Genomic DNA, 124,214 nt, shown 5'->3' with positions numbered 1-124,214 from the left:
CAGTGCATTCTGGGTAGATACTTCCAGCCTAAAGCTGAGTCCTCACTTTGTATTTAATTATTCACACAGAAATGTTACTTGGGAATATTGCAGAATTATTGCAGACATTCCACTAATCTTCCTCATTGGCCATGCAATATAATTATTATTGTTAATATTTTATATTATTACCATTGCCCTGGCCTCACACCTGCTGCCAGGCAGATCCATGCAGTTTCAGGAGACTGAGATTGCCAGCAGCTCCAGGCTGGGAAAGGCAAAGTGCCTACAGCATGGCACCCCACATGAGTTGGAGGTTTTGATGTAAAACCTATACTTCAATGCAAAATTAATGGGTGAGACTCACTCAGTGATGTTGGTGAGACAGAAATGAACATTAAATGATGCAGCAGACCCCAGCTGAGGCGTGTGCCTGGCCCTGCCCGTGGAATCACTGTTGTGGGGGCACTCCCAATGCTTCACGCTAATTATCAGCAGTAAGATGTCCCAGAATGTCCATTATCTGGGAATTTCTGCTCCAACACTCCATCTCATACATGTGGTGGCTGGGGAGGATGAGACCATGCCAAGGTTTGTCCCTGCTCTGGGCAGTGAATCATCAGTGCTCCTGCAAATGGTGGCATGTCCAAACCCTGCACTGCACACCCTGGAACTGCTGTTACTCCAGGTGCTCACACATGAAGGACTTTTGGCTTTCCCTCTTCTTATTGCAATGCAGTGATGACCTCCACCTCAGACAGGTTTCCTACATACCTCCCTCCAAAGGCCTGTCCTCAGGTATTTAAGGAATGGATGCTTCTCCCAAAGGGCTCACTAAAACCTGGCTTGCTCATTTGGAACAGAGTTGCCAGAGAGCAGAAACTGGAGTCATCTTTTAGTCTTTTGCCTAGACTGTATAATTTCCAGATTTTCTTAAAAGTATTTTTCAGTTACTATTCTGTCTTAGGTTGCAATGCAAGGTGTAACCAGAAGTATGTATTCTATCACTGTCTGTTGAAACCAGCTGGAGCAGTGTTCTTTATCTTCCATGACCCATCCCTCATAACTCCGGGGGCATGGGGGTGTGTGGATATCCTCTGTTAATGGGCCAGCTGTTAAAACCTTGTGGGGCAGTTTTCTTCCACAACCCATACTCTGTCCAGAGAGATCTCTCCTCTTAATGGGCCATTGAGTCTCACTGCATGCTCCACCCAGAGGGAGGAGCCCAGCACTCGTACCTGGATAAAAATCTAAGATTCAGAACACCAGCACAGCCTGTTTGCACTGGATTCCCAGAGGAAGACCAGACCATCTATACCACCACTGAACCTTTGGAGGAAAACTACACCCTTCTATAGGATCATTGCTTCAACAAAATCTCATGTGTCACTGCAGGAGGACCGTAGCCTTTTAATTACACTGCTACCAACACCCTGACCAACAGGGTGTCAGGTTGTATTCTGATTCTGTCAGTGTTTTTTTGTACTACTGCATTTTTTAAAATTTTTTCTAGTAAAGAACTGTTATTCCTATTCCCATATCTTTGCCTGAGAGCCCCTTAATTTCAAAATTATAATTCAGAGGGAGGGGGTTTACATTTTCCATTTCAAGGGAGGCTCATGCCTTCCTTAGCAGACACCTGTCTTTTCAAACCAAGACATTATCCCTTATTAGCAAACATCTTGCCTTGGCTGGTTTGCTTCTGTATTAAGATTAAGCAGCAAAAAGGATTAAAAATGTCATTTTGAGAGAATGAGATGTTAAAGCACTAAATATATGTAGCTGGAGAAGGCTTTTCCTTCTGAAGAAATTAAATATCACTTCCACAGAGATTTGTCACACTGCTGTGGTAATGACATTTGATAAAGTCTGAGCCACTCGCCAAGCCCTGACCCCTCTCAAAGTGTGGGGAAATATTTTGTGTTGAAAGCTACTCTGATGATCTATTACCCCTTAATCTTTTTAATATGGCAAATGATCAAATTATATGGAATTACTGCACGTATATGAAGTGACTTGTGCTGGAGAGCCGCTGCCATCAGTTGTAAGCAGTTTGGAATTGGCTAAAGGACAGTTTTAGGGGAAGCTGTAACTAACCTTTTTATTCCAGACCAAGAACTCACAAAATACATTTTTTGCCTTCTATTTTTCAGAATGTTGCTTGCAGGCAGAACAGGTGCTGAGGGATATCACTTCTTCATTCAAAGCAAATTCTGCAGGAGAAGAGCTTGTGGGAAGTTCAGTCTAAGCAATTTGCAAATGGCCCAAGTCTAAATTTGGGGTATTATTCAGCAACACCTACACACCTACAAAACTCTAGCTAGAAGCTGCCCTCCCTTCTCCCCAGGTCCCCAGGGATGCTGGGGACATGCCACAGAACAGCGGCCACCACCCTCTGTGCTCCCAAGCCCAGAGGCACATCCTGAGCTTTTTCCTTTTCTTGGAAGGGTTTTATTAGGAGGAAAAATTAATGGAAAATGTGCTGGAGAGTTAAGTTCTTTATCTGGACTGTATTCAAGTGTTGTGCCTACTCTGCATGTGAAGTGACCTTCTGAATTAAGAACCTTTTCTCTCTGAGTGACGCTCTACAAATTCAGGCTTACCTTGATCAATAGAAAATGCTGACAATCACAACACAGCACCATGTAACCAAATGTCATCAAGCAAAAATAGTCTTTATTCAAATTTCATGGAAACAGGGATCACTGTACTTTGCAAGACAGGGAAAAATAAAATAAAAAAATTTAATATAAAACAAGGATATTGTCACAATACCAGAATATGGAACTATAGTTCTTTTCCCTATAGATTACTGCAAGTACCTGTATTTTTTTTCTCTGTTGACTGTGCTATTCACAACTTTGTAAGTCCAAAAAATATGGAACAAAAGTAGTATGAAACTTAAGACTTTGCACTTCCACTAAATGGCAGACATCAAAGGGCATCAATCGAGGGCAAAGACGGTTGAAAATCTGTCATACCTACGTATCAGTCATCACTGCAATCCCATAAACCCACCAGGGCGCAGTGCTCATGCCCTGCAAGGCTCTCCCTGGAAAACAGGGCAATTTGTGGGCTCGAGGAAGAGCTGTATGTAAAGAGAACCTTTCTATTGGATAGAAAATGACCGGAGCAGCCTCACACCGGAGGGCGCTGCAGGAGAGAGCGCTGCAGTTAATGACAGACAGACCATCAGGTTGTTAAAAATACACAGCATCGACAGGGTTTCTACTTCAATCACTTGTTTACAGCTACTAAACATGTACAAAAGACTTTTCCAACCATTCCAAGTGGGGTTGCAGCAAGGTTAGGATCTGGAGCGGGACCTTGACTGCGACCGGGACTGTGACCTAGAGGCAGACCTAGACCTGGATTTGGACTGGGACCTTGGCTTTGAAACAGATTTGGACCTGGAACGAGAATTTGATTTGACATTTGGTTTGGACTTGGAAATGGACCTAGATCGGGAGCGGGACACTGCACCCTCTCCTTTCACCTCCTTCTTGTCCAACTCAGATTTGAGCTGCTCCTTTTCTTTGGAGCCTGACCTGGACCGCTCGTGGCTGTCCTTCCTTCTCTTCTTGCTGCTGCCTTTGCTGTCTCGCTTGCTGCGTCTCTTGCTTTTCTCACTCTTGCTGCGGCTCCGGCTTCTACTTCTGCTGTCATCCCTGCTCCTCTTCCTACTTTTCCTTTTATCCTTGCTGTGGCTCCTGCTCCTACTCTCATCCCTGCTTTTGCTCCTGCTTCTAGCCTTGCTAATGCTCTTCTCCCTGTCTTTGCTTCTACTCTTCTCCTTGCTTCTGCTTCTCACACTCTCCCTCGCCTCTCCCCTCTCCTTACTCCCACTCCTGCTTCTGCTCTTTTCCTTGCTGTGGCTCCTGCTCTTGGCTTTCTCATCGCTGTTATGGAGAATGCCCTCAGATTTATCCTTGCTTTTGTTTCGGGATTTCTCTGCACTCCTGCTGCGACTCCTACTTTTATCCTCTTTACTTGGAGTCCTGCTTTTCTCTTTCTGGCCTCTGCTACGGCTCTTGCTTCGACTACGGCTCTTGCTTCTGGAACGGGACACAGACCTGGAAGTGCAAAAGCAACAGACAGCCCTGCTTTAGTGTGGCAAGGGTCTGAGCAAAGTGTGCAGAGAACAAGAGGGAAAAGAAAAAGTAAAGTGTTCCTGCTGCAAATTTAACATGATGCTTCTCACTGAAGTGGGAGCCCTCAGTTCTCCCAAGACAAAGACATACCTGGATCTGGATCTGCTCTTGGAGCGGCTGCTACTGGGACTGCGGCTCCTGCTCTTATGGGAGTGTCTGCTTCGAGAGCGAGACCTGCAACACAGGGAACCAGCTTCACGTTAGCACGGGGCCATGGGGAGCTTGTGACCCCCCTGGGCAGAACCCCACAGGGCTAAAGCACCTTTCAGCAGCCAGATGTTCAGAGTTACACAACACAGTTACAAACACAGAGCACTTTTCTCCCCCCCTCTAATCCCTGCTGCCATGTCTGGCTGCGAGCAGGGTGCTCATCTGAAGAAAAGATGCCAGTTTATTTAAGGGATAATCACTTTCCCAATCAAATCACAGTTTGAATATGGTAAGACACTGGCATAAAGCTTTGACTTTCAATTTTGATTTCATAAGCAAGTTCTTCTAAACAGTAAAGATTTGCCTGAGTTTTCTCCCAACAAGTTCTACCCCAGAATGGAAAGAGGAGAACACTTGGTGCTGCTGAAGCAGCTCTTGGTCAGACAAGGAAAGCAACAAATCTCTGAGAAAGAGGGAACAGGTGGAGATTTCCAAGCTGAGAAAGAACTGTTAGTCCTGGTGCTTGGAGCAGAACACAGTGTTCAGAGCTGAAGTGTTAGAAGCATCTTCTGTTTCGTTCCATGTGCACGGCTCCACCGGCCACGCAGCTGCTCCCACAGGAACAAGGGCTGAGTTATCAGGGAAGAACAGTGACAGGTGTTCAGGGAGCAGGTCCACACATCCAAGGGAGACACCTCAGAACACAGCCCTCATTTGCCCTGGATACTAATACATGCTTAAAAAATAGACCTGTTGAGAACTCCAAATCTTTCCAAGGTGTTTTGGTACCCAAAAGTCTCAACCTGCTCTATGTTCATTAACTCCAGCCTGAGATACATTATACACATACCTTGAATGGCTTCGGCTTCTGGAGTAAGAGCGGCGCCGTCTCGATCCAGGTCTGTCTTCCACTAATCTAATCTTTCTGCCATTTACTTCTGTCCCGTCCAGCTTCTCAAGGGCTCTTTTCATGTCAGAATAGGATTTGAACTCAATCACACCTTCATTTTTCCTTCCTTTGTGTGCATCTGCATATGTCACCTCCCCTGCCTGACGCATATAATCCTAGGGGAAGAGGACAGAATCACCATCGCCTTGAATCCAGAGCCAGGCTTCCAGCTCACCCCACTCACATCTGACACGATGCTCCCTGAGCCTCCTCTATTCCCAGGGAAGTCAGCAATGGTTTGACCCTGCAGTGCCAAATAACACACTATGACTTCACAGAGCCGGTGTGGTTAGATAGTTTTGAGCTAAATGATAATTTAAGGTCTCCCACTTCAAGTCTTAGATCAAATATGCTCTGGACTCTAAAGCTTCAAATTACAGAAGCGAATAAAGAAGTAAGATGCTTGCTCTCTAAATCATGTTTTCAAAAATAATTATGAAAGGTGATAAAGGTTGAATAGGAAGAGGCAAGAAGCCCACAGAGCAGCAGAGCTCTCTTCATCCTCCACCTTGTTCATACAGCTCATTCTGCTGGAAAAAACTCTTACACAAGTCCAAGCTCAATTCATTTTCCCACTTCATGCTTCTTGGCTTCTCTGTTTCCATTCCTAAACCCCTCTTTTTATCAGGGGTCTGTTCTGCCCCGCTTTGAGCAAGCTGCCAGGCCAGGGTATCGTTCAGCCCCCGTGGAATTTGGCTGCAGCGGAAACAGGGCACAGAGCCCTGGTTTGGTTTGTTTTTAACCCAGCTACTCCCGCTGTAAGTACACTGAAATGAAAGCTATTCCCAAAAATGCAGTAATGCACCCATTGGAGGATTAATCATGCCATGCTCTACTTAGAATTTTAATAACAGAAGCAAAGACAAGCTACTGATGGTGTGAAGCATTAACAACAAAGACACTGGAAGCATCTCCATACGTACCTGCACTAGTGTAAAATTCAATTACAGACCAGTTTCTACTACGTCAAAGTTTGTTTAGAACAAATTTTACACCCTTAAAAGAGAACCATAAGAGAAAGTGTTCCAATAAGAACAAGTGGGTTTAACCATTGCTGCTCAGTTTGATAAGGAAGCACTAATCTTTTTGCATCTACTATTAAAATCCTGCTCCCTGAATCCACAATGTGGATGAACACGAGCCAACACATCACCTCCAGAGTACTCAGAGGTACCGTGGGCTCCACAGTGTCACTCAACGCCTCCACTACTGAGAATCACCTGCCACTCCTTTGGACTTCAAAAATAAGTTTTTGGCAGAGATTTTGCATGATTACTCATTCAGGAAGCATCTTTTCCCCGAAACTCTCCTTAAAACAGCTTTAGATGGTGTGGAAATTCCTCACAGAGACTGTGAAGGAACAATGCTGTTGTTTCAAACAGCTGTAGCACCTTATGAGTTGATGGGTTAAAACCAAACTGACAAGGGCAAACTCCTCCATCCCTAGTGAATCCTACCCATGGCGTGACTTGAGTCTGTTTTGCAAGGGATTAAGAGAAGATAAACACACCTGTACATGATATTAGCTGGTGCTAAGTATAACATTATTCTCCAGCTGTCCAGTGCCACCAGTTGTGGAGGTGCAACTCCCAACCCCTCATGAACAGTTTCATATACACAAATATACTCCTGTATTAAAGTGTATGTTACTTCCAAAATACACTCCCCATGGAATTGCTCAGGAGTTGGAGCAAAGCAAAACTGCACACCACTTTGCCTTGCTGAAGATGTCTTTTACCCTTTGTGCTCTGTAACAGAGAGAGGGTAAGGAAAGGGGCCCCATACCTTCAGATCCTGCCAACTGCAGCGGCTTGACAAATTTTCCACAATCAATCTGTATTCTGTACGGGTAGGAGGACCGTACTTATCTCTTCCGCTTCTTCTATAACCATATCCACCTTTAGGAGGTGACAAGCAGACAGCAGAGCTTCAGCCAGGGAAACGGAGCCTCGCTCTCCACCCCGATGGAACTGCTCTGCCCCACGTGTTCCCAAAGACTAGCACAGACCCCCCCTCAGGGCTAAATCCAACCCCCCTCATGTAACACCTCACAAAGACCCAAAGCATTAAAACAGATTCACTATAAGCTCGTAACTAAACAAGGCACAGAACCATAATTACACTAGAATTAACATGCAATTATATTTAATATTTTTAGAAGTTTGAAAAAAGAAACTGAATAGAGCCAGTTGACTGATGTTACTTACATTGCTTAAAAGCTTTCTGAATATCTGACATGAATAAAGCTTTTCAGGCACCTATTTCAGATTAATCTCATCTGTCTCTAACCCTTGGGATCCTCACCACCCAGGTCTAATGGGAAAAGGTTGCGGTCGTCACATGGCTTCTTTTTTTTTTTGGTCAGCCAAGGGCCACAAAGGTCAAAGTGCCACTCATGGAAAGGTACCCCAAGGTCAGCAAATGGAACAGGCAGTCATCTTAGCCTCAAAGGACTCTTTCAATTAAAACATTGAGGTCTTTGTTAAATCTATGTTAAACATCACATTGCAAATAAACCATTCAAATACTTAAACGAAATGATAATAATAAAAATGGTACAAGAAACTGTGTTTATTAATGTATCAATTAAAAGAGTTTAATACAACAAATTAATAAATATTCAGATCAACAATTACATTTACAGTTACAGAACACTAATCACAGCTTTGTATCACTTTCCTTTAAAATTACTTTTATAAAACAGTACAACAATGTTTTATTTAAAGTAAGCCATGGATACAAATGCACAAGTGCTTACTGCGTCCAGAACCGTAACTGCTGTCCCGGCGTGGGCCCCGGGCGTGCTCCACGATCACTCTCTCCCCACACAGATCCTTCCCGTTTAGTTCATAAACAGCATCATCAGCGTCCCGCAGATCATCAAACTCCACAAAGCCGTACCTAGGAACAGTGAGGGAAAAGAACTGAACCTGGGGTGTCTGTGCCCAAAAGCAACTGGGATCATTGGGAAGGAACTGAACCTGAGGTATCTGTGCCCAAAAGCAACTGGGATCACTGAGAAAGAATTGAACCTGAGGCATCTGTGCTCAAAGTTGTGGGTTCCTGCAGAGCCCTTTGTGTGCTGTCCTGCAGATGAACCTCGTGAGATAACCGGGGAGTTCAAGGCCTTGAGCCTTAAAAAAACCCTAAAAAAATGAAAACCCTCTCCAAAAGGAGGGAGAAATAAGAAGGCATGAAAGCCCATCTGCTGGTTTGCTGAACTGAACCTAAAGTCATTCTTTCTTAACAAAATGATGAATCGTGAGAGTGTAATGACTGAATTCATTTATGTTAGCAAGAGGTTACTATTATTGCACAATCTTTGATGAAATCTAGAGTGTTACCTATTTTTTTAAAGGTAAAAGTTAAAACCCCCAACCATTAAAAGTGAGCACTACCCCGCATACCAAAGCAACACAGAATCACACAACTGTTCAGGTTGGAAGAGCCCTCCAAGATTAGGGAGTCCCACCACAATCTTAGGTATGGCTTCAATCATCCCTAGAAGTGTCCAAGGCCAGCCTGGATGGGGCTCAGAGCAACCTGGGCTAGAGGAAGGGGTCTCTGCCCATGGCAGGGGGTGGAGCAGCACCAGCTTCAAGCTCCCCTCCCACCCAAACCACTTCTCTTTGGAAAGCAAACACTGATTTTGAATGGAGGCAGATGGAAGGATGGAAGTTTGAAGCTTTAATCTGTGTTCCTCAATCCACTGCACAAGCTACATCCCTCTGTGCTGCAGGTGCTGTATTAGGATGAAGCCTGGAATTCTTCAGAGCTGCCCATAGTAATGCAGGCAGGTAAGTACAGGAGTAGAACTAGTTTGGTTTTTTCTTAGAGGCACCACAAGCAGCTTTCAGTGTGTTCATAGAAGATAAAAAACATGCTGAAATTCCAATTTTCTGGTTACTTCATACATCCACTAAACACACAGAGCTGTGGCTATCAGTGCAGCTCTGAGCAGGAAAAAGTGAGAAAACTAGGAGCAAACAGTTAAAACCTGCAATTTGAAATGGAGACTCCTACATGACCCACATTTTCATTTCCCAATCCCTCCCTCAGGTAATAATTGCTTTAAGCCATTGAATTTCAAGCTCAAATTACAATCAGTGAGCCCCAGCTAAGCTTTTAGAGCTCTGTGGTATCACTTTGCATTCCATTGTCTTGCTCCAGCATTCAGGTTTAGCTGCTGAAACACCCAGTGGAGTCTCCACCAAGGAGAACCCCCAGATTTCCAGGAACAACTGCAAGAATCTCTCCATCCAACATCATGCAGGAAGTTTGAATTGTTTCCTAAGCAATACCAGAAATAAGCCAAGGAGGGAGGCTCAGGAGAGCACAGCTCAGCCCAGAGGTTCCCAAGCACAAACAAAAAACCTGATTACTCAAGTTCCATTTTTTACAAGGAATTGAACTCCAAACCTATCAAAAGACTGCAGAACACAAAACTAAAAAAACAATTAAATTGACTTAAAAGCAGGAAGTCAAGTCCCTTTACCATATCAACCACCTAACTCAGCAGTTCCACATCTGGTAAGAAAGTTTAGTTGGCTTCCTCCATTTCTCCTCCCAACATACAATGAAACAGAAACACTGAATTTGGAGTTTACTCAGCAACAGGAAAACTGACCTCCCCCCCCCAGCATTTCCAAGGATACACAGCAGGACTGGAAAACAGCAGCCTCAGATATTTCATCTAATCTTCAACAACACCTGAGGCTGTGTGGATTAAAACACTAACACATGAACACTTGTTTGCATTAATAATGGATTTTATTCATCTTATAAACCTGTTAAATGTCCACTTGCCAGCACAAGCAGCATTTAAACTTGATGAGCCTCTTTCACTTTAATGTTCCAGGACTAACTTGTACAAGAAATTCCTCCTCCACTTCTGAGGTGTAATTAATACCTGGCTCTCCTGGATATATAATGATAAATCCATATTCCAAGAATGCCTTCAAGCTGGGTTTCTTGGGAAAAGCAAAGACACCAGCACTCATGAGGCTCTGAGTGTTGGGGAAAAACCCACCAAAAATGGCAATTTGCTTTTCTTCAAAAATTCACACTTGAATGTCTTGGCCAAGTTCTGGTGGAGCAGAATTCAACCCTTGGAGCTGCAGTGAGGGCTCAGGTGCTGGAACAGCACAGGTGAGAACACAGAGGTATGGTGGGTTTGGGGGGAGCAGAACACACCCCCAGACAGCCTGGGGGCTCTGGGAGCAGCTCTGCATCCCATACCCCAAACAATGGGACACTTTTTAGGGAGGTGTTATCCTGGGCTACAGCCTGGCTCACCCCTGGCTTGCCCTGGGGTGCAGAGGGGCCTGGGGAGGGGGGGCACTCAGGGTGACACCCCCTCCCTGCAGAAGGTGGGGCAGGACACAGAGCTGGCCCCTAAGAACTGAGGCAGAACCCAGCTCTCCTATTCCCCAGTTAGCACAGAAACCCAGGTGTCCTGCCTTCCAAAACGGAGAAACCCACCCATCCGGGCCCTCCCCAAAGGGGAAGCTCAAGTGTCCTGAATCTGAAAAAAAAACAAAAACAAGCACATCCAGCCTCCCTCACTCCCACCCAAAGGAGGGTCGAGGCATCTGCATCCCCTCCCCCCCCCCGCCATCCTGCCTCGCCCCAAAAAGGCCCAGGCGTTGTGTCCCCCCTTGACAAGAAGGGGAACCCAGGCATCCCGTCCCCCACGCTAAAAGGGAACCTGAGAATCCTGCTTACCCAAAGGGAGGGCCCAGGGGTGCTCCCAAGCAACCTGTCTGCCTCCCAAAAACGGGGGAACCAACGCATCCTGTCCCCCCAAAACGGGGGAACCAACGCATCCTGTCCCCCCCAAAAACGGGGGAACCAACGCATCCTGTCCCCCCAAAAACGGGGGAACCAACGCATCCTGTCCCCCCAAAAACGGGGGAACCAACGCATCCTGTCCCCCCAAAAACGGGGGAACCAACGCATCCTGTCCCCCCAAAAACGGGGGAACCAACGCATCCTGTCCCCCCAAAAACGGGGGAACCAACGCATCCTGTCCCCCCAAAACGGGGGAACCAACGCATCCTGTCCCCCAAAAACGGGGGAACCAACGCATCCTGTCCCCCCAAAAACGGGGGAACCAACGCATCCTGTCCCCCCAAAAACGGGGGAACCAACGCATCCTGTCCCCCCAAAACGGGGGAACCAACGCATCCTGTCCCCCCAAAACGGGGGAACCAACGCATCCTGTCCCCCCAAAACGGGGGAACCAACGCATCCTGTCCCCCAAAAACGGGGGAACCAACGCATCCTGTCCCCCCAAAACGGGGGAACCAACGCATCCTGTCCCCCCAAAACGGGGGAACCAACGCATCCTGTCCCCGCTCCAGCAGCGGCCCAGGCGTCCTGCCCCCTCCCCCGCAAAAAGCGGAGAAACCCAGACGTTCTGCCCCACCAAAAAGGAACCCAAACAGACTGCCCTTTCCCAAAAAAAGCCCAGCCATCCTCGCCCCTCCAAAAAAGGGAACCCAGGCGCCCTGTCCCTCCCCCAATGGAAGTTCAAGCATCCTGCCCACTCCCCAGAAGAGAGACTCCAGCATGCCGCCCCAATAAAGGCCCAGGCTTCGCGTCCCCCCACCAAGGGGAGCCCGAGCTTCCTGCCCCTCTCACCCCCACCCAAAAGAGGCGACCCAGCCGTCCTGCCCCCTCCCCGCCGCCACTGCCCAGAGCGCCTTGGCGGCCTCTTCCCCCCCCCGGCCCCTCCAAGGGTCTCAGGCGCCCAGACCTCCCCTCCGCGGTGGCCGGGCCGGGCCCGCGCTCACCCGTTCTTGAGATCCACCTCGAGTATCTTTCCGTAGCCCTTGAAGAAGCGCTCCACGTCGCGCTCCCGGGCCTGGTAGCTGAGGCGGCCGATATAGACCCGCGGCATCGCGGGGCCGGGGCGGGCCCGGGGGGCGTCAGGGGCCCGCGGGCCGCGCGGCCACCTGACGTCACGGCGGCGCGCGGGCAGCGACGCGAGGTAACGTCACCGCGGGCCACGCCCCTCGCCCGGGCTGGCTCTTAAAGGGGCTACGCCGCAGTGTGGGCCCCACAGCCGCCGTCCATAGGGGTTCGGTTCGGCACGGAGAGGACGGGCCGATCCCCCATTTCCCAGGGCACTAACGACGGTGCCGAGGTGCTTCTGCTGTTCTCTCTCTGGCAGTGGCCCGTGCCGTGCCCCGTTTCCAAAATGCTAGATCCTGATGGGACCCTAAAGACAGGCAGGGATGGGAGTCCCCATCCCCACATTCGGGGTGCCCAGGCGTCCCCCCACGGCATTCCCCATCCGTGGCCAGGCTTGGCTGCTCCTCATTCCCTCTGGGGAGCAAAAACGTGCCTCTTACTGAACTCTAAATGTCAGTTTGGGGGGATTATTTTTATCCTTTTGGTTGAGACGTCAGATTCCTAAATTACACCAAATCCCAGCAGAGGCTCTTAGAACATTCCGGCATTAGCAGCCACCCCCCTAAAAACCCTCGTGAGCACCTCCAAAACGATTAATATTGTGTAGGTGCAACACCAGCAGCTGGATTTCCAACCATGATCCTGCTCATTTGACAAGCAGAATTAAATTTATTTATTTATTCTTTTGTGCCCTGGTGTAGGAGTGAGAGGCCGGAACATTTTGTGAAAGAGTTTTTTCTAAATCATGTTGGGTTTTATCGCTGAGCCCTATAAACAATGGGGGATAAAAGCTTTGCATTAATTTTTCAGGTTTATGTCATGCTTAATAGTGCTTGTAATGATCTTTAAGTTCTTTTTTTTCTTTTTTCCCCCGACCAGGACTTTATCCACCGATCAGGAAGCACTGAGGCACAAGGTGGGGCTCTCCTTCCAATCCTGGTAGGGGGAGGGAAAATGCAAAATACTGGGGGATTTATTAGGGATAGAGGAGCAGAAGGGAGATGCTGGTGCAGAGTCTAGCCTGGGCCACACCTGCTCTCTGCTAAGAGAGACCTCAGTGTGAGGGGTTTTAGGGGGGACTAAATGTCTTTGACATCTCCATTTAGTTGCCAGCATAGCAGTGGGGTTTAATTTCAGAGAGTTTTGCTTTTCCAAGTGCACATGCAGTTGTACAGTGCTCTCTCCAACCCTGAGCAACATTCCTGCCCTGCTCTTCTCCCCACCCCACGGGACCCAGAAAATCCTGCAAATGAAGGCACACCCTCCTGAGCTGTGCCCCACACTCCCTGTGCATGGGAATGGCACTGCCAGCTCCCAGTGAGGAGCGACCTCCCCGGGCCCCTCAGGCCTTTGGCAGATCCAGAGTGGCCCTGCCATAACCCCACCAACTCATCCAGGAGTCCAGGAAGAATCCCAGAGGAGCCTTCAGCTGACACAGCCGGTCCCTCACAATTCCTCTGTCCACGCACAATTCCACAGCCGCACTCATCCCACTCGGAGTGTGGTGGGAACTGTGCACAAGGTGGGAGAATCCCAGAGAGGTCCCTGGCTTGGGTTCTGAAGGTTCTGAGGCAAAGAGAGTTTGAGGAATCCAACCCAGGGGAGGTTATTTCCATTGCAAGATGTGTTTGGAGAACATTTCCCCTAGAGCTTGTCCTGTAGAGCAGCATGGTGAGCCTGCTGGGGTCCGAGAGCAGCCAGGAACAGGGACAGGCACAGCAGGAGCAGCCCTGTAGGCACCACACAGCTGGGTTATTCCAGAGGAATTCCATATAGGCATTTTCTGCATGGGGGAGAAGGTGCCCAAGTGAAAAACCTCAGGTCTGGGGCACTGGGATGCCCAGTGCTGTCACCTTTCTCATCCCTCCCTGGGCACTGCTCCCAGGGGCACCAGGACACGGCAGTGCCCTGGCAGGACATTCCATGTGGAAGTACAGCTGGAATCAGCTCTGGGCTCAAACAGCTCTCTGGGAAACCAGGGGTTATTCCTGCATCTCCCACCTCCTGCTGCCAGGAGACAGGTGTCACCCTGTGATGTCACTGTGATGGAAGACAGGCTGGAGCACTTCCCAGGCAGCTGGAGCCATGGGACTCCATCCTGCTGACTGCCAGGACCAAGAAGGTGCTTGGAGGCAGCCAAGCTAAGGAAAAAGAAGTCAAATTGGAGCTATCTTCACAGGAGACCTCCTGTGCTTCTGATCTGGAGAATGCAGCTTGGTGGGTGGCTTTAGCTTCTCCTGACCATCCTGGAGAAGATACAGGACCATCTTGGGATGCGGCTGCTGGACCCCCTGCAGACAAAAACACCCTTGAAGGTTGCCCCGATGAATCCTGGGACCCCAACATGAAATTTTGCTCCTTGGAGATCTCTGCTAGCACCTTTGGCTCACTCTTTCCCCAAGAAGCTCTAGGAGATCCTGAGCAGCCAGAGTTTTGTGTCTGTCTGGTGAGGCAACAATGGGAAGTGCGTTGTGATTGGAGAAAAGCTCTTCAGGAAGGAGGTGCTGGGCAGGAGGGGGCCCCAGAAGATCTTTGGAGCCCATAAGAGGCTTCCTTCTCCAGCTCATGTTCCATGGATTCTGCAGAATGGAAGGGGATTCTCCCCTGCTGACCTTGGAGGAGCTCCGAGCAGTAGCAGCAGCCGGGTCTGCACTGGGAAAGGCATGACACCTCCTCCCAACTCAGATATTCCTTGGGACACTCAGAGGGAGGTTCAAGTTCAGCTAAAATGAGCCTTGACAAGGCTGGAGATCAGATGGGAGCAAAGAGCTTCGTTTTTTCTTGGTGTCAGTTACTCTGGACACGCTGAAAGACCTGAAAATTAACGGGCTTTGGGTTTCTGCAGGAGTTTTCTGGCTTTTGAAAACCCTACACTTCTCTGCTTCCAAACACTCAAAACATGAGGGTGGTTGTGACTTAGCAAAGCTCTGTCCTAACACTTTTCTCAGCCAAAGCCTGAAATGCCAAAGAGTCCTTTAAACCCTCATTTGTCCTTTCTTGTGCCAACTCCTGGCTCTCTCTCAAGATTTCTCCCTCCTCCTTGCAGCGAACAGCTCCTTTCCTTTGCCTTTTGCAGCTGCTATTGTACTAAAACCCCCTTTTCATGAGTGATGACCTGGCCAGTGTCTGGAGGGGTGTGCAGGGTGCTGGGGACAGCACAAATCCCCTGGCTGTGCCCCCACCAGCACTGAGATCCTGGTAAAGCTCTCAAGGAAAAGGTGGGATGCTCAGCTGGCGGCAGGAGCAGAGGAGGAGGATGATGAGGACACCCAGACATCTCTGAGGAGCAGCTCCACAGTGCCTGAGCCATGGGCAGACACAATGCCCCAGGCAGGCAGTGCCAGGCCTGCCCCACACAAACGACCCTGCAGGCACCAGGAGGCAGCTCCTGCTCCAGCCACAGCTCCTGTGCACCACACGGGCCCCTCACACCCGCGGCACTGCCAACGGGACCCAGGTACCCGTGCTGCCCTGCCCTCTGTGGTTTGGGATGGCCACGCTGGGGCCAGGGCCAGTGGCCGGCCATGCTCCGGCCCACGGCCACTGCCCTGCCTGCACAGCCAACACTGCCTGACCCCAGCCAGAGCTGTGCTGGGAAGGGCAGGGACCATGGGGAGCTCATGGGGCCATGGAGGTAGAAAAGCAGCATGGGAGGAAGCAAGAACACATTGTTGGTTGTTCTCCATAATAAATCTTTTCACATTCCCCTGCAGTGTCACAGTCACTGTCCCACACCTGGGCAGGACCTTTGGGGACTGCCTGAGGGTCTGCCTCCAGCCCTTGATGGCCAAAAGCTCTGACTCTTGCAGTGCCCTGGGCAAAACCCAGCCAGGGGTGACCCGGGGCTCCTCCAGGAGCTGCAGCAGCACCTAGGGCCACTCCAGCCACAGCATTGGGGGCAGTTCGTGCCTCTTCCTCCTCCTACTCAGAGCAGGCTTGGAGGCAGGACTGCAGGGAGATGACTTGGGCTTTCCTGCCCATCCCACATTCCAGCTGGGATAACTGCAGCCCTGACAGCCCCAGAAGTACATGTGAGGGGGAACTGCTGCTCTTTTCACACCCTGAGCTGAGTGAGCCATCATTTGGGCTCCCTAACTCCCCCCAGCCACAGTGAGATGCAGCCTCCTTCCTGCAGCACTTCCACACAAAGCTGCGGAGGCTTTTAAAACTTTCAGTGGGCACTCGAAATGTGAAAAACAAAGGAAAAAAGAAATTCGATGGATCTGGAGGATCTTTTCCCCCCTTCAAGTCTGTGGACAAGCACATGGAACAGGACAGTTCTCTAGGAGCGCAGGTCAGAGGAGGAGGATCTGCTTGGAGGACACGAAGGGCTTCATGGAGGCCTCCAGCGCTGTCCTGTAGTCCTGAAGGGGGACCTCAGTGCAGGCCGGGGCTGTGAGCTGGCCCCCGCGGATGAGCTGGCACAGGGCGTCCATCATCGCCACCACACCCTCCCGGTCTGCACGGAAAGGAGGAGCCCTCACTGTGTCTGCAGGGCACCCACCACCCCTGGGAACACCTGCCCGAGGCCGCATGGGCTCCCTGGGCATGACTGCCCCAGCTCAGGCATGTGGGATGAGGGAAGAGCCCCCAGCACGGTCCCTGCCTGAGCCCAGCACCAGTGCCTCAGCACCCTGGGACAAGCAGAGATGGCTCTGTGAGTGGGAGTGAGGACAGTGTTGGGGGGGTTTTGGCCCTGCTCCCACCAGGGACACAGGGACAGACCCTCAGCCCCCTGGTTCAGCTCCCTCAGCCCCCCTAGTTCAGCTCCCTCAACCCCCCAGCTTGGGTCCCTCAGACCCCCAGGTCAGCTCCCTCAACACCCCAGGTCAGCTCCTCAGTCCCCCAGCTCAGCTCCCTCAACCTCCCAGCTCAGCTCCCTCAGACCCCCAGCTCAGCTCCCTCAGACCCCCAGCTCAGCTCCCTCACCACCCCCCGGCTCACCCTGCGCGTGCTCCCTCCGCCACTGCGTCATCCAGAACCCACGGAGCCGCACGTCCCGGAAGATGAAGGCACTCTGTGGAATGTGTGACACCTGCGTGTCCTCTTGGTACCCAAGGACACCTGTGTGTCCTCCTGGTACCCAGTGGCACTCTTATGTCCCCTTGTGCATGCAGTGACTCCCGTGTCCCCTCACATATGCGGTGACATACGTGTGTCCCCTCCCAGCGTGACAGTGGTGGAAAGTGGCAGTGAGGCCCCTCGTTAGAGCTCCTGTTAGTGAGCCAGGGATGTGGAGAGGTGACTCCGAGGTGTGGAGTCAGGGCAGCTTTGGCACCTGTGGGGTCATTTCCCCAAACCCTCCATATAAAAAGCCAGGAGCCCAGACGTGGGACGCAGCTTGTCCTATGACAGACCCCATCAGGCAAATAAAACAGGCTGGAGGGTGTCAATCTGCAGCTGGGGAAAGCAGATCCCCATCCCCACCATGCCGAGGGGATGGGGACACTCAGAGGAGCACAGGGGATTAAGGAGGGGCATCCCCAGTACTCACCACAGGCACCATCACAGGCTGTTTTGCCATCCCCCCGTAGGTGACCATGGTCCCCTTGGGCCTGGAGTAGGAAAGGGGTATTGGGTTAGGTGTCCCAAAAGTGCAGCTCTGACTTGCCACCTCCTCCTCTGCCATCCCCAACCCCCCTGGGGCTGTCCTTGCACCCAGGGCCCCCCAGTTACCCCTCAAATCCCACTTTCCAGGCTCTCCTCTTGCTTCTGTGCACCATTAGCTGAATTTGCAGCTCAGCACACCAGTTACACCTGGGAGGACCTGGGAGACCTTCAGAACTGGACCCCAGCTGCCCCCATCCACCAACAGCGTGAGACTTTAAATCACAGTAGTTATCCAAAACCACTTTTCCATTGATCTTCCCTCTCCAAAAGTTCAACAAACTCCAGAGCAGGACCCTCTATTGCCAGTTTCCACCCCCAAGCTTGTGCCCAAGCCACCATCGAGCCAAACTTACTGCAGGTGCCGCAGCATGTCCGTGGTGCTTTTGCCTCCAACGCAGTTCAGGGCGAGCCGGGGCCTCGGGGTGCTCTGCAAGGATTTATGACAAAGGTTCCCAAATTTTATGGCTCCTTTAGGGAACAGGACCATGGTTCTTGACAAAGCATAACCTCAATGTTTACCTGAAGACTGCTGAGAGTAGTAGAGCTAAAATCTGTCAGAGTCATGGAACAGCTGGAGTTGGAAGGGACTCATTCCAATCTCCTGCCATGTGCAGGAAGACACGTTCAGCTAGACCAGGCTGCTTCAAGCCCAGTCTGATTGGAACCAAAATCTGTGATCCCTCCCTTGTGGCAGAAGGAAAATCCCTCCACTCCTGGGGCTAAATCCTGATCTAGAAATATCTCCTTCCCACCATCCCTGCATTTCTCCCCAGTGTGGAACAGCAGAGACAGCCCTTGGACTGTGTCTCCAGTGGGATCAGTATTGAGGTACCTTAAATATATATTTCATCTCTGGCTTTCTCAGCATCTCCTCTGTGACAACGTGGTCAGCACCCAGGCCCATCAGCCTCTCCACCAGCTTCGGGAGATCAGGTCTGGGGACGGAAAAAGGAGATAAAAAAAGAGGGCTAGGTGAGCCAGGACACAGAGTTCCACCTTCTCCATCCTTCTGCTCTGGTGTTGCGTGGGAACAACAGGGAAGAGGTTGGAAGACAACTTGGAGGAGCAAACAGGAGAAAATCCTGGGTTGGATGGGCAGGATAAGCAGATCCAGCTGCCAAACTCGCCCTTCCCCAGTGGACCCACCTGTCCCTCACCACATTGATGGTCTTGATGCCAGAGGCCCTGGCGATCTGGATGACGGCTTGGCCCACACCACTGTTGGCGGCATTCTGGATGACGGAGTCACCTGGGGGTGAACAAACCCAGATTCCCACTGCAGAGGCAGCCAGGAAGTCTGTGTGGAAGTGCTCCCTCAAGGCAGGGCCATACCAGGCGCCAGGCTCTCGAAGTCGGCCAGCACTCGGAACGCCGTGCAGGGGTTGACGCTCAGAGTGGCAGCACAGAGCACCGGGATGTCACTGGGCACCTTCAGCAGCATCTCCTCAGGGAACACTCCCCGCGTCCGCCACGTCCCTGGGCACGGCAGCACCGTGGGCACAGCCCCAGCATGGGAGGAAAGCAAAGCAAAACTGTCAGCTCACACTGCAGCCTTGGCGCTGGGACCAGCTACACCCTGGAGAGGGAATTATGGAACGGGTTTCCACATGGATGGGGTCAAAATGCTTCAAGAGGCAAGGAATGGACTCCTCGCTGCCTGCCAAGATTCATCAACCAGCAAAGCTTGATCATTTCCCAGAGGGATAATTGGACTGGGGTTCCCTAGGCATGTGTGCAGAGATAGTGGAAATACTCTGCTGTCACCATGAGATTTCCTGGTTTTCTGAGTGTTCATATTAAAGTAGAAATTCTCATTTTCTCACGCTCTGCTCATGTAACAAGAGATTGTTTTTGTAAATACTGTCATTGTTTTTGCATTCTTCTCGAGGAGAGGAAGAGTGTTGAATAGCAGTCCTTGTGACCAATGTGTTTGAGAGGTGGGAATTCTACCCTCCAATCCATGGTCACCTTTCTAAAAGTATATAATAGGATAAAATAAACAAATGAGGCTTTTCCACCCTTGCTTGTCTTTCTCTCAAGTTCTGTCTCCGTGTGGTCATTTCAGCGTGGCAAACAGCGACACTCTGCATCCTATGGATAAGCCCATATATTCCAAGCCAATTTAGTTAGCTTTACTACCCCTACACTTATATCCAATTTATCCCTCTATCATTTATTTACAGTGTTTTAATCCTTGAAAATACCCCATTTGGCTCTTAGCTCCATCATTTTCCTTCTCTCATTTACCAAAAAGCTTTCAAGAAGAAATAGGCAAAGAACAAGCTGTGACACTAAACCACAACCAGCAAATGTCAGGCCATTGGCATTTTGGACGAACATGGGAGGCATTTGTTGGGAAATAAATTTCCACACTTTCCCATCAGAGCCTTATTAAAGAGAAAACTACAGTGAGAAGACCCCCATGCTTCCCAAGAACCTTCCCGTGTCTGTGGAGGATGAGCAGCATCACCTCCTGGGGCTGGGCAGCAGGAACTGAGCTTGCTTTTAAAAAAATACATTCAAAATAAAACTAAAATAAATAAATTAATTAAAATTAAAAACAGGTGGTGAAAATAAACCAAGACATAAACAGGTAAGAAATAACTCCATCAATTATCCCAACTGTCTCATTCTGATTGGTCTCACATGGCACTAAATGGGCTCCAACTCTTGCTTCCTCACCCAGCATTGCTTACTGGAGCTTTGTTCCCCATTTTGAGTCCCCTCCCATCAGCTGTGACTGCTGTAAGTGGAGGGGCTCATGGCTCTATCCACACCCTGCAAAGATGGTACTTTGGAGAGCTGTGCTTTTGCTCTGGAACCCCCCAAATCCCCACAGCAGCTCACACAGGAGCACGACCATGGGTTTGCACTCTGGGCAGCCCCCAGGGGCTCCAGCACTCCAGAAATCCCCTGGGAAGATGCTTTGCAGGTGGGGGGGAGAGGGAGGACGCAGCAGTGCCGAGGGTGAACTCACCGAGCCCGGAGTCCGCGGGGATGACCCAGTCCCCGGGTTTCAGAGCTGCCACACGCCGCCCAACCTCCTGCACCTCCCCGACACCTTCGTTCCCTCCCACGGCTGGCAGCGGAGACAGGAGGGGGTAGGTCCCTGCAGGGAAGCTGGAGGTGAGCTGGAGATGCCCTCACACCCCAACATCCCTGTGCCAGGAGCCCTCTCTGAACCCTCCGGGACGGCAGCTGGGTTTGACCTGCCTTGTGGGTCCCTTCCAACTCCTGCAAGAACTAACGGGCAAAGTCTTAATCCAGTACATCACCTTGGATCATGTTGATGTCGGCAGGATTGATGGGGGCTGCCAGCATCTTGACGTGGACATCGCAGTCCCCCAGTTTGGGCACTTCCAGATTCTTCAGTCTGAACGGGGAGATACAAAGGAAAAGGACATTAACACCAGTCTGATGATGTCTTCTGTGCTGTGGCTGAAGCTGGAGGATGCCTGTATCACCTCTACACCCCACCCAAATTAACAGCAACGTATGCTCCATCCCATTAAAAAATCAGATTTACGTTAGACGCAAGGACAGATTTTTGGAGGAGGCTGCTAAAAGCCAACCATCCAAAACAATCACGTGTCACCAAGGCCAGTGATGCTCACTAAACTTAAGAAACTTGGCAGGCTGTGTAAAAAAGCTTCCATTTTGACTGGGGATTATATAGCTCGTCCTGCCCTGCTCGAGCATTACAGGAACCTCAGATATTTCTGTAAATCTGTGAAAAAGGAGAAGTCACAAAGCACAAAGTAAGACCTGTCTTGCACAAGCAATGGGGTGCTAACAGCAAATCTCAGGAAGTGGCAGCGGTGACTAGCACCATTGTACAACTAATGATCATTTGACAAAGCAACAGTCCTTCTCCAAAAAATCAGGGGGCTGGTGTCTGGATGCACCTGGGTAATGTATCAGCATGAACTGAGCTGGTTCAACAGGGGCAGCAAGACTTCAAAGTCTCCTCCCTTGAAAAAAAGCCTATACTCCACTAAACTATAACTTTCTGCTTTCCAAGATTTTTGATGCTGAGCAGCAGCAGCTGTCCCAAAAAATGCTTGTGATGCTGCTTTGGTCCCTAAATTGGGATCTCAAAGAGAAGAGATCTCAATGGGATGCAACCCAGGATGAAGTTGGGGTGCAGCGATGCTGGGGCTTGGACCTCCCTGCCATACCTCAAATTAAGCAAGAATGGGCTTTTTGAGAAGAACACGAGGTTTAAGGCAAATTGAAGGAGCAGCAGCAGGAGAGTGGGGGATATGGAGACATCACCCCCAGCACCCACTTGTGAGACCATGGCACCAGGTCCTGCTGTCCCCCTGCCTGTTCGGGGGCCCCACAGGGAGGTGCACAACTTCTACACCTGCGGTGGGCAAGTCCTGACCCCCCTGCACTGCACCTCCAAAGCGGCCCTGCAGCACCCCAAAACCTCACCTGCACCCCTGGGCCAGTCCCCACTCCAGACCTCTGCCCATCTGTGCCCCCCACTCGCAGCCTTGGCCCTACACCTGCACCCCCTCCCTGCAATGCCCCCCAAATTCACCCCCACCCCACTCCTGCTCCTCCCTGGAATGCACCCCCGTGTTCCCCCCTTACTGCACGACGGCTGCGGGCTCCCCGTGCCGCTCATAGAGCAGCCCGAGCGGAGCGGTCCCCGCCGCGGCCGATCGCGTCCGCACCGTGGCGGTCCGAACCGTGGCGGTCCGAGCCGGGGCGGTCCGAGCCGGGGCGGTCCGAACGGGGGGGATCCGCGCCCTGCGCAGCAGCCGCTGCATTTTGCTCCGCTCGGCTGAACCCGGCTCCGCTCGGCTAAACTCGGCACTTCTCGGCGCTCCTCGGCCGAGACCGGCGCTGCCGCCGGTGACGCTCAGGTTGGCCCCGCCCCCGGCAGGCCCCGCCCCCCCGCCCTTAAGGCGGCGCGGCCACTGCTGCGCTGAGCGCGCGGGGACTCAGCGGGGCTGGCCCGTCCTGCGGGGAGCCGCTTCCCGCTGGTTTGTGCCCAAAACGCTCGGAAATTGTGAACTGTGTCCGTGTCGGAGCAGCCAGGCTCTCTGTGCGAGGGGCATCGGCGATGGGCACAGGAGCATCGTGGTCACTGGATCATGGGATCATTTAGTTTGAAAATACCTGCAGGATCATGGTTATGAGACACCCCTGGATCCCTGGCACTGCCCAAGGCCAGGCTGGACGGGTTTGGAGCAGCATGGGATAGTAGAAGATGTTCCTGTCCATGGCAGTGGTGGAATGGGATCATCTTTAAGGAATCTCCCAACCCAAACCATTCCATGACTTTGGGGAGAAAAGTCCCTTTTCTCTGCTTTATTACACAGTGCCTTTACTACCCTGCCCTGTCCCGGATGGACACGCTCCCAGCAGGGAGCGCTGCAGGAAAGTGTTCGTCAGATGATTGTTTTAAACAACAGATGCCTGACACAAGTGGTGAGAAAAAAAATAACCTTATAGTAATTTAATTCAATGTTTTGTATAATTGTCTTGAAGGAAAGGTCTCATTTAGTCTTCCAATTAAAACTGATTAGATCAGAGAGGGAAAAGAGACGTGGAGCCTCCTGCCTTTCTGACAGACCTGTCACAGAGAACAGTGGGGCTTAAAAAATATTTCTTTTCTCATGTGGGATTGGATTTCTCCATCTGTATGCTGGAAGCAACTTCCTAAATCCTGGTTTGCCCAGCACAGGCTGTGTAATTAACAGATTCCTTCATTAACACCATCCCTCCCTGTGCCAGCCCTGCAGTTTGCTGGTCGCTGTGGCTTGGAGCACCCAGGGTGGATGAGAACCCCTCGGGGGCCAGGGGCAGGTTGGGAGCTCCAACAGGAGCCTGTAGCCACGTCCTGCCTGCTCACACCATCCCGTTCTCAAGCACATGGTATTCTATTCCCCACAGAACTGCTTTGCAAAGGATTGATATCCAAGGGAGGAGTTGCTTGGTTGAGCCCCACAGATTCCTCCTGGATCCTCACAGGTCTTCCCAAGCCTGTCTCCATTCCAGTGATCCAGCACAGACAGACCCTGTGGGTACTGGAACAAGGCCAGCTGTTCAGACAGAGTCCTTTCTGCCTCGGGTGACCCATCCCTAAGGCTGTCATGATCCTAAATAGAAGTTTTAGTCAAGCTGCTTGATAGTTCACATCATTTTTTTACTAAAAAAGGAAAACAACACATTATTTGGAGCTTGAATTCACGTGAATTCAGATTTAAGGTGAAGGAAAAGTTCAGGTTTGGAAAAAACTCTCTTCCAAAGTGCTGTTAAAGGGTGTTCTGCCTTTTCTGGGGTGTGATTTGCTTTTGGAGGTGCCTCAGAGGGCTCCAAGGGTGTTCCCACCAGAGCCTCTGTGACAGCATGGGGGAGAGAGAGAGAAAAAGAACTTTTCTCACCGACTTCTTCAGTTTACAAGGAGCTTTGAGGTTACTTGTAGGTGGATGTAAAAGTCTCCCATGTGATGGCACTGCAAGGACAGCACAGTCAGAGCACAAAACAGCCTTTTCCCACTTGGTTGGTTTGGTGGGGTCCTGGGCACATCCAGGTTCTAGCAGCACCTCCACCTCTGGGCAGGAGGGGACCTCCCCGGCTGCTTCCAGCATTTCAATCAGCATTTTAATTTAATCATAGCAATGAAATAATGGGATTTTAGTAACCTCAAAACATGCAGCTTTCCAAGGATGCCCAGAACACCTCAGATATTTTGTATAGTGGGGGATGCACAAGCAATCTGTGGTGGAGGACACTACTGGTGTCCATGCTCTGCCCCAGCTGGCAAAGGGTTAATTCCTAATTACAGCAGCCAAATGAGAGGCCTCTCCACCCTCTTGAAAACGTGTGCACCCGCAAATCAGGGCTGGCAGACGATTTATGATTATTTTGTTAATGTTTCTCCTGTAACAAGCACAATTTCCGGGTGATTAATGACTACTTCATATCCTGGAATTGCACTTTTTTATAGGAGTGTTGCATGAAAATCCACTTTGCAGCTGAGGGTTTAGGAGTGGGTGGGCAGAGGAGGAAGAGGAGATGATTCCTCAGGACCTGGCTGGAAGAAGGAGTGATGTCCTCTACTCCCCTCTGCTTTAACCCCTGTTAATGAGCTCTGATTTATCATATTATCATGATTTATACAGCCATTGATTAATTGGAGTTGTTAACACTTGGGCACGGCTGGAAAGCAAAAGTGCTGCTGGTAAGTTGGGTTTGTTCCTGCAGATGTGAGGGGATGCAGGGTGGGAACAAGCAGCTTCGTGACACCAGGGTGACATTTGCTGGGATTTCATCCATAAATCCTGGTGAGGACAGAGATTTTATCTCCTGGTTTAGGAGGAGTTTCAGCCTGACCCTGGGAGCCTTGTGTGGGCTGTGCTGCCTCCAGCTCTCCCAGTGCTTAATCAAGTTAATATGGAGTTATTAATTAACTGCTTATAAGACTGACACACCTTTTAATTAAAGGGAATAATTATTTATTGCCTTTTCCCTTTTTGGTGGAGAAATGGAAGGTGTCTCTGCTTTGCTTAGGAAAAGATAAGAAAGCTGAGGCTGGAGAGGTTTCTGGGAAGGGCTTCTGGGGGGGATTTTGATGTTGCATCTCAGTGGCCATCCCAGGGCAGCCAAATGTGGCCCAAACCCTGCTGGATCCCCTGGACATCAGGTCAGAAGGCTAGGCTGGTATCTCAGGGCTGGGATGCACCAGAAGGACAAAGCTTGTGAAACAGCTGCAAAATAACTTCCTTGTCCAGGCAAGAGGAGGGGATGCTCAGAATCCCCCATGGGGGAAGGTGGTGGAGGGGCTGCCCTGGCCCCCGAGCACAGAGCTCCCATGTCCCCAGACCCTTCTCCCTCTTCCCAATCACTGTAGCTGCCATCCTCCTCCTGTGCCCCTTGCAGTCCCTCCCCATCTCCTGTGTTTTGTAATGCTCAAGAACAGCTCAGCTGGTTATTTTCTCATTTGGAGCCTCATTCCCCCAAACCCAGAAGTGCTGGCAGAGCCCCATTGCTCTGACATCAATCACTTTTTATTAGACATGCCTGAATCTTTGAATGGAAAACACACTGTCCTTAAAGACCTGCTTTACATAATCCTTGGTTTATCCCTGAATCCCTCATTTAACACCTTTGATGGAGCTGGACAATCCCATAAACTATTGAATTCTTCACCTCAAACGTGTGCCTGATGCTCCTGGCTCCACATGGAGATGAGGGCGGTGGGATGGGATGCCCACAGAGGTTTTATTTTTTTAAGCACACTGATGGCTGTTTCTTGCCTCTCTGATTTTTTTTAATCCCCCTTTAAATTGTTTCATTGTCAGATAATTAAGAAAAAATGTATAGGAAGAAACACAACGCTGTGTGGCGAATGGAGAATTGATGAGTTCTGATCCTCTGCCAAGGAGATCAACAAGGAGGATTCAGCTCCAGCCATAAATAAGGAAGGAGAGGGAGATGCTGAGAGGATCCAGCTGTGCTGGGACATTGTCCTTGCTTGCTCCTTGCTTTTTCCATCACAGCTTTTTCCCGTGCTGCCAATATTCAGGTTGTGCAGTGGAGCTGGTCCATTCCTGGACTTTCAGGGGTGATTGATGCAAAAATCATCCTGTTCAGGCATTTTTCCAGCTTGGGGCGGTGCAGGAGCTGGTCCCGGGGGTTGGTGTTTGGGAGGTGACTCAGCTGAGGTGTGATGTCCACAGGGCATCATCCAGCTGGATGAGGAAGAGCATGGCCGAGATGGGGAGGGGAGATGATGCTTTTGGGCCCCATGTTGCCACAGTGGCACCCAGAGGCATCATCCCAAGTGAAGGGAAGGGAAGATCTCTTGAAACAGCTTGAAAAGGTGCCCAGGTGAAGTAAGGCACCAAAATGGTGTCTTTTATCTGTTTTTAATTGTATTTTAACTTCTCTTTTTTCTTTCTGTTGTCTGCAGACCTGAAATTTTCCTAGCGTTGCAGGAAAATTGTGAGCATGAACAATTATTTGGGAAAAGAACTGATGGCTGTCTGGGTTCTGTCTGTTCCAGAGCCCGTTAGTTTTGTTTGTTCCCATGAAATCCCTGATGAACTCTTTTTGTCACAAACTGCCGAGCGCATCCTTTCCCCAGTGGGGTTTGGAAAACCACCAAAGCAGAGCTGCTGATGCTCAGAGGAGGGCAAACAAGAGAGAGGAGAGCTGACACTTCCCCTGTATATAAATCCAAACAAGATGTAAAACCAAATTAAAAATTATAACAAATAAATGTTGGATGTGATACTGTTCCCTCCTTTCCTTGCAGTCGGATTTTAAATGGAGCTGGTTGCACACCCAGCTCTGTGCTCAGGCTCCCGCCTGTCAGAACTGAGACATAATTATGAGAAATTTGAGCAATAGCCAAACCTCAGGTCTGAAAATAAATGACATTTGCGATTTTGGATGTGATCAGAGACAAAAAATGCCTCGGCTGATTTTCATCCTCCCTCAAAAAAACCTCCATCCTGAGGCAACACCAAAGGAGCAGCACAAAGAGTTTTGGTGTAGAACTGCTTGGCTTCAATGCCTTAGTTCTTGCTGGTTTTTAATCAAGGTCATTTTCTTGTGAGGTTTAGGGATGGGCAAATCCATGCAGCTGGAATGGCAGCTGGGCTGGGTGAAGTGCTGAGTAGATGGACAGATGGATGGTGCATGGTACTGTGGAATATTTGGGGGTTAAAAGCAGTTTGTGAAAATCCCAGGAGCATTTATTTATGACACTCTCAGACAGCTCCAAAAGCAGGGAAGGGACTAAAATGGACCTTGTGTCCCCAGTAATGTGATGTTTAACTGTTCTACATGACAATTCCAAGGTAGGGACCACAGGGTAATGCAGAGCTATTCCTGCATTTCCACTCCACACTCACTGAGGTCTTTCCAGGAATAATAAAAAAGAGAGACAAAAATGACATGAAGGGAGATAAATAAACCCCAATCAAGGGTACATGGAGGAAACATTTGGGCGTTTGTGCCCAGAGGTGACACTGATGGTGTCAGTGTCCCCATGTTTGTCACACTTCAGAGAGGGCAGAAATGGGAGGGTTTAGTGGGGTAGTAGAGGGGGAACAAGCAGAGTCTCAATAAGTGCTGGGATTTTACATTCTGCAGTGTAGCTGCTGCCTTGGACCCTTCCTTGGCAGCCCAGGAGGGAGGCCCTGGGGGTTTGCATCCCTCTAAGGAAATCCCTTCAGACCCCACTGGGGGAGTTGGTGGCACAGGGGGGTCAGTCAGGGCCCTGGCCAGGACAGTGGTGTCCTGCAGGGCCTGCCCAGGGGCTCCCAGCTGGCTCCAGAGCATCTCCCACAGGGGCTGGGATGCTGCCGTGGGCTGGGCTGATGTTCCACCTGCACATCTGGGGACATGGCACAGAGCTCTTGGGAAACGCAGGGACAGCTTGAGACAGCGCCTTCTTAGATGAAAAGCAAAGTTTCTCCTTGGAATTAGTGCCTGGGGTGAGAAAACAGCAGTTTGCTGGATGCAAGTGGTCCCAGAATTCAGCCACACGTGGGACATTCATGAGGTTGTGCCACTGAGCACTCAAAAAGTGTTGGAACAGCACCCAGGGGAGGATTTAGCTCTGGGTGTTGGCACTGATCCCTGGGCTTCCCAATTCCCCATGGAGAAACCCCAGTGCCCTTTGAAGCCAAACCAAGAGATGGCTTGGCAAAGGGTCGGGTCTTAAATAACATCTTCTAACACCTTCTAACATCTTCTAACATTTTCCTGGCTATTTCCCCTGGGAACTCTTGTTCATTCATTGCATTGAACAGGAATGGGGAGTTTTATTTGGATGAAGGCACAGAAGTTATTTCATCCTTTCAGGCTGTGATAACTCATCTAATAGCCCCATTACATCCGGCCATGGCACCGCGGCAGGCGTCTGACCGCTTGGGGCTGGACAGACAGGGAGGAGAACAGCAGGATGACATAATCTATTTTGTCTGTTAAGAAAGAAAAAGGAATTTTTGCATTAGCGAAAGGCAGGTGATTTGAGAAAATAGCAGAGGGTTGTTAGAAAGAGCTGGATGGGGGTGTGATGGGTGGAGGTATAGAAAAAGAAAAATGGATATGGGAGGAAGAGAGACTGGAGTAAAGGGAAAAGGGAAAAAAAACCCAGAAGGCAAAAATTTGGAGGGGATGAAATAGCTTAAAATTCAGAGTGGGGTGTTGTGCCCCAGCAGCTCTGCAAGAGCTGTTTGCTGCAGGGAAGGCACTGCTGGGAGCAACGGTGGGCAGGGAGCGATGGGCTCTGTGTCCTGTGGGTTTAACAGGGAAAAAACGAGGAATTACTGTGCTGGCAGCAAAAGGTCATGTTCTGAAAAAAGACAAGAGTTAAAGGGGCTTGGTGTGGTTAATGTGGAGATGTTACCCAGTGGTTTGGGACCAGTGGGTGCTGCCGCTCCATCCCTGGTCTCTGGGATAAGGTTTCAGGGCAGCCTCTCTCCTTCAACCTGCCATTTTAAAGAGGTGTCTGAGAGCAAAAGAATCCAAAGTACTGCTGGCTCCTAAGAGATTCAAAGCCCCAAATTCCAGCTCTTTATCCCCAGCCTGGGAGAAGCCATAAGATGTGATGTGGCCATACTGGCTGCGCTTGAGGCTGCTGTCACTGAGTACCCCGGAGCTGAAAACATTTCTCCCTTGAGTGGGAGGGATGGTTGCAGTGGAGACCATTTGCAATCACAGCAAGGCCTATATTTTTCCTGCAAATGACTGTACTTGAAGAGTGATTACTTCATTTTAACTCGATTGCTCCTGCAAGACACTCAGGGGGGTGATGGCACAGGGAGACAGGACAGGGGACTGCAGGCTCATCCTGCTGGTGCTCAGGGTGGGAGGAGATGCTTGGGAAGGGTTAGGGGAAAGGATTTGCACCCCGGGAATGGAATGGAGCTTGGTCCTGAAGGGTTGTCACTAGCTCCATCCCTGCAGCTGCATGGGGCAGTGCTGTCTGCCCATCCATCCTTCCTTCCTCACTGCTTCCTTTGTCCCTCCTTTCTTCCTGAGGTGCAGGATTAGTCCCAGGCCATGCATTAAGGGTGCTGTGCCACCTCCAAACCCATCCCTGTGTCCCTGTCTGCTCCCCTGGCCCTGTCAGTGCCAGGCAGATATTGGTCCTTGCCCAAACTTTTCTCTCTTTCAGCCCTGTTGGACAGGTGAGATTTGAGCTGGATGTGCTGGAGGGGCCACTGTCCGTACCTGTCCTCATGCAGAGCCCTGCGGGCAATTCCTGCTTGTCCCCAAACCTGGTGGCAACACGAATGCGCACCCTCCACACATCCCTCCGCACCCCCAGCTCCATCATCCCGGGAGGTTCCTCCCAGCCCCTACCCCGGGGCAGGAGCCCCCGGGAGGTGCCGCCCGCCCTGCCCCGGGCCGGTGCCAGCTCTTGGCGGGGTCAGGGCGTCCCTGTGGAGTCCCCGTGTCCCTCCCGCTCCACTCCTGCCAAATCCGTGCCGAGCCCCGGTCCTTAATGGACCCCCCGCGCACCGGGTGCGTTAATGACCCCGTGCGTTAATGACCCCGTGGGGAAGCACGGCAGTGTCACCAGAGGAATCCCCGAGGAGGGGGCACGGCTGGCCTGTGCAGTGTTGGAGCAGGACCGTGACCCACAGGGAATGGGGAACAGGGCTCTTGTGATACACTGGCTGCAATAAAACCCCCTTTTTATGGTTTTTTTTGAAGTGATTGGTTTGGAAATGCAATTTAGGGGTTTAAAAGGGGGTGGAAAGCAAAGTGCAGTGCTCCAACAGGCTTGTGCAGCTTTAAAACTCCAGGTTTCCTGGTTGATTCTCCCAGTACCCTGGGAATATACTGCTTCTGCTTCCCCTTGGCTGCATTTCCCCCCTGAACTGTTTCAGTTCAGCTGCTGGGAGAAGACCCCCCCCAGATTCCTCCCCAGTCTGGACAGCTCATCCCTCCCCAGCTCATGCCTCAGCTGCTGCATCACCCAGCTTCTCTTCCCAGAAGGATTTGGGGGAATTTTCTCAAAAAAACTCTAGGGGGACCCTGCAGAGTTAGCACTGTGCCAGCCCTCTCCTGCCTTTGCTGCCACACATCTAAGGAGCTTAATTTCGTTTTAACAGGCTTTTAGTGTCACTGGGGGGAGGATTTGTTAGGAGCACTCCACGCTCAGTGTGGGGCAGTGTAGAGAGGAGTGTCCGTCACCATCCACCCTCACCCCAGGTGCGCTGTCCTGGCTGGGGGACACACAGGACTGGTCTGGTTTGTCCCCAGATCCATGGGGACTGATCCATCCCTGCAAGAAGTGTCACCATAGTGCTAATCTGCTTGGGAGGCTACTGGGAGCAACTGGGCTGCTTGGGGAGCTACTGGAGGCAGCTGGAGTGGAAGATGAATGTTTTGTGTTGGGCACAGGGAGGGGTGGCACTGTGGACACTGCCAGGAGCTGTATTTGGGACTGGCAGTTCTGAGGTGACCCCAGATGAGGTGAACCCGTCCCAGGGAGGAGGGGGCCAGGAGGGGGCTCTGCAGAGTCCACGGGTCACTGCAGTGTCCCCAGGGCTGTGCAGTGTCCCCAGGGCTGTGCAGTGCCCTGTGTCAGTACAGTGTCCCCAAGCCTGTGCAGTGTCCCCAGATAATGACGCCAACCCAACACGGAGAAGCAGCACAGCAGCATCCCTAGGGATGAGCTGAACTTGGATGAAGCTGGTGGGCAGTGTTGTCGTACTTCCAGGGGTGGGAGCTTCCTGGTGGATTCATTGGGCTCAGCAATACCCAGGTACTGTCCCCTGTCCCTCTGTCACCCTGCTGGGTGCTGGCAACTGGGTGCTGTCTTTCAGGACAAGGCTGAATCATTGCAGGGTGATGCCAGTGCCAGAGATTCTCCCTGCGTGATTTGAGAAGTCCCAATTTTTCCACATTGTTCCCTCTGCTTTCCAAGTTTCCCTGTGCCCACCCTGGAGTCACAGCCGGGGCTAGGTGACCCACGCACGGATCATGCCGGAAAGCTGATGCAAAGTTCCCCTCCTCCTCACCCCAAACCTTTGGGAAAACATTTTCCTCCAGAAATAGGGCTGGAGAGGATGTCAGTGAACAAGGAGCCTTTCATCCCCGCTGGCACTGCTGGCAGGGGCACCGGGGCTGCCAGCACTCTGTGCCTGATCCTGTGCACCCGGCTGGGAAAGGCACAGAGATTTTCCTCTTTACATCCTCCTGTGTTTTTCTCCCTTCTGCTCACTCTGAGTTAGATCCTGCACCTCCTTCTTCCCATCCTGGGGAATGGTGGCTTTGCTTGGTGTCACCGGGATCTCAGGTGCCACTGTCACTCCCATAGAGCCCGGTCCAGCTTTCCCTGTCACCATCCTGCGGAGCAAAGCATCCTGTCCCTCAAGGACATCCAGCCGGTGGTGGAGGACCAGGGGGTTTTCAGGGTCCAAGGACACCCTGGGATGAGCAGGAGGCTCTGTCCCCAGTGTCCAACCCATAGGGTCTTGTCTCTGCCCACAGCCTCAGGCACAGCCTAGGGGTGATGGGGGGCACTCGGAGGGCTGGGGGTGCCCCCCAGAGTGGGTCACCATCACCTCCCTCTGTCCCAGCCTCCTCCCAGCACCTGTCCTATAGCTGGAAACCCTGCAGGATCCACTCCAGCTTGGTGGGGACCCTACAGCTGGAACCCCTGAGGTCACTCCCTTGCATTTGGGGGGTCCTGGGGACCCTTTTGCAGGAAGGCCTCCCTCAAACCACGGACTATCCCCACATCCCTGCACACCCGGAAAGTCAGGGACTCCCAAAGCCTGGCAGCCTCCCAGGGACTCCCCAAGCCTGGCAGCCTCCCGCATGCAGGGAACCCCTTGTCCCCCCGCAGCCCCAGGGACCCCCCGTGCACCGGGAGCTTCTGCAGCGGGGATCCCCGTGCGTTCTCCCGCACCCTTGCGGGGCCCTCCCCTGCACCACCCCCCAAGCAAGAGGCACTCCCGGGCAGCTCAGGCCCCTCTCCCCCGGCACCGGAGACCTCCCCTCCCTTATCCGTGCACCACCCTCAGTCCCGTGATTCCCGGGACCCCCATCTCCCGCCTCCCCTGAGAGTTCCTCTCTCCTGGTACCGGAGTTCCTCTCTCCTGGTACCGGATATCCCGCTCCTCGCGCCTCCCGGTACAGGAGAACCCCCCCTACCCACGCACCGCCCCCCCCATCTTCCCCCGTAATTCCCGGTACCGCCCCTCTCCCCGAACCCCCCGGTACGGGAGAACCTCCTCCCTCAGCCGAGCGCCGCCCTCCGCCCCCAGCTCCCGGGACCCCTCCCCACCTCTGCTCTCCCCCGGTACCGGAGAACCTCCCCAATCCCCCCGTAACTCCCGGGACCGCCCCCCCCCCCGCTGCCCCCAAACTTCCCCGGCACCATCGCTCGTGTCCGCCAGGGGGCGCCGCCGCCCCGCCCGCCGTTGCCGTTCCCGGTACCGGCGCCCCCCCCCGCGCGCCCCCCCCCCCACGGGCGGCGGTGACGTCACGGCGGGCGCGAGCCGCCGCCGCCGGTATTTGAGGCGCGGGGCGGGCGCGGGGCCCCGCTGCGCCCCCGCCGCGCCGGAACCGCGGGCGCGCAGCGGCGGCGGCGGCCACGGGCACGGCCCCGCCGCCCCCCGCCCGGCACCGGCCGCACCATGCGGAGCGCCCGGGCGCTGCTGCTCGCTCTCGCCCTGCGGGTCTACGCGCTGGACACCGAGACGCCCGCCGGTAGGAACGGAGCGCGGTGTGTGCCCCGGGGACAGGGGATCCTGCTCGCTCGGCGCGGTTCCGGGGCCCCGTCGCTCCCGGAGCGCGGAAGGTGCCGCCCGTCCCGCCGCCACCTGTTCCCACCAGAGGGTCCCCGAACCGCCTCGGGACCCTCGTCCTCCATGAAACCACGGGGATCCCGCCTTCCTCTCCTCCGAGTACCGGCAAGGGGGCTCCTCTTGCCTGCGTGCCCCCACCCCCCCTTCCCCCTTCCGCCACCGGGGGAAGTTTTCCCTGCCGGGGGTGCGGTGGCCGGGGGGGTCTCGGCGGCGCCCCCCGCCCCGAGGATGCTCCGCCGAACGCGGCCCCGCGGCTCCCGCTCGCTCCCGGTACCGGGGCCGCCGTCTGACCCTCCCCCTCTACTCCCGCCGCACCCCGGGAGGGAAAACTTCCCCCGGTGGCGGCGGGGGCAGCGCGGGCGAGAGGAGCCCTCATGCCGGTACCGGGAGCGCGGCGGGGTCCCGATGGTTTCACTGGGGCCGCCGAGGGGAGGCTGGGGACCCTCCGGCACGAACAGGTGGCGGCCGCGGCGGCTCCGGTCGCAGCCTCCCGGCTCTCGTGCTGCGGGCGTACCGGGGGAGTTGTACCGAAATACGATCGATCAATTAATTTGATTAATTTACATTTTTTTTCCCTCCTCCTGAGCACCCCGGCGCTGAGCCCTGCGCCCCCAGGGACCCCCCGGGTAGGGGCTGGGGAAGAGCTAGTGCAGGGGGACGGCAACGCGCTCCCGATCCCTCCGGGAAGCTGGAACGGGCTTGGGTGCTGCGGGGAATGGGAATTTGGGGCTCCCGAAGAGCTACCGGGGGCTGCGAGCGGTTTTTGGGGAAACGGGTAATTGGTGCCTCGCTCCAAGGGGTCCCGGGTACTGTCGCCACTAGCTCCTAGGTGATGCTGATCACATTAAAGTGTATTTTTGCCTAGTTCTTTGATTTTTTAACCTTTAAATCCAAGCGGCTCACCTTCACGCAGTCCCTATGGTGGTGGTGCATTGATTTTGTTTTTTTGGGTAGTGGCGTTTCTCCAAAGATTTTAAGTAGTGACACCCATCAGCAGAAAACAAGCTGCGGCTGCCCCGTGCGGTGGGGATGGGTGGGGGGATGGAGAGACGATGGTGGGGGGGTGGGGGGGATGTGAAGCCGTCGAGGCTCCCCTGGCTCATGCGGGAAATGCGGAGGGAATGGGTTTGTATTTGGGGGGGGGAGGTTGTGTGCTGGGGAAACTGCTGCTCTGAGCAAGGAGCAATGGGGAAATTGAGGCACGGAGCTGGCGGGGGGCTCAGTGCTCCGCTGGAGTAAGGGGGCTCTGTCCCCCCCCGTCCCGCCCCCCCTCCCGGTTTCAGAGGGGGGGAGTTTGGGGTTTGCTGCTCCCCAGCCCTGGTGGGTGATGCTCTGGTGGCTATCAGGGCTGAGCTGCCGCAGCCCGTGAGGGGCTGGAGGGGCAGTGGTGGGGACGCGCTGGAGCCTGGGGGGGCTTTGTGGGGAGGGTCCCCTCCTGAGCATATCCTTTTCCCTCCGTGAGTTCCCTTCCCTGCAGGACGGCACTGGCAAAGGGCAGGGTCGGGAATGCTGCTGGTGTAAATCAGGAGTGTGTTTGCTCCATTTCCCTCGCAGAGGCAGAGCAGGCTCAGCTCCGCAGCGGAGCTGGAGGGACTGGATCTAGCTGGAGGTGAGGGGTCTGCTGCCAGTCCCCCTGCTCCACTGCAGGCAGCTTTTCACCTGGATCTGTTCTTCGCTCCTGCTGATGTGGCTTGGCCGGCTGTGCAGAGGTTGCCCGGCTAGTCCCTGGGGCTGCACAGTGGGCAGGGCTGGGAAAAAAAATATTTAAGCCATTTTTGCAAGTGCTCTGGGCCGCTGGGGACGACCAGCTGCTTGTCTCGGTGGGTATTTTCAGGAGGTGGGGTTTTTTAGCTGTGCCTTTGCGAAGAAGGGGCTCATTGTGCTCCCTCAATAGGTGGGGAAGGGCACAGGGAGGAACCGGGATGCACTGGTGACAGCTCCCTATGGTGTCGGGGTGTTCTTTGCTCCTTCCTGCAGCCTTCAAACTTCTCTAGTTCATGAAGGTTTCGCAGTGCCAGAGCTGTCATTGCTGGCCAGTTGTGCTTGTCACGGAGGCACTGGCTGACCCCCGAACTGAGTGATGCCTGGTGTGGTGTCAGCTGGCTGGCACGGGTACCTGTGCTTGGCACCAGCGGCCTTTGCCAGCCCCATCTCTCCTCCCTGAGCTCTTTGCAGCAGGACACGGAGCCTTTTCCCTGCTGGGAGGCCGTGGAGCCGCCTGGCTCGCAGGGCTCCGCGCTGGGCCCGGGGGCAGCAGGTTGTGCGGGCTCAGGTATTTGCCTCTGCTTTTTGCCTTCCCTGCCAGGAAAGGTGGATGTGGCAATTGAGGATGTGTTGGGGGCGTGATTGGACTGAGTGATGTTTCCCAACCCAAATGATTCCATGGTAAGGTGCACCTCTGTTTCTCCGTGTTGCACCCCAAGGATTCAGCAATGGGCTGCTCAGGGGTCCCAGCCCGTGCTCCCCGTGCCCCCGCGCTCTTTTCGGGTGGTGGGGACACGCGATGGGGACACACAGCCCTAGTGCTGGTGGCACTCCTGCCGGAATTGTGCGGGAGCTGTTTGCGCTCCGCTCCGACTTCGTTAGCAGCAATTAAGCAAATCAAATGTTTGGGTTTGCAGTTTCCATTTGGGAGGTTGGGATTGCCAGGGAGCCCTGGGCTGGGGCTGGTGCCGTCTCCGGAGGCTCTCAGGCTGCGGGGGGGGTGGAGGAGATGGCTGCCGGCCGTGGTGACCGGCTGGGGTCGGTACGGGGGACAGGGCCCGCGGCGTCCCCGTCCCTGGGGGCAGCGCTGGCGGGAGGTGGCGCGGGTGACGCTGACCCCGCCGCGGCGGTGCCGTCTCGCTCGAGTGAATGGGAAGGGCCGAGCAGACGCCGCTCCCGGGGCCGGGGCTGGGGTCGGGCGCGGGGCAGGGCCCGCCCGTTAACGGTCCCGGCGCTCGGGAGGAGGGGAGGGATCAGCCGGGGATGCTCGTGGAAGGGGTCAGGAGCAGGGATGTCCCTGGCTGCTGCTGGCAGTCAGGGGCAGCGTTTTGTGTGCTCAGCTGCCTGATGCTGCTCTTCTAGCGCTTTTCCCGGTGTTTGTTTCTCTCCACCTGGCTGTCCATGGGCTCTCCCGTGCCAAGGCATTTTTATTCTCCCCACCCTGCCTTCACCAAGCACATAAAATATGCGAGAACGTTACATTTTCCTTGTCAGCTTGTTTCAGGCTTTTTTTTTTTTTTTTTTTCCTCTTGCCTGTTCTGCCGTGCCAGGGAAGAAACTCTTCCTCTTGTTTGCTTCTCCGTGTGTTTTTAATGCCCTGGAAATGCCGTGCCCTTTCCCAGAGCGCCCAGACAGTGCAAACACCCTTGAGGCTCCTGGCATTGGATGCTCTGGAAAATCCTGTTGACATGCCCAGGTGTGCCCAGGGCAGAGATTTCTGGCTCCTGAGCCCTTGGCTCTCCAGTGTGTGCAGAGGGACACTGGAATGTGGTGGATTTTCACTATCCATGAGGGAGAAGCAGAATTTAGGGAGGCTCCGAGTGACGCTGATTCTCCTGGATGGACTTCTCCCTCTGGCTCTGTATCTGCAGCTCTGTGGTGGAGCCTGGCAGTGCCTGGTTTTTTTTCTCCCCCATCAAGACTTGCAGTTGCATTTGTTTCATTTTTACCCTTTTCTTCTTGTTCCAAAACTCCTGTTTCATGTTTTTCCTCTGGGTGCCTGGACCTGCCCTGGCCCCTGGAACAGGGATGCTGGTGAGTCACCTCCTGGCCCACAATGCACATTTTTTCTTTTGTTATCTAAACTAAGAAAAACCAGCCCTATTCCAGCTTCCCTGGGAGCTTTCCCAGAATAAAGCCTACAGGATCACAGCCCTGGGGAGGAGGGACACCCCCTGGAAGACCAAGACAGGTGCTTGTTGGTGGCTTTAACCCCTGTCCTGCCTGTGACAACCTCCTTGCTGCCTGTTGATGTTGGTTTTTCCCTTGGCTGCACCTGAGATGGAGCTTTTCCATCACTTCATCACCCAATCCTTGCTCTGCAGAGGGGCTGGGAGCTCTGAGCACCCCCAAATGCCCCCTAACAATCTTTTCCTGGCTGCAGTCCTGTCTGCAGGGATTTGCTGCTTTGCTTTGGGCGGTCGTGTGAGGGTTAAGCACAAGGGGCTGGAGGCAGAGGAAGGCAAATCCCTGATGAATTCCTGGGAGCTGGGAGGTAGCACAGGCTCTGGAGAGCCTTATCGACATAGCCCTGCCATGTGCCTGCTTAAACCTCCATAAATAAGCTATTTAATAATTATTAACATGCACTATAATTGTCTTATTAGACATGTCTGGGAACCTTTAGTTACTGCGTGATAAAATATCAAGATTCCCAAACCTCTTCTCCCACATGGCAACTTGGGATATGCTTTGCAGCTTTCCTTGGATCCTGCTCTCCCATTCCAGCCTGGAGACCCCTCCTTGTACTCGGTCAAACTGAGGCTTTCCCCTCTGGACAAGAAGGATTCCCAACAATTATTCCTCTGGAACTAATTGCCTCCTCGTTGGCAGCCCCAAAATAAATAGGTCCTGAATATGAAGCTTCTACTTTCTGCTGCAGGTGACCTGGCAGGAGCTGCTGCTGCTTTTGCCCCCACTGGGGTGGATGTGGGTGTGTGATGGGGTGGGGAGGGGGTGCCAGCCTGCGTCTGCTTGGCTGGAGTGGTCCTGGGGACACGGGATCTGCTCCTTTTTGCCAGGTGAAGGGTGTCTCTGGGGAGTGGCTGTAGAGCTGGCAGGTGCCAGAGGGACTTTCCTGTGTGTTCCTGAGCTGTTGCTGCCCTGGGAGTGGCAGGTTCTGCACCTTCTGCCTGGATCAAAAGCCAAAGTCCAGCTCTACCAGCTGCTACAAGGCAAAGGCAGAGGAGCTTTTGCCTCTGGAGCAGCCCTTTTCCCCTCCCTGCTGCCAGCACTGAGGGCTAACATGTCAGCTGCCCTTTGCAGCTGTTATTTTATGTATTTTTTTAAAATCAAGAGTGTTGTTCCTGCTTGCTGGGTGGTTGTTGGCTGCAGCTCATTCCTTACTCCTTGTGTGCTGCTGCAGGTCCTGCCTGGGTGTCACAGCCCAGGTCTGCAGCTCCTGCCTGGGCACTGGTGGGGAGAACAGGATTGCTGCATGTTTAAGGGGCCCATGCTGTGCACCCCAATTTCTCCCACCTGGAGAGTGAATCCAAGCATGGACTGTGGCAAGCCAGGCTGGGGCTGTCCCTGTCTCATGTCCCTGCATGCCTCTGCCTCAGCACCCAAATCTGGGTGCTGGTGCTCTGCTTGCAGGACAGCAGAACTGCCCCTGTGCCATGGAGTTCCAAGGGGTGCAGGGGCTGTTCCTGTGGGTGCCTGGCCACCGGGTTGCTGCTTGCTCCAGAGAGGAGCCTGGGCTGCAGTGAGAACGCCAGGAATGCAGCGCTCCTGCATTTTGGGGCTCAGTGGGCTCTCAGTGTGTGACCTTGACTGTATGACAGATTCACAGCTGGAAGGAACCTCTTGACTGGCTTTGGCCATAAATTTGTTATTTCCTGACCTTCCTGCCTCCCAAAATGCTCCAGATATTGAGGAACTGGAGGAGGGTCAGGGACGGTGCTTGGTGCCCCTTTGGCACTTGGCTGACCCCAGTGTCCCGCAGCAGGGGTGGTGGCCCCAGCTCGGGGTTGGGGGGCTCTGGGCAGCCCTGTTGCTGAAAGCGAGGGCAGGGATGTGCCTGCCATGGCCCCTGTTGCTGGGGTCCCCACTGCCCACCCAGGGCAGGCCCTGACTGGGAGCTAGGAAAGCCCCCACCCTGCCAGCGATGCAGTGGGAGCAGGGTGTTGCACTGCAGCTGGGGGGTGGGATTATGTTGCAGCTGGAGCAACTCCCTGAATATTTTTGTCATACACAATTTTTTTATGCCTTTTTAAAAATTGGACTTGAAAAATACTGGCAAATCACTTGTGACAGGGTGGCTGCGCTAGCACAGCCCCCCCAGCTCCCTGCAGCCTTCCTGGACTGCCAGAGGGTCCATCCTTCCCTGTTCCAGGGGCTGTGCTAGTGCTGGGGAGCCCTAAATTAACCAACAACTGCTGTGGCTCCCTGGAGTCCCCATGTGGATCCAGCCTTTCCTGACATCATTAAGTTAATCAGGATTGTGGCTGCGATGGGGCAGCAGGAGATGCTCTGAGGATGAGGGACAGGGACACTGATGACCTGATGAGTCTTAACGAGGCCACTGCCCCCACAGCCCTGCTCAGGAGACAGGCCCTGGTGACCCCTGGTTGTTTGAGCCTGTGTGCTGCTCTGTGCTGAAGGTCTTCAGTCTGATTAGCCCAGCTAGCCAAGCCGAGGAGCACGTGTGGCTCCGGTCCAGCACTCGGACCCTCAGCTGCTGGGCACGCCCGCTGGGGCAGGATCTCACCAGAGGCGAGTGGTGGCCAATCTAGAAGAGGAGATGAATCACTTGCTGTGGCCCAGCTGCTCCCCCAGAGCGGAGGGCTTGACTTTGGGGCACTGGCCGAGGGATCTTCCTGCCGTGTCCTGACAGATGTGAGAATGGCTTTTCTCCAGAGGAGATGGAACATTGTGGCCACTTGCTTATGAAGGCAAAAGCAGGTGGAGGGATGGACTACAGCAAACTGCATTCCTTTGCCTGGATGGATTTGGAGGTGCCTGTGGAGCTGCTGTGGTTTTGGGGGTGCTCTGTGGGGCTCCTCAGGGTGCAGCCCCCTCTCTGTCCTGTGCTGTGTGACCCTGGAGCCTTGGGTTCCTCCAAAAAGCTGTGATGGTGGAGGGTTCAACAGCAGCAATTATCAAGGCTGGTCCGGAAGACCCACCCAAGGATGGTGTCTCCTCCAAAGTCCTTTCCTGCTGCTGGCAGCCCACCCATGGGCATGAGGACCTGTCACAGCCCCACACACCCTTGGGTGCCACGTCCTTGTCCCCTGCCGGCACATCCCCTGCACTGACACCCTAGATAATTAGCTGCTTAAATGCTCTTTCCTTAATTGCCAAGTGCTTCAATGTTAATTGAATTAGTGCAGGTGGGTAATCCTGGGCACCCCCTGGCACCTCAAAGTGCTCACTGGCACATCTGGTTCTGTGGTTTTGGTGTCAATGGGGCACCTGCCTCTGCACCCTGTGGAGGCGGGTGCTGGAGCTTTCCAGTGTGTTTTTGGGGAAGGAGCAGCTTGGGGAGTGACTTTGGAAGCCCCTCAATGCCAGGGCAGACTCTGAACTCTCCCTGTGCTGCAGGTTCAGCTGCTGCCCTTCTGGGGCTCTTCCCAAGGACTCTTCTATTTCTGTTATTATTTCTACTTATTTTTACTGTATTTTCATCCGTCTGCTGAGTGATAATATCCCATTGATTTTCTGCAGCCAGCAACCAGCCTGCTTTCCCCGGATTATAACAATATTAAACTAAAGCAGTGCATCTCCATGTTGGGCTATTTCTCTTTATATCAGCTGAACTTTTTATTTAGTCTCTCACCCAGGCTCTTGTCTGGGGAGCTGCTGGCTCTGAATGACATTTCTCTGTGCAGGAGGCTGTCTCCTGCCTTCCTTCCCATAGAATGGTGGTTGCAGCTGGTCAGGAATGGGGGAATGGGAGCTGGCATCTGTCTGGGGCAGGATGTGTGTAGGGAGGAGGTGGGAGGTGCTGGGCATTGGGATTTCATGGGGTTGCCGGGTCTTGTGTGCACTTCTGGCACTGCAGGGACTCCTCAGTTATTCCTGCACACTTAGTGTCGTCCCAGAGTTTTTGCTGGCATGTGTTGAGAGTGCTGCAGGTCAGGATGGATGGATGCCCAGCCAGTGCTGACTGGGGTGGCTGAGCCAAATTCATGGACTGGTAAAAACAAAGCTGTTTTTTCTGGCCTTGATTTGCCATTTCCTTACCCTTGCCTGGCTGAAGGGTGCCTGGCATGGTCCAGCATGCTCTCCAGAGCTGTGACAGACTTGCTAGTCACAGGGTTTCTTGTAATTCCTCCTGTGAGAGCTCCTGCCTTTAGCTTCCCATTCCACAGCAGAGGTTCAGCTCAGCCCCAGCGCTGGTGGTGGCTGTGCCCATGTCACACGCTGTCACCTTCCAGCCCCGTGTCAGTCAGCCTACACCCACACTGCTGCTCTGGCTCTGCTGGTGACATGGAAGGAGGAGGAGGGTGATGACCTGGATTTTGCATGACACTGAGCCTTATTCCTCTTCTCCCCTTTTATCCCACCTGGGCTGGCAGGGATGCTGGGCATGGTGGGAATGCTCTGGCCCCATGGCCAGATGGGGGCTGAGGGCTCTCTTGCTCCATTCCCTGCCCTGAAAGGCCATAAAAGACCCTCAGAGCTGCCTCCCAAGGCCCCCCCAGTGCTGGCACATGCTCCATCCTGGGAGGATGAGCCTCTCAGTACCCCACTCCCACATCCATCGCTGTGAGATGTGGGACCTGCTGTGGGAGGGGAGACTGAGGGTTCCCCGCTTTTAATCCCCTGCAGAATGAGCTTGGTTTGGAAGACTTGGGTTCTCCCATGATTTCTGCAGCTGGTGTTGGAGTCCCCCAGAGCTTTGGTGGTGCTGCTGTGTCCTGGGGCAGCTGCTTTTCCTGCCTGAATTCATGCCAAGGCATGAACTGTGTGTCCTCAGGCATCCCCTGAAAGCAGCGTGTGCCCCCTGGGCCTCATGCTCCTGGTCTCTCTGGGTCCCTGGGCATGTGGGGGCCTCAGCAGGGACCTGGGGGACTTGATAGTAACAAAGGAACCCAGGGATGAGATTCCTGCTGCCTTTTCCAGTTCACTTTAATTTGTTACCTTTTTTTCCCCCGAGGTGTCGCACAGCTCCGCAGCCCGTGAGCTGTAATTGCACAGGGAGCGATCGATAATGGCAGGACAGAGGCTGCCAACAGGCTTCCAAAGGTTTCCTGCCTTGTTTTTCTTCCCACGGAGTCCAAGAGGCAGCACTGACAATGTTAATTAAGTGATGGTTCATTATTAAAGCACTTGTGCTGCAGGTTAGTGGCCCCCTGGCTGTCAGCTCAAGGGTGTTTTTGTGCTGCAGGACCTCTCTTGAGCAGGGTTTGAGTTGCAGAGTGATGCTGGTCCTTCCTTGGGAGCAGCACTGGCCAGATCTGGGTAATGGGCATGAACAGCCCTTGGATGCGATGTTAAATCCCCACATCCCCTCTGGGCATGGAGCTAAAACCTCCTGGCTTGTGCCCCTCAGCATTTCCAGAGCAGCCAGGGGTGTGCCCTCCAGGGAGACACTCCTGGTGTGTCGCCAGGAGTTTTCCTAGTTTTCTGAGCTTTCATATTAAAGTAGTTTTCACTTCTCATGCTCTGTTCATGCAAACGAAGTTGTTTTTTGTGAACACTGTCATTGTTTTGCATTCTTCTTGATGAGAGGAGAGTGTTGGTTGACAGTCTGTTTGACCAATGTGGTTGAGAGGTGGGAATCCACCCTCCAATCCACAGTCACCTTTCTACAAGTATTGAATGGAATGAAATAAACAAATCAGGGCCTTTTGGCCCCTGCTCTGATTTTTGCAGAGTTCCAAGTGTCTGTGTGGTCATTTCAGCATGGTGACAGTGACACTGGTGCCATCTGCAGGGTAATGCAGTGCCAGGAATGCTGATCCCCGTGGAGCTGAGAGCGCCTGGCACTGCAGTTGGCAGCTGGATTTGCCTCAAGGAAGGATTCTGGCAAGATTAATTATTCCCCCTTTGCTTTTAAATGCATTTTCACCACACAGTGATGTATGGCACACTTGGTCCTTGCCCAAGCACAAGCAGTCCCTGCAGCGTTGCAAAGTCTTTGGAGTTGTATTTTCCCATTTGTGTTTGCTTCAAAATGTCTGTAATGAATCCAGGTTTGCCAATTCTCTCCCATCCCTGGGGTTCCTTGGAGGCTGCTGGGACTGGATACTTGCTGCAGGAGGTTTGACAACTCCTTGGGGACCTTCAGGTTAAAGTCCTAAAAGTCTTTACCAGTTAAAAAAAAAAAAAAAAAAAGTGGAGGGGGGGGAAAGGAGGTTTATGTCTTCTGTAGTTGCTAGCAGATGGATATTGTTCTCTAGGCCTGCATGTTCCAAACACTGAGGTTATCAGGCATAAGTGACTTATTATGCAAATTCTCCTTCTTAATATCTGGCTGCTCTCTCCCTGGAATTGAATTGGCCAAACCCCACACGTTCCTGGAGCTGCTAATGTTTACACATTAGCTTCTCTGGCTAATATACAAGGCTTCAAGTTGAAAATTGATGTTTCTTACAGCTGAGCAAATTATTTTTCTATTAAATACAATATTTAAAATGATTTGGGGAACCAAAACAAACTACTGGTGAGAATTCTAATGATGCTGCTTTCCATATTCTTCCAATCAGCTTTTATTGGGGCTGAGAAATCAATGATGTTTCTATTAAAAGTTTCTCTTTGGTAGAAATGGGGAGCAGAGGAGCAGGGAGGGAGTTTGTCTACATTTCCAGGGTGTGATGCACAGAAACTCTTCTGGTGTTGTGCCTGTGCCCCAGGCCCTTTGCATGTGCCAAGTGCAGCTGCAGAGGGATTCAGCTCTGCTTTCGGCTGGAAGAGATTTTTCCCAGTGCAATCCTGGGGTGTTTGGGCTTGGCTGTGGAGCTGCTGTTGTACCTGGCCTGGTGGGGTTCCCTGGCAGTGTGAGATGTTGGGGTGCTGACACACAGGACCCTCTCCCAGTCTGGATTTTCCCACTGAGCTGGATTCCTCAGTGCCAAACAGCCCCTGCCCCAGTAACAACCCACTGCTGGGAATCTGAGCCCCCTGCAGATGGAAATGATCCCAGATCCCCTAACCTTGCCCAGGAGCCTGTGGGATGCTGTGTACAGGATCTCACTGGCTGAGAAGTGCATCTAATTTTAGATCAATTGCAGAATGCGCTCCCTGTCGCCCGTGTCTGCTGGCACCCGGAGGGAACAGCTCCCAGCATTTCCTTCCTGGGGCACGTTCCCGTGGGAGTGTGCAAGGAAAGCACCTTTAAATAGCAGCTGGGATCTGCGAGGTGCAAGGCTGGCTCTGCTCCGGGGGTGCTGGGGAGGGATGGCACCTTGCTGGGATCTGCTGGAGCTGTGGTTCTGTATTCCAGCAAACCTAGCTCCCTGGGCTTTCTGCCATCCTTGGGTGATCCTGGGCTGCCCGTGTTCTGGGACTTCGCCACATCCCCTCCGTGCCTCAATTTCCTGATTTGCAGCAGCTCATTGACTATTTATCCTGTGTAAAGAGCTTCATCCTTTGGTGCAGACAAAGAGCATCTTCCTCATGTGTGTTTAAGAGGAGAGGTCTTGGGTGTGATAGTTTGGGGGTGTGCAACTGTGAAGCCTCTGGCTCCATCTCTTCTCCTGGGAGGCAGTGAAAACTCCAGATTTGATGACAAGAGAGCTCTGTTCACCCCCTGCCACGTCTCAGTGTGGTCAGATGATGGTTTCACTCTGCAGGGTATTTGCACTTGGCTGCCAGGGCAGTGTGGCATGTGTCCTGTGGATACCTGAATCCTCCTCATTTCCTGCTCAGAATTACTTTGGGTGAAGGACTGGAGCTGTTGGAAAAGGCCATGAATAAAAAATTTATCTTGCTCTGAAAGATGACCAGTGTTATCTCCCCTGGCTGCTGCCTGTGCCTTGGGGTGCTGTGGCTTGTACTCTTAAGATGCTGCACCCCAGAGATGACCATGGGGCTGATCCAGTCCTGTCTAAGCCAGAGTGGGAGCAAAATGGGATTTTTTTCCCATCAGGACAGGTATCCTGTGTGGCTGCACCATATTTTTTGGCTCTAGGGAAGCAGCACTTTATAAAGTTTTGGTATGAACCCATTTTTCATAAAGCCTCTCCCCATTTTGGGACATTATTGGTGTATTGTTCCTATCAGATGATGCCCCAGAGGGTGTTGGGTGGGGGAGAGCACAATCCTGCCATCCCGGATGGTGCCGGGCTGTGATCCCAATCCCGGATGGTGCTGGGGTGCCCTTTGGCACAGGAGCCTTCTCCAGTCTGCTCAGTAAAAGGCAAGAGAAGCCATGGATCATGTCTCATGGTGCAGGAGGTTAAACAGGAAAGGTTTAAGTGTGTAATTAACTTTGAAGCGAGAGCAGTGTAGACTCTGTGGATGAAAGAGCGCGGGGTGGGCTGTGGGCAGGCGGCCACGTTCCTCGGTGGCCATGGAGAATTAATTAGATGCTGTCCTTTGTACTTGGCTGTTTGGTCTTTCTTTTCCTCCCTCTTCTTTGTGAATCACTAGTCCCTCCCCAGATTTCCTCCTCTCCATCCCTGTAGAGGGGGATGCTGGGTGGCAGTGGTGCTCTTCTCCTTGGTGAATCCATCAAGCCATCTACTTTTCTTTCTTTTTAAGAAAATCTAGTCGTTCTGGTGTTTAACCCTCATGTTGGTGCCTGCTCTCTCAGCATGCCCTGGTGCTGCAGTGGTACCTGGGGGGATGCTAAGCCTGCTAACAGGCTCTCTGACAAACCCCAGGCCAGCTTTTTTTGCTTTCTTTCAAACAATTTTGCTTCATCTGGTGTTTAAACTCTACATTAGTGCCTGTCTCTCTGCTCTCTTCCGTCTGGGCACATAGTGGATCCATGGAGGTGGCAGCAGTACCTGGAGGAGGCTGAGCAGCACTGATCCCCATCTCCTTAGCAAATCTCTCAAACCACCTCTTTTTTATTTATTTTAAAAAAAATTCTGGTCCCTCTGGTGTTAAACCCCCATGTTGGTGCTCATACCTCTCTCTCCTCTGCCCAGCAATGCTGTGATGCTACGGGATTTTTGTGTGGGGTGCTTAACGGGGCACATCTCATCCTTGGCACAGGCTGCCTCTCGTGTGTGGGGCAGGATCTGTTTTCAGGGTGATGCAGGCAGCTTTGGGGTGTTCAGGCAGTGTCTCAGACACATCCCACCCCCGGGGGCAGACCTCCAGCTCCCTGCAGTATTTTTAGCTGCTGTCATGTTGGGATTTCACCTCCTGCGCTCGCTGCCTTCACCTCCGTGCCCGGAGCTGCTGTCACCCTGGCCTGGAGCCAGCCCAGGGAACCGGGAACTCCTTGGTTCATTTTCAGGGCGTATCCACACCCAGAACAGTCTCACCCAACGCCCACAGTCCCTGTCCAGCTGCCCTTGGGATGGAATAACCCTCCCACTGCTGCAGGCGGATATTTTGGGTTGCAGCCTCCCTGCCCTCCTTGCAAATGTCCTGATGAAACATTTTTTGCGGATTCCTCTGGGTTTCCCCTCTCTGACTTTCCACAGCTGCTGGAGCACCTCCAGCCACCTCCTGTGGAGTTGGGTTGTTGGCATTTAATTGCTCAAGTCTTGATTTTATCCCCTTAATCTTGTGATGAGGAGGGAGAACACGCTGGAGGTAGAGCTTCTCCCAGCCCTGTCCTTGGCTGGGGAGAGATGGTGCCAGAAGTATCCCATAAATAACTCTTGGAAAACCAAAGCTCTGTGAAACCCTTTGGCTTTTTTCCCTGTGTGTACAAATCATGGACAAATTAGTCAGGAAAATGGAGTGGCCAGTGGAACTGCCTTCATTTTGTGCCGTGGGTGGGAGGGAAGGCTGGGAAAAGCCATGGCAATAAACCTGTCCTTGGAGGGAGATGGATCAGCTGGGCCAGCACAATATCTGCTCTGTAATTGCATTTTAAACTTCTGGAGCCCAGGCATCATCTTGTGGGTGGCTGAGGATGCAGTTGTGGAGTGATGGAGCCATGGCTTGACAGCAGTGGCTGTGCTGGGAGTGGCAGTGGGATTTGGGTGGGGGGCTGCAGTCCAGGAGGAAGAGGAAGATACATATCTCATGATGTTTTCACCGGCTGGGAATAGTTTATTGGGGGTGAAGAAATCACTTTTCCCTGGGAAATGGGGCTCTGCCAGCCTGAAACATTGTCTCTGCTCTGGTTTCTCAGGCCAAAAAATAATCCCCCAAGAACAAATTTCTGCCTCCCAGAATATCCCGCTCAGCAGATCTTGGAAAGAAACACTTGGAATTTTTTTTTTTCTTTTAAATCACTTGGCACTTATTCTCTGACACTGTTTTATTTTGAAGTTTACTTTATTTTCCTTCCTTCCTGGAAAATTTTGACAGATTTGTGCTTTTCCTCCCATTGGAAAGTGCAGCCAAGTTCCAGACTCTAAAATCCGACACGTCTCGTGGTGAGAGCTGAGGACCAGGGGCTGTGCTGCGGGGGCGCATCCGCACGTGGGCTGGGCAGACGCTCCATTTCGGGAAGGGCTTTAAGAAAGCTGTGATGTCTCAGTGCCTCCAGACATATGAATAGGAGAGAATTTGCTTTCAGTTTTTAAAAAGAAGTTTCTTACGGCTCGGAGAGGAAAAAACAGTTGGCGATGGAGCTGTAATGTGCCCTCGTGCTTTAAAAAATGAGTGCAAAGGGGCGAGAAAAGGCACAAATGTCTTCTTGTATATGAAAGAGTTGGGAATTGAAATTTCCTGGGCATCTTATGGGCTTTTTTCCCAGTGTTTGGACTCATGTTTGACTAAGTGTTGCATCCAAGCATCCCTGAGCACAGGGAATCACAACCCGTGCCGGCAGTGAGGCCATTAACTGCCAAATCCCTGGGTGGCGGGGGGAATTACTGATGTAATTTGGGATAAAATAGGAAGAAAACAGTGGAAATAATCCCTTGGCCCAGCTCTGTTTTCCTGCCAGCCCATTAGGGGATATTTGCCTTTGTTCATTCCGCTTGCTCAGGGCTTCCTGGGGCCCCTCGTCAGCCCAGGCCCCGTTAATTAGCGCCGTGCCCTGGTCCCTGTAATCGTGGGTTTAATGGGACAATGGGGCAGTGTGAACCAAGCAGCCCCCAGTGGCCCCACGTCAAAGCCGACCTGAGCTCCAGGGTTGGATGGATGTGGGAGGATGGGGGAGCTGGAAAATGGGAGTGGGCTGTGGGATGATGGGAGGGCTGGATGTGGGGTGATGAGGAGCTGGAAAATGGGGGAGGACTGGAATGTGGGATGGTGGGAGGGGGCTCTCTCTGTGTCACCTCCCGTGGGAACAAGTGGCCTTTTGGCATTTGCTCCCCTTCTCCATGGTCAGCCAAGCATGCTGTGGAACAGGAGGATGCTGTGTAAACACCCTCAGACCCCCAGGAGATAAATCTGTAATTAAATATAACTGCCACAAGGACTCAGCAGTGCCAAGGGGGGGCTCAGTGCTGTTTTCAGGGGGGCTGGAGGTCCTGGCTCAGAACTGCCACACTCACCAGGCCGTGGACAGACTCCCAAGAGCCCAATCCACAGGTGGAGGATTGGGATCAAAGCAGGAATTTTATGTGGCCACCACAGCCAAGTGCTGTTTCTTGGGGGAAACCTCTTGTATTACTGACCCTTGAGAAGCAAAGCTGGGAGCTGCATCCTGCTCCTGTTGCTGAGACCTGCCAGCTTGTGTCACTGGTGGAGCTGCACAGGAGCACCCAGGGTCAGACCCCTGCTTGCAGTGCCCTTGGGCAATGCCTGGAGCCCCCCAGCTTTCCAGGGGTACCGCACTGTCCTGGTGGGCTCTGGGGAGGGAGCAGCTGCTCTGGGATCTCAGGGGCTGAATGGTCTGTCCCCGCAGCTGGCTGCACCTTCGAGGAGGACAGTGACCCCAACCAGTGCGAGTACAGCCAGGGCGAGGACGATGACTTTGACTGGGAGCTCATCCGCAGTTACCTGATGCCTCACCTGCCGCCTGACCTGCCTCACGGTGAGTCCCGGGGTCCCCCGTGTCCCTGGGAGCCTCTGTCCCTACCCTGCCTACACGTCCTATACCCTAGGGCTGGACCATGTGCCTCCTCCTGGTTTAATTCCTGCAGTGTTTTAGGCTTAGCTCCTCCTTGGTTACGTGGTAAGTGGGGAAAAAAAACCATGGTTTTTTTCATTGTTTTTCAAGTGTGGCGAAGGGCGTGTGAGTTGGAGGCAACTCCAAAGTCTTGGAAGTGGTAAGGAAGAAAATTAAAATGGACTTTTAAAAAGATCTCATTGGTTTTAAACAGTTTTTTGTTATTTTCTGGGTCCATGTCCTCTCTGGTGGCCAGGCTAGGGGAGCAGAGCTCGCCAGGCAGCTGTGAGGAGCTCCCCTCTCCATGAGGATGGTGTGGGTACCATGCCTAGCTGCATCTGGGGGCTTTGCACACTCCCTGTTCTGAGGTCTGTCCTGCTGTGACCCCCTTGAGTCATCCCTGAACCCATTTGGTCAGTGAGGTTCACTGGACTTGGGATGCTCCTTGTTTTTGGGACTATTACTCCTGCCTGAATCTTCAGGCCACGTCTTGTGCTGAGGATGGGCAGAAAGGCAGGAGGGCTGGTTTAGAGCTCATCAGTAAAAATAATATTTTCTGTCTATTAAAATATTACCTGCTTTATAGGAAATTCTTTACTGTTCCATTAACCTGCCCCCAGCTGTTTGTCTTGTGCCTTGTTCATGCCAGGGCTTAATTTGGCTTTTCCCCTCCACTAACTTTCCTCTGCCATTACCTTTCCCCATCACCTTTTCCTTCCATCCTGGCATATCCTGTGTGCTGGGTGAGGGCAAACAACCCTCAGGGATCTGCTGACAGATCCCTGCTCCTCCCTTAATGATTTTTCCAAGTATTTGGAAAAATCTTTAAACTGAGCTATCCTAATTGGTGTGTGTCCGGGGGGGGTTTCCTGGGGAAAGCAGAGCTGAGGGTTGAGGTGGCTCGTGATGGAGTCTGAAACCTGTAATTGAGTTTGCTGCTCAATATTCAGCTGTAATTTAAAATCTGCAGTGAACTGCCCCAGTTTGAAGCTTGAGGGCTTGCAGGGGGCTGGAGGTGGAATGGGGCTTCTCTCCCTACTTGAGGAAAACATCGTGGGTCAGCAGGAGATGGGGGCTTAGAGGAGCACAAAGAATTTAAGGAATAAACTCCAGGATTGATGGGGAAGTGAGTGTGGCATCTCAGGTTGGGTGGTGTGAATGTTGCAGCGTCACCCTGGGAAGAGGATGCTTCTCCCTGCAGCTCCCCTAAGCCCACATTGATGCTGTCTGCTCATGGTCTTGGGACACCAGGGGTGTGCAGGGACCTTGGTTTTGGGTGGTTTTACCCCATTTTGGGTGGGGAGCTGTGCATGAGGCTCCTGCAGCCTTGTCACCCCCTTGGTCCTTGCAGCAGCTCAGGGGATCAAAGGGATTTCACAGCGCCAGGGCCTCTCCAGGGAGCACTTTCCAAAGGAGTCTTGTGGTCTCAGATTAAAATGAGTTTTTATTGGAGATCAGCCAGTTTCAAGGAGTGTGGGATTTATTGGAGCGGGTGCTGGCTGCTGGCCAGCCTGCTGCTACCTTTCCATCCCACTCTCCCCTTGCTCTCTTGTTTGGTTTGGACCAAACATCCCTTCTCTTGACTTGTCTCTCTTTCACCTAAAGATGATGGATGGGTCTCTTTCACTTTGTAATTGTGATTTTTTTTTTCTTTGTCTCTTTATTGTTCCTTCTTTAAAGGAGCAGCTGCTGGGAGCTGGGTAAGACAGGTGTGAGTCTGCAATCCCATACTGGCTTGGGTTGGAAGGGATCTTTAAACTCATCCAGTTTCGTTCTCTGCCATGGCAGGGACACCTTCCACTGTCCCAGGCTGCTCCAAGCCCCATCCAGCCTGGCCTTGGACACTCCCAGGGATCCAGGGGCAGCCACAGCTTCTCTGGGCACACTTCACCAGGGCCTCCCCACCCTCCCAGGGAGCAATTCCCCATCTCCCATCCAGCCCTTCCCTCTGGCAGTGGAAGCCATTCCCTGTGTCCTGTCCCTCCAAGCCTTGTCCCAAGTCCCTCTCCAGCTTTCCTGAAGTCTCTTTTGTCACTGAAAGGGGCTCTAAGGTCCTTCACTCAAAATATTAAAACAACATATTTGTGGGTGGGTTTTTTCCTCAAATGTGCTTTTTCCTAGATTTTCCTTCCAAATTCACTGACATTAGGAAACCCCATGTGCATCAGAGCCTCTCGGTGCCTGGAGCTGCTGTATCCCTGCACAACCTTGTCCCTGTGCTGCGGGGGACTGAGCTGTTGTCCCCACCCTGAAGAGCTCTGATGTCTCTCCATCCCATCCAAGGAGTTGCTCCTTCAGCTCTCAGCTCCAGCTCTACTTCCCAATCAGGTCCTGCTACACATCCATAAAACCCTTGGACACCGAAGCCCGATTGTTTGCACCCATGGGAGTTGCTGCAGTGTGTCCAAGGGCGCTGTGGTGGTGGTGGTGGATCAGCCCTTGGTGCTAGGGCTGCTTTGGGAGATGCTTAGCACAGAAGTGGGGAATGGTTCCCTGATTCCCATGCCAGCTCTGACAGGAGAAGGATCTGGCACAAGTCAGTTTTGTCTTCCAGTGGGATTTCCTGGAGACAGATGCTGCAGTGCTTAGACCTGGTCCCCTGGCACCTCTTGTCTGGCAGTGCTGCCCTCTCCCTGTCACCCTGCCTGCCTTCCCTGCTTCTAATAGCTGTTGGAAAGTTTTCTTTATTTATTTTTATCTCTCAGTGATTCTGTAGGAGGAAAAACTCACAGAGACAAGGAAGCAGGGGGCATGAGTTCTTCCCTCCTCTTCTTGCAGGGCTGTTTGGGTTTTCCCTGGAGGATTGCAGTGGCAGGCAGAACCTGTGGGATGGGCAGCACGACTGAAAGAGCTGCCGCTTCCCTGTGGGTAAGCAGGGCTTCAACTGGCCTTGGGCACTTCCAGGGGTGAGGCAGCCACAGCTTCTCTGGGCACCCTGTGCCAGGCCCTCCTCTCCCTCCCAGGGAATGATCCCTTCCCAATATCCTATCGGACCCTGCCCTCTGGCAGTTTGAAGTACCTCTGCTTCTCTTATATTTATAAAAGAGACCCAGCCCACACCTTGGGTTTCAGGCTAATGTCAGATATTTACAGCAGAGGAGGATAAAAATAACACAAAAGTGAGGGGTTGGAACCTGCTTTTTCCAGTGCTGCAACACCAGGAAGAAAATTAAGAGGGGAAAATAGTGTGTGTGGGAAGCCCTGCCCCATGAGGGATGCTCAGGTGCATCCCTGCTCCCAGGTACCTTATGGGCATTCTCTGTCTTTTAAAATAACTCATCAGTGGTTTAATTTTAGTCTTGGCCTCTTTATTTTGGTCCTGTGGCTTTTTGTTTGTAAAGGAAGGGCCTGTATTTGTTAACGAGAGCCCATTCATTAATGAGGTGGCTTTTGGGAGATGTCCCGTGGCATGGGGTGGGTCAGTGGTCTCTCTCCACTCTGCTGTTGCCTGGACCAAATGGGGCTGATCTCATTAGAGCAGAAGTAATTTTGCTGGGGGAAACGAGAGGAGAAAAAAGAGGAGCATGGACATAGTGGCTTCCCCTCAGTGGGTGAAACGAGCTGTGCTGGACTCTGAGGAAATAAATTGTCATCATTTTAGTTCACCCTGAGTAGTCACCCCAAGGGGCTGGCAGGGCCAGGCAGCCACACGGGTCAGTGGTGTGGGGAAAATTTCCCTTTTAGGGATTTTTTTCCCTTGCTCCAGCTCCCGTCCCTGAAGGATGCACTGGGATGTGCGTGTAGTACTGGCACCGTGTCACCCCAGCTGGTGCTGTGACCCCCAGGGTATTTTGGGGTCTCTGCAGGTGCAGGTTCCAAACTCTGGGGCAGTAGATGGGTGCCCCCTGCGATCCCAAGTGTTGTAGGGGGATGGATGGGTGCCCCCTACAACTCCCCTTCACCTTCCTTAGGCTTTTCTTGGAGCTGCTCAGTGGGAGTTGATGGGAGGAAAGTGCCTGAGTTTAGAATTAATTAATAACAAAGCACTGACTGTCAGGAAAACAATGGAATAAATGGCCCAGCTTTGTTACTTACAGCTTCTGCTGGTATTAAAATGGTGATTAATAATCCCCTTGCCTTTGGTGAGGGGGAGGATTTGGTGGGGCAGCTTCCCATCCATCCTGTATCCCATCCACCCTGTGTGCCAGCCCTATGGCTGTGAGGGACAGCTCTGGGAGCTGTGACAAAGGGCTGGGACTCCTGCATCCTCCTCCTGCCTCCAGACTGTCTGGGCTGGAACATCAGGACAGGGAACGATGCTGCCTGTGGGATCCCCTGTGGGATTGTGATCCTTCCTGCCCTATAAGTGCGGCTTCAGGGCTGTGCTGAGGCTCTTGGTTTTGCTGCTGGTGGTGGTGGGAGGTGGGATCCCAACAGCTGCTGGTGATGAGGCAGGTCTGGGAATGACATCCCAGGCATTCCTCAGAGCTGGAATGCTGTTGCTGCTCGTTAAGCCAACAAGGTTTTCCCCCTCCGAGTACCTGCTGAGCACAGTTTAAACGTGGTGACAACTGCGTGGTAAATGATACGAGGAGCTGGAATGGAGTTAAACAGCTGGGGCCCGGCTGGGGAGGGGGATTGATGCAGCCAAAGCTGTGAGACTTAGAGGAGGGCGACCTCAGAGCCTTTCCTGACCCCACTGCCCTGGGGAGACAGCAGCTCGGATCCTCCCCTCCTCATCCAGCAGCCAGGTCCCACCACAGGGTCCTGCTGCTGCCCAAAATGCATCTGCCCCAGACTCCATCCCAGGTCCTGCACATCCTCACAAGCTGTCATGGACCTCTGCCCTGGGGGACATGGGCATCTTTGTGGTCCCACATCCTCCACCTTCTCTATCCCTGCTGGCAAAGCTCAGGAGAGGTGGAACAGGGGGATTAGAATCATAGAATCTCCTTAGTTGGGAGGGATCCACAGGGATCATCCAGTCCAGCCCCTGTCCCTGCCAGACCCCCCAACAATCCCCCCTGAGCATCCCTGGAGTGCTGTCCAAAAGCTCCTGGAGCTGTGGCAGCCTCGGGGCCATGCCCATTCCCTGGGGAGCCTGGGCAGTGCCAGCACCTCAGGGGGAAGAACCTTTCCCTGCTCTGCAGCCTGAGCCTGCCCTGGCCCAGCTCCAGCCCCTCCCTGGGTGCTGTCCCTATCCCAGAGCAGGGATGGGAGCTGCCCCTCGGGAGGAGCTGCAGATCCCCAAGCTCTGCCCTCAGTGTGCTCTGCTCCAGCTGGACACATCAAGAGCCCTCAGCCACCCGCCATAGACCCCTCCAGACCCTTCACCATTCTCACTCCACTCTCTCCCCCTTCTCCCCCACTGCCATAGGCTCCTACCTGATGGTGAACTCCTCTCAGCACACCCCGGGCCAGAAAGCTCACCTCCTCCTCCAGGCACTGAGCGAGAATGACACCCACTGCCTCCAGTTCAGCTACTTCATGTTCAGCCGGGACGGCCACAGCCCCGGCACCCTCAGCGCCTATGTCCGGGTCACGGGGGGCCTGGTGGGCAGCGCTGTCTGGAACGCGTCCGGCTCGCACGGCCGCCAGTGGCACCAGGCCGAGCTGGCAGTCAGCCTCTTCTGGCCCAGCGAGTATCAGGTGAGGCCCAGCAGCCCCTCTTGCCCCAGCCTGGACCCCTGGGCACGGGTGACCCCTGTTTGTGCCGCAGGTGCTCTTCGAGGCAGTGGTTTCCAGCGAGCGCAGGGGGTACCTGGGCCTGGATGATATTTTGCTCCTGAATTATCCGTGCTGTGAGTGCCGTGGGATGGGACCTGAGGGGGGGATATTGCTGGGCTGGGCAGCAGGGCTTGGAGCTGCTGTGTGTTGGGATGGTCCTGCGTAGAGCAGAGGGCCTCATGCCAGGGTGCAGCCTGGTGGCACCTGGGTGTCCTGATTTTACCTGGGCTGGTGGAGCTCCATCTCCTGGGCACCTCTGAGGCTCCTCTTTTGCATCTCCATCCCTATCCCCACCAGCTCCAACAGTGCTTTAGTTTTTTATGAAATCTTGGAAAAGCACAGACTGAACGCAAGGCCTGAGTGTCCTCATCAAGAGAGGCCACCTGGGCTGGCAGGGACCCAAATCCCAGACAGTCCCAACACACTGGCTCTTGGGCTCACCCCCTATTTCTTCCAGGCTGCCCCCTCTATCAATTCCATACCCTGCACCACACTGCTGTGTGCTGGAGAGAAAGGCTCATCCCTCCCTGGGACTCTGGCTGGTTCTGTGGGGATGGGAGCATGTGCCTCGCTAGAAGCCAGGCTGCGAGGATGGGCACTGGGCCTGTTCAGAGCTCGGCCCAGCTCTGACATCCTGGCTGGCTTTATGGGTGTGGAGGGATTTTTCCAGCAGTCCTGCCGTGGGTCTCCTCAGAGCTCAGGTCCTTCCTCACCTCTCGCTTTGTCCCTCGGCAGCGAAAGCGCCCCATTTCTCCCGCCTTGGTGATGTGGAGGTGAACGCAGGACAAAACGCCACCTTCCAGTGCGTGGCCGCTGGCAAGGCTGCGGAGGCTGAGCGCTTCCTCATGCAGGTGAGGAATGGTGGTGACGGAACCGCCCCACACACAGCTGTCCTGTGGGAGAAAACCCTGCTGGACGCGGCAGGCTGATCCCCCTGCTGTTAAGCAGACATCATTTGGAGACACCCCTGGTGGCTCTGGAGGTGCCGTGGTGCCCCTCGTGACACCGCGTGTGTCCCTTGGGCAGAGGCAGAGTGGCGAGGTGGTCCCCGCCGCCTTGGTGAAGCACATCAGCCACCGGCGCTTCCTGGCCACGTTCCAGCTGGAGGCGGTGTCCAGGGCGGAGCAGGACCTGTACCGCTGTGTCACCCAGTCCGCCCGCGGTGCCGGCGTCTCCAACTTCGCCGAGCTCATCGTCAAAGGTGGGTGAGCTGCCCTGGTCATGGATGCGCTGCTGCTGCTCTGCTGTGTGCAGGGGAAGGAGGGATGCCTGGGACTCTGGGATTGCAGTTTCTTGCTGTGGGCAAGTTGCTAAATGTGGACTGTGCAGCATAAAACCAGAAACTCCCATTCCTGGTGGCCTTAGATCATTTATTTTTGATTGCGGTAGGTGGGAATTAATTAATTATAGTGAAACTGTGCAGCACCATGCCGGGCTGTGTGACTTATACAGATAATTAAGGTTTGATCAGATGAAATCCTATTGCAGCTGTTAAAGCCTTCTGAAAGTGATGGAGGGCACAGGCACAGACTGAAGTTTGAAGACTGCATGGTGCCTTCCTGTACTTGGGTAACTCCCATGTCCTCTGGGTGAGGAATCCGAGTTTGTTCTGTGCTCTGCAGCACGAATCCCAGAACGGTTTGGGTTGGAAGGGACCTTAAAACTCATGGAGTCCCACCCCCTGCTATGGGCAGGAACACCTTCTACTTGATCAGGTTGCTCAGAGCCCTCTCCATCCTGGCCTTGGACACTTCCAGGAATGCGGCAGCCACAGCTTCTCTGGGCAACCTATGCCAGGGCCTCCCCACCCTCACAGGGAAGAATCTTTTCCTAATATCTAAACCTACTCTGTCAGTGTGAAGCTATTCCCCCTTGTCCTGTCACTACATGCTCTTGTAAAAAGTCCCTCTCCCTCTCTTTTGTAGCCCCTTCAGATACTGGAAGGCCACAGTTAGGTCATTCCAAAGGTCCTTTTCTCCAGCCCGAGTGTGGTGGGTTTGTGTGGGAAGAGACACTGGAAATGTGTCGACTGCAGCCTGTAAACATTAAAATAAAACTGTGGCACCTGTAGTTGTGCCAGCACTGGCCTGGCTCTGGGGATGCTCCACCTCCCTTCTGCGCTCTCTTCCAGAGCCCCCCACCCCAATCGCCCCCCCCCAGCTGCTCCGGGCCGGCTCCACCTACCTCATAATCCAGCTCAACACCAACTCCATCATCGGCGACGGCCCCATCGTGCGGAAGGAGATCGAGTACCGCATGACCTCGGGGCCCTGGTCGGAGGTCCACGCTGTCAACATGCAGACCTACAAGCTCTGGCACCTGGACCCTGACACGGAGTACGAGATCAGCGTCCTGCTCACCCGGCCTGGGGAGGGGGGCACGGGCAAACCGGGGCCGCCCCTCATCAGCCGGACCAAGTGCGCAGGTGGGTCACACGGCAACCCTGGGAGAGCTCTCCTGGCACCCCCAGCCCCCCTTCCTGGGGTGAGGAGAGGAGCTAGCCCAAGGCACCTGTGTGTGTCTGTGTGTGCTGTTGGCAGCGGCGTCCCCTCTTTAACTTCTCCATTCACTCCAATTAGAGCTGATTAAACTCCCTCCCACTGATGGCACTTCGTCCCTCTTGTCTCAAGAGCCTGATTTGGGCTTGATGACAGCATGAGGGCTCCTGTGGTGCAAGCACCTTTCCCTGGGTATCTGGGGCTGCTTGTGGGGTTGGTACTCTGCTTCACCCCCACAGGGAAAGATGAACCTGTGGGGGCTGCTGTCCCTGCAGGGTTGGTGGCTGAGAGATGTCCCCAGTGGTGTCCCCATCCCTGTGTGCAGGAAGCAGCATCCTGTGCTGGGACTGGTCCCAGTTTTGCAGTCAGGGTTGCTCTCTACACTTGTCCCTTTTGTCCCTATGCTGTGAAAGGGTTTACCCTGATAAGACCCATAAATGCATGAGACGTTTGCCTCCTCGCTCACCCCTCCCCATCTCTCTTCCCCCACAGAGCCCATGCGAGCCCCCAAAGGCCTGGCTTTCTCCGAAATCCAGTCCAGACAGCTGACGCTGCAGTGGGAGCCGCTGGGCTACAACCTGACACGCTGCCACACGTACACCGTGTCCCTGTGCTACCGCTACTTCGTGGGCAGTGGCCACAACCAGACCTTCCAGGAGTGTGTGAAGATGGAGCGGAATGCCAACCGCTACACCATCAAAAACCTGCTGCCCTACAAGAACATCCACGTCAAGCTCATCCTTTCCAACCCTGAGGGGCGCAAGGAGGGCAAGGAGGTGATATTCCAGACAGATGAGGATGGTGAGTCTGCTCAGGGAGGTGCATCATCCCCAAAATTGGAACTCTGTAGCTGGTGAGGTGCTGAGGTGTTTCCTGAGGCATGTGTGCATCCCTGGCTCCTGGCCCATGGGCAGGATGGGAATATCTCCGGAGCCAGTGGGGAAGTGGGAAGGATCTCGCAGCCCCAGAGCTGTGCAACAGGAGGTGAGAGAAACTGGCAATGATGGTGTTTGGAGAAGGGAGGTGCCTTGGGGGCTGAGAGGCTCAGGGCCTGGATGGGGATGTTACTGTGGACACACTGCCCTTGTTCTTGGAGTGGAATTTTACCCTTGGCTGGTCAAATGAAAGGTGTGGGAGTTAGCTCATACTCAGCTTCACCTCACTCACCTGTTATTGGGAACCAAAGCCTGGCAGCCATAATAACAGCAATTAAAACAATTAATGCTTTTTGCTCAGGTAGCATCTTTTATCTGCTTGGTTGCTGATGGATTCAGCACTGCTGCGTTTCTGGGGAAGTGCTGTTCACCCGGGCAGGTGCAGCTGTTCTTGGCTTCCCTGGTGCTCTTCCCTGGTGAAGTTTGCTCTTGGGTGGGTTCAGGTTTGTGCAGAGAGCTCTGCAGTGATGAGGCCCCAGTTTCTGGCAGCAGCTTTGCTCCTGTTCTGGGTTCCCTGTCACCTGAGTGGGAGGATATCCTTGAGGGACGCCCCAGCATTGCTTCAGGACTTCTTGCTCTGTTGAGCCCTACCCTGAAGATCTGCTGAAGCTGACGCTGCTGGAGAGGTCTCCCAGGTCCGGCCTCACCTGCCCCTCACCCTGATTGCACCTTTTCATCAGCAATGCCTGATTCACTCTGGGCTCTGGAGATCCAGTGGATATGGCAGGAGCTACAGGACAGAGCTGGCTCCGTGTGTCCGGTGCCACCCCTCAGTGACAGGCCACATCCAGGGGTGGCCTCTCCCACTGCTGACTGCTGGGCCTGAGTGTGGCTGGAGCATCGCTGGTTCTCACGGAGTCATCTGTTAAGCAAGAATGAAATTAATCTCCAAAGCACTTTCTAACATCAAGAGTTGGCAATTAAAGTGAAGGAACTGTAATTGCAGAGGATTGAGCTGGCTCCAGAGCCCCGGAAGACACCTGAGGAGAAGCCTGCCATGGAATTCCCCTGCTCAGGACTTGCCTTTATGTGTGCAATCCTCATTCTTGTCTCCTAGGCTGGAAAGCAAAACCTGAAGAGCTGGAGCAGAGCTGAAAGTGTCTCCAGGTCCTTTTTCATCTTCAAAGCCTAAATCCAGCACCTTCCTCTGCACACCAGCACTTTCCACATCCCCAGCCCTGAGCCTGCCCCACTGGGGACACCCAGCTCTACCCTGGCAGTGGTTTATTTTCCAGCTGTAATTGCTCCAGTTGTTCTCACTGGGCTGTGACTGCTCCAGCTGTTTGCTTATGGAATATTAACACAGGAGCTCCAGATGTCTTTTTGCTATACTATAATCACTCCAGCTGCTTTTCCCTGTGCCTCAATTAAGTGGGGCTGGAGGCTTCCCCCTTGGGTTGCACTGGAGGCTGTGTATACAGTTGGTCTCATGGAGATGGATCTATGGATATCCTCCTGTGGATATGTGGCAGATACTCCTCATGTGTCTGGCTCAGCCTGCCTGGGAGAATGATGAGTGTTTGAGCTCCTAGAACTGCAGGATGAGCAGCTGCCCATGCAAGTAAACCAAGGTGCCAAAGGCTCATTAATGATAGGACCCTTAATTGTGGTTCATTTTGGCATGATGCCAGTTTTGGCAGCAGCATCCCCTGGGGCTGCAAAGATGCAACTCTCCATCCCAAGTGGTAAACCCTGTTTTTGGGCTGGAAAATCCAAGTAACTGGGCCCAACCAAGGCTGTTTACAGCATCCCTCTTGGGCCCCGGGCAAAGCTGTGCTGGGTGTGTGGGCAGGACACTGAGGAAAGTGTGCCACATCCACAGATTTTCCAGCTGGTGTTTCGGTGCCCCTATGGATCCAGGAGACCCACAGCTGGAGACTTCATTCTGTGTGTGCATGAAATGATGAAATTCAATCCCAGGGACCTGTGGAAACATCCCTGCAGTGTGATGGTGCTGCGGGAAGTGCGTTCTCCCCCGTGCAGGCAGGGTGCATGTGATGCAAGCCAGGATAGATATATATAATTCCATAAATAATTATGTGTGTGCAAATATGGACAGCAGAGGGGTATTGCACACCTGGGAGCTGTTGTGTGCATCCTCTGCCTTTCTCAACCTGGGATGGAAGCACGATACCTATACTTAGATACGTGAATATATAGGTATTATAATATAAGATATAAATTACCCTATAGACAATAACAATGATACAACATATAATAACAGAAAATAAGCTGTAATTGTCTATATAATGCAGACTATATGTAATAATAGAAAATAACATATAATTATATATAGTATAGGTTCTGTATATTAAAAACCAATCTCTGTAGGTACACACTTTCCTGCCCTACAGGTTTCCGTAATTCTTCCCGAATTTAATAAGCGCCTGTGTACACGTGTAGGACACAGTGCCTCTGATTAAATTAACTTGTAAATCAGGTGGAAACGGCGCGTTTGCACGGTGGGAAGCACGGGAGGTGATCCCTCTCTCCCGGCCCCTAATTACACCGAACAAAAGCTGTGAAAAAAGCCAATCAGAGAGAAGAGCTGCTGTCCCCTGCCAGGTTTGGGAGCGGGGGATGCTGCCGGTGTCTTCCCGAGCCATCGCTTTCCTCGCTGACCGCCTCGGGGAGAGAAATCCATCCTTAAAGGAGCGGATATTGATCCTGGCGCTGCTGATTGCCGTCAGTGATTACAGTTATTATTGTGGTGGTGTTAATTAGAGGGGAGGCCGGGCCTCGTCGAGCGTCTGCGTGTGAGGATGTTGCTGCTCGCTGGCACCGTCTCCGCAGGATGCTAATGGCTCCAAGGCAGAAAAGGGAATTTATTTCTTTTCGTCATGCTGGAATGCTTGGGCACCTGTGCTGCTGCCGGTGCCTGGGCTGAGGTGCTGGAAGTGGCACTTTTGGGGTTTGTGCTGGTGTGGGGACCTCCCCCTCCCGTGGCAAAGTGTCACCAGTGGGTTCAGGAGCATCAGTGCCTTGGATGTCTTCCTGGGGAGCCACCAGCCCTGTCTGGTGGCACATGGTGACACGGCCAAGGGATTGTGGTGGCTCTGTCACAGGGCACAATGTCACAGCCCCCCAGAGGGGTTTCCTGGAGGATTTCTCCTTACAGACTGGTTTCCAGCTGCCATCCAAGCACATCTCCTTTCCTTCCCCAGTGCCTGGCGGCATTGCCTCGGAGTCCCTCACCTTCACCCCGCTGGAGGACATGATATTCCTGAAGTGGGAGGAGCCGGTGGAGCCAAACGGCCTCATCACGCAGTACGAGGCACGTCCCGGGGGACATGGGAGGGTCCCACTGAGGGATGTGTTGGAGGGGTCTGGAACAACCTCTGCTGTTGGCCATGGGGATTAAAGGCAGCTGCTGCTACCCCTGAGCCCTTCGGCATTTCCAGTGAACCTTAAAAAGTCTCTGGCTGCCTCCAGGCTGCCCCATGACCGTCCCCTCCTCTGAATTAATCGCTTTAATCCCCTCCACCCAAATCTGGGCTCTGTCCCCTCTCCCATGGCCCCGGCTGATGCTGTGCCCTGTCCCTGCAGATCAGCTACCAGAGCATTGAGTCCTCAGACCCTGCGGTGAACGTGCCGGGCCCGCGGCGCACGGTGTCCAAGCTACGCAACGAGACCTACCACGTGTTCTCCAATCTCCACCCCGGCACCACCTACCTGTTCTCGGTGCGGGCCCGCACTGGCAAGGGCTTTGGCCAGACGGCACTCACCGAGATCACCACCAACATCTCCGGTACGTCCCGCCACTCCATTCCTGCTGCTGGAGCTTCTCCTCCGCTCAGGTGTCCTGCGGTTCTGTGGAGCCTCTGGCTCACTCCCGTGGTTTTGGTGACTAGGAGTGTTCTGATGGCTGGATGCTGCTCATAGGAAGATGCTCTTGGTGGTGGCAGCTGTGCTGTGAGCCCCCGGGCAGTACCCAGACGGGTGGGTTAGGATTAGGGTTAGGGTTAGGTTAGACTCCCCTGTCGGGGAGTCTGGCCAGCCCGGTGTTGGTGACTGCTGCTGTCTGAGCTCTCAGAGTGAGAGATTCATTTGCCTTCATTAATAAGCTGTGCAGGACTTGGAGCTCTTTGCTCATGTCCATGGCACTGCATTAACTGCAGTAAATGGGCTGAGCTGAGTGTGACTGGGGGCACTGGGACAAAGCAGCTCCAGCTGGACCCCAGTGGCTGCCAGCATTGGTTGGGGGACCACAAGGCTACACCAGGCATGAGGAGAATTCCCCACCTTGGTCTGGGAGTGCTGCTGGGATGGCTCAGGTGTGCTTCTGCACCAGGGTGGGGGACGTTCACACTGCACCAGTGATCCTGAGGGGTGCTGTTGTTGGGCACATCCCAAGACTGGAGCATTTGGGTTCTGCTGAGGTTGGATCCCACTCTTGGTTTCTTCCCCTCTGCCAGACTGGTGTTGGTGACCTCTCCTGTGCACACCCAGAGGTCCTCTCTCAACTCCCTGCAGAGGTTCTTTACTTTATTTGCCATAATTCATATTACACCACTGGGTGATGCTTTGCCCTGGGCAAAACTGCTGATGCCTCAGTTTCCCCCTAACCCAGGGGTGCCCCAGGGCTCACCCCAGCTCATGTTGCAGCTCCCACCTTTGACTACGGGGACATGCCCTCTCCACTGAGCGAGTCAGAGAGCACCATCACAGTTCTGCTGCGGCCAGCGCAGGGCAGAGGCGCTCCCATCAGGTATGTTGGGGCTGCAGGGCGGGTGAGACCCCAAAACAGGGTGGCACAGTGGGGTCCAAGGAAGGGCAGGACCATTCTCCCCAAAGCTAACCCGTGCCTGGCCCTCCCCAGCACGTATCAGGTGATCGTGGAGGAGGACCGGCCCAAGAAGCTGAAGCGGGAGCTGGGGGGGCAGGAGTGCTTCCCGGTGCCGCTCACCTTTGACGACGCCATGTCCCGTGGCTCTGTGCACTACTTCGGGGCAGAGCTGCCTGCCAGCAGCCTCACCGAAGCCAAGCCGTTCACCGTGGGGGACAACCAAACCTACAGCGGCTACTGGAACCCACCCCTGGAGCCCAAGAAGGCCTATCTCATCTACTTCCAGGCCATGAGCAACCTCAAAGGGGTGAGTAGTCCTGGCACCCTGCTCCAGCCAGGGGTTGGACCAGGTAAAGGCAGGCTGGGGTCTGAGGGTTGGTAAAAATGGGACTACTTTTAGATCCCCTGGGTCACCCTCTGGGTTTACGCTTGATGTCCTGCCAGGGGCCAGTTGCTGCTCCAGGCCACCCTTATGGCATGTGGAGATGATGAGGGGGTATCCTGCTCCAGCACGCCTGAGTGGTGCCTGTCCTCATCTCTGTGATGATGCTGGGGGTGGAGTAGCCAGCATTTCCTAATTTCCACCACCCACTGCAGTACTAGCCGGGACACCAGCAAGCACCAGTGCAAGGGAGACCCCATTCCTGGAGCTGCTCCTGGGTTGGAGAAGATCTGTTTGGGCAGCCAGAGCTGTGTGTCATTGTTAGGACCCAGCGCTGGCAGGATGGCCAGTCCCAGCTCCAGAGAACTGCTGGGAGCTCCCGGGCTGCCCTTCCTTCCCTCTGTGCTGCTGCTAGTTCCCTCTGCGACCTGCACCCCCTGCATGGCCCGGGCTTATTCATCCAAGTCACCGGCAGGACCACCGGGACCCTGTGGGGACCCTTGTCAGCATCACCTGCTTCGGCAGCTCCTGTCCCGCCCACGGGAGGATCCTTATCTTGCAGTCTCCGTGCTGCTGGAAAGTGGTTACTGAGTCCTTTTCTTTGCTCCGGAGTCGTTCACACCTCGCTGCATCGTAATTTGAGCTGAGAGGGACAGGGAGGATCCTGGCTCTGGCTCGCTCGGCACCGTTGGATAATAAGGGGTGGCTGATGCTGTGTTCCATCTTTCCTGCTGGGAGGCAATGGATTTATCCCAGCTGCCATCAGGTGTTGGAAAAGTGCTGGATCGTAGCTGGGGTTTTTCACAGTTTTTGTGCCAGATGAAGCAAGAAGCAGGAGGAGGAAAAGCTGGAGATCCCCGGGAGAGCAGTGCTGTAGCTGGCCCTGGCCTGGGCATGTGGCATGGGCAGGTCTTGGGCCAAGGTTGGATGGAGCAGCATTGGTGCCTGGTGTCCTGAGAGACTGGAGGATGCTTGGAGAAGAAGACCATACTGCCAAAATGGTGCTTTTTATTTTGCAGCAGAAGATGGATGCATGGAAAATGGAATGTTTTAGCTGAACCCATCCCTAGATTGCAAATGTTAAAACTGTTGGAGACTTAAGCTGGAACCTCATGGCAACCTTGGCAGCAGATGCAGAGCACCAGGACTGGGGCTTGAAACTGACTGGTGGAAGACAAACTCATGAAGCTCTGGATGACAACCTGGGAATGTTTTAACTGTAGCTGATGGCACATTGGTGGCATGTGGCTTGGCTGCATCTACTGGGTCCTCCCATGCTCTTGAGCTTTGCCTCTGTGCCAGTAGCAGTGTCACTGGCTAAACCTAGGGATGCTGAGGACAGATTATTCAGCAGCATCTTTTGGGATGTGGGTCGCCAGGAGCTCTTTGGGCACTACAACACAAATCACCCACAGACTCCCTCAGTCTGGGGGCTGAAGCACCAGTGGAGCGGCCCTGTGCACACCCAGCCTGGCTGGGGCAGGAGTGGGGAGCAGAGCCACTGGGGTGCTCATCCAGCACTGACCCCCCCTTTTTACCTCCATAGGAAACTCGGCTGAACTGTGTCCGGATTGCCCGCAAAGGTGAGCCCTCCCTGTCCCCTGATCCCACCGGGCTGTGCTCTGGCGGTCAGGGCTGTGCTGCTGGTTGGGACCAGCACTGGTGGTAGCTGGGCTGCATGTGATGGATTATTCCAGCCCCACCCCACACTCTTGTGTTTCCCACTCCCTTTGGCATCTGGGGCTTTTCTATTGGCTGGATTTTCCTTCTTAATGCTGTTTCTATGGTGGAGGTGGCGGGCTGGAGTGGTGGTGCTGGATGCTGACTCCAGGGATGGATGATCTTATGTGGGGTGTGATGAAAGGTGCACAGAGGGCCTGTCTCACCCCACTGGAACTGAGAAGAGGGACTTGTCTACAGTCATAGTGTGGCACTGCAGAGCCCTGTAGCGTCTTGGTGGAATAACGTGTGTTCATGGAGAAATGAGCATCCCATGGGACAAATCCCAGTGTTTTCATGTCTGATGTTGCCAATCCCCCTGGAGTGGAGTGTGGTGGGTGCTCACAGAACCCTTGTCCACCCACCCCTCCTGCCTGTCCTTGTCCCCTGGCAGCTGCCTGCAAAGAGAGCAAGCGTCCCCTGGAGGTGTCCCAGCACTCGGAGGAGATGGGCCTGATCCTGGGGATCTGTGCTGGAGGGCTCATCGTCCTGATTATCCTGCTGGGAGCCATCATTGTCGCCATTCGGAAAGGGTAAGGAGACCTGGCCTGGTGCTTCATCCATCCATCCCTCCCTCCCTCCCAGCTCAGCCCTCTCCACCACCCCAGCACTAAGTGGAATTACTGGTGGGCATTCTGCTGTGCTGGGCAGGCTCCAGGCACTCCCTCGAGCTGTGCAACCCACTGGACACAGAGCCCCTGTGCTTTGGGACATCAGGCATGGCAGTAGACACTGGGGACCGGCAGCAAAGTCCTGGGAATGTCCCTTCCCCCTTTGCGGCTTTGTTCCACTGTCCCTCTTCCCCATGTTTTTTGGTCTTTTGCCTCTTTTCCTGCTGCTTCTTGGCTTTATGCTGCTTTGGTGATTCTGCATGGATGGAAATGCTTCTGGCCCATGCCCAAGCCCCGCACCAGTGCTGAGCCCAGCTGTCCCTATCCTGCTAGCTCTTCCCTGCTAACAGCAGCCACGGGACCGCAGGGTGTGCAGCCCTGCACCCTCAGCCCAAAATTACAAAAATCAGCTTAATCTACGCTGAGATGTTGCCTTTGAGTTTCCCTGTTGCCTTGGCCAGGCCAGCATGAGCACATCCAGCATGGGTGTGGCTGTGGTTATCACAGTGGGCTTGTACTGGAGGAGCTCATGGGGTGAGAGGGGGGACAGCGAGGGCTTTTTGGGACACTCATCCCTGGGAGCACTGGGGATGTGGCTGCTGCTTTTCACATGGATGCAATGCCCTGGAAAAGTGGCTTCTTCCGTGCAGGGCTGGAGGCAGTGCCGGGCCGGGGGGGGCTCTCAGAACTGGGATAAAGGACAGCAATTAAACACGGGGCTTGGGAGGATGGAGCAAAGTACGTGAACAGCCAGAGGGGGAGAAAAACAGCAGGGCAGAGCCTCGGCCCTGTAAATCTGCAAAGCTCTTTATGGCTCCATGCGTCCTGGAAGGATCCTTGCAGATTTACACTGCTGGAAGAGGGGGGCTGTAGCATCCCTGCACACTTTGAGGTTCAAGGCTGGCTCATGGCTCCATTGGATCCTTCCCTTATGGAGCAAATGCCAGCAGTGCTGATGTGTTTTGGGGAGTGATGCTGTTGGTGGGAAGCTGTGAGTGTGGCTGCTGCATTCCTATTGCCAGTGCTGCGGGACAGGAGGAGGAGGCTTCTGCTTCAGCATTCCAGGGTGAACCTGTTGAAGGATAAACCAGAGCCACAAATCAGATCTGATGCTGAGAGCCCTGAATTTGGGGCTGTTAGGAAGCTGGAACAAGCTATTAAATCTTCTCTAAAGAGTGCTTTGCTATTGGAGAGAAACACTGATGTGGTGGAATGGAAATGCAGCCTTGGAATATATTTGTCTCTAGTAAATGGTGCACTGGGACATTCCAACCCCATTTCTCCCTCTGGGCTCCTAAGCAAGAGCCAGGGGAAAATCCCTACATTGGGACATCTTTGTTGTTCATTCTTAAAAATTATGGAATAACCCCTTGGACAAGGGTGCTGTGGACACCCACCACAAGTGTGGTCATGCTGAGAGCTGGTGCTTGTGCTCTCCTGTCAGGGTGCTGGCTCCTGCCAGGAGTAAATAACTTGTGGGTGCCACAGGGGAGCCTGATTCCTTTATGGTGCATTGAATTTTCTGGCAGCTGACTTGCCCTGTAACCTCCCTTCTCAATGCTGGAGAAAAGGTACTTATGCAATTTCTGCTGTTCTCTTTGCACGCCTGCCAGGAGGAACTACTATTCTTACTCCTATTACCCGTAAGTAATTGTCATTCTCCTGCTTTACCCTCCTCCTGGCTGCCCCCCTCACCCCGCTGCTCCAACAAGTCCTTATCTCTGCCAAGTGCATTTTAAGGGTCTGTTTGGATCAGGGGAAATAATGCTGCCGAGCTTGTTAGAGACAGAAGGCAGTGTATAGGGGAAGGGTCAGTGACTCTGAGTTGAATTCTGGATTTTAGCAGTGCCTTGCAGTGTTCCAGCCCCTCCATGATGCTGACATGGGCTCAGATCTCCTGTTCATCCTTTTGGTTTAATCACTGCTCTGGCTTCAGAGCCTGATGCTGCCTCTCAAAAACATTCCTTCAGGTTTCTTTGCCTAAATTACTTGAATTTGGGATGTGAGATTCTGTCCCAGTGAGAACTGGGATTTCCCAGCACCTTTGTGAGGTGCCTGAAGAGACCCTGCATGGGGGCAAAAGCCTCTGCAGTGGGTGCTGAGCACGAGTTTACTCAGGGGGATTTGGCCCCTGACATGGCTTTAAAATCACAGAATGGTTTGGCTTGGAAGGGACCTTAAAGCTCATCTCATTCCAACCCATGCCATGGGCAGGGACACCTTCAATTAGACCAGGGGGTCGTGGCTGGAGAAATGGGGCTGGATAGGGCTGGGGCAGATCCATGTGATGGGAGATGGCTGGAGAGAGTCTTTGCACAAGGAGCACTCCTGCCTGTGGAGGGGCAGGGGACAAGAGGGGACACTGAGGTTGAGCAGCTGGAGTTGCTGCACATGTGGTTGAGACTGGCTTGGGACAGCAGAGCACCAAAGGATGATGACCACACTGCTGCAAATAATCTGTCCTGCTCTCTGGAATAATCCCAGCCCAGGAGCTTTGAGGGGACCTTGGAGCACCTGATGGTGAGCCCTGCTCACTTCTGCTCCTACCTGCTGCAGGAAACCCGTGAATATGACCAAAGCCACCATAAACTACCGGCACGAGAAGACGCATATGATGAGCGCCATCGACAGGAGCTTCACCGACCAGAGCACCCTGCAGGAGGATGAGCGCCTGGGGCTGTCCTTCATGGACACCCATGGCTATGGAAACAGAGGTGAGGTGGGAGCCTGGCATCCCCTGTTCTCCATCCACAGCTGTGGAAACAGAGGTGAGGGTGGTAACCCGGCATCCCCCTGCTCCCATCCCACAGCTGTGGCAACCAAGGTTAGGATGGGGACCCTGGCATCTCCCTGCTTCCTTCCAGCCCCGGCAAAGATGCCAAATAACCCCAAATTATCACAGAAACAGCCTGCCAGAGCTCAAGGAGTGTTTGGACAATGCTCTCAGGCACAAGGTGGGATTGTTGATGTGTCTGTGCAGGGCCAGGAGTTGGAGTCAGTGGTCCCTGTGAGTCTCTTCCAGCTCAGTGATTCTGTGCTTCTGTTGAAGGCTTAGGGTTACATCTGTTTTAGGCTGACATGTGTGGCATAGCAGGCTCTTCCCTGCCCTGTGTAAATCTCCAAGGGCATGGATTTCATTCGTGTTGGAGCTTTTGCTACCATCCAGGCTGTGCTGAAGGGGAAGCTCTTGTAGGGACCTGCATCTCTATCTTCTTATGGAGATCTGAGCTTGTGGCTGGGCAGGTTGAGGCCTTTTGAGGCCATTTGTGGGCTCAGCTGCAGCCCCCTGGAGCTGGGTGAATCCCACCTCCTGGCTTACTCTGAGGTTGGAAGCTTTCCCCCAGCCTTCCCCACACAGCCTGGGCTTAGAAGGGTTAAGGAGCCCCTGCACTCACATCAGAGGGAGACAGATAACTTCACACCCACTGGAGGATGTGTCTCCACGCTGATTTAGTTGTAAAATGACTCTTTGGATGCCCCAGTTTCAGCCATATGCTAATAACATCTGTTACAGTAACTGCAAGATGCTGCCTGCACGCGGCTCTTCCGCACCGGCGGCGGGATTAATGTGCTTCCCTGCCATTGTCTCATGGATCGTTAAAGCCCAGAGGGCAAACTTGGCCTCCTCAGAATACATAGAGCTAGGTTAGGTGTATTTTTCCTTTGGTTGCTGTGCTTGAAACTCTCAAAGGCTGATGGGGCTGAGCTGGGGAGCTCGAGCTGCCTGCCATGGCTGGGAGAGTCCCCATTGCCTGCAAACGTCCTTAATTAACAAAGGGAAATGAATGACTTGGTGACTGCTTGGTGGCTGTTCCCCCCATGCTTCAGTTTCTGTGTATTTAAAATAAAATCACTAATCATCATGGAAACCCAAGTGATTCCCCAGCATGTGGCTGTGACAGAACGTTGCAAATGCCAGCAATGAATTAATTTCTCATTAATCCCAGCAGCTGATGAGCCCATTGGTCAGGCCATGGGGTGTGGAGGCACTCTCCTGTGTTGTCCTGTTGGTTCCCACTGCCAGAGGTCAAGGATGGATGGGATATTGGGAAAGAATTCCCTGTCAGGGCGGGGAGGCCCTGGCACAGGGTGCCCAGAGAAGCTGTGGCTGCCTCTGGATCCCTGAAAGTGCCCAAGGCCAGGCTGGACAGGGCTGGGAGCACCCTGGGGACAGTGGATGGTGTCCCTGCCCATGGCATGGGGTGGCATTGGAAGGGCTTTATTAAGGTCCCTTCCAGCCCAAACCATTCCATGGGCCCCTGCCTGCCCATCTCTGGGAGTAGTGCAGAGCATCAGGTTTTGTGCAAACCTAGATTTTGGGATCTGGTGTGGGAACTTTCTCTGAGAAACACAGGTGAGATCTTAGCCTGGCTCTGCTGTAAGGACACAGCAAAGGCATTAACCGGGTAAATACTTCACACATTCCCCATCAAACATCAGTGAGCTCCATTTGTGGCAGCGTGAGGAATCCAGTGCTGGTGTCTATCAGTGAGGCAAATGAACTATTTAGCTGTGCTGGAGACCTTGGCAAGGTGATTTTTTAGCTCAGGATCCTGTGTGAATGTTTGGGCATGGAGCTCTTGCTTGTCTGCATGGGAGCTCAGTGTTCCAGCTGAGGGGAAATGAGGTTATTACCCCCTTACGGCCTTGCCCTCTGATTTCTAATAGATCTGCTGGGGTCCTAAAAGGCTCTACTGGGCATTTTTGGCTTTGTGGTGTAGGAGGAGCTGTAGAGGGCATGAGGGGGTGGGAGTGGGATTGGGGGCTGGCCCCCAGGTGGTCCCCAGAGAGGGCCTGCAGCACCAGCATCTCCCGGGGATGTTTCCCCCATCCCTCTGTGGGTGTGAGGAGGCGATGGGGACGCAGCCCAAGGTTTTGCTGCCCTGATAGCCGCTGTTTGTCCATCCCGCGTGCAGGTGACCAGCGCAGCAGTGTGGTCAACGAGTCCAGCAGCCTGCTGGGGGGCTCCCCGCGGCGCCAGTGCGGCCGCAAGGGCTCCCCGTACCACACGGGGCAGCTGCACCCAGCCGTGCGCGTGGCCGACCTCCTGCAGCACATCAACCAGATGAAGACGGCGGAGGGCTACGGCTTCAAGCAGGAGTACGAGGTGAGCATGGCTTGTGCCAGTGTCCCAAGGCAGGTGGGAGGTGGGATGGGCAGGGGGGGCACGGATGGGATCTGTGTGCAAGGGGAAGATGCCCCAGGTCTGGAGCTCTGGATGGGGGCTGGAGCTCCCGGCTCTGGGCTGTCCCTGGGTCTGGATCGAATGGCTGCTGCTGGCAGCTTGGGGTTATTTGGCAGCTTGAGCAGGTCCCTGAGATAAGCCAAACCAGCCCAGACCCTATCTGCAGTGCATCATCCCAGCTCTCCTGCAAGGGCCCTTGCTCCTTCCCTTTGCCTTTCCCTCCCCTGGGCATCACCATGTCACTTTCTGCTCTCAAGCACACTTGGCCTGTGATAAGCATGGCTATAGCCTAAGGACAAGCAAATCCTCTGCAATCTGGCAGCTCCAAGACCATGAAGACTCTGGGGAGAGGATGCTGAGAGGGTGATGCCGGAGGAGGGATTTCTTTCCCAAGAGTTGTTGGCAGCATCATGTCCATCCCAGCTGGCCAGGTCAGAGCACTCGTAACAGAGCAGGTTATTTCACAAGCCTCTGCCTCAGCGCAGCCAGTGGGGTCATTTCCTGACTCCTCGGTGTCCCACAGGTCTAGAGATCGAAATTTCCCAGGGAAATTACTGTTTAATGCTCAGCTGTTTCAGGAACAGGAGCTCTCCCCCTGCTTTCACACATTGGACAAACCAGGGCTTGCAATAATCATTAGTGCTCCTTGAAAAGCTGCTGTATGTTCTTGGAACTAGTAATTTGAAAGCACTCAGATATTATGGGAGGGGAGAAAACATGTAATTTCCTTCCACTTTCCCCCTCTTACGCCAATCTATGAATGTCACTGTTATTACACACAAACCTGTTCTGTGCTAGGGAGAGAAAGGAGCTGGGGAGGTTTAGGTAAAAAAAGCCACAACCAACCCTGGGGGAAAAACACCAGACAGGCTGCAATTTGCTGGAAAATGGACCATTTTGTGGATGCAACAGGAGTGTGTAGCTGGCAGAGTATGCTGTGGAGGTGGAGCTGGGGCTACAGGAGCCAGGTGTTGGGGTGGAGGGACCACCCTGTCTGTCCTGTTCTCCAGGGAGGTTTTGGAGCTGGGGGGACCCCCCAGTCCTGCCCTCAGCTTGAGATGTCCATCCTTTTCTTACAGAGCTTCTTCGAAGGCTGGGATGCCTCGAAGAAGAAAGACAAGACCAAAGGGAGACAGGATCATGTGTCCACATGTGAGTGCCTTCAGCAAAGGCTTAGACACCCCAAACAGCTTCAGAATCCTGCGTCCTGCAGATTGCTGGGCCAGAGTGGTTGCCCGGGGTGCCCTGGTGGGTGAGCAGGCACTGAGGGTTCCGTGCTCCCTTTCCCAGATGACCGTCACCGCGTGAAGCTGCACCCACTGCTGGGTGACCCCAACTCTGACTACATCAACGCCAACTACATTGATGTAAGTGGGGACAGGGCCTGTGTCCTTAGGGCTCTGGGCTGCAACAGGAACTTCCTGTGGACTCTCAGGGTCTGTCCAGCAGCATTTGGAGGAGTTTGAACAGCCCAGGGTGGGCTGGTCAGTGCATCCCTGGAAGCACACTGCCTGATTTATTTGTGTTCATCAGCAGTTTCTGCTTGTTGCATCTCTCCCTGCTCTGCTCTGCCCTTTCTTTCTCATTCCCTCTCTGCTTTTCTATCCTCTTCCCCCTCACCTGCTCATGTGGCCGTGGATCTCCCTCTCCCTGGGTGGGGAATGCAGACGTTGAGAGGACCAAGGGACCATGTGGCCCTCACACTGATCCTACTGGTGTGTGAGTCTGGGCAGAGCCCAGCCCTGGTGTCCTCTGAGAGCAGTGTCCCAGGAGCAATGCCCTCTGTCACTTCCAGTGATGCAGTGACCAAAGCAGGTGCAGGAAGGCTCCAGTGTCTCCTGGAAGCAGCAGCAAATCCTGCTCTTCCCTCCTGCCCAGAGGGTGTTGTCTGTCAGTGGTGGCCTGATCCTCGTGCCCAAGTAGTGTCCCTCAGCCTGTCCTTGTCCCCTGTCTCCTTTCTGCCCTGTCTCTCCACAGCCTGCTCTGGGGCAGGTGCTCTAACCCCTCTCTGCTCTGTGCCTCACTAATGTCTCTGATCTTTTTCTCTCAAACCTGTGTCCCAACGGGATCGTTAAGATTCGGATTAACCGTGAAGTAAGTAGACTCTTCCCCCTCTCCTCCCTTCTCAGCTCTCATCTCCTGCCAGGCCTCGCCCTGGGCAGTGTGATCTAAATACCATCAGGGAGAGGCAGGCTGGGAAAATGTGTCCATAAACCTGAGAATGGTCCAGGGAATGGGAAACCAAGGTCTGTGTGGCACCGGGGCATGGAAAGCAGGGCCCGTGGGCTCAGAGAAAGGGTTGAATTTGACCCACAGAAATCCCCTGTAAAAAGACCCATCGGGGGATGGAGAAGCCACTGTCACCTCCATGCGTGTGGTGTGGTTTAACTCTGCTGGACCCGTGGCCAGGGTGTGAGCAAGTCTCCCTGGCAGCAGCCTGGCTGGAATGTGCTCTTTGAAGTGTCCTTGTTAAGGCTTGAGCAGCTGGGATGAAGGAGGGGAGTGAGGTTGTCTCAGCACCAGGTGGCTGCTGTGGATGGGGGGGTCACTAATGGGGCTCTCCTGGCAGTGGTGTGGTGCAGCTGGAGTGGAGCTCATGGATCTCTTAAGGTGCTGATAAAGGATTTTGGTGCAGACCAGGGATGTGGGTTTGGCATTACATGAGCCTCTCATGGGATGCAGGAGGTGCACCTTCCCAGGACAGGGTACACTGAGTGTGGGATGGCTGCTGAACCTCCTCCTCCACCTGCAGTGGACTTGCAGAACCTGGCCCAGTGGCTGTGGGGAATTTCTACCAGTTGGGTGACTGGGAAATGTCTAAAGGTCTGTGCCCCAGCTTGGGACTGATGTCTCTGCTTCCCTTGCAGGGCTACCACAGGTCCAACCACTTCATAGCCACACAAGGTGAGTCATGCCCTGCCCTTTCAGCCAGTGGTTCCTCAGCTCCTGATGTAGCTGCCAGGTTTTGTTCCTGGTGGGATTAAACCTTGCAGGAGCAGGAAAGGAAGGGAGGGGGGCAATGTGGAGCATCTCCCACCCCTTCTGCCTCCCCGTGGCACTGTACAGCCCTGGGAAAAGGTCTCTGGAGCTGTTTGTGCCTCAGAGGCAGGAGTGGGGAACATGGTGGCATCGGACTGGGTTCTGTTTGTGATGCCCATCCATCCATGAAGGCTTTTACCGTGTCCTATAGGGCCCAAGCAGGAGATGGTGTATGACTTCTGGCGCATGGTGTGGCAGGAGCACTGTTCCAGCATTGTGATGATCACAAAGCTGGTGGAGGTGGGCCGGGTAAGCATCCCATGCCCATGCCCATGCCCATGCCCATGCCCATGCCCATGCCATGCCCATGCCAGCCCCATGCCAGCCCCATGCCAGCCCCATGCCATGCCCATGCCATGCCATGCCATACCATGCCATGCCATGCCATGCCATCCCCCCTGGCTCCAGCTCTGCTGGAAGCCCCCTCCACAGAGCCAACCCCCCGTCCTGTGCTGTCCTTGCAGGTGAAATGCTCCAAGTACTGGCCGGATGACTCCGAGATGTACGGGGACATCAAGGTCACGCTGCTGGAGTCAGAGACTTTGGCTGAGTACGCTGTGCGCACCTTCGCCCTCGAGAGGGTACGGCCCTGCCCTGCCCGACCCTGCCTCGGGGACAGCCCCCCCTCAGGCACCTCTCACCCCCCACAGCTTGGCATTTAGGAGTATCCTGTTTATTTAACCCAGTATGGAGTCACCAGTCACTCCTTCCTTTGCCTTCTCACTGGCTCTTGCACCCTGTGTTGGGCAAGTGGCTCGGTCCCACCTTTGTCTGGACAGTAGCGAGTGTTTAGTTTTGGTGTGAGTGTGGTGGGGGTGAAGGATGCATTCCTCTCCTCTGGGCTGGAAGTGTAGCCATCACTCTGCAGCATGGCACCTGGAGATGGAGCCAGTGCAATTTCCCCCTTAATCTACAGGAATGTCAAATTACTGTCTGGTTATAGGGTAGGGAGACCTGAGGCTGCTGCCATCTCCTTCTTTTTCTCCTTGGTGGTTTTTAACCCTCTTGCAGCCAAGAGAAGAGATCTGTGGGGCTGCCCAAGCGTGTGACTGCTGTGTGGTCAATCTGCTGTCCATGGATGCTGAGCTGGCAAAATCATGGATTCCTGAGAAAATCCAGGGTTTGAGTGACCTTGCCCTCTCACCCTTCCCTTGCAGCGGGGTTACTCAGCCCGGCATGAGGTGAAGCAGTTCCACTTCACGTCGTGGCCCGAGCACGGTGTCCCCTACCACGCCACGGGGCTGCTGGCCTTCATCCGCAGGGTGAAGGCGTCCACGCCGCCCGATGCCGGCCCCATCGTCATCCACTGCAGGTGTGGGCAGGACTCATGGAATGGGGGGTGGAGGGGACTTTAAAGCTCATCCCCCTGCCACAGGCAGGAACACCTCCCACTAGTCCAGATTCCTCCAACCCCTGTCCAACCAGGCCTTGACGTCCCTCTGCGATGGCATCTGTCTGTGAAATGTCACCACTGGGCTGGTGGCAGCAGGGATGAGGGCCTGGGGCTGGGTGCAGGGGGCAAGCAGGGAGCAGCACTGTTCTGGGGCTGCCCCAGCCTGTTAGTGGTGACACAGCTCTGTCCCAGTGGGCAAGGATGAAATGGCAATGGGCAGCTTGACCGCTGCTGATGGTCAGGACGTGGGGTCTGGCTGAAGGGAGTGGCAGGGGGGCAGCAGGACAGCTCCATTCCCAGGGTCACCCACAGGGCTGTCCTTGCAGGGCTCGGCCATGGGGACGCTGGAGCTGGGAGGACATGAGTGACACATCTGAGCAGCTTTGGTGGCTATCTGTGCCCTGAGCAGGTGTTACCACATGATGGGCTAATGGCTCTTCCTCCACTGGGCAAACCAGGAGGAACTGATGAGTGGGAGGGATTTTTTTATTTTTTATTTGATTTCTTCCTGTCAATGCCTCATCAGCATTCATTCACCAGCCAGTGTGATTAGTGCCCATAGCCTGTAATCACTGATAATCATGACAAGTGATTCATCAGCCTCAGAAATTAGTATTTCAGTGGGAAAGACTCTGTAGGAAAGGAGCAGGGGTGTGGTTCTGCTCCTGACACATCATGGGTGGGGAGCATCAGGGCACAGTAGGTCTTTGACTGTGACTCCAGCCATGCCAGGGCCTGGGATATCACCACTGCTGGGCTGGTTCTGAGCATCCTGCTAGGCTCAGCCTTACCCTGAGGGTCTTCCTTGGGGCATTCAGACTGCTTGTGCCAGGGGAGCCTCCCTGCTCTCCCAGGGCTCAGAGCTGAGCCCTCCTCGGTGCTTTTGGGCTGGGATCCCAGAGGACTGTTGGCACCTAAATGGTTTAGTTGTCAGTTTTGTTGCAAAAACCATGTAATCTGCTGATTTAAATTAAAAATGGACTTCATACATGGGTGCCCACCCACAGCCTGACCATCACACACCCTTGGGTCTGCAGCAGGGGTGTTGGGGTAGGTTAAAGGCTAAACCAGGCTCTGGAGGTGTGTGAGGTCCTGCCAGCCCTGTGGAGTTGCCTGGTACAGGGTTAGTGTGTTGAGCCCTTGCCCACAGAGACCTTGCTTGGTGCACAGCAGCCCAGCTGTGTGTCAGCACAAACTGGGAATGTGTTTACTGTTTCCCCCATATCCCCAGTGCTGGCACGGGGAGGACTGGCTGTTACATTGTCCTGGATGTGATGTTGGACATGGCTGAGTGCGAGGGCGTCGTGGACATCTACAACTGCGTGAAGACCCTGTGCTCGCGGAGGATCAACATGATACAGACCGAGGTGAGCGGCTGTCAGGGACAGCCAGAGACATGTGGGGCTGCTGCCACCAGCCAGCTCTGGAGGCTCAGCCCTGTCCCCTCTCCTCCCCAAAGGAGCAGTACATCTTCATCCATGACGCCATCCTGGAGGCATGTCTGTGTGGGGAGACCAGCATCCCCGCCAGCGAGTTCAAGCCCACCTACAAGGAGATGGTGAGGATAGAGCCGCAGAGCAACTCCTCGCAGCTACGGGAAGAGTTCCAGGTGAGTGTCCCAAAACCTCTGCAACTCCCCCTTGTCCTCACCCTCCCGGTGCCCAGCCGTGCTGGGACTAGTCAGGGCTTTGAGGGAGACCCGTGTGTCCGCAGACACTGAACTCGGTGACCCCACACCTGGACGTGGAGGAGTGCAGCATTGCGCTCCTGCCCCGCAACCGCGAGCGCAACCGCAGCATGGACGTCCTGCCGCCCGACCGATGCCTTCCCTTCCTCATCTCCGTGGATGGGGACAGCAACAACTACATCAATGCGGCCTTAACTGATGTGAGTGTTCTGTGGGGAGGGAAGGGGCTGCTTCCCATGGGCTCAGGCAACATTTCATGGCAAAACTTCACTCAGTTTGGATTTATGGCACAAGGGCAGGAAGGCTCACGGCAGCTGTGTGCAGGGGAGGGAAGGATTTGAACTGGTGTAATGGAGTCGTGCACCCTTCTTTTGTGTAGTAGCACCCTGCAAGAGCTTTCCTCCTGCTCTCACGAGCCAGGCACTGAGGAACTTCAGGATTTTGCAGTGACAGTGGAGCAGGGGAGGGAGAGGAAGCACTTGAGTGGGTTAGCAGCATTAAACCCCCACCATGGTCTTCCTGCCCCTCCTCCTGATGCAAATGTGGGTGCTCAGAACTGCTCCCAGAGCCACCATGCATCCCCCTGGTGCATTCAGAAAGGACCCCATAGTGACAAAGCTATCTCCTGGTGGCTGATGATCACAAAGCAGAGCAGAGGATGCTGCAGGCTCCAAGCCCACACTGAGAGATGGGGTCATTCATCACCAGCACCACCTCCCTTTCCTTGAAATGCTTTGCATGGGCAGCACAGATCCCCCCACACCTCAGGCATCTTCCCCAAACCCTCTTGGACACAGCTGAGTGCTGACACCAGGCTGAGCCTTATGTTTTCCATGCTGTGGGTGATTTATCCCACTGAATCCCTGTGCAGATCTCATCTCCGTAATTCCTGCTCCCACAGCAAAAGCAGTTTGTAAAGCAGAGTGGGCTGCTGGTGGTGTGGAGTGGCTCTCGTAGCACTGCAGTGGGATGAGAGTTTTGTTTCCAGCTTGCTTGCTGTTTGCATATCTATTTTATCTTTATGCATCACTGAGCCTCTCTTAATCTCTGCTAAAGGGTCACTGAATGAAATATTTTTATAGACAGACAAAGCCCTTTGGATGAAATTCTTGCTGAAGGGATAAAACCTTTTCTCGTCTTCATAAAAAAAAAATAGTAAAGTCTCATTCTGTTTAAGTGCCAAAGTGGTTTGCTCAGTCAGTCTGTCCATCTGTCAGACCAGCTTGGCCTATGCCACCCATCAGTGGTGGTGGTGCCGGTGGAGCTGTGCCCTGCTCCACACCCTGCTGTCACTTACACCTGTGCCAAAGAGGACGGTGCCAAGGCAAGCCTGGGCAGCACCTGGTGAAATCTCTTTCCCCCTGCTGCCCTCATGCCCCTCCTTGAGGGTGGAAAGCTCTTCTGAGTGCTGGGGTCTTGCTGCTGCCCATACACAGGGCCAGGGGAATGGTTCAATAAAGGCATTTTCTGTGAGCTCAGTCAGGAGGTTCTGCAGCAGGCAGAGGACCCCCATTAGCAGAGAGCTGTGCTGATTCTGTATCTGATGTGGCTTGAGCAAGACTGTGTTAATTTAAGTGCGCCTGATGCCGTGTTGAGCTCAGCTGTCCCTTGGCAAACCAGCAGCAGGATGACCAAGGGGGATGTATCTTGTTTGAAGCACAAACCAAAGATACAGTAATTTCCTTCCCTCCCACTTCTTTCTCGCAGTCTCTAGGATCTTTTTTTTTTGTGGTTTTCTTTCTTCCCCACAAAAAAATTGAGCCCAGGTCAGTGGTTGTCTCTGCTGCTCTCAGTGCGTGGTGGTGGGGTGCTGTGGATGTGGGTGATGCCGTGGGTGATACTCCCAGTCAGGGCCAGGGTGCAGAGCTGAGGTCTGGCATTTTCTGGGAGCCATGGCTTCTGTTTGTTCCTGGCTCAAAGGTGATATCTTTTCCCTAATTATTTATGCAAAATACACTTTCCTGTGAGAGCAAATGATGAGTGTTTTCCTCCTAACTAAGGGCAGGGATCACTTGGATCTCCCCATCACCAGGACACAGAGGGACTGAGGCTGTGCCAGGGAGACCAGCTCTGCTCAGGCACGGAGAAGAGGGTTTTGGTCTCACTCATCTGGTTGCACTGATTCTTTGGGCTGTGACAACAGTGGCTCCAGTGTCACCACCGTGTCCTTACTAGTGCTCATCTTTCCTCTCTGCAGAGCTACACCAAGAGCGCTGCCTTCATCGTCACCCTGCACCCACTGCAGAACACCACCACTGACTTCTGGCGGCTGGTGTACGACTACGGCTGCACCTCCATCGTCATGCTCAACCAGCTCAACCAGTCCAACTCTGCCTGGGTGAGTGCTGCTGCCCTGCGCCGTTCCCATGGGTGGCTCTGTCCTGCTCTGTCCCCATCGCCCTGAAAGCGCTGCAGCCCCTCGCCTTGCTCACTCAGTGATTTCTCCTCTGCAAGGAGACATGGGACTGTCTGCAGCACTCAGGATTTGTCCTCTGTAAGCACAGGGCCATCCAGTTGGAGCCAAAGAGGTGTTGAGCAGCAGCCCAGCCTGGGTGCATGGCATTGGTGTTGCACTGAGATATAATTGGCATAGTGCTGGCATTGGTATTGTGTTGGCATTGGTGTAGCATTGTCTTTGAGTTTGTGTTGGCGTTGCATTGGTGTTGCATTGGTGCTGGCTTTGAGTTAATGTAAGCATTAAGTTGCTGTTGGCATTCTGTTGGTGTTGTATTGGTGTTGCGTTGGTGTTGGCTTTGAGTTAATGTAAGCATTAAGTTGCTGTTGGCGTTCTGTAGTGTTGCATTGGTGTTGTGTTGATGTTGGCTTTGAGTTAATGTAAGCATTAAGTTGCTGTTGGTGTTGCGTTGGCATTGCGTTGGCGTTGCATTGGTGTTGGCTTTGAGTTAGTGTTAGCAGTAAGTTGCTGTTGGCGTTGAAATGGTGTTGCATTGGTGTTGTGTTGGTGTTGGCTTTGAGCTAGTGTAAGCATTAAGTTGCCGTTGGCATTCTGTGGCATTGCATTACTGTTGACATTGCAATGGTATTGCATTGGCGTTGTGCTGGTTTTGATGTTGCCTTGGCTTTGAGTTGGCCTTGGCATTAAATTGACACGGGGGTTCCACTGGTGTTGACATTGCTCCAACAAGTCCATGTCCCCTGAGCTGGAGGAGCTCGGCAGGTGGGGTCTCAAAATCCCTTCCCTCTGCCATTTTTCCTCTTTACTCAGCCCTGCCTGAGTCTGTTCTTCAGGGATGTCTGCGCTACAGTATTTAGCTGGATCCTAAATGTTTACTGGTGTAAGACCAACAGGTAATAAATCAACCTTTCCAGCAGGCAGCTCCGAAAGGTGACTTTGAGGGTACAGCCCTCACTTGAACTATGCCTTGCCAAGGGAAGTTTTAATATTCAAATTATAGTTCTGAGTCTGGGAGGCTCAGAGATCTCGGAGATTTATAGCCCCTATTAATAACCAATTATTCCTGAGACACGTTTGCCATGCAGTTGGGCCCAGGCCGTGGCTGACCTGCGTTGCTAAATGCCCCTGTGAAAGTGTGGTGACAAACATCATATATTTTGTGTCGGTGCTGGTTTCCCGGCTGTCACACTGTGAAAACAACCTCACCCATGCTCCAGGGACCGAGCTATCCATCAGTACCATGATGGACACAGGGAGGGGGAGGTGCTCCCCAGAGATGCAGGCTGGGATTGCTTTGATGGGATGTCCTGCCCATGGGACGAGGAGCACTGACACATTGCTGTCACTGCTGGTGGCTGAGTGGCTCCTAAAGCCAACAGGGCTTGAGAGCCAACTAGGAGCAGCCCAGCCCTGCTCTGTCGTTGTGCAGGATCAGGTCTGTGCTGGAACTGGGGCACAGCCCATCCCACATCCTCCTGGAACAACAGTGTCCATTCCTGGCAGTGTCAGCTGCTGTGTCTGTGCAGTGCAAGGGGGTTATGTGGGTGCTGGGGGTGGGCCTGACCTTGCATCTCTGATCCCTCAATAAACTGGGAGATCCTCCAGCCATTGATGTGCTGAGTGAGAAACGGCATCGTGGGGCCACCATCCCACCCTGGGGCCACCATCCCACCCTGGGGCCACCCCAAGGTCCAGCAGCCCCCAGGGTCCAGCAGCCCCCAGGGTCCAGCACTCTCTTCACAGGGGTTTCCTGATGCCTGCTGCTCTGCCCTGTGTCCCAGCCTGCATTCCCAGTCACGGTGAGCTGTGCTTCTCTCCACAGCCCTGCCTGCAGTACTGGCCTGAGCCGGGGCTCCAGCAGTACGGCCCCATGGAGGTGGAATACATCTCGGGAGTGGCGGATGAGGACATCGTGTCCCGGCTCTTCCGAGTCCAGAACCTCACGCGGGTGAGCTGCTTTATCTGAATTACAGAATCCCAGGATGTTTTGGGTTGGAAGGGAACTTCAAAACCATTTTGTTCCCTTTCATGGGCAGGGACACCTTACAGTATCCTAAGTTGCTCCAAGCTCCATCCAACCTGGCCTTGGACACTTCCAGGGATCCAGGGGCAGCCACAGCTGCTCTGGGCAACATGTGCCAGGGCTTGACAACACTTTTGGTGCGCAAATTTTCCCTTAATTCCCCATCTAAACTTCTCATGGTGCAGCTTGAGGCTGTTTTCTCTTTTTTATCACTTGTTACCTGGGGGAAGAAACCAACCCCACCTGGCTTCAACATTTCAGGGAGCTGTTGAGAGCAGTAGAATCCTTCCTGACTGCTGGAGTCTAACTCAGCTCCTGCAGAGGAGGCAGCCCCAGCTCTCCTCCTGCCAGAGGGGAACTTGTAAAATTGCCATTGCTCCATCCAACCTCTCTGAAGTTCACAGCTCCTTGAAAGGTGTTAGAAAACTGCAGGAAGACTTTTTCCTCCTGTCTGAAGGTCCATCTCTGCCCTGCCACACACAAATAGCACAGGATGGACACTCCCCTGGCACCAGCAGAGCCCTTTCCCTGCAGGGTGAGAAGATTGACACAGATTTTTAACCTTTGTCAGTGTTGCATGGCTGGTTAAGCTTGCCTTGAAAGGAGAGAAGTGCAGGGCAGCAGGGAAGGGATGTGGTGTGCAGAGCTGTACGTGGAAAGAAACCGATGTACCTACAAATGCCAGCTGGGAGGAGGTGGCATCCCTGGGGTCTTTAAACTCCTGATGGTTGCCAAGAGGCTAAGACCAGTGCCCTAGTGAAGGTCACTGGGCAGATGGGCATTAGGGAGCTTGGAAGGGAATGTGTGGCTTGGCTGACAGCCCAGCTGGGAAGGTGCTTTGGCAGGGTGGCCAGGGCCAGAGGAGATAAATCCTGATTATCTGAACTCTTAACACAAAGAGGGTTTTGGTTCACGCTCCCCGAGGGAGCATCTGGCATTTCCTGGGTGTCAGCACAAAATCCTACACCAAATATGCTCAGCTCTCAGGTGGTAGAATATACTCTGGGCTAAATTAAAATGCAGAGTGATGGAAATCTTTGGATCGAAGAAGAGATTCCTCCAGGGAGCAGATTGCTGGAGCAGGGCTGGGAAATGCATGGAGCCACTTTGTGCCAAGCCTTGCTGGAATGGAGATGGGCATTGGGGCTGTCACAAGTGCTCCAGAGCTTTCACCTCACTTCAAAGCAGATCCCAAAACTTGCCTTCCCAGGCTGTCAAAAGAATTTTCGTCTGTTTTAACTCCATTTATTTGATTTCTTTCCCTCCTCTGCCTTCCTGGCTTCCAGCTGGCAGCAAAAACTGGAGCCTGGGGTGGTCAGCCCATCATAGACACATCACCAGCTCACATCAGAGCTCCCAAAAAGGTTCAGAAAAGCCCTTATTTGAAATGTGCAGGTTGGAGTGGGCACCAAAAGTCCCCCAGTCCCCAGGAATACCAATTCCCCTACAGGAATACCTGGTCCTGCTGGGTGGAGAAGGTCTGGTGCTCATTCCATGCAGTAGGCACCTGAAACTGGGTGAATGGAGCCCTCCAGAGCTGAGTGTCCCCCATCTGTGCCTGACACTCCATTTCTCCTCCATGTCCTCCTTACACATGAGCTGCAAGCCCCAGGTTGTGTCTGGAGGGGGTGAGCATGGTCTCATCCCATCCCATAGTCGGGAGTGCTCCTGAACAGGAGTCCCATATCTGCCCAGCTGAAGCCTGCTGAGCTCCGTGGATGTAATACTCCTCCTGGATCCAGCTAACCAGATTAGGTTTCCAGACTAACCAGATTATCAGGTATTAAGCTCTCGCCTCCATGGCAGCCTCTCAGCAGCCTCCTGGTTTACAGCAAGCATAACAGAATCACGTTCCATGGATCTTTGGCATGCAAAGAGAAGGGTGTGATGGAGAAGCCTCAGGGAGGCTCAGGGGCCTGGGAACAGGTTTTGAGGGATACAGAGACAGCCCAAGGTCTGTCAAATCAGATAAATTAAGTCAGTGGAGTTCTGGGTGGGATGGGGTGGTGGAACAAGTGTGAGCTGGAGGCCAGGGCTGAACCATCCATGTTAAAACAGCAGGAAATGGTTTTTGTCTCTGCCTCTACTGTCCATGTGTAGCAAACCCCTCCTGCCCTCTGTCAAACTTCCAGTGGAGGCAAATGAGGGCAGCCCATGGGTTCCAGCTGATGAGTTTGGCTTTTCCAGTTGCAGGAGGGGCACTTGATGGTCCGGCATTTCCAGTACCTGCGCTGGTCAGCCTATCGAGACACCCCGGACTCCAAGAAGTCCTTCCTGCACCTCCTGGCCCAGGTGGAGAGGTGGCAGAAGGAAAGCGGTGATGGCAGGACTGTGGTGCACTGCTTGTGAGTGTCAGCTGGGGAGGGGCAGGCTCTGCTGGGAGAGAGATGCCTCTAGATCCTCCACAAAGCCCTCACTGGGGTAACTTTATCCCTGGATGGGGCTACCTCTGCCACAACACAAGTTTTGGGTGAGGCACTCTGTGGTCACCTCCTCCATGAGATGGATCCTTAGCAGGGGTGGCACCAAGCTGCCCTTTGTGCTGGTTCCCCACCCTTGGCAGAGGCCCCAGCCCTGTCCCCACATCACGTGTGTGTAACAGGCTCTGGAGGGATGTGGCAGGAGCTGTGCCACTGCCACCATTTGCTGCTCATTGCCGGGGGGGGAACAGAGAATCCTGGAGTGATTTGGCTGGGAAGGGACCTTAAAGCTCATCTCATTCCAGTGGGAGGGACACCTCAGGTTGTTCCAAGCCCTGTCCAGCCTGGAGATGGTCTCCACCCCTGTCCTCCCAGTGGGATTGGCTCACAAACATTGTGTGTGTTGTCCTCGGATGGGACCCAGCACGTTCACAGATGGGGGGAGATAGCAGGAGAGCCTTTAATCAAAAACTAATTGCAGCCTTGTCCATCTTTGTCAGCTGAAGGATAATTTGCGAACATGCTTTATAAAGCTCTGGCACTGTGTTCTCTGTTCTTCTCCCCTCTTTCCATTGCTGTCAGGCTTCAGGTGTGGTGATGTGGGAGCAAGGGTTCAGCCCAGGGTTTGGGGAGGTTCCCAGTGCCCACTGTGTGGAATGTAGGGTGGTTCCTCCAGGCAGCAGCACCACCTTGTCACCAGCCCAGGGTCACTCTGTGCAGGGCAGGAGGGACACGGCAGCTCCCCCAAGGTCACAAGGAGCTGATCCATGGCAGGGCTGGGAGCCGAGCCCAAATGTCCAAAATCCAGCCTTGGTGATCCAAAAAGGTGTTCTCATGCTCTTGTGAGGGTTGGAGGGTAGGATCCTTGTCCTGCCACCCCATGGTACAGGTACAAGCCCCTGCTCTGTGACATCCCCTGGGATGTGGGCTTGGATAGAGAAAGGGAGACTTGGAGGGAGCAGGAGGGTGCTCTGATGCCACTAATATGTGTGTTTGTCCCACCAGGAATGGAGGTGGCCGGAGTGGCACCTTCTGTGCCTCCACTATGATCCTGGAGATGATCAAGTGTCACAACATGGCAGATGTTTTCTTTGCTGCCAAGACCCTCCGCAACTACAAACCAAATATGGTGGAGACCTTGGTAAGCACCAGACCTCCCCTGTCCACTCTGGCTGCCAGTCCTGGCATGGAAGAGAGGTACTGGGGATGCTCACCTGGCAAAACACTGCCCTTTCCACCCCAAATCCTGATGAGCATCATGGGCATCCTAATGCCAGTGATGGGATGGGCTGGGAAGTGAGGCAGCTCCTCAAAGCAGCCTTGGGCTTATTTTCATCCTGCCGTGCCAGCATGGCCTTGGAGTCAGTGCTGGGATTGTTAGAAATCCTCTCCAGGAGCTGTAAGGGAGAGTAACATTAACCCATGGGATACAACTGTGGTTCTTTGGAAGGTTTGTGGCATTGAGAGCAGTGCTGGTGTGGAGATATGGTATCAGGTAAATTCCTGTGGGAAATGTAAAGGGGAATGAGCACTTGCAGTGAAATGAATGGGTGGACAAGCTGCTGGGAGCAGCAATGGAGTGATGTGTCCTGAGGAGGAGCTTGGAGCTGGCAGCAGGTCAGGGCAAAAATCCCCTGCCCTAATTCAAGCCCCCAATGATGGGACAGGGGAGGGAGTGGGTGGGTGTCCATCCCCGTGGTAGAGGGATCCAGGTGCCTCACGATGTTTTAAAAGCAAATCAGCTGGAAATGTTTACCCTGTTTAGATTATAAAATCCCTAAGTTGCAAAATGAAATGGTTTTGAGGAGGGGATGTTATTTGCATTAGGAATTAAAAGCAGAGGAGAAGGTGAGGGAGGGGAGAGGGGAGCAGGGGGAGGCATGCAGATAATGGAAAGATGATGTGACAAGCATGAAGCCACCAGACCCATTGGGCTAAATTGCAAAGGTTATAAAAAAAGGCAACATTTCCCATCAGGACACAAGCCTCCTCCCGCCTCAAATGAACCTGAACTGGCTATTCTGGGAATCTCAATCTCCCAGAGTCACCGGGAGGCCAGATCCATGCCTGGTGTAAGAAGCTCAGCCGAGCAGAGAGCACTTCCCACTGCCTGCGCCTCTTCCCCTCTGTTTGCCCCGGGGGTTATTTTTATATGATGATAAATGGAAACAATCCCTTTCCTTAATCCAAAAAGCATTATGTGCTTTTAATCTGGGCTGCCACAGCCTCCTTGCTTTGAAGTCCTTCTCCCTTTCTGTCTGTTCCCACCTGGGATCCTGTGGCCGCCCACCCGTGTGGGATAACAGGATTTTCGTGCCGGTGCTCAGGCTCCAATCCCCATCCTGCAGCCAGGATCTGGGGAGATGAGCTCTCCCCTCTCCTTCCCTGCTGTCACACCCAGAGCACTCCATCTGATGTCCCAGCACCTGTAGCAGCACCAAAATCCCCCCACTCTGGCTGATTTTGCTCACTGGAGCAACATCTCCTGGGATGGGCACTGCCACGGGTGGAGCTCTCCCAAAGTTTTTGTGCTGTGAGTTGTTCAAGGGTGGGAGAGCATGGGAACAGGTCATGGAAAGGACAGGGATGGATGAGTCTGCCCTCACAAGCCCCAGTTCAGGGATTTTTGTTATAAAACCAGGAGTCAGCCATTTTGTTGTTTCCCTTTGCACAGCTGATGGGGAGTGAAGGTGGGAGGATGCTGACACCATCCCTGGATGCCTCAGAAAAAGATGGGAGAGTGAGCCCAGTCCTGCTGGGCAAGAGAATTTGTGACAAAGGAGTGTCCTGGCAGCCAGGGCAGGGCATCTCCATCCACTCCAACCATGGATATTTGCCTGGGTGCTGTCCCCTTTTCCAGCCTCTGCTGAACTCAGAAACAAAAGCTCCTCAATTTCCTGCCTAAGGTTTTATTGTGGCCACCTCTGACCCCAGACTCCATCGTTCCCACGTCTCTGCCACCATTTGATTGACACATGTCAGTCGCTGAGATGATGTGCTTGCTGAGCCCCCAGTGCTGGTTGTACCTGACGTGGTGAATAAAGGTATTTTCACAGAAAGGGGATGTTGCAGTCCTGGTCTCTGCCTTGGGGCAGGTGAAGGTGCCCCCCAAATGCTGGATTTCATCGTGTGTGGAGCTGTAGGATCTGGGGCACCGTGCCCCTGCCCCAGCAGTGGATGTCATTTGCCAAGAGAGGAGTTTTTCCTGGCTGTGGCTTCAGCAGAACTGTCAGGGAGCCCCGACAGGCTGATAGGTGTTTCCTTAGGGCTGTTGACACGTGTTTTTCCTCAGACAAGGATAACTTTGGGGATCATAACACCCTCTCTTCTCTCTCCAAACAGGAGCAGTACCATTTCTGCTACGACATAGCACTGGAATACCTGGAGTCCCTGGAGACCAGATAGCACCTGGCCATGAGAGGGGCAGCAAGGGCTTGTGCAGGGGCCGTGCCAGCCGTGCTTCCCAGCTGGGCGCTGTGTCCCTGCTTGGGGTGGGGAGGGAAACAGCAAAGGACCCACCAGGAAACTCTTTGGATCCAGAAAATGAAAGGATGTGGAGATGTGTTGGCTATCTCCATCTTTCCTCCCTGCCCTGGGTCCCACACCTCATCCGTTCCTTGGAATCACAGCCTGGGCTTGGTGTGTGTGGGATGCAGCCCTGTGGTGCTCGTGGGTCTCTGAAGCTGCTGCAGAGGAGGCCAGGGAGGGGAGGAAGAGGAGGCCAGAAGGAGCTGATACTGTTTCGCAGCAGGGAAGGATGGATACTGGGACATGTTGCTCTTTTGTGTGTGGAATTAGGGCTTCTCCTCGAGGAGCCTGGAGGCTGCCGGAGGTTTTCCCTTGGTGGGACTCGCTCTGAGCCAGAGCAAAGACCCCCCAGGAGCTCTTGAGTTTCTGCCCGTTGGTACCATGAGTTCGACCCTGTTGTAGTTCTGTGAGTTCCAACCCTTTGTGTATCCAACCCTGGACAGACAGGGATGAGGGATGGGAGGGGTGGGGGGCACTGGGCATGCAATGTCCCTGCAGGGACCGACCTGCACCCTCCTGGTGCTTTTGAGGGGATGGTTCCCCAGCATCTCCACACCTTCCTCTCCATCTGTAACAGTGAATTCCTCCTGATGTCCCACAGGCACTGGCCCATGGGTCTGTTTTTAACCCTTCCCTTGTGTGTCACTGCATTTGAAGCAAAATCCTCCAAATTTGGGTCCATCCCAAATACTTCCTGGATGCCACCCCCAGGCAGTTGCCTGTTGATGCTCTTGGCTTTTGCTGTGCCTGGTGGGGCGGGAGGATCAGATTTGGGGTGGTGTTGGCTTGGGCTGAGCTGTGCCAAAGCCATGGCTGTGCTTGGGCCTGGACAGGGGAAGGTTCCCCATGCTCCTGTGCCACCAGGGCTGGTGGCTGAAGGTACCTGATGCTTTTGAGCTCCATCTGGCTGCAGGTGGGTGTGAAATGGCTCTTTCCCCATCTGATGCTGTGGTGTTTACAGGGACTCTGCTCTCAACCTGGTTGTAATAAAATAAACAGCCTTGGGAGGGTGCAACCAGAGGGATCTAGGTCTGAGTTCTGCCTGGGGAACTGAGGGGAGCTTGGTTTTGTCCTGAGGGCCAGGCAGAACCCTTCACCATCCATTTTGCGGGGGGGGATTGGAGCAGAGCAGATGAGAATCTGTCCTCCAGATGCTGGAGTTTTCATGTGGACAGCTCTGTCCTTTGTCCATCTGCCATCCTTCACCCCCATCTCTGTTCCCCCCTATCCCTCCAGCCCCACCTCGCCAAGGCAGGGGCAGCTTCCCTGCCCTGCTTGCCTGGGCCCGCTGATCCCTGTGCCCAGGGAATTCTCCCTAGGGAACCATGAAGGCTGTACAGCTGGAATGGGTGTGTGCTGGAGGAGCTAACCGAGATGTTTCCGTCCACCTTCCAAGGGTGAAGGAGAGCAGGAGGAACCATCCCTGCCCTTTCTCCCCTTGGGCAATGGCCCACTGCTGTGGTGATGGGGATTTCAGCACCATCCCAGACCCTTGGCTCTCCCACCTGAGGAATTCACAGCCTGACAATAACTTATTCCAAGGGCTATATGACATCATTCCTTCTTTCCATCTCTGCTGTCTCACCTGCCATGTGCCCATTCTGTCTTGTCACCAAAAGGTCGTTTTTACCCCCAAATGGTCTGGTAACACCAGTACCTGGTAACACCAGTACATGGCCACACCAGAACTCACAGTGGGATAAATTAGTGTCCTTTTTCCAGTCCGTATCTCTCCATAGACCCGCCTGTGCTGTCCCAGGGAAGGCGCTGCATGCTGGGTGCAGAAATTGTTTGGTTTTGTATGAAAATGGCTGAGCTGAGCCTCTGAAATCCCTGGGAGTGGGATGGCCTGGGGGCTGTCCAGCCCTGGGAGCTGGAGGGATGCTGCTACCTGGGCCACCCACATCCTCCCTGCAGTCCAGAGGGAGGGAGCATCCCACAGGGCTCTGCAGGTAAAGTGTTGCCAGGAAGAGGAAAAGGAGGAGAGTTGAAACCTCAGTTAGTCCCACAGAGATAACAGAGACTGGAGGAGTTGTATATATGTTTAATAGTCAAGATTTTTTTCCTTTTCATTTTATTTTGATACCTCCTTGCTGGGTGTCTCTGGATTTTTGGGGCATCTCTGTTGAAGGACAGATTTTGAAATCCAAGTGCTATAAAACCCAACCCATCTCTAACTCCTACTGAGATGTTCCTCTGACACGAGGCAAGGACATCCTGTACATAGAAATATATATATAGAAATCTATATATAAAAATATAAATACTGTTCTTAAGATGGATAATGTTTATTGGTATTACAGATTGGAGTGGTGCTTTTTTTTTTAATAAAAACAAAACAACAAAAAAGGGAAAAAATTAAAACCCAAGAAAAACACCAAATTGGAACAATTTTGTCTAAATGCAGTCAAAGTGATCCTAAAAGCTGGCAGCATCCCAGAGCTGGTGCCAAAGGGACTTGGGACCATGAGGCAGCTCCACCATGGAGGAGGATGGAGCAGTGGGACTGAGGGAGGGACATGTCTGATGTGGATTGTACCATGCACATCCAGCTGTTGTTATCTGTTTTTTAATTATTCTGTTATTATATTGGTTTTGACTTTCTTTCCTTTTAAGAAAATCAGTTGCATAAATAAATGTTCCAAATTTGTGATGGCCTCTGGAGTTCTTTCCTGGCTCTGAGCTGGGAGCTGTGATGTGGGGAGCCCTGAGGTGCAGAACTCAGCCCTATCTTCTAAAGGGTGTTTTTGGGAGTGGATTTGTAGGGCCAGGTTCCTACAAAGCCAGAGGAGATGGGGTTGTCTTGTGCTTCCAGAGCTTTGCTGTTGGTGCCTTCCTGGAGATCTTGGACTGGGCAGGATTTGCCAGCCACCCTGACTGCCCACAGCTTCTGCTGGAGCTTCCCTGTTGCTGGAAGAGATGGTGTGGAGGAAAAAGAGCTCCAGGGCATTTCCCAGCTGGAAAATGAAATCCTGTTGTAAGAAGAGCCTTCAGGAAAAGTTGCTGCATTGTCTTCAGTGATTTATTTATTACGAAGCAGCCTTCAGTTAAATGTGTTGTGATATGAAACACTTCCAGTAACACTTGAGTCTTAATTTAATGGAGACCAAGGAAAAAAATCTAATTGACTTGTCAGGATTGTTTTTCATCTTTAATTAAGGCTCGTGAAGGAAGCAGTAATTACACTTTACTGATAAATAATAAAAAGGGGGAACATGCAAATTAAAACCAAGTCCTGCCCTTGGGAAGGGTTCTGCATGTCTGGGGTCAGCACTGGCAGGGGTGTCCCTGGGGCTGAGCTCTGTGTCCCCAGAGCTGTCCTGGAGGGCAGGGGGGACTCAGGCTGGTCTGGAGAGAGACACAGCAGCTGCTCCCACCAGGAACTGAGAATTGTGGCTTTTTAAGGTAAAAAAGGGAGCAGTTCTGTGGGGACAAGGGTGGTGGCCACTGGGTTTGCTGGTCCTCAGAGCTCAGGGGCGTGGGTGGCATCAGTGTCCTTCCTCACTTCATTCCTGCAACTTCTGGAAGAGGCACAGACAGTCCAGGGAGGCAACAGGGCCTCAGAGGCAGGACAGGAGCAGAAGTCCAGGTGCTCATCCTGTGGAGATGTCCTGGGGATATGTCCTGTCCCAGCTCAGATTCATCAGCATGTCCTGGTGAGTAATGGGATGGGGTGGGGTGGGATGGGATGGGATGGGATGGGGACCCCTCTTTCTCTGTTGTGCAGAGCCAGGAGGGCTTGGCATGGGCATGGCTGGAGGCACTTGGGTCCTACTGCTGCTCTGCCAGGCCTGGACGGATCAGAGCCACTTAGAGGGAGCATTTTGCATGTCAGTAACTAATCCAAACACATGTCCAGTGCCCAGCTCTTGGCTCTTGAGAATTGCTTGCCAGCTCCATGCCTCCTTTGTGCAGTTATCTGCAGCACACATGCCTGGTAGAGCGGGTAATAATTTCCTTAAGCCAATGTCATGGTATTGTTGGAGGTGACCTGGATATTCTCATTCCATCCACAGGCTTGTTCCCTAATCCTGTCTGACAGACAGCACTGGAAATGTTGGGGAGTTCAGCTCCAGCTCAGAGGGTGTCCAGCAGTTGCTACAGAAGTGGCAGGTGGGGACCCCTGTCCCACCCCTCTCTACCTGCCCAGAGGGGCTGCAGCTCCCAGTGGATGCTCAGCTTTGTCCTCACCAGCCCCACCGTGGCCATCCAGCCCCTGGAGCCAACAGCCCACAGCCCCCAAATCTCTGCAGGACGTGGGGAGGGTTCTCAGGAGGTGCCCAGATCTCACCCACCCAGGTATCGAGGGCCATGGCCAAGGTTGTCAAAGGGATGGTGGGCAGGGATTCCTCTTCCTCTCCTCCTTCAGTGACTCAGGAGAAGCTGTTCCCGATGTGGCAGATCCACCTGAAGCCCCCACCCCCGCCCCTTCCAGCAGCTCGTGGCACTTCAGCCCTCTAAAGTTTGGGCTTGTTCCTTTTGATGTGACATTTTGGAAGCTGCCTCGAGCCAAGAGGCAGAGCAGAGGCAGGGCTGGGGGAGGCTGTGTTAAACCCTCCTGATTCACCTTGGCAGATTAATTCATTAAACTAAAACCCAATTCAATTAATTCCAGTGGCCCATTTATCACCTGGGATGTCCCTGTGAGGCCGAGAGCTGCCGTGGCTCAGGCTGGGCTCATCCTCTCCATCCTCTCTCTGATCCCTGTCCTGCAGAGACCTCCGGAGCATCCAGGCTGCCCACGCCTGCCTGTGGAGCCTGGAATGGGGACAGACCTGTCCCACTCCTGTCCCTGGGGAAGGGCCACGTACCAGGACCACCCATCCAGCCCTGCCTGGTTTGTTTTTGGGCACAGCCGTGGGGAGGGCTGGCTGGGTGGGGTTGCCTGGTTCACATGGACAGCCTGGGGATGCCCAGGGCTCTCCATCCACAGTGGGCACAGGGGGCAGAGGCCAAAGAGCCCCATCCAGGGATGTACGAGGGATGTGCCAGGATCTGGCAGCACAGTCACTGTGCTCTTCCAGAGACTTCCCACCTCCCCAGCGTTCTAAGAGCTGTAGGATAATTTATTTAAGCAGCCTTAACTGGGCTGTAATCTCTATGCTGCTCATGTCACCTCTAAATGTTCCATCCAAAGGCTCAATGGGAAGAATTTGTATTTTGAAATAAATATCTCCTCACGGTGTGCAAAATATCTAATCATGTATTTATCCTTAAGTACTTCCAAAAGTCAACATAATTATTCCAGTCCCATTAAGTTTAATTTGCAGTAAATTATGCATTTAGCTTTAAGTTGAGGTTGTTGGTTAGAGTCAAGATAAAGCTCTTGCTATTTATAAAGCAGTATTTCAGCACAGATACAAAACACAAATGCTTGGACAGGAAAATCCTGCTCGGGAAGTTTGGGGAGAATTTCAAATAAGGAGTTTAACAAAAAATATCTGTAGAGTGAGTGTCTAATCACAGATGTGAGCACACTCAGTCAACTAAAATGAACTCCCAAACAGCTTCTGGAGGTCTGGGCTGCCAAAACAATTTTCTTCTGGCTAAAAAATTTGATATTTTTTTCAGGACATGATTTTGAAAAACAAATTAATCATTTAACTTTCCTCTTAGTGTCATGTCTTTGAGGTTCACAGGACAGGGAAAGTGCTCCCGCTGGAAGAGGTAGAAGAGCTTTAACCTGTGATTTATCTGTGGTCTCAGGTGTCTCTGCAGATTACCAGCAGCAGGGAATTGATCTCCCTTTCCTGAACAGCCCGGGGCCCTTCGAGCCCATAGGGGATCTCTGATGGACATGGCGGGGGCTCCGTCAGCCCTTCCACATTAATGGCTCTGCACCCAGGTCTCCATGGATGGACCCACATCTCCATGTGCCAGACCCTCTGCATTTCAGGGTCAATGGCCAAATGACAACTTCTTTCCAGTCCCAGGAGGTGAAGAAAGGGATGGGAGGACTTTCAGTCCCAAAGAAACTGCGTTGGTGGAGGCAGTGGATTGAGAAATGCCTATGTGCTGGTGGGCTGGAGGATGGTCCCTCAGGTAAGGCAAGAGTGGAGTTTGCCAACGGTTCATTGTGCCTGTTCAGGAGATGTTTCAGTGCTTCACCTCTCCCTTCTAAACCCAGCCTGACTTTATCTGAGCTGGAGTTCTTGGGCTGCTCCCCTGCGTGTGGCATCCTGGGGAAGGGCTGAGGGCAGACCCTGTGCCGGGCAGAGCATGTCCCATCACTCCCTCACCCTGGGGACAGTGACATCCCCTGCCCTGCCCTGCCCTGCCCTGCCCTGCCCGGCTCTGACAGACCTCCTGGGCTAGGGCAGTGCAGTGCTGGCGAGGCAGGACTCGCTCAGGGCACCCGGGCTGCTGCTGCTGCCCACGCAGAGGGCTCTGCATGCTGGAGCAGCCAGAACTCCAAAGAGGAGGCACGGAGCCTGGCTCTGGTCCTGGCTGCCTGTCCCCTGCTGCTCACAGTGGCCACAGCGGTGTCAGGTGCTGGCAGAACCCCCACCCTCTGCTGACCCAGCACAAAAACACCTCAGGTGCTGCCTATTGATCCAGCTCTCGCCACCCCGGGATGGATGGTGTTTAAAATAACAACAAAAAAGGGAATATGGAGCAGCTCCTCTCTCCCTGTTCCACAGGACACTTAATGAGGTTTGAAGAGGGATTGGCTGACTTGGCGTCTCCAGGATTTTTGGTTTTACAAAATTAGATTCATTAGAAATGTCTGGCTGGGAACTAGGTCTCACAGCCTGATTTTTTCCCAGGATTTACATCAAGAACTGTCTAGATCATGGCAGGGAGGCTGAGTGGCTGTGGGAAGGGCTGGGATGGGGCAGGCTGTCCCTGAGGATGTGCTGGTGCTCTGCAGACCCTTAGGAATTCATTGGGGTTCTGGCAATGGGGCCTGTTGAGGTGGGATTCAGAGAGTTTTTGCTCCAAGGAAGGATTAGAAAGTGTTAAGAGCTTTTCCTGTGTAAGCCTGTATTGCCATCCTGCCGTGCATCCATGCCAGCTTCCCTGGATCTCCCTTTGCCTCCCTTGCAGCTCGCCCTGAGGAGGTAGAGGAGCACCAGGGGGTCAGGCAGGAGCCTCCTCTGAAACTAGGACTTAGGCACTGAAAGGTAGAAACTTTCCCAAAATCATTTCACAGCAAATTTCACACCTTGATTTGGTTTGAGTTTGGTTTGTACTTTTTTTCTTCTTTTTTTTATTTTGTTTAAAAATTTTCTTAAAAGAAGACATATTTCACCCTGTCAAAAATGTCTCCTGACTTGTCACTAGACACCAAACCCTTCTGGGCATTTCTCCAAGCCCCCTTCCTGAGCCAGCCCCTGGGTCCTGTCTCTGCAGCCATCATGGGGGTCTCCCAGCCCCACAGAAGCTGTCTGAGCCCAGATTTCCAAGTGCTGCCCTCGCCAGAGCAAATGGGGACTCTGGGAATGTGCTGCTGTAGGAGAGCAGGGCCGTGGCCCCTTCCAGCGATGTGGTTTAGTGGTGGATTTGGCAGTGCCAAGGTTCAAGGTTGGACTCAATGGTCTTAGAATCCCAAATCAGGGAATGGTTTGGGTTGGAAGCACCTTAAAGCCCATCTAGTGTCACCTCATGCCATGGCAGGGACACCTCCCACTGTTCCAGGCTGCTCCAAACCCCATCTAACCTGGTTTTGGGCACTGCCAGGGATCCAGGGGCAGCCACAGCTGCTCTGGGCCACCTGTTCTATCTTTTCTTACAGGTCTTTAGCATCCTCAATGACTCTGTGGTTCCATGGCTGTGATTCCCAGCTCCCCAGGGCTGTCTGCAGGCACAGCCCAACCCCAGCCCCACAGTGCAGCAGGGAAGCAGGGCCAGGAGGAGGCTGGGGAAGCAGAGAGGAAATGCTGCCTGCAGCCAAGGCAGGAAACCCCCAGGAGTTCCACACCGAGGGCTTGCAGGTGATCTCCAGAGCAGGTCAAGCTGCTGGGCAATGCCAAGGTATGAACTTCCCATCAAATCATGTTCTCCATTTTGCTTTCTCTTTCCTGAGGTCTCTCAGAGACCATTAAGGGAAGGAGGAGATGTTTGCAAGGTTAAGAGACTCGGCATCTGTACTCAGCAGAAGGTTTGCAGTAATTTACAGCTGCAGGCAGCCAATGCTCTTCATGGGGGGAAGGGAAATGCAATTTAAGAGAACACAAATAAATAAGAAGCCACAGAAGCCAACACTCTGATTTAATCCCAGCCCACGAGAAAGATTTATTCTGTTATCTGACAGTTTGATCACTTCAGGAATCCCATAGGTCAACCCATATCTACTGTTATTATCTCTGGGCTGTTTCCACCAAGATGCACAGGGAAGATCTATTAAAGAAATGAACTGAGGAGGGCTTTTATAGGAGTGTAATGGATGGGACCCCCAGGGACCCTCATCCAGGAGGGAACTCCAGAGGTGCTGCTCCATGGCCTGGGTGGGCTGTGAATTGACAGGACCCCCCGGGTTCCCTCAGGACTGCAGAGCTGGCCATCCCAGCTGGCCATCCCAGCTGGTTATCCCAGTCAGGACTGCAAAGCTGGCCATCCCAACTGGTTATCCCAGTTGGCCATCCCAGTCAGGAGTGCAGAGCTGGCCATCCCAGTTGGTCACCTTGGAGGCTGCTGTGTGGAGCTGCTGTGGGGGGAACTGGAGGACCTTTCCATTGGGAAAAGCCTTGTGGGACACCAGTGTCAAGGGCCTAGAACTCCTGGGAGCCGTGCAGGTGCTGGCAGGAAGCTTTGCTGCTCCCCGATGCCTCTTGGGTCAGATGCCAGAAAAGGGTCAGTGGGAAGAATCCCTTTAAAACTCCAGGGAATGACAGGCAGGCTGGAAGCTTGAAAGGAGTCACCTGCACTGCAATTCCGACCCTGTGGCTCTTTCTTTCACCCTTCCCAAACCCCATCCCCTCTCTTCCACCTGGCTAGGGGGAGCCACCAAAACCACCCTCTTTAGCACTTCTTTGCCCATTTGGATTATTTTGTACAAATTAACCCTTTCTCAGCTCTTCCCCACTTCCTCCCTCACTCTCTAATAATTTCCTGCTGCAGAGTGTGCCTTTTGCTGTTGGAGCTGCCTGGGAATGGCACCAAAAAGCCACGGGAAGCTCTCCCACGCAGTCAGGCACGTAGCCACAGAGACATATGCAGGGAGAAGTGCAGCCTGTTCCAACAAACTGCCGGAGTGCAGAGACACAAAAACACACAAATAAACAGGCTCACACCCTCCAGTGCACCCGAAAGGCATCCACATGGGCAGATGCTTTAGTGGGCCTGGCTGGAGCCACTCAGAGTCACAAAAATGCAGGTGAAGTACAGAATTCCCCCTTCCCTGCTCCCACAGCAAAAGAAAATATAAGGCTGTGACACAAATACCTTGAATTCCCTGCACTGGCTGCCCTGGTGCCAGACCATTTGGCAAAGGTCCCTCTTGGTTTGAGTTTCGCTGGCTGAAATCAGATATTGTCAAGCTCCAGAAGCTGAGATTATTTGCAAACCTGTCGTTGCCCAATTTCATGCCTTTCATGGGCTTTTTCATTTGGAGAAAGGCTGGCTAAAGGCTGCACAAGGGTGGGCAGGAAACTGCTGGCCCAGGAGAGAGTGTGGAATGGGTAGATGTAAGCCTAATTAGTGGCATCGCTTTAATTGAGCACAGGAAGGGGTTGGAGATTGCATTTTTTCTGTGGGAAAATGTTGTTTTTCTTTTGATCCAAGGTTTTTCCACCATTAACTAAATAACTGCTGATAGCCTGGCTGGGCTCTGCACACCATGCCAAGAGGGGAAGGTATTTGACTTGGCTCCAAGAGGAGAGATTTTGCATGGAAAAGCCAGCCCAGGGTCTTTATCCTGGGATGACATCCAGGGTGGGAGCAGAGGGGTTTGGACAGCGCCCACCTGGGAGCTGGGCTTTGCTTCAGCTGTGAGTGGTGTAGGGCCCCAACATGTCAGTGTTTCATAGGGAAAAGAGAAAAAATGCTGAATGTGCCTGAGAAGGAAGGAGCAAAGCTTGGAAAAGATCAGGCTGCTGCTTTTACTTTTTATTTTTTCATTCTGTAATTCTAAACGTTTCCCTCTGAGGAGCTCACAGAGCTCTGTGTTGACACTGGCTCTTTGGGCAAGAGAGAGGTTTGTGTCAGGCAATAGGATCTTTTAATTTAAAAAAAAAGTAGCATCAAAAGGGGAATAAGACAACCCTGTGAGTGTTGAAACCTGATGTTTCCTGTTGCTTTCCCTCACCTCACAAACCCAAACAGGTTTTGCAGAGTTCGAAGTGCATTTCTAAGGGAGCTCTATGGGATGGTTTCTGTGGTGCCCCAGCCCCTGTGCGCAGATCCTCCCTGAGCCCAACATTTCCCACCTGGGGCAGGGCTGGGCTGCTCATCCCACAGCTCAGGGAGGTGCTGGAGTCACCACTCCTGGAGGGAGTTAACAGAGATGCAGCTGTGGAAATTTGGGATAAGGTGACAGGTGGGGTTGGCAGTGCTGGGTTAATCTTTTCCAGCCTAAATCCTTCTGTGTTACTCCCCTGTCTTGGTTTGGAAAGGCAGGTATCTGTCAGGGAAAACTGCAGTTTCCCTTGGAATGGAGAATGTAAAACCCCCTCCCTCCAAATTATTACAATTTTGCAGTTAGGAGCTTTCAGGCAAAAATATGGGAATAGGAATAACAGTTCTTCACTAGGAATATTAAAAATACAAATGCAGTAGTACAAAAAAATCAAACAAGCAAACAAACAAAAGTCTTAGAAAACCCTGACAGAGTCAGAGATATGACCTGACACCCTGTTGTCAGGGTGTTGGAAGCAGTCCAGATGAGTCTTCCTGGAGTAACAGATGTGGTTCTGTAGAGTAGAGATGATCCTGTGGGAAAAAGGGTCCAGTGCTGGTGAGATGGGTCTGGTCTTCCTCTGGGAATTCAGTGGAACAACCAGCTGCATTGGTGTTTGGGATTGCAGGTTTTATGCTGGTGGAAAGACTTTGCCTCCTCCCGCTGGGTGGAGCATCTCACAATGGGATGAGGTGATGTTATCAGTCATGTGAGAGGCCTTCAATGGCCCATTCACAGGGGATGCCCTCGGAGGAGGATGGGTGGAGGAAGAGATAAGAAGACACTGCCTTATCTGGTGTTACCAGGTGTCCCATTAACTGAAGGCATCTGCCCTCTTTCTACCCCTAGAGTTACAAGAGATAAGGAACAATATCTCCCAACCAGTTTCAACAGATGAAAATAGAATACACATTTTTGGTTACATTTTTCAACCCAAGGCATCCCCCTGGGCTGGACAAGCTATGCTGGCTCTGCCTCATTTTCTGTTTGTTTTCTCCCAGACCTGCTGGCTGTGCCAGGCTGTGGTGCAGCTGCTCTGGCTCTGGCTCTGGCTCTGGCTGAGCTCACAGGGCCCTCGCCAAAAGCTGGGAGCAGTGGTGGGAGGCCACAGACGGCCAGCACTGAACTGCAGCTCCTTCTTTTCTCCTCTTATCATCTGCTCCTCACAGGTGATGGAGGAGGTCATGCCAGAGCCTCAACAAAGCCCTGGCACGGGGTGATGCTTGCAGGGACACCCCATGGGGCAGGAAAGTGCTGCTGTGGTGCAGCCAAAGCCAGGCAGTGCTCGGAGAGTGCTGTGCTCAGGGCAGTGGGAGGGACGCTCTGCTTGGGACTCAGCTGAGTTTCTCCATCTAATTTCCCCTCTTGATGCTTCCCTCCTTTCAGGCTCTCTGTGGGGCACCTTGCTGCCTGTAAACTGCACTCAACGCAGTCCTGAGCTCAGCAAAAGGAAAGGACCGACTGCCCAAAGTGCTGAGTAAATATTGGCAGAGTGCTCCAGCTTTTCCAGTGCCTGGAACTGGCTGGGCTCCCCTGCTCGTTGGCATGACCCTGCTCGTTGCTCCCAGGCTGGATGTGCCAAGGGATGCCAACCCCTGGCACAAAGTCTGGGGGGCCTGAACCCTGGGCAGGTGTTCCCAGATCCTCAGGATAAATGGCAGGTGCCAGTTCAGGAGCAAAATCTCTCTGGAGCGAGGGCTTTGGTTTGGCTCTTTCCTCAGGGCTGTGTCCCAGCTCCTGAGGCACCACCTGGTGAAGGGACAGTTCTGGGCTGTGTCAGCAGCAGGGAAGCAGCCCAGGCACTCACCCAGAGCTAGGACTTGGTGCCCAGCACTTTAATTAGAGTCCAAGGAATTAAATTATTTCCAAAACTGGTGTTCAAGGCTCGGGCTGTTCCCATGTGAGAGCGCTCTGCTTGTGCCAAGGAACAGCTTGGCAGGGATGTACCTGTGTGCCCTGCCCAGGGTGGGAGCAGGACCTGCTTGCTCCAGGCCAGGCTCTGTCCTGCTGCATTCCAGCTGGGAAATGTCTCTGGTTGCACTTCCAAACGCTGTCCCACAGCTTTTACAGAGGCAGCTGTGTCTAGAGGGTGACCTGGACAAAGGAAAATCCAATCCCTCAGACCTCCTTGACCCTTCCATGCCACTTGTGCCAGCAATGCCCACATCCACATGCCCAGCAGGAGCAGGGTTGGAGCAGGGCTGTGTGTGCTGGCATCGTAACCAAGGCACAGGGGGATGACAGAAGGGCTTAATGAGGGTTTGAAAGAAACATCTTGTAAACTTTGGAGCAAAGGAGCTGCAGTTTGATTTGAACATGTTTGCTTGGCAGGGGCTGCCCGGGCCCCTGCTGCTGCTGCTGCTTTTACTGGTGCTAATTAGGCAGATTTCCATCCTGCCAGGCACAGGCAATTGGCTCCTCCAGTGAGCCTCAGCAGGGCCAGCATCCCCCTGCCAGTGCTGGAGGGGTCACTGTGTCCCCACCAGTCCTGGCTGGAGATGGCTCATGGCCTGGGGACAGCTCAGGTGGCAGCTGGGCCTCCTGGGATGGTGACACAGGAGTTCCTGGCTGGGTGCCTGCCAGGGCAGAGCATGGAGGGTGCTGATGTACGCTGCTGCCAAACCCGGGGAGCCCTCCCAGGCAGCCACAGAACCTGCCTTGCCCAGAGCCCCCAGGCTGGTGCAGAGCCCCTTGAGGCTTTGACAAGGATGTGGTGGCCCAGAACAGGAGAACTTAAAGAACAAGCTCAGGACTAATCCCACTCCCACCGGACTCATCCCACAGGCACTTTCTCTTCCATTGCCACCATCTGCTTCTCTTAAAGCTTGACAAATATTTCCTTTCCCCCACTGTCTCTCCCCTTTCCTCCTCCTTTTAGGCAAAACCCTGCAATGACCCCAACATCTGCAATAACACCTCCTCTCATCCCCAAAGTGCTTTCCATTTGATTTTTTCCTGGCCCAGCTCCACCCCCAGGGTGGCTGTTTGGGGATGAGCGGGGACAGTGGAGGGAAGAGGCACTGACCTGTCTGTGCCACATCTGTCCCAAAGCTTTGTGGCTTTTTTCCAGGCTGTTTCCCTGGTGTCTCCACACCAGCTGTGCACAAGAGATCCCTCTCTGGGGTCACCAGGGTAATCCATCTCCTTGCTTTAATGTTTGTGGGGAGACAGGTCCCTCTTAATCTATTAGGGTGTCATTAAAAGGGAAAATGTTTGCTTCTAGGGCCTCACTGGCCTTTCTGAACTACATAAAATGTAATCAGCAGCTACCTTGGGGTTTTAACTTTTTTTTGCTGCATAGCTCTGTATCCACAGAAATGGCAGCAGATCTATAGGGAAAGACATGATTCAGAAATTGGGTAGGAATAGCCCAAGTTTGGCATCTGTGTGGCTGTTGTGGATGTACTGCTGCTGTGATGGAGCAGATGAGTGTCTCACAAGATGCTTTGGGATCTGCAGGCAAAACGTTGGTATTTAAGCCAGCATTCCTCATGTACAAAGCTTAGAGGTGACATGGCCTCCCCAGTTTGGGTCCCACCCTCTCTGAGATGCTCAGGTTTTCCAGGCTTAATCCAGGCTGGAAATAGTCCAGCCCACGCTGGCAGATGGGATTTGGAGAGGCTCCATCCAAGCAGCCCCTTCCAGATGGGGACTCCCAGAGCCCTGTGGACACACGGGGACAGGCCTGGGGACTGTCATCACTGCCCTGGTGTCACCCTGGTGTGCCGTGGCAGCAGCAGAGCCGGCTCGGGGGGTTTGTTCCATGGGCACTGCAGGCATGCTGTATTTCCACACTGCCTGAGCTCCCATCCCATCACATCCAGGGCTGCAGCTGTCCCCCTGCCCCACCAGCTCCTCCTCAGCTCCTTTAGGAACACCTTCTACAGCGGAAAAGACATCCCAGAGAGGAAAACCAAAGAGCTTGAGCCTGCTTAGCCTCGAGGGTTGGTTCCTGCGTGGCTTGGGGAGCCCCGGCCCCGGCACAGAGCTGTGGCCCCATCCCGGGAAGTGTCCTCAACTTCCCAGAGGGCAGGAGGGTCGCAGGGCAGCTCCTGTGCCTGTCAGCTCCGCAGCATCCCCGGAGCCTCTCACTCCCCACTGACAGCATTTAATTACAATTACGCCGACTTGTCTTTAATTGTTCCCCAATAACACATCCTGATCAGGGAAGGAGGTGCATATTCTGCCAGCACTGCAACACCCTGAACTTTTCTCCCTAACCCAAGACATCTGGGTTCAGTTTTCACGCCGAATTTGGTGGTTTTGTGTCTGCCCAGCTCAGCCCGTGGTCAGCATTTCTTCAGTGCAGGTATGGCCTCAACAGCTTGGGGAGGAGATGGAGCTGGATTATCCAACATTCTGCAGCCGGCTGGGACAGCTGTCATGGGATCTGTCACTCCTTAGCTCCATCCTACCCAGACCCCTTCTAGATCCTTCCGCCCACTCTGTCACTCCTGTGGTTTTTCTCTTTTCTCTCTGTACATTGATAAAATGGGGTGAAATTAAACTGCATAAAATTTTAGGTCTCAAGAAGGAAAAGAAATTATAATGGTAAAATCTGTTAGACCATGGAATAATCTTCCAGGGGAAATGGTGGGAGCTTTATTACTTCAGTTATTTACACTTGAGCTGGACAGAAACACTAGGAAAGAAAATACGAGGGGAAATGCTGTAGATACAAGAGCGCCTGGGGATAAGAGGGCTCTTGCATTGGGAGATGTCTGACCTTGAGCTGCTCCCTATGTATACTGAGATCACAGGGCATGTTAAGAGGTGGGAAATCGACTTTTAACGAGGGGCTGCTCTGTAATGAGCAGGTGAGATTTCTCACATGCCCAGGTACCACAGTGTTTAAAGAAAACCCAACTGCCTGGTCTGCCAGCTCACTCATGGTTTACCCAGCTCGGTATCCAGCCTTTATTTTTATGGGAAATCGACAGTTAGGAGTTGAAGCCTGATTTTAGCTGCTGACATTTATTGGTGATATAAAATATGATCTCTCCTGTCTTTGAGCTGTGCAAACACAGCTCCTGCAGGAGCCTTGGGATGGCAGAGGAGGGTTTGGCAGGGCTGGATCCTTTTGTTGTGCCATTGTTAGGGGGGATCAGAGATGAGTTGCTGCTGCCAGAACGGCTCCAGTGCTGGCAACTTCCATCCTGCCGGGATCCCTGCACGGTTCCTCCCTCCCCCTGCAGGCTCAGGGGCTGGAACAGGGGCTGCTCCCTCATGCAAACACTTTGGGATTATCCGAGGTGTATATGCACAGGCAGGCGCAGGCTCCTGCGAACAAACATCAGCAGCCCCTCTGTAGAACCTCCCCTCGGTTTTGTTGGCACAGGATGGATTCAGACCACCTGAAGAATCTTGTGCTGGACCCCATGGGAAATATGATTATACTGTAAAAAGTTATCTGCTGGGAAGTCTTTCCCAGGAGCTTTGGTGTGATGGTCCAAGGAAGGCAAACATCGCCTTCAGACTCTCATTTTCATTTTTTTGGGTGATTCTGTACAGGGCAGCCCCAAGCAGCCCCATTTCCCCCAGATTCACCATGCAGAGGGCAGGGACTGGGCCTAGGACTGACTCCTCTCTGCTCCTCCCAGAGCGGCTGGAAAGGCAATTACTGCTTTTGAGTGGAGGAAACCAGAGAAAATAATTAGAAATATTCTTATGCCACAAATGTTTTATTCTGAGGAGCAGCAATAACCCGGCAGCCCCAAATGAAATATTGAATTTTAAGAGAGATGCAAACACATACAAATGAAAAATGTCTCTGATCATAAAGAAAGCATTTGCTAAAATTAAAATGGAATGCATTACTGTCCAGGCTGGAGACAGAAATGTCAGAAGAGCTGTGGAAGGGGAGGTTGACTCCTTAAGTGACCAGATGCAGCCATTGTTTTCTTTCCATTAATGCCAGTGGCAGTATTAGAGAGAAACAAAAAAAATGAACAAATTGTCTGACAACACTTTAGATGTGAATTAAGTCCAGTCCTTGCAGAGGTCTCCTTAACTTCCACCTCTGCAAGAATGGAGACTGGCATGCACTCCCACAGGGACGGGGTGGGCAAAAAGGAATTAATTTTGCTGAGCAGAAATAATGTAGAGAATGCCACAATAATCATTGAAAGGACAAGTGAGATTGGTCTGGCCCTTGCAGCAATCAATAGGGCCCATTATCCAGTTGAACTGGCATTCGATGGGAACGGCTCAGGATTGCATTGGATACATCTGTGTCTCACACTATCAGCTAATGCAGAGCCAGGGCTGTATTGACATCTGGGCACTGCATCTGCAGGGAGTTTGTGGCAGGTTTGTGTTTAAGGAAGTGTTTCTGGCTGCTTCTGGGGTGGATGGAGGGGCTGGTTCCAGTTTGAATGGAGGGCCTGTTCCAGTCTGGATGGAGGAGCTGGTCCTAGTGTGGATGGAGGAGCTGGTCCCAGTGTGGATGGAGGAGCTGGTCCCAGTTTGGATGGAGGAGCTGTTCCAGTGTGGATGGAGGAGCTGTTCCAGTGTGGATGGAGGGGCTGTTCCAGTTTGGATGGAGCAGTTCAGGGGTTGGGGGCAGCAGCAAAGCTCACAGCCCTCCTTATCACAGGCAGGGATGAACAGCTCGGGAAAGGCTTTCCCGGCTTCCCAGGGTGTGGGATAAATCCCTGGCCCCTGCCTCCCCTCGGCACCTTCCTTTGGTCATGAGGGAGTTAATTCCCATTTTTCTCCAAGCAGCAAAGAGCACGTAGGTAAAAAAATCTGAGTGATTTCAGTTGATTAAACCAAAGCCTACTGAGTCTGCTGCTTTTGGATTTATTTATTTATTTATTTATTTATTTTACATTTTTGCAAATGAGTCTTCCAGGGTCTTCGAGTGCTTCCCATGGGGAGTGACAATCACAATCTGCTGCCTTGCATCTCCCCACGCTGCCTCTCCACGGGAGCTCAAGAAATCTTAACATCCCATCAAAAGCTAATTACATTCTGACACATCAACTGGGGGCCTCAAGAGCTGGGGGGAGAGAGCAGCTAACATAATGGCTTTAAAATTACATGAAACATGCGGAATATTTGGTGCTATGAAGTGCCAAAGGTTCAGAGCAGCAGAGGGAGAAAGGAAAAGGGTAGTGGGAAGGAGGCAGAATGGGATTTGTACTGGAAACCCACTCCAGGCCATGGTCCAAGACCTGATCCTACACTTTGTCATTGCTTTCAAACACTGCAGCTCTTCTTCTGAAGGGGAAGAAGTTCCCAACCTTCCCTTTCCTGGGTCTCGTTCTCCCCATGGAATCAAGGCACACCAGGAGCAAAGGGCGGGTTGTCTTCTTGGCTTTTTTGAACTCCTTGATGTCCCAGTGAAGAGAGACAATCCCTGTTTGCAGCCCCAGGTGAGAGGGGAGAGCTGAGGGCAGAGGTGAGAGGAGGAGTCTTGGAGCAACTGGGCAAAGGGTCCAGCCAGGGCTGGTCACTGCAAAGCTGGAAATGGGAAAGGGCTGGAAGGGACTTCCTGGGAAGTGTTCCTGTGTGGTTACCCCCTCTGTGTGCCCTTCCCAGGGCACTTGCTGTTGGCTGCTCCTCGGGGCAGGACACTGGCTGAGATGAGATGGAAGCAGCCTGGAGCTGGAGGTGATGGAAATACCCACCTGGAGATGAGAAGAGAAGGATCCAGGTGGACCTTAGAGCCCTTCCAGTCTCTAAAGTGCTCCAAGAGCTGTAGAGGAATTTTGGAGGAGGGCCTGGAAGGACAGGACGGGGGAATGGGCTGTAGGGCAATGGGGCTCCAGCTTCTGTGTCCCCCACCCTATCCTGAGGAAGCTGCTCTTTCCCAAATCTCACTGACCAGCTGCCTCCATACCAATCTAATTCTTTCTTAAGATTATTGGCCCTGCTCAGGAGCATGGCAGGAGCGTTGTGGCTGACCAGGCAGCAAATTAACTGGAATTTCATTATCCAATAATTTATATGATGCCTATGTATTTTAGCGAGACACTTTCTTCAATAGCAGATGCCCTCTGTCCACTGACTATTTACACTGCTGGGCTCCCAGGGGCCTCACGTGATGTCTCCCTTTTTAGTGACCTTCATAGAAGAGAGAAGAGTGATCTTTGTTTCCCTCAATTTTTATCATGAATTTTGTTCCCCTCTGCTTTGCAATGATTTATTCCTCTGGATTTAAAGCCCTACAAGCTTAAAATTCCCTGTGTACATTGGTGTAAATCAGGATTCACTCCCCAAGTGTGGCCAAAGCTGCTGGGCAGCCCCAGGGGGATGCTGGGGTGGCTCTGTCCCTTGGGTTTGGTGGCCCCAGGACTGCAGGGCAGACACGGTGACAGCAGGTAAGTGCCAGCACGTGGGTGTGAATCCCAGCCAGGAATGTCACCTCCCTCAGCTTCTTGTGTAGAGGCCTTCAGAGATGTTGTCCCATGTCACAGGCATGGTGGCACTGCTCCTCTGCCACCTGTCCCTCGTTCCCTCATGGAATCAGAGCAGTGCAAGGTACAGCAGGGGCTCACCTGCCTTGTCCTGTGAGGAGGGTGGCATGTGGCAGGTTCTGGTGAGGACAGAGGGGTTCTGGAGTGACTTGGATGTTGTCCCTAGGTCTCTGAAGCTCTCAGCCAGCCCACTGGTCCCTTTTGCAGTTCTCTGTCCTCCTGTGGGCACAGAGACAGTGGCAGAGCGACCTGCTGGCTCCTCAGGATGCTGGAGACTGAACCTCTTTGAGGTTTTTCTTAGCTGAAGAAAACAAAGGCTCATTAAATCCATCTCGGAGCTCCGGTGACGCAGGGAGGTGACATCAGTGATGTGACTCACAAAACACCAGTGGAAAAGCAGCACCCAGGGGGGCAGGTTGGTACCTTGTGCTGCTGGGAGGGGACAGCAGGGAGGGGGCACCTGAAGCCCATGTGGGTGTCTGGAGGTGAGGGCTGTTCCAGACTGTGCCACTTCTCCTCGGCACTCTGGTCCCACCCAGACATCCCAGGAAAAAGCCCTGCTGCAGGTGCAGGAGCTGGTAGGGGACACCTGGCACCTCCCACCCCAGGGCTGGGAGCCCACCTCGACACCGTGGTGTTGGTGCTGTCACCACCGCAAGTTTGGGTCCATCTCCAGGTGCCCAAACTTCCCAGCTGTGGTGTCATCACTCCTCCTGAGCACAGCAGGACTCCAGCTCTGGGTACTGGCAGTGACTCCTTCCCTCCCTGTGAGAAATGGCCAGCCCAGGCTGGAGAGAGCTTCTGGCAAGGAAAGTCTGTGCATTTGCAACCCTCCTGGCATGGATCAGCCCTCAGGCCCTGTGGACAAGGTGATCCAAGCTCTCTGTGCCTCCTGTGCTGCCTGACCCACAGTGGGTTGTTTACAGGCCAGAGCTAAACTTCCTGCTGGTTTCCCATCAGAGGGGCATCAGTTTTGCCTGAGCTTGGTTGGGAATGAATCAGCTATCACTAATGGAGGGCAAAGCCTCCATGGGGCGACAGGCAGGGATGAGCTGTTTCCCTTCCCATCCTCCCTGTGACGGATTTGCAGAGCAGGATGAGTCGAGCATCTCCACTTCCCAGTGCTTGAGGGCTCAGTGAAAGCCTCTCCTGGGAAGATAAGGATGCTCCAGAGCACCACAGCATCAGCTGTGCCAGCTGGCACCGGGCACAGTGAGGGCTGGCGGGGAGCAGTCGTGGCTGTCCCTCACTGCTGAGCTGCCTCTTGTCCCAGAAGGACCCTCCAGCCCCCAGGAGCACCATGCCCTCCAGAGATGATTCATCCCGGCCCCTTCTCACAACAGGATTCATCTCCCTGCTCTGAGCACACACTTCCTTTTAATTAGAGCTGAGAGGAGCGAGGGTGTTGTGAGGGGAGGAGGAAGAGCGAGGTTTGACTCATGGTCTCTGTCTCAGAGGGTGGTGTGGGGGAGTCAGGGCTGGGGAAGTTTTTGTCCAGGTCTTGTCTGATCTCGTTGGCTGTTTTAGCCTCTTTGGAGGACACAGTATCCTCTAGAGCCCAAATCAAGGGATGCTGCAGTGACAGATTGTGTTTCCTGGGCACTGACTGTGCCAGCATTGCTGCCCCGGGCCTGGGGCAGTGCCCACACTGAGCCCCTCTGCCCTGTCCCCAGGGGTGCCTGGCACTGGTCCCTGCCTGATGCTTGCTGAGCAAATAAAATGTAAATTATGGCTGAGCTCACTCCTACTTTTGCAGTAGTGTAAACTGCCCTGAGTAAAGGGGGAATGGGGATGTGGCCCTGGGTCAGCAAAAATCAGGGCTTTATTTGTCTCACAAGCTGAGTGGGTCACCCATGACAGTCACTGGCTCTGCTCTGTGTCACTCTGCTCTGCTGCAGTACCCATTGCTTTTAATTACCAACAAAATGCTCAGTCAAAGCCAAAATCCAGAAACACCTCCACCTAGAGTTCCCTTGGGCAGCTGGAGAACCCTTTGGTGTCCCTTACGGACATCTGGCTGCCCTGGCTGCCAGCCTGGGGCCACACTGTCAAATCCTTCCTGTCCCCACCACTCTCCAGTACGCAGTGGGAGCTGCTGGGTAGAAGGGTTTGAGTTGGAAGGGACAAATAAAGGTTACTGAGCCCAACTCCCTGCAGTGAGAAGGGTCGTCTTGGGCTAGATCAGCTCGCTGATGGTCCATGGTACAGCCAGGGACTCGGACTTGAGCTGGGATTTCCCCAGACACTCGGCCAGGAGGATGAGGGGTAGGAAAAGCACAGGGCTGCACATCCTAATAAGAGTGAGACTGAGGCTGTGACTCCCTGGATGTGTCCCCATCTCTGCAGAAACCAGAGAGGATCACTCTGTGTGTTGGCTGCAGGGCTGGCTCAGATCCCTTGGGATGGATGAACGCTCAGGGTGTGAGGAGCTCCCACACGGCAGGGAATGGGCTCTTCCTTGCCAGGAACATTCCTGCTCCTGCAGCTCTGGTGGCACGGGCTGGAGTGGGCAGGAGCACCAAAGGAGGGATCCAAAGAGGTGAAGAGGGAACGTGGAGGATTTCAGCTGCACAGGAACCTCCCCTCCTGCTCCCTCAGGAATGATCTGAGGCTCCATGGAAGCAGAGCTGGTCTGCATTTGTGTTCCCTCGGTGGGAGATCCTCCTCACCGTGGTGGGAGAAGTTTTAATGAGAGGGTTTTGGCAGCGAGGGAAGATCCTGATTTTGGTAGATTTTTGCAGAAGTCAGGTTTATGAAATGTTGTCTTACAGAAATCAAGTTTGAAATGTTGTCTCTCGTTGGGAAATTATTTTGTCAAATCTGTAAACAGATAGGTCTAAAGTGATGACAGGAATTCACCTAAATCCAGATGCAGGGGGGTGATCTGGGGGAAGCAGATGCTAAAAGAAATGACCAAAGGAGACAGCATCCTCACTGAGGTAGGACTGGAAACAGGGATATGATGTTTGCATGTTGGCAATCAAAGGACAATCAGATCTCCAGATTTTTAGGGGGTTTGTGGTCACAACAGTCTGGCTGGCCTGCTCAACATAGGCTGATTTCCACTAGAAGGTGAAGAGGAGAACTGGAAGCAATTCCAAGCAATTCCCCCTCTCCAGCTTACACATTGCATATTACTGGCAATCAGCACAGAAAAGTTTTGCAGCAGAATTGATGATGTTGTGAGGCTCCAAACTGGAACCCTACCGGTGATTTGGAGAGAGCTGGAAATTGCTTATGATCTCATGGTGTCAGGTGTCTCATTTATAATAAATAAATACAGAAAGTGCACCCCAGACAATTGCTGTCAGATACTGGGAGTCATCAGCCAAAGAGTTCCCTCAAAATTTGGTATTTTAGGTCAGCTGGGTTTAACTTATTGGAAACTGCAGGTAGATAAATATCAAGGACTTTCTGAGTCAGAGTTGTGGTATTCTGGAGACATTCAGTTGTTCATGTGGGGTTTGGGTCAGTGTGTAAATGAATAAATGAAGTGCAGAACCAAGCAAAAGCCACCTGCAAAATTTCCCATGAAATTAAAAAGCAAACCTTGGGTTGTTTTCTTTTCACTTCCCATGAATATCAAAGACAGGGCTGCACTCGTGAGACTGGCAGTGCATTCAGAGAGTTCCTGGGAAGGACAAGGCTCATTTGCAGCAGATGAAATGGAAATGGAGAAATCCCACTTTGTCCCTTGGTCCTGCAGTGCTGGAGATGAGACACAGTGGCAGAAATGCTGCTGGAGGTGCCAGTGTGACACCCGGCAATTTCTCACCGCATCCCAGCAATTCCAACCTCTGGCGTTTTGTAAATATCATCTTCGTGGTGGGAAACCAGATCTGCAGAACGCTGCTGTGTAATGAGGGGGAAAACGGGATCATCCAGCCCCGTGTGCCTGCTCTGCTCGGGATGGCTCAAATGTGGAGCCCAGATCCTGGCTCTGGAAGGCTCGTGGAGCCCAGATCCTGGTTCTGGAAGGCTCAGGGCCTCTGAGCAGAGCTCCCGCTGGCCCCGGTTCCACTGACGTCAATCTGCTCCCCGGAATTATTCCAAGCAATTGTTTAGTGAATAATTCTGAATAATGAAAATGCAGAGGGGAGAAATGGGGAAGTTGTTTGCTGTCGATTCACAAAAGAGGAGAAAAGGAGGAATTTATCATGTCAATGATTTGCCTATGAATTATTCATTCACTTCACACAACAAAATAAAAATCCCGGTCCCCCCAAGCCCCCCCCACCCAGGCTGAGGCTGGCTGGCTTTGTTCGGTGTGTTTTTGATGCTGGATGATGTGTTTGTGCTGCCGCTGGTCATGCCCACGCGTGTGGCACCGCTCATGGCACGGGTGACACGGTCCCACTGCCGGAGGGGACAGACCCGTTCCCACAGCAGAGAAGGGCAAGGAGGCGGCAGCGCTGAGGCCAGGAACGGTGCCAGAGAAGCTATAAACCACTGGAGAGGCCATTAACAGCGTCTAACCTGCTGCTGCTCTCCCGATAATGGGAAGAGACTGCAGCGGCAAGGGACATGAGAGCCGTGTGTCACTGTCCCCGCGCTCCTGAACATCCATTTGGCAGCAGGGAGGGAAATCCGCTGGAAAAGGGGTGTTGGGGGAGGCAGGGAGAAGAGCTACACTGCCGTGGATGGCAGGAGGTGAAGGAGGGTGGGATGGGAAGGACAAAGCTTGGCTTTGGCTGCTGGCTCTGTGGTGTGCATGTTTGTCGGAGTCCAGGACATCCCTCTGGCTGCCCTGCAGGGTTTGGAGACCGGACAGGGGGTTCTGGGATCTGTCAACCAGCCTCACACAGAGCTCAAGAGGACACTGCCTCTGATCCCTGTCCATAGCAGTGAACACCCCCATTGTATGAAGAATCCCAAGCCAAGAGAATTTGAAATAAGTAGTAGTTAGTTTATCATAGAGTGTGAATGTAGAATCCAGGATTTTTAGTATATGGGTTTGAAGAGGCAAGATGGAGGAACTGGGGAGTGGTCCTGTCCTCCTTGTTCTTGTTCTCGTCCCCCATTTTCTGCTGAGTTGGATCACAAGGATTGGTTAGAGTACAAATGACGTGTTAACATAGGTAGTAAGTACTGGTAAAATTCTGTAAATAAAAAGTTCATTGTGGATGGTGGTTGGATCAGGGAAATGGTACAAAGGGTCCGGGACCCTCTGACCCGCCCAGTCCTGCCGCGTGTCCTGCTCTGCTGGGGACGCCCTGCAGAGCTGAGAAAGGACTGAGAGATAATGAAAGAATGAACAACCTTGGAAACACGGACTGGCAGACTCAGCTTGTCTGCTCTGGCTCTGGCATGGGACTTTTCAAGCAAGAAAAGCTCAAAAACCCTCCACACCTCAGGGAACAGCAACCCTGAGGAGAATCTCAGGGAACAGCAACCCTGAGACATGTTCAAATGTGGAGTTCCATGCAGGCCTGGGGACAGGCGAGCTGGGCCTGTGCTCTCTTAGAGAGGAGGTTCAGCCACAGCCCTGACCACAGCAGTTCCTCACCGAGGCTTGACCACATCCATCTGATCTTCCTTGGAGCTGGGTGAGCTCAGAGCCTGGAGCAGCCCAGACTGGGCTGGGGCAGTGAACTGGGAATGGGATAAATTGTTATGAGGGGCATGAATCTATTTTTTTTTTTACACTTCTACTTCCATTCATTCAGCTAAAGTGATATTTAATAACCCATGAAAGTTACCAGTGTAAGATATGTCCATACAAGGGCTCTCAGGGTGTTCACTAAATTGGTTTGAAGTCTCAAGTAGGAAGTAGTGCAATTTAGGGGAAAATGCAAGTTCTTCCTCTCATTTTCATAAAGTAAAAGTGCTAAAATGGAGGGAATTTTTTCTCAGTTTGGAAATTGATAGAGCTGAGTCCCTCTGCTCTGGAGCCAGGCTGGGAGAGCTGGGGGTGCTCCCCTGGAGAGGAGAAGGCTCCAGGGAGAGCTCAGAGCCCTGGCAGGGCCTGAAGGGGCTCCAGGAGAGCTGCAGAGGGACTGGGGACAAGGCATGGAGAGACAGGAGCCAGGGAATGGCTTCCAGTGCCAGAGGGCAGGGCTGGCTGGGAGATTGGGCAGGAATTGTTCCCTGGCAGGGTGGGCAGGGGCTGGGCTGGAATTGCCAGAGCAGCTGTGGCTGCCCCTGGATCCCTGGCAGTGCCCAAGGCCAGGCTGGACACTGGGGCTGGGAGCAGCCTGGGACAGGGGGAGGTGTCCCTGCCATGGCAGGGGTGGATTGAGATGGGCTTTAAGGTGCTTCCAACCCAAACCCTTCCATAATTTCATGATTTGGGGTGAATGTGTGTCATGGATTGGATTCCCCTGGGGGGGGTGTTTTGTCCTAGTGCTGCACACAGGGTTCAGTGGGGAGAGGGCAAGATCAGGGATAAGAGTCTGAAGGAAGAGCTGATTTTTCTGGAGTCTCGACTCTCTCCCACCCCTTTCCACAGCAGGCAGTGCATTCTTTTTATTGGCCCCATTAAAGGCAGTTGTCTGTGCAGGGATTGATTTCAGAGGAGCATGGAGTTAATTCATTCCCCAAATGAAAGGCTGTGTGTACATAAAACAGTCTGTGTCTCTCCACGCCTCTGGATAGGTGAGCCTGAGTCTCTCAGCCCATTTCCTCTGTGCTCTGGAAGCCCTCACCGGGGCCATCCTTCTCCTGCATGGAGATTCAAGGATAAAACGACAGATGTCTTTCATTAAACTTCTCCGGAACGAGCTGTTCAGCAGGCAATATGTATTCAGACACTATCAATATTTCATAAAGCCGTAATAGATGTTATCATAGATCCTCCATCCAATATTTATTGTGCCATAATCACTGATCCATTGCACCAGGGCTCTCCATCCACCTGCCTGTCCCCACTCAGACACGCTCCCAGGTACATGGGGCTGCAGTGAAGTGCAAACTTGGTGCCACAATAAATCTGAAGGAGTTTGAAGTTGTTTGTTACTTCAGGCACTTTCAGGCCCGACGATAATGAAACAAATCTGTTTGCAGAAGGCGTTTTTATGGAAGGGTTTCAAAGTGAGTTGGCTCAGTGTAAATCTTGGGGTTGAGGCCATTAGGAAGCATTTAAGCTGCAGAGAGGCAGCGAGGCTGTGTCTCCAAGTCTGGGGGTGTTGGAAAGCTAAAGCCTAAAATTAGCAATGTGGAAAATATGAATCCTTTTGGGAGTCTGCTGCTGGGTCAGCAGGGGAAGGAGAGACCTGAGTGTAGTTGGAGCCCAACCCTTCCCTCCCTGTCCCCACCAACATCCAAATGAGCTTCCTGAGCAACTGCTGCTTCCAGGGGAGCTCTGCAGGAAAGGATTTGGCCTGGGAGATTTATAGCCCAGGTTTTCAAAGGAGCCTAATGGATGGAATTTCACAGTTGTGTCGCTCAGGGGTCAGACCCCTGGGTGTGACAATCCTTTGTACCCTCCCAGCCCAGCAGACTCAGGGTCATCGGCCACCTCTACACTGGTTCTCACATCAGCCAAACTTCTCAAAAATGTGTGGTTTCATGTCATAGGACAATACTAATGGATAAAGTGGAGCCATCCAAAATCAACATGGTGCACATCAAATAAGTGATGTTTGTAATTGGTTTCCAAATGGAGTGTTAAAAGGAGATTCCAGGCAAAGAGCTTTTTTTCTCATGGAGACCTGAAATGGGTGGTCTTGACCCCATCCCATTTAACAGCCCCAGGAAGGAACCAGGGGAAAAAAAGAGAAATTGTAAAATCTTCATGGATAAATGTTGAAGTGACACAAAGACTGGGGAAGGGAAGGGGCTCTTGCAGACCCCCTGTTAATGACACCGAGCCTCGGGCCAAGTAAAGGCCGTATTTGATACAGCCAAATGTCAGATAATTCACCTCCCTGAGCTGAGGCCACATAAAGGTCAGGAATGTGAGATCCACTGCTGGTCCTAGGATGGGTGGAGGCACCTCCAGAGCAGGAATTATTCACTGGACTTTAGATAACCCTGGAAGTGGGATGGATTTCCTCTGGAACAAGCCCATTTCTGTTTCTCGCTACTGACACAGCTTGGATGAGCAGCTCACACGACTCCCACATGGCTAAATCTGGGGAAGGATGCCCTGCTGGGCAGCCAAGGAATCCAGAGGATCATCACAGGACTGCGTAACCCAGGAAAGCCCTGGGGACAGAAAGTCCCTGATGAGCAACTTGTGACCCACCGGCCAGCTCTGCACAGGAGGTTGTGATAACCCCGAGTCTGGCTCAGTATCCCGGTTCCTACAGGGAGTGGAAATCTTGGAGGGGATTCAAACAAGAGCTAGAAAAACACTAATGAACAGGAAATGACACCTTTAGGAGGAAAGATCAAGGAGTGTGATGGTTTGATTTAGCAAAACAAGGGCAGTATCTGGCTGATGGCCTCATTACACCTGCAGGGAGGAGAAATGGTCCTTTCCCAAATCTTCCCATCCTGGCAAGGAGAGGCTGCAGGGAGAGCCTGGAGAGCTTTGCGAGCACAGCCCAGCTCGGGAGCACGGCAGTGTTTTTAACAGCAGAGGTGTTTTTGTCTGGTTGTATTTCTGGATTTCTCACCACTGCATGTTTTTGAAGCAATTAACTCAAACCCATCCTTTTGCAGGGATTTATGATGCATCGCTCTTTGCTTCTCAGAGGGGTTTAAACAGGGTCATGAACTGTGGAAAACGCCTGAGAAACACTTTACAGAAACTTTATCAGCTCTTCAGGCCCTTGGGGCCCTGGCGGGAAGTAAACCGTAAGGAACGTGCACAGGGGTGTGCAGGGGGAGGGATAAGCTTGTAGGATGTGTGAAAAATATTACCCTAAATGCCCTATTACCCTAACAGCAGTCTTGAAATTGGGAGCCTGAGAGAGAGAAGAGCTTTCCTTTCAAAGTGAGGTGTCCATGAAGACACTGGGTGCAGAATGGTTATGGGGAGCTGGGAGAGGCTGGAAGTGCTGGGGAAAGGGAGGTCTGGGCTGGGGTCTGGGTGGGGCAGGGCCCAGGCAACGTGGAACTGAGGAACACCTTGTGCCTCACTCCATTGCATCCCTTTAAAACAACACCCTGGAGCCAAGCATCACCTTGAAAGACAAATGGGATTTTAGCTTTGATTCCCCATAAATCACTGGAGCTGTTTCCACTGTGGAAAGCAGAGTGTAATGAGCTGGTTCATGGGGCACGCGAGGAACATTTTTATTTTACTCTTTTGGGCTCTCTGACCCCCCTGGTTTGACTTTGAGTTTCTATGAAACAGAAAACATTTGCTGATGTAGAGGACCCTGAAATAAGCAGACAAGCTTGGGGGCTGCTGACACTTGAATAAATCCCAGTGTCCTGGTATTTGGTTAAACTTGAATCTGAATATTTGTGTATGTTTTTCAGAACAATTACTTGCCTCAGGGAGCAATTTGCAGAGCTGAAACAATCCAAGACCTTTTTTATTCTTTTTTTTTTCCTTTTCTTTTCCTGCCTGTTATTTCGACCCTCCAGGAAGTGCAAAGCCTTGAGAAGACTGGATCCTGCAATATTTTTGCCCTTGCAAATAGTTCCCAGATGCACAGAGCACAAGCTGTGAAAAATGCACAGAGCAAGCCCTTGAGTGTGCCCTGGCTCCTGAAATTCCAACCAGGGAGCTGAGACTGGACCATTCATCCCATGGATAAAACCTCCACGGGGCCCCAGCTGGGACCATGGCACCTTGAGGTATTTTGGCAGAACCCCCATTTCCCCCAAACATCACCCACTCACGGGGGAAGGAGCACCTTGGCTCCTTTGAGCTGAATTTCAGATTTCTGAGGAAACCTGGCTTCCTGACAACTTGGCTTCAAGTGCTTATTATATGTAACACATAACCTCTTTAATATTACACATGGTATGTTTAACTGCTTAATTTACTCTGGGAAGTATTGCCAAGTGCAGCTATTCTGTTGACATATCATTTGCATGATAAACTGATGTATTTTAAGCCACAAATAGGATGAGTCTGTGAACTATCTGTCTGCACTTTTACAAGCTACAGCACTGCAGCAGCTCCTTGAATCAGAGAATGGAGCCCCACACAGTGCCAGGGGAGGGAATGAATGATCCCTTCTTCCAGAAGAGAGCAGAGACTCCTGGCTGCTCTCCATCAGGGAGTCAGATCGGGTAAGTCTGACTAAATCCTTGGGTAGACATTTGCTTTGGACAAAAAAAATGGCTTTCCTCCCCCCTTCAGAGCAGCTATTCTAGTTTGGCTAAGATTAGAAATGATGTTTTTTATGCCTAAATAAAGCTGTTCCCCTGCTGTTTGCCCAAACCCCAGGCAGCCTCCCTGCAAGGACCTGCAGCTTGTGGTGGCTCTGACCTGGGCAGACCTGCAGGGGCATTGCACAGGTCCCACCAGCCTCTCCTGGATCCCAGATCATGGGATCAGGATGGGCTGTGTTGGAAGGGACCTCAGAACTCTCATCTAACCCATGCCATGGCACGGACACCTTCCACTGTCCCAGGCTGCTCCCAGCCCCATCCAACCTGGCTTTGGACACCTCCAGGGATCCAGGGGCAGCCACAGCTTCTCTGGCACCCTGTGCCACATTCCATCTATCCCTTGGCTTCCCCAGACTCTTTCCTCTCTCTCCACACATCTGTGGGTCTCACTGCACTCCTCCCACCCCTCAGAGCTGCAGACCCTGCTCTGGTGTTTCTCAGCTGCTCCCTCAGTGCCCCACAGGCAGCAATCCCCTCCGGCTCTGTGTCACATCAGCCTGGCAGTCACACCGTGCCCCAAAAGGCTCCGAGGCCTTTGGACACTTGGGGCTGACATCTCGGAGTCTAATTTGACCTGTTTCCAGCAGGGGAAGCATTTATTACATTAGACAAGTTGGTGCAGCTCCCAGGTTGGGAATTGTGCTTATTTGCCATAATAATGGTGTAAGGTCCTCTTCCTTTTATTGTGTTATCTCTCTTTAATCATGCAGAGACTGTCCCCAGTCATTTTAATCAAAGGCTCAAGCATCACTTATCTGAAGACTAATGACTCAACTCCATGAGAGAAGAAACTATGAAGAGCTTCAGTTGAGCCAGAAGGAGCAAAAAAAGAGGAGAGTTTATTTGAAACTTTTTTTTCCTTTTTTTTTTACACATGTGGTTGCTTCCCCTAATTTTAGATGGAGAGTTTTGTGTGTCTGGGAGCAAGGGCAAACCAAATCTTGCTGCTTTTCCTTAACATGCAGCACCTAGGAATGTGGCTCAGGAAATGGGACACACTTTCACATGAAGGATACTCCTACTGGAAAAAAGATGGTGTGGTCAAAACTGTTCTTATCTACAGAGAAAAGTGCCAGATTTCCTGAATCATTTTCCTTGTTTGATGAGAATATTTGATATTTATCTTGGAATGAGCATTTTTACCTTCACACGTGGTTTCTAACAAGAAAAGATATTTTTGGCTGGAACCAGCAAGTCTTGTGAAAGCCCTCAAAACTTGTAAAATTCCCTCAAAGAGTGTAGAAAAGGAATTCAGGCAAGGTTTGTAAATAGAAGCCTTCTGGGGAATATTTCCACTATTTTCACAGAAATAGCTCATTGTCTAAGTTGGAATTGGGCTGCATTGCCTTGGATTTCTTCATGGGCAAATCCCCTGCGGCTCCTGGCTCAGGGAGTGTCTCTTTCCAGCTGGCAGGAAGGCTCTGCTGGGGATTTGCCCTGGTACAGCTCTCTGGAGGTCAGGACTGTCCAAAGGAGATGCCCAGTTTGCCATGAAGTGTTTCCAGCTGCCAGGACCTGGCAGGACTCCAGCAACCTGGCTGGTTTGGGCTGCCTTGGCTGCAGCAAGCCAAAGTGACTCCTCCAAAATTGCGAGTGCTGCTTGAGTGCCTCCCTGGGCAGAGCAGAGAATTTCCTGCTGGCAGTAAATGCATCAGCCCTGCCCTCCAGCCAGGGAATCCAGTGGATGGGATCAGGGTATTGAGGATCAAAAGGTTAGAAGGGAACTGGAGATTTCCAAGGCTCCCCCAAAGTGGAGATCCCAAGGCTTTGGGGGGTTGGTTTGGCTGCCATGCTGTCTGTCCCTGCAGGGCCTCCTGCCTGGGGAGCCCAGATGTGCCCATGGTGTTTGTTCTGGAAGTAATTTCCTGCAGCTCTGCACAAGCACAGCAGAACTCCTGTCCAGAGGCACTCGGGGGTCCCTGGGAAGCAAGAATGAGCATTAATTGCAGAGAGCTGCGATTTTCAGACTTGCTCTGTTGGGAGACCTCCTGAGCAAGAGCTGGATGGAAATCCTGCTCAGGGCACAGTGCTCAAGGCCAAAGCTCCTGGGGCAGGACGTCACTGCTGTGCTTTGGTGTCTTCTTCCAGCGCTTCCTTCCTGTGAGTTCCTTTTGCTGGTGTCTTGGGTTGAAAAATGTAACCAAAAATGTGAATTCTATTTTCATCTGTTGAAACCGGTTGGGAGGTATTGCTCTTTATCTCTTGTAAGTCTAGGGGGGGAGGAGGGCAGATGCCTTCTGTTAATGGGACACCTGATAACACCAGACATGGCAGAGCCTTCTTATCTCTTCCTCCACCCATCCTCCTCTTAGGGATATCACCTGTGAATGGGCCATTGAAGGCCTCTCCCATGACTGATAACATCACCTCATCCCATTGTGAGATGCTCCACCCAATGGGAGGAGCCAAAGCCTTTCCACTGAGATAAAACCTGCAACCCCAAACACCAGGGAAGCCGTTTCCACTGGATTCCCAGACTGGACCCTTTCTTGAGGATCATCTCCAACGGAGCCACATCTGTCACTCCAAGAGGACTTATTTTGGACTGCTTCCAACACGCTGACCAACCAAGTGTCAGGTTTGTATTCTGACTCTGTCAGTGGTCCTTTGCACTATTCAATTTATTTTTATTTTATTTTTTAAACCTTTTTTTGTTGTTTGTTTCTTCTTTCTCTATTAAATTGTATTTCTGACTTGAAGTCTCACTGGTTTTGCTTTCAAACCAGTACAGCTGGGAGACCAGGGACTGTTCTTCCTTTCACCCTGGAGCTCTTGCTTTGGGCACAGGGAAAAAAGCGATGCTGAAAAAGATCCAGTTTTGGTATGTTTATAGCCATTTGCAGCAGGCCCTTGGCTCACTTGTGTGTCACCATCCTGTGCCATTGCTGGGCTCTGCTTGGAGCCCTCCCTGCAGATACATCGATAGATCCTGTCCTTTGGCAGTGACACTGGTGGTGTGACATTATGGGATGTGTCCTAGGCGTTCAATGCACTCCGTGTGGTGCTGTGTTTGCTGTGCCAGGACCTCTCCAGCACCGCTCCCAGGCTGTCCCCCAGGACAAGGGGCCTTCCCTTCAAAGCCACCCGAGCCAGGGTTACTTTAAAAAGCAGTTTAAATAAGACTGTAACTGCTCTGGGAGTGCCTGTGCCTTTGCAATGGTGCCTGTCCTGAGCTCACTGTGGGTTTGCAGGTTCCCCTCTCCTCGGTGCACACTGCAGGGTGAAGCTCTTGCTTTACATCTTGGTGCTCCCAACTTTAGCCTGGGGGTTCCTATCTCCTCCCCAGGAGTGTCTGCAATTTAGGAGGTGATTTATGGCTGCTGGCACGTCGCGAGCAGTGGGAGCTGCCGGGATGGAGCCGGGGCTCCCTGATTTGCTGTGCTGATAAGCAGGAGCCAAGCACACCCAGTGAGGCCAGATGGCTGCAGCGCTATCTGTAACCACGGATCTCGGAGCAGATGGGTGCTACATAAACATCTCACAGCCGTGGTTATTATTGATGCAACTGCTATTAATACTATTTGTAAGAGTTCTGCAAACCCAAACACAGCGCTGGGGTAAGGAACACAAAGCACAGTTAGCTTGATTGCTGGGCTGCTAATTAACTGTGGCTATCAGTAACGCTATCTGCCATTACAGCTAATGATGCAATGGCAACACGTCTTGATTTCCAAGGGAAAGGGTTGGGGTGATGAGTCAGAGCACAGGGAAAGCTGTGGGAGTTGGAGAGGATGCCCAGCTTCAGAGAAAACTCTCAAGAGACTGAAAACCAGGGACACAAATGAACTGTGGGTCTTGGGAGAAGCACTTTGGGCCTGTAGCTGTTTTGGGGCATATCAGGTCTGTGTCTGACTCAGGCTTTGCAGCTTTCTGTGCTCTGAATTCAAGGTGGCCGGAGCATCTGAGCCAGGGCATTTTGAACTGTATGGTTTGTGCCATAGTGCCAAAAGAAAAGCTTTAATTGTGTAATCTCAGACTGTGCTCTCTCATTTCAACTCTGCTCCTGAACTGCTGTGCGCCTTTCCAGAAATCTGTGCTTCTTTCTTGTCTATTTTTACTGCAGGTTTTTTTGGGCAGGGACTTCGCTACGTGTCTGTGCAGCTCAGAGCACAACAAGGGGCTGGGGCTGGTCAGGACCTCTGGATCCTGTGACAACGCTCGTCAGGAGAGGCTGGGGATGCTGGTCAGGAGTGACTGGGGATGCTGGTTGGAGCTTAGGGTGCTCCAGGGGCAGGATTTTTGTGGCCTGGCTGAGACTGGGTTGTGTTTAACCCTTTCCACAGCCTGGTGTTTCCCTTTGAGCTGGTGCAGCATGAGATGATTTGTTTGGGTTTTTTTCCTCCACAAGCATTATGGAGAGAGCTGGATAAATGTGTTTGACTTTCCTGTGTCTTGGTCAGGGTAAGTGAAGCCAGAATCTGGCTCTGAGAGAAGGACCCCTTTCCCCCTCCAAGTGTAAAAGGAATACACTCAGTTTGGAATCCCCTAAATCTTCCCAGAGTTCAGTTCCCTTCCCTGGAAGGCTGTGCAGCCCTAGGAGAGCTGGAGGAGCTGTCATCCCTGAGGTATTCAGAGCCTGTCTGAAAAAGGTCATGGGTAACAGTGAAGTCTTCTCAGGGCTAGAAACCTCCAGAGGTCCTTTAAACCCCAAATTCTCTGACATTTTTGTATGTTCCTGAATCTTAAAGCATTTGCATACCTAAAAATATCAGGCCTAAATCTTTCTGCTCCAAGAAATCCTCTCTGAAAAACCTGGGCTGGCCTATGAATGGCTTTAGAAAACATTTCCCATCTGTCTCTGTCGAACACAATGAGGGAGTCAGTGGTTCCTGCCTGATACAACAACATGGAGAGATTCATGGTATGTGTTTTACCCCCCAAAGAATTTCTTGGCTTCCCAGTGCGTTGTTAATGTGCATTGATTATGTTTACTGCACCGTTAGAAAGTCATTTAGGGATTTATTGGGCTAGCTTTAAATACTGAAAGTGAGTCATTACCCTGACCCACTTGTGCCTGAGCCTAAAGCCAGTAAAGGAGGGCGGGACTTTGCCCCAGCCATGAAAACTCTCCCAGAAACTTGATTTTGGGGACAACAAATGAAAAAGGGCTTGTAAAGGCACATCACTGCAAGCCTGAGAGTGCAGGAATGGCTTAAATCCCTCTCCCATCCCCCTCAATCAGAGATAATAACAGGATAGCAACAGGAATTCCGGCTGGATGGTGCTGAGAGCTGGAGAACAAACCCAGCCACGCAGCAGAGCCCGGCTCTCCCTGCCGGCGATGGGAACGAGGATTTCTCACTGAGGGATTTCCACCGGAGATCAATGGGACTTGGCTCCCTGCCTCCTGCCATAAATCTGAACGCCTCTCCTCAGATCCAGACAATTATGGGTGAGACATGTTGGCAGTTTCCCTTCAAACAGAAGGGAGATGATGGAGTTTTTCTTAGAATTTAGGATTTGGCTTGAAACGGAATCATGGGATGGGCCATTAGCCAAGGAAAATGTGAACCCCTTCTGGAAGGACCATTCATATTTTTGTGTGGTTTTTAAATTGTGTTGCTTCGTGCCCGTGCTGGGGGTTTCTGGCTGATAACAGGAACAATAATGATGATAAGACTCTGAGATCTACCTGGCCAGTTTGGTTCCTCCCACCTCACAGTCCAAGCTGGGAAGTTTGGCTCCTGCTCTGACAGCTCCCAGTGGTCCGGGGTGGAGCTCTGTGGTTGTGCTCTGAACACAAGTCAACCTTAACATTTCCATTTGCTTTTACATTCAGAATTGCTGGTTTTGGAGCAGGTGGAGTCCCCATTTTTCACTGGTGGACCTCTCCACCAAGATGCGGCACGAAATCCTGCAAACCTGGGCAGGCCCATCTGCGCTCAGTGGGTCTAGCACTGTCAGAGGTGGCTTTGATGGCTCCTCACCCCAGAGCCAGCATGGGTTTGGTGGCAGCTCTGCTGTAATCAGCCCAGCTGAGGGTCTGCTCTGAATTACAGCACTTGGCTACAGCCCCCTTTTTCCACCAGTGAGCTTGGAAGTGCTCCTGCTTCGCCATCCAAAATGCACATTTTTGCCAGGAGAAAACTCTCCACAAGGGACTCACTGAAGTCCTGCAGCCCCATCACACTGGGCTGCAGGGATTGCCCTTAATGCCTCACCCCACGGAGACCTGGGCTGCCTCCAGGAATGAGGTGAACCAAAGCAGACTCACAGGAAAAAGCACAGGACAAGCCTAACTGAACTTTTCCAATGAAAGCCAGAAAAAAAATGAAGCAGAAAAAGAAAAAAAAAAATCTAAACTTTAGTAAGGAGTTTAGATATACCAGGCCAGCAGTGTGAGAGGAAGCCCTGAGCTTTAAGAGCTCTGGACCCCTCAGGTCCCTTTACCCTGAGGTCCTGCAGGAGAGCAGCACACCTGGCCCAGCTCAGGGGGGTTTTGGACACCACTGGAGCAGGTGTGACCCACTGTGCTGGAGGGCAACAGCCACTCCTGCCATCTTGGAAGAATTTGAGGAGAAAAAGGAGTTCCCTGCTCTGGAGGGATGAGTTCAGGATGGCTGTGCTGGAAGAAGGGGTTGCTGGTGATAAATCAGCTCCAGCCCTTCACAAGGGCTTATGCTGCAGGCTGCTCCTACCTGAGGCAAAAGCTGTGGCTGTGCACAGATGTTTGCATCCCTCCTTCCATCCCATCTGAGCAAACAACCCCTCCTGGAGGCACAGAGGCAGGGGCAGCACAGGGTTTACAGGGCTGGTGCTCAGCTCAGGGAGGCTCTGGGCCAGGCTCTGCTGGGATTCACCGTCACCCCGTCAGTGCCAGGGGCACAGCCTGCTCCAGCCCAGCCCTGGGCACTGCAGCTCCCAAGGCCCTGCCTGGGCACCAGCACTGAGCTCCGGAGTTCTGCAGCTGGGAATGCTGCGCCAGGTTTTGTGCACTCGTCCCGGTGCTGAATTTTGGAGTGATGACACCTTAAACCAGACGCTGCCATCGGGGAAGGACCATGGGATACACTGGATTTGACAAACATTTTTCCAGGCAAATATCCTTGGTCTACTGGGTTTCTCTAAAACGGGATATTTCTGCAAATTATCTCCCCCTGCAAGTGTTTGAAGTGTATATTTCTTTGGGGAAGTAAGAACAAAACACTTCCCTCCAGGCTGATGTTAAACTGTTTTGTCTGAGTTGCCTCAAATGGAGCTTTTGGGGTAAAAATTGTCACCTGAAATGTTTCTGGCAGAAAAATCAGAACAGATTTAGTCAAAGTATTTTGCAAATCCATGTTGAATAGTGACAATGAACAAAGGAACCTCTGCACAACACCTGGCATTCTGCCTTTCAACAGTCTTAAATTGTAATGAGTCTTAATTCAAAGAACTTCTTTTTTTAGACACTTAATTCCCTTTCACTCAAAACACACACATATTAAAGGAAAAGAAAATTTTCAGCCTAAAGAATAGATTTTACTCCTGTCAAAATGCTTTTTTTCTGATTATTTGTATTTTCTGCAGCCAAATGAGAACTCAGGTGTTTTTGAGCCCCAGGGGAGATGCTCAGAACCAGGATGTCCTCAACAAAGGTTGTATCATTTTTCCTCTGTGGCTTCTGG

The 124,214-nt window shown here is 52.8% G+C and overlaps 3 protein-coding genes across 7 annotated transcripts; 1 reads left to right on the top strand and 2 right to left on the bottom strand.

The window, feature by feature from the left end:
- Positions 1 to 2,635: 2,635 nt before the first annotated feature.
- On the bottom strand, positions 2,636 to 12,210 carry SRSF4 (serine and arginine rich splicing factor 4). The gene is made up of 6 exons (XM_063418721.1): positions 12,024 to 12,210; positions 7,988 to 8,130; positions 7,015 to 7,127; positions 5,131 to 5,345; positions 4,221 to 4,304; positions 2,636 to 4,052 (listed from the first exon to the last, which is right to left on the bottom strand). Exons 1-6 carry the CDS (start codon positions 12,128 to 12,130, stop codon positions 3,287 to 3,289), a joined length of 1,428 nt encoding a protein of 475 aa, XP_063274791.1. The 5' UTR covers positions 12,131 to 12,210; the 3' UTR covers positions 2,636 to 3,286.
- Positions 12,211 to 15,812: 3,602 nt separating this feature from the next.
- Positions 15,813 to 22,639, bottom strand: MECR (mitochondrial trans-2-enoyl-CoA reductase). 3 transcript variants are annotated; one of them, XM_063418722.1, is made up of 10 exons: positions 22,354 to 22,639; positions 21,030 to 21,127; positions 20,732 to 20,863; positions 19,087 to 19,230; positions 18,901 to 19,003; positions 18,587 to 18,689; positions 18,108 to 18,181; positions 17,639 to 17,699; positions 17,089 to 17,179; positions 15,813 to 16,603 (listed from the first exon to the last, which is right to left on the bottom strand). In XM_063418722.1, exons 1-10 carry the CDS (start codon positions 22,530 to 22,532, stop codon positions 16,440 to 16,442), a joined length of 1,149 nt encoding a protein of 382 aa, XP_063274792.1. In that variant the 5' UTR covers positions 22,533 to 22,639; the 3' UTR covers positions 15,813 to 16,439. The 3 variants fall into 3 exon arrangements, with proteins under 3 accessions (XP_063274792.1, XP_063274793.1, XP_063274794.1); XM_063418723.1 differs by having other exon boundaries at positions 17,089 to 17,161; XM_063418724.1 differs by lacking the exon at positions 20,732 to 20,863.
- A 10,615-nt stretch (positions 22,640 to 33,254) lies between these two features.
- PTPRU (protein tyrosine phosphatase receptor type U) lies at positions 33,255 to 90,268 on the top strand. 3 transcript variants are annotated; one of them, XM_063419181.1, is made up of 30 exons: positions 33,255 to 33,453; positions 49,126 to 49,254; positions 54,647 to 54,918; positions 54,989 to 55,070; positions 55,732 to 55,847; positions 56,023 to 56,197; positions 57,128 to 57,421; positions 57,987 to 58,295; positions 61,594 to 61,703; positions 61,976 to 62,177; positions 63,035 to 63,137; positions 63,249 to 63,522; positions 65,144 to 65,180; positions 65,711 to 65,849; positions 68,484 to 68,641; positions 70,844 to 71,034; positions 72,192 to 72,264; positions 72,403 to 72,479; positions 73,980 to 74,016; positions 74,303 to 74,400; positions 74,616 to 74,732; positions 75,309 to 75,463; positions 76,776 to 76,911; positions 77,004 to 77,153; positions 77,258 to 77,431; positions 79,429 to 79,569; positions 81,470 to 81,595; positions 83,858 to 84,015; positions 85,096 to 85,231; positions 87,433 to 90,268. In XM_063419181.1, exons 1-30 carry the CDS (start codon positions 33,381 to 33,383, stop codon positions 87,493 to 87,495), a joined length of 4,305 nt encoding a protein of 1,434 aa, XP_063275251.1. In that variant the 5' UTR covers positions 33,255 to 33,380; the 3' UTR covers positions 87,496 to 90,268. The 3 variants fall into 3 exon arrangements, with proteins under 3 accessions (XP_063275251.1, XP_063275252.1, XP_063275253.1); XM_063419182.1 differs by lacking the exon at positions 33,255 to 33,453 and adding an exon at positions 35,353 to 35,371; XM_063419183.1 differs by lacking the exon at positions 33,255 to 33,453 and adding an exon at positions 52,108 to 52,197 and having other exon boundaries at positions 49,138 to 49,254.
- Positions 90,269 to 124,214: the final 33,946 nt, after the last annotated feature.

The sequence above is a fragment of the Prinia subflava genome, chromosome 24, assembly GCF_021018805.1.
Source record: "Prinia subflava isolate CZ2003 ecotype Zambia chromosome 24, Cam_Psub_1.2, whole genome shotgun sequence".
Taxonomy (NCBI): Eukaryota; Metazoa; Chordata; class Aves; order Passeriformes; family Cisticolidae; genus Prinia; species Prinia subflava.
Note: the sequence above shows the minus strand (reverse complement) of the source record. Positions and strands in the feature narration are given on the sequence as shown.

What these genes read in the sequence shown, in the direction of transcription:
- SRSF4 (XM_063418721.1), bottom strand. Translation starts at nt 12,130, where the DNA reads ATGCCGCGGGTCTATATCGGCCGCCTCAGCTACCAGGCCCGGGAGCGC. An exon ending in CAGTTACGGTTCTGGACGCA is followed by an intron (nt 7,128 to 7,987) that starts GTAAGCACTTGT and finishes CACCTCCTAAAG; the next exon opens with GTGGATATGGTTATAGAAGA. An exon ending in GCAGTTGGCAGGATCTGAAG is followed by an intron (nt 5,346 to 7,014) that starts GTATGGGGCCCC and finishes CTCTTCCCCTAG; the next exon opens with GATTATATGCGTCAGGCAGG.
- PTPRU (XM_063419181.1), top strand. Translation starts at nt 33,381, where the DNA reads ATGCGGAGCGCCCGGGCGCTGCTGCTCGCTCTCGCCCTGCGGGTCTAC. An exon ending in GCTCCTGAATTATCCGTGCT is followed by an intron (nt 55,071 to 55,731) that starts GTGAGTGCCGTG and finishes GTCCCTCGGCAG; the next exon opens with CGAAAGCGCCCCATTTCTCC. An exon ending in GCCTCATCACGCAGTACGAG is followed by an intron (nt 61,704 to 61,975) that starts GCACGTCCCGGG and finishes CTGTCCCTGCAG; the next exon opens with ATCAGCTACCAGAGCATTGA.
- MECR (XM_063418722.1), bottom strand. Translation starts at nt 22,532, where the DNA reads ATGCAGCGGCTGCTGCGCAGGGCGCGGATCCCCCCCGTTCGGACCGCC. An exon ending in CTTCGAGAGCCTGGCGCCTG is followed by an intron (nt 19,004 to 19,086) that starts GTATGGCCCTGC and finishes GTTCACCCCCAG; the next exon opens with GTGACTCCGTCATCCAGAAT. An exon ending in ATCAATGTGGTGAGGGACAG is followed by an intron (nt 18,690 to 18,900) that starts GTGGGTCCACTG and finishes TTCCGTCCCCAG; the next exon opens with ACCTGATCTCCCGAAGCTGG.